The following is a 122,131-nucleotide window of genomic DNA, read 5'->3' on the forward strand; positions in this document are numbered from 1 at the left end:
CTCCCTTGGGGGTTTCCTGGGGCTTTGGGGAGAGCCCATTAGCAGTTCTGGGGCTGTATGCCCCTACCTGGGCCTTGTGCCTTCTGGGTGGGGGGGGGTGGGGGGAATTTTTGTTCCTCCTTCCCATTTGCTGGCATAATTTCCACTTTTCACAAGATGCTTCTTCTCTTGTTTTGGTGTTCATCCTGCTTTTCAGTGAGCGCTTCCCCACCTGGCCACCTAGGCGGCGCTGCAGTTTGTTTACATGTGACTGCTGGGCATGTGAGCTCGCGTTTTGGGGGTATTTTTCACCTCTGTCGGGAGTTTTTTATCCTCCCATTGCCATCTCTTGGTTTTGTTCTTTCTTTAGGGCCTTCCTGCCCTGTTTGTTCCTCGAGGAATGTTTGGGTGTTTCTTTTCACCCGGTCTTGTGTTTTCTGTGTGTGAGTTCTGGGCCCTGGTTTTGATCCCAGTATCTGTGCCCTGTATGCTACACTTGTTCCCACACCTTCGGCGCTCAGTTTCCGGTTCTTTTTTTTTTGCCTGTTTTTTGCCAGAGGTTTTGTCAGAGTCATGTGTCTGGCCTTTCCTTTCCATGGTCTATTTTCCGCCGGCAAATGTGGTGGTTTGGGCTCCCCCCCGGGTTCGTGTCCGAGTTCCTTTGTGTTCTTTGGTTGCGTTTCCCGGAGATTTTTCTTCCTCTCAGATTTTCCCTGTGGAGATTTGGGAGGCCCTTAATGTTTTCCTCCTATACGACTCGGAATTTGCCCCGCTTGACCTGGCCTCTTTTGTGCTCGAGTCCTTGTCCCCATTTTGGGTACATTATGGGGTTCCTAGGTCTTCCTGGCTTGCTGACAATTTTTCTTGGGGCTTGGCACTGGTTTTGGTGGCTATGCCAGGTGCTCCAGGTTCTGCTAGTCGAGGTGGGCCTTTGTTATCTGCCTCTATGCTGGTGCCTCCTCTGGGGCCTTTTTTCCCTGGTCACTGTATTGCTCGCTGGTCGGATTCTCGGAGGGGGGGGGGCAACAGCCCCTTCGCAGGTTGCCCTGTTGACGGGGCAAAGGGGGTGAGGTTGGCTCTGTTTGCCCATGCTTGGTCCCACGCTTGGTTCCACGCTTCGTGGGCATTTTGGGTCATGTCTTCTGGCCTGTGGTGGCGTTGGGTGGCTCTTCCTCCTCTTGGAGGCATGGGGATGAAGGGTGGGCCCTGTGCCCCGTTTGGTCATCTTGGAGTGGGTGCACCTGGGCGTGGTTGGAATGACCTCATCCCTCAGGTGGGTTTCCCGCTTGTTCTTGTGTCTTCATGGGTCTGTGTGGATCTTCAGTTCTTCTGGACTGGTCTCATCTGCACCTCTGGATTCTTTGCCCATCTTTTCAGATGACCTCTCTGTTCCAGATCTGGCTTCTTTTGGTGCCGGGTTGGTGTAGGGTGTCTCTGGCCCTCTGTGATGTGTATTGGCACGTCCCACTTCATCCTGGAGTTCAGGGACTAGTTAGGTTTTGTGGTGGGGCGGCGTACTTTTTGTTTTCGTTGTCTCCTTTTTGGCCTTCCTCGAGGACTGGTTGGTGTCGACTTTAAGCCAATCTGCTTGTCTGCTCGCCAGAAGGGTGGTTCTTTCCCAGCTTGCCAGGTTCAGATTCCTGGTGACCTGGGGGAAGTCGCATCTGGTTTCGTCTCAGGTTCGAACCCTCTCTTTCTCTCCTGCGGCATTGCAGCAGCTGCAATCTCGCCTTCTGCTGTTCCTGGGGGGGACCTGGGTGACTCGGCGGTCGATCGTGTGGGAGTCTGCACTTCGCTGTGCTGGTTTACTTGTTGGGTTGGGCTTTGGCGCATGTTTTGGTTCTTTCGGGGGCATCCCATCTGCCTCTCTCATAACCACTGGGTTCGAACCCAGTGGTCCTGGCGTTGGTTACTGCATCGCCAGCTTCCTCTTCGGTATTTTCAGGGTTCGGTGCCTGGGTGACTCCCCGGGCCCTCGCTCATTGTGTTCCTGGATGCCTTGTCTCTTGGCTGGGGTTTTATGACCTTTGCTCACTAGGCTGGTCTGGGGCGGTGGGCTCCATTTTTCCGTAGGGCTCATAGTGCGGTGCAGAAGTTTGTGATGGTCTGGCTTTTGCTGTGGGATTGGGGGGGGGGGGGGGGGTCGCTTGGGGCTCTACGTTAGGCTCCTTTTGGACTCCGGTGGTTCGTTGTCTGAACCACGGGGGGTTCCCTTCGCCCCTTGGTTCTTTGAGGCTGGTCTCTTCAAGTGACTCGTCTGCTGGTTCTCAGGGTTTAGCTCTCCATGCAGTTTACATCCGGGGTGTGTCCAATGTCCTGGCAGACGTGTGTGCAGTTCACATCCGGAGTGTGTCTTGTCCAATATCCTGGCAGACAGCCTGTGCCAATTTCTTTCCCTGTCCACGGAATGGACTGTCGACACCGACTCCTTCAATTAGCTCGGCCGGTCGCACAGGGCCCGGGAGGTTGAACTCTTCGCTTCAGCGTGGTTCCGGCATCTCTTGAGATCTGTGGCGCCCTTCCCTGACTGCGGAGCCGTCACATTAGACGCTCTTCGGCAGGACTGGTCAAGGTGGGGTTCCCTGTACCTCTTCCCCTCGATCCAGCTGTTGCCTCGGGTTCTGGCTCGGTTGAAGTCTTCTCGTGGGAAAGTCACCCTTTTAGCCTCATGGTGTCCAGCTCGGCCTTGGTTTCAGGCGCTGCTTGCTCAGTGTCCGAACCCGCGGAGTTTTCCTCGACTCCGCCTCTTCCAGCAGATTGGGCCAGTCCAGTACATAGCTAGTTCGATCTACTCCTTCGCTTGTCGTGTCTGGTCTTTTTAACGTGTATGTATCGCCACTTGAATGGTGATCAGGTGGCTTCTCACATGGTGTCCCAGCTGCAGTTCTCGTCTCGGCGACAGTATAAGGTGTCTTGGCAGTCTTTTCACCATTTTCTCTCGTATCGTGTGGCGCTGGCGGAGCTGCTCCAGCTTGCGTTCCATAAACTTTCTCATGCTTTGTTTCACCTCCGGTCTGCTCATGTACCACCTGAGCCGATATGGTCCAGGGTGATCTCTTTTCTCTTCTACTTGGTTTATGGTGGCCTCTTCAGTTACTTCCAGAAGGCTCTGTTTCTGTTGGCATTGGCCTTTGAAGGTCAGGTCGGTGAGCTTCATGCCCTCCTCTAGCACAGAGGTTTCTACTCTTTTTGGTCCTGGTGGACATTTTGTTCGATTGCAGCCGTCTCCTTTTCTGGCGAAGAATGAGACAGTGGGCTTTCAGAGGAGTCCGTGGGTTATTGATGCTTGGTTGGTCAGGCCAGGAGTGCATTATGTGTTGTATCCGGTTGCAGCTCTGTGTTGTTACCTGTGGGCATGGCTGCACTTTGGGTCGATCCGATTTCTATTACCATGTTCCAGGGCTCGGGTCTATCAGTTCATCTGCAGGATTATTAAGTCTAGCCAGCCTGCGGTCTACCCTCGTGCCCACGACGTTTGTAAGTGTGCTGCCTTGACTGCTGTGTTTGGCAACATGTCCTGGGCTGACTTCAGGCATGGGGGTTTTAGAGGCTGAACAGGGTCCTGGGCATCCGTTAATCGGTAAATATTCCTGGTTCCAGTCGTTAATGTGTGGCTTTGGGTCGCAGTTTACAGCCAGTTGTCTTGTCTTCGAATTGTTCCACATGGTGCGGCCGCCTCCTGAGTAAGTCCCTCTTTTACTTTGGTTAGCCCCTTTCAGCTCCAGGGAGCTGAAGGGGCTTCCCACAGAAAACCTGAATGTAATGAAATGCCATTTTTGGGGTGAGCCCCTGGAGGCTACATGGCACCCTTCCTCCCTCTGGTCCGCGGTTTTATTTTTGATGCTCAGCCTCCGAACTGTGGTGTGAGTAGTCAGCATGTAGGTCCGGGGCTCCACGTTCCCCCTCCCGGGGAGGGGAGGGCTGCGAGACAAGCGGCACGGCAGCAGCGAGTGATGATTGCTTGTTTGCTTGTTTCCTTTGTTTTCCTTTGGGGGAGTTCTGTTTCTCTGTTCGGTCTTGGGTTTTTGCAATTTCCTACCATGTGGGGTTTGTTTTGAGATGCCTACCTTTCTGGGTGCCTAACCCCAGTCGATGGCAGACAAGGAATACCCCCAAATACAAGAGGGGGGGGTCTCCTTAAGCTGTTGCTCCCTGTGCCTCTCTGAATGGGGCTAGGTTCTGGCTCTGGTCCCAGGTAGGCAGGACTCCATTGACTGAAGCCCCAGACTAATATAGCGTATATCAGTCCTATATCTCCAGGGAGCCTCTGGGGCTCGCCCAGAAAATGGCATTTCATTACATTCAATGCTGGTTTTCTGATGCTCCTGATAATATTAAAGATGCTCCTGGCTATGCTGATTATATTTTACCTGAATACTGGACATGTAGACAAAATATTTTATTTCATTGATGGTAAATATATAATTTGGTTTTCACTTTACTGAAGCAATTGTCTACTTAAAATGTTTGCAAATTATAAAATCCAAAGATATGTAAAGTGAAAAATTTGATTTTTTCTCCAAGTACTAAATAAGGTTACAAAAATGGAGACAGCAGACCCTGCAAGACTAGAGCTAAAGATGTGTCAGACTACTTGTGGGAAACCTCAGTGAGTTTTCATAGAGACAAAAATTCTGTCATTTGTGGATGTCATAAGAGAAACATTAATTTTGACAAGATTTCTTTCATAGCATTGCTTTTTCTTTTGAGTAGGAGTCGGGAGATATTCACACAAAGATTTGTGAGCATTCTTGAAAAATCTTACTTAAGTTATCCACTAGATATTATCAATGAAGGCCTGCCATATTTTTTCACAGCTTTTGCTGAAAGCCTTATACTATGCAGTAAACAGAAAATTATTAGTGAGACAATACTGAGCTTATCTAATTAGGATGCTAATTGCTGAAATATTTACATTGGATAAGTGCAATGTTCACATTAGCTGTATTAGTAGGCATCTATATATTTTTTATTTGATTTATTTCTTTGCACTATAAAAGCATATGGCTTTGGTATTTGTTGCCTATTTGTATGTTGGTCATATTAAGTAGCTGTGGTAATGTATAGTATTTGTAAGGTAAATGTAGCAGGCATAGTAACAGTAGTTGGTATGCTGGTGCTCCCACCCCCTGGCAGATGAGGACTTTGGAGGAGATGCAGAAATTCCTGAAGAGATGCAAGCCCAACTTCTTGAGGACTACCAACGAGAGTGTGAAGAGAAAGGGAAGAAAATTCCTGAGAGTGAAGGGAAACAAAAGGACTCGACTGATAAATCTGAATTGACAGACAAAGTTATAAATGCAGTAACAGAGAAAGATGCAATTTCATCCAAAAATAGTTCAAAAACAAATTCTAGTAGTACATCCACAGATCTATTGCAAGAGCTCAAAGTGGATTTAAGCAAAACTTCAGATACCACCAGTAAGCCCTCGCCTTCATCAACAGGTAAATCCATGTTGCCAGTCCTCATGATGCATAACTGAGTGGTGCACCTGCTCCCCTTCTTGAACCAGAGCTCAAGTTCCATAATGCATTTCTATTTTACCTCAAATGGGATGTTTTGTAACCATGATTTAGGTCATGATAGGCATTTCAAATCAGTTACATTCACGCACTAACTCCTGCAATGTACAGTATATGGTTGTCATAATTAATATGCGAGAATTATGTAATATAACAATTTATTATTTTGCTCTTTTAAGGCATCCATGGTCTTGCCTTTAAAGTACGTTAAAGAATCTTGAATAAAGATTATCAGTTGTGCATCCACAAAAAAAAAATACTTTTCATCTGCTCTAAAGTAAATTAAATTTAGTAATATTCTTCATCATGCATCAAAACTTCAAATAATAGCTACTGTATTAGTAAATTGAAAAGTTTGACAGGAAAGTAAATACATAAAGTACTCAGTATTTACACCATATCAAGTTCTGGCTTTATTATGCAATTTTTTTTTCTGCTGTCTATGCTAAGCTTTGGTATTGGGTTTTGGAACATCACATCTATCAAAACCTTGCAGCTTTGTATTGATTTTTTCTTGCTTGATTTTTATGCTTGTTTTCTGTGCATTCAGCCTATTGATGTTTTTTTGATTTCCCAACCAATTGTAAAGTGTACTGTACTTACATATTTCTAGGTCGTTAATGCCTTGCCTGGTTCTTGTAAGAATTCTCTTTCAACATACTGGATATGAATCATTCTTACATGCTGTAGCTGAGAAAAATTATATATAAAAAGTATATGAGATTATGAAAATAGGGAGAGAATTGGATAATACAGAACCAAGTAGTTACAAGGATTCAACAATTGCAGTATTTTTTAAACTAATTATTAATTGGAACAGTACAAATGATGGTGATGGTGTGGTAGAAATTATATTCTAAAATATATATTTATTCTTTATATATACAAAACAATATGCAGTACTGTATATGCAAAAACAAAACAACAATAGAGCTGTTTCTTCATGGACAAAGAGTTATGAAGTGTAAAATTTAATTCCTGTAAAAGTTATTTTAATCACAAGATCTAACATAACTCGACTTCAGAGTTATGTTAGAGGGAAAATCATGCTTGACAAACTGTATTGAATTTTATGACAGGGTCACCAAAATAAGACAAGACAAGAAAAGAAAAGATGTGTAGACTGCATCTTTCTAGACTACCAGAAAGGTAGCTCCTCTGCATAAGTTCCTCACAGTTCCTCATAAAAAAGACTAATAAAGAAGAGGAGAAACAACTGGAGATAACAGGAAAGGCACTGAACAGTGTATGGGAGGGCTTGACAGACAGGAAACAAAGGGTCATAGATAGGATATGTCTGCCTGAAGAGGAGTGGAAAGTGGTGTTCCACAGGGCTCTGTCCTAAGACCATTCCTCTATTTAATTTATACAAATTATCTCAGAGGGAGTGAGCTCGTGCATTTCGAAGTTTGCAGATGTTGCAAAGTTAATGAGAAGAGTAAGAACTGAAGAAGACTGTAGGGTGCTGCAAGGAGACCTTAACAGATGTCAGGAGAGGCCAGATAAATCGCTGCTGGAATTCAATCCAAATAAGTTTAAAGTAATGAAAATCGGTAAGGGAGACAGAAGATCTGCATTTAACTATACAATAAGGGGAAGGCAATTACAGTGGAACCTCGAATAACGAATTTAATCTGTTCTGGCACAGAGCTCGTTATGTGAAGCGCTCGTCTTTCAAAACGAATTTCCCCATTGAAAATAATGGAAATCGAATTAATCCGTTCTACTACCGAAAAACATCAATACAGTACGATATTCAATGTTTTCAATAATGGAGCAGCGTACCTTACATACACTGAACAAACCTTTATGACATTTTTCTTTCTTCAAATTTATTAAATTTTTGTTTTTCATTTATTTTTTAGCAAAGGGTTCGTTCGATGTTTGTCAGTTAGGCTGCTCCAGGTTTAAAAAAAAAAAAAAAAAAAATGAAAAATTTTGAAAAAGAAAACAAATGTCAAAAAGGTTTGTTCGGTGTTTGGCAGGTAGGCTGCTCCATGTTTCTTAAAAGAAAAAAAATGTTGAAACAATTTGAAAATCGGACAAATGCCATATAGGTTCGTTCAGTGTTTGTCGGGTAGGCTGCTCCAATATGACAATCTTTCTTTGTTTCAAATGTGTTCCATTTGTTTTGTATTTTTCATTTATTTCTCAATAATGGAGCAGCCTACCCAACAAACACTGAATGAACCTATATGGCATTTATTCATTTTTCAAATTTTCATTTTTTTTTTTTAAGAAATATGGAGCAGCCTACCTGACAAACACTGAACAAACCTTTTTGACATTTGTTCTTTGTTTTTTAAATTAATTTTTTTTTTCTACAAAAAAGTCAATGCATTGCAACATCACAGCAGTCATCCCTTTACATCCCAGCATCATTAGCATCTTTAAACAAAACAAAAAAATATTTATTTGCATCGTCGGAGGCGTCCGAGAATGTGCGAGAAGCAGCGTGACCCGACCATGTGGTGGTGGTGGTGGTCAAACGAGCACTCACCAAACGAGATGAATTGTCGGCAATCGGGGCACTCGTTACCCAAATTGCTCGCCAATTGAGGCGCTTGTCACTCGAGGTTCTACTGTACAAGAAGCAATAAGAGAAAATGACCTGGGAGTAGACATAATTCAAACGCTACTACCAGAAGCTCATGTCAACAGGATAACATGAGCAGCATATGGAAAGTTAGCAAACATAAGAACATTACTGTATTTAAGAATCTAAACAAGGAGGTTTTCAAGTCCATACATGCTTCCTATGTAAGACCATTGCTTGAGTATGTAATTCCAGCATGGAACCCATACCTTATGAAGCATAAACAAACGAGAAAGTTCTGAGGTTTGGAACCATTGATTGGATTGATTGAACCATTGACCATGGATTGAGAAAAAGGTGACACCCCTAGGGTCAACACTTGCAGCAGAGGAGCTCCAGCATATTTCAACAATCCTAAGTATTGTAGTACAGGTTGATGGTAGTGAGTGGTGTCCCAGAGAACATAAAGGTATAGTGCTCTTGAAAAATAGGTGAGATAACAGGAAAGTGCTAAGGGAAGTGAAAAATCGGATGAGAAAAAGTTGCCCTAGTGTTTACAGTGCAGAGAAGAACATTCAAGATGGCCACTGGCAAGGGGAAAAACAAAACAGAGCTTGATTTTGAGGGATTCAATGAAGAAAGCATTGATATTAGTAGTCTACATAACAAGTTGGTAAATTTAGATACTATAGTGAACTCTCATGTAGAAATAATTAGTAAATTGAAAGAAAGTAATGACCATTTGAATAGCAAAGTTTTATGTCTTGAGGGTTTAGTGAAAGACTTGCGCAAGGATAAGAATCAATTGGAAACAAATTGCAAAGCCATGGAAGAAGAAAATAAACTCTTAAAAATAGCTTTGGAAGAAGTTAAAGTAAATTTAAACATAAATGACTACAATAGGTTAGGCAAGGAAATTCAACAGGAGAAACAGCTTTTGTCAGCACAGATGGAGGAAGTTACACAGGGAATAGAACAGTGCAAGAAAGATATGCAACTCACTTATGCACAAGTGGCCAAGGAGAAGGAGAAAATAGAAGAAGCAGTAAAGGAAGTCAAACACTGCAGCAACCAAGATAAAACAAACATTAGGCTAGAAGTGAGGAAAGAATTGGCATCTAACCCGAAGTTGGTGCAAAACACAGTTGATCGGAGTAAGTCCCTGATCATTTTTGGCTGCAAAGAAAAGGCGATAACATCTAGGTCAGAAAGAGCTGTAGAAGAAGCTAAAGTAGTAGATAAAATTGTTGGCCTCGTGGAAGGTCTTACAAACAGAGAGAATGTGTGCGACTACAGGAGAATAGGCAGGTACGTAAAAGGGAAAGATCGACCTTTGAGGATCACCCTAAACGGTGCCAAACAGATGGAAGAAGTACTAAGGAATGCTAGAAAATTGCAAAGGGATGAGGATGGGAAAGGGTGGTCGTTAAGACGAGATCTTTCAAAAGAAGAGAGAGAGAAGCTGAAACTGAACCTCGCCGAGGCAAAACATTTAAATGAGAGCAGGAATGAAGAAGAAATAAATTCTTTTTTCTACAAAGTGATAGGGGTAGGCAAACCAGTAAAGTGGTACATAAAGGCAAACCAACAAAATCAATAGAGAGAGGGGGAGTGAAGAATAAGGAGAGGGGGAACAAGTTCCTGAAGATTGCATACACCAACATAGATGGAGTGAGATCGAAGATACTGGAGTTAAGTGATGTAATACAGCTGCAGACACCAGACATTGTTGCACTCACGGAGACAAAACTTGAAGATGTAATTTTAAATGAGGTCATATTCCCAAGGGGCTACTCAATTTGGAGACGGGACAGAAAAATTAGGAAAGGCGGTGGCGTTGCTGTGCTGGTAAAAGAACACCTAAAGGTGAAGGAAATAATGACTGCCAATCCACAAGAAGTTGACATAATAGCACTAGAGATCTGCTATGAGGATGATAAACTAATGATGATAAATGCATATAGTCCACCGCCAAGCAGCACATGGTCAAAGGAGGAGCTAGATAGTAAACGTGAAGGTCTTATAACAATAATGAGAGAGATTATAGCGAGAGCGGATAACGATAGATCACGACTGTTGATAGTCGGTGACTTCAACTTGAAATCCATAGACTGGGAAGCATATGAAGCTAAAACAGAAGATTTTTGGACCTGTAAATTTGTAGACCTCATCTTGGAAACATTCTTGTATCAACATGTTAAACAAGCTACGAGGATGAGGGAAGGGGACGTTCCCTCCATGCTAGATTTGATATTTACCAGGAAGGAGGAAGAGGTATTTGACATTCAGTACCTTCCTCCCTTGGGTAAAAGTGACCATGTCTTTTTGGGAATAAAGTATGCAATGCGTTATAAGCTGGAAGAAAATAAGGAGGTTGAAGCAGTTGAAAAACCAGACTTCAGGAGAGGACATTATGGTGACCTTAGAAATTTTTTTAGTGAGTATAATTGGACAGACTTGATGCTAGGCAAGGAAGTGAATGAGATGTATGGCAAGTTTTGTGAAATATATGATAAAGGCACAAAAAAATTTATACCAAAACAGAGATGCAGAACTAGGAAACAGGATTGGTTCAATAGAAATTGCGAGAGGGCTAGAGACCGAAAGACACAAAAATGGAATCAATACAGGAAGAGGCCGAACCCCCAAACATACCAGCGATACAAAGATGCGAGAAACAACTACACGGCAGTGAGGAGAGAGGCAGAAAGAAATTTTGAAAAAGGGATTGCGGACAAATGTAAAACAGAACCAGGTCTATTCTATAAATTCATAAACAACAAATTGCAGGTAAAGGATAATATTCAGAGGTTGAAAATGGGAAATAGATTCACGGAAGATGAAAAGGAAATGTGTGAAACACTAAACGAAAAGTTCCAAAGTGTGTTTGTACAAAATGAAATCTTTAGGGAACCAGATACAATAGGAATTCCAGAGAACAACATAGAACACATAGAGGTGTCTAGAGACGAAGTGGAAAAAATGCTCAAGGAGCTCGGTAAGAACAAAGCAGCTGGCCCAGATGGCGTTTCACCATGGGTTCTGAGAGAATGTGCATCTGAGCTCAGCATTCCACTTCACCTGATCTTTCAGGCATCCCTGTGTACAGGAATCGTAGCAGACGGGTGGAAACAGGCTAACATAGTTCCAATCTACAAAAGTGGCAGCAGGGAAGACCCCCTCAATTATAGACCTGTATCATTGACAAGTGTAATAGTGAAAGTATTGGAAAAACTAATCAAAACTAAATGGGTAGAACACCTAGAGAGAAATGATATAATATCAGACAGACAGTATGGTTTTCGATCTGGAAGATCCTGTGTATCGAATTTACTCAGTTTCTATGATCGAGCCACAGAGATATTACAGGAAAGAGATGGTTGGATTGACTGCATCTATCTGGACCTAAAAAAGGCTTTCGACAGAGTTCCACATAAGAGGTTGTTCTGGAAACTGGAAAATATTGGAGGGGTGACAGGTAAGCTTCTATCATGGATGAAAAATTTTCTGACTGATAGAAAAATGAGGGCAGTAATCAGAGGCAATGTATCAGAATGGAGAAATGTCACAAGTGGAGTACCACAGGGTTCAGTTCTTGCACCAGTGATGTTTATTGTGTACATAAATGATCTACCAGTTGGTATACAGAATTATATGAACATGTTTGCTGATGATGCTAAGATAATAGGAAGGATAAGAAATTTAGATGACTGTCATGCCCTTCAAGAAGACCTGGACAAAATAAGTATATGGAGCACCACTTGGCAAATGGAATTTAATGTTAATAAATGTCATGTTATGGAATGTGGAATAGGAGAACATAGACCCCACACAACCTATATATTATGTGAGAAATCTTTAAAGAATTCTGATAAAGAAAGAGATCTAGGAGTGGTTCTAGATAGAAAACTATCACCTGAGGACCACATAAAGAATATTGTGCAAGGAGCCTATGCTATGCTTTCTAACTTCAGAATTGCATTTAAATACATGGATGGCGATATACTAAAGAAATTGTTCATGACTTTTGTTAGGCCAAAGCTAGAATATGCAGCTGTTGTGTGGTGCCCATATCTTAAGAAGCACATCAACAAACTGGAAAAGGTGCAAAGACATGCTACTAAGTGGCTCCCAGAACTGAAGGGCAAGAGCTACGAGGAGAGGTTAGAAGCATTAAATATGCCAAAACTAGAAGACAGAAGAAAAAGAGGTGATATGATCACTACATACAAAATAGTTACAGGAATTGATAAAATCGACAGGGAAGACTTCCTGAGACCTGGAATTTCAAGAACAAGAGGTCATAGATTTAAACTAGCTAAACACAGATGCCGAAGAAATATAAGAAAATTCACCTTCGCAAATAGAGTGGTAGACGGTTGGAACAAGTTAAGTGAGAAGGTGGTGGAGGCCAAGACCGTCAGTAGTTTCAAAGCGTTATATGACAAAGAGTGCTGGGAAGACGGGACACCACGAGCGTAGCTCTCATCCTGTAACTACACTTAGGTAATTACACTTAGGTAATTACCAGATTAGTACCAGAATTGAGAGGCCTTGGTTATGAGGCCAGATTGAGAGAACTCCCTTCACAACCTTAGAGGAGAGAATAAACAGAAGGGATATAATAAATATACACAAGATCTTGAGGGGGAATGGATAAAAGAAGCCTATAGTGAGATGTAAGACGAGGGGACATCGGTCGAAGCTAGTCACACAGTTGAGTCAGAGAGATGTAAGGAAGTTCTCATTCCCTTTATAGGTAGTCAGCAAGTGGAATGCACTGAAGGAAGAGGTTGTTGAAGCTTGTTCCATCCACAATTTTAAAGAGATATGATGAAAACATTAATGTTGAGAGAGGTGATTGGCATGCCAGATATAAATGGCTAGGAGTTGGGGCATAAGTTGGTAGATCTCCTTCCCACATAGGCACTGATAAGTAAACATAAATGCTGCTAACATAGGCATAAACAGATTTATTATCTATAAGTTAGCAACTGCTGCAGTTGCATAACAGTTTAAACATCATATTGGATTGCACATATCCAAGATAACTGATAGCAATAATACAAGTACATGTACAGTAATTTGATTGTTTACCAGAAGTAATAATGTTAATGAATATTTTGTCTTTCAGATATTAAATATGCATGTGGCATTTGGTTTCCTTCGAGGAAATGTTTCTGGTCTGTGGTTCCTTATTTTCTTCATTGCATGTATAATCTGGCTTTCATGTGGTTTTATTATCCTTTTTCATATAACTATTTATTAATAGACACATTCCAGTATTTTGATTTACTGTAAAAATTAACTGTAGGGGGCATTGTTTAGGTTTTATGCATATTTAGATTCTCTAATCTATACAATGGATTCTTTACATATATTTGCTGCATTGTTCTAACATTTTAATAAGCCTTATAATCGCTGCTCTGAATGATCTACCCTGAGTTCAGTAAAAGTTATTTATTGCCTTTTATTTGGCCATTTTTTATTTTCCTTGGCTGAAATTGTCATGTTGAATAAAACTGTATTTAGAATAAAATGATTATCTGTTATTGTAGAGAGCAATGAAGATGAGTGGGAAAAGGTTGATGCCAATGATGCTGGAAATTCTCATGCTTCTACCTCGTCCAATAAAAGCAATAGGACCGAGAAGTCTGATGACCCTAAGGTGAGCTTTATATTTTATAAAATAACTAGTCCATTGTTACTAAGTAATCCTATCTCCATGTGTTTCAATCTGTATATTAAACATTCCCCCCTTTTCTATTAATAACTAATAGGGTTACAAAAGTGAATCTTGGTAGAGTTCTAGCGGAACATATCCAGGGGAAGCAGATATCTGAATAAAACTGGTGAAATCAGAATTATTATGGTTGCCAGTGTGTGCAAATATCCTAATATGTTAGAAAGGAAGCCCCTGACTAGGCAAGTTTTGCATTATAGTAAGCGAAAGGATGTCATCTACACATATTTACAGTTTTGTACTTGTTTAACTTCAAGCAAAATCATACTGTATCAGGTTTCTTTTTCTCATGTTCATGGGGTTGGGAGGCACCAGCCTGGAGAAAAAAAGAACATGTTAAAAATAAATGTATTATTAAAAACTAAAAATACAATATTTGAGTTGTGGAAGGTTGCTAATGTGCTACCAATTTTCAAGAAAGGAGATAGATCACGTGTGTCAAACCATCAGCCAATTAGCTTAACGTCTCTTGTGGGAAAGTTGCTTGAATTGATAATTGCAAATACCATTCGTCTTCATCTTGAAAAACATAGATCATAGATAAATGATTCATAACATGGTTTTACTAATGGCTGTTCATGTTTAACAAATTTTATTTTATTTTATTCCAGCATAGTTGAGGCAGTTAATAGTGGTAATGTTTGTGACATTGTGTACCTTGACTTTAGTAAAGCTTTTGATACAGTGCCACATGATTGATTAAAAAGATAGAGGCTCACAGTATTGGGGGTTCTATATTAAGTTGGATTAGGGCATGGCTATACCAAAGAAAACGGAGTTAGTATAAATGGGGTTAAGTCAGAGTGGGAAAATGTTGTAAGTGGAGTGCCTCAAGGCTCTGTCATGGGACCTCTGTTGTTTATAATATATATAAATGGTTTAGATTCAGGTTTGAGCAGCATTATTTGCAAATTTGCCAATGATACAAAAATTGGGAGGGAAATAAACAAGGGGAAAAGACTCGCTATCATTTCAAGACATTCTAAATAGATTTTTGAAAGGGTCAGAAGATTGGCAGATGCAGTTTAATGCTGACAAATGTAAGGTTTTGAGGCTAGGTAATGATAGTGTTACAAGATACGAGCTAGATGGTGTTGAGATCGCGATGTCGGATTGCGAAAGGGATTTGGGTGTTACGATTAGCAAGAATATAAAACCAAAAATCAATGTATAAATGTTCGTAATAAGGCAAATAGGACACTGGGGTTTATTTAACGAAGTGTTAGTAATAAGACACAGCTATATCTTGCTCTGGTTAGGCCTCATTTAGATTATGCAGTTCAGTTTTGGTCACCATACTATAGAATGGATATAAATTCACTAGAACGCGTCCAGTGTAGGATGACAAAGTTAATTTCCCCAAATTAGAAACCTGTCATACGAAGAAAGACTGACAAAGCTTAAATTACATTCTATAAAAAAACATAGAATTAGGTGTAACATGATAGAGGTGTACAAGTGGATGAATGGACATAACAAAGGGGACATTAATGGATATTAAAAGTAGCAACACAAAACAGAACACAAAACAATGGATATACTGTAAATTGGATAAGTTTAGGTTTAGAAAAGACCTGGGTAAATACTGGTTCGGTAACAGGGTTGTTGATTTGTGGAACCGATTACCGAGTAACATAATAGAAGTAGGATCCCTTGATTGTTTCAAGCATAGGTCAGACGCTTGAAACATACATGAATAAGATTGGGTGGATATAAGTAGGAGCAGCCTCGTATGGGCCAATAGGCCTTCTGCAGTTACCTTCATTCTTATGTTCTGATTCTCATGGGCCACCGAGGTATTCCCCTCTCATGTTTATTTACTTCTTAAATATAAACTCTTCACAGTATTTAATGGAATTCAACTAATTCTATACCTGCTAATTTACACCAAAGCCCTTTTATATTAACTGTTATATGATTCCTCAAAGTCTGAAAAAGCTGTTTCTTGCATATAGAAATGAGGGAGGGAGGTGAGCATTATATATTGAAGTCTTGATTTACTCTTGTGTATACTTTATTACTGAATAATTTTATTTTCCCTTAGAAATGGGAGGTTTCCATTAAATTGCAAAAGTTTGATTGTAGTTAATTATTTGTTTAACATGTTGCACATTATTTTTAATATAAAATTTAATACATGAATCTTTAGTACTTCATCTACAGTACTGTGTTGTTATCTCTCACATATTTTTTATTCTACCATAGGGTGAAGACTGGGAAAACTGGGATTGAGAAGCTGAGACAACAAAGGCATATTAAGAACATGATCAAAAGCCATTCTGAGACATCCCCAGGAAGGTTTTGCTTTGTGGCCAGCCGAGTTGATATTTCTCGGTAGTCTTGCCTCTTGTGTATCATACTGTTGAGTGTAATCATTAATCTATGTCATTTTGTATTTGCCAATATTTTTTATTTCATTATTAAGAGATTGGCACATTTTCTGCTAGTCTTAACATAAATTGAAGTACAGTAGCTTGCTGTATATTTAAAAAAACTACTGCAGTATTTTTGTTATCGTGAATCATATATTAAGGATATTATTGCTGACACGATTGCTAATTCTATTTTTTGTTATATAATGCATCACTGAATATTACTTAATTACATATTTTTTTTTGTTATATCAAACTAAGGAGAAGCATTAACTAAAACATATTAGTGTTGATTGTGTTGTTCAGTGACCCAGTGTGACCAGTGTAGTTGTAGGCAGCTGTGGGAGAGGGAAGTGAAGTGTTATTCAGAGCCACTTAGGCTATACAGGCTCTCCCAGAATTAGCTATCTATTTCTGTGAAATTGGACAAATCTATTAAACACTTAACATTATTTCATGTTTTTACCTAATTTTATTTGAAAAACAGATATACATATTTATAAATCATAAGTCAAATCTTAATTGAGATTTTTCAACACATGCTCTGTCTATATCCCTGCCTATTTTAAATTTAACCTTAGCGTTGCAAAACACATTTTGAAGTATGTCAGGAGTTATGTCCTGCACGGCCAGCTGAATGTGTACGTTAGGTTTAGCTAAATTATTGATCCTTTGGCAATAAACCTTTCTTTTTATGACCCCCCCATGCCAAGAAATCTAGAAGTGTCAAATCCGGAGAACACCGAGGCCAAGGTAGAGGTCCTCCACGTCCAATCCATCGATTGGGAAGCGTCTGTTGAGATGTTCTCGGACAATTATTGCACAATTGCATGGTGGAACATCTTGTTGAAACAAGCATTATCAAGAAGCTGTGGTTCAATAAACTGCTGAAGCATATCAAGGTAGACTGTACCTGTTACAGATGCTTCATGAAAGAAGAATGACCCATAAATTTTGGATGTACAGTACTGTATTCATTCCAAGCCACATGTTAACCTTTGGAGAGTGTCTCTGCCATTCTATGACTTATGATGGTTTTTCATCGGACTAAATACGACAAACATGTAGATTGATTTGATCACACATGTGGAAAGTCGCCTCATCATTGAATTAAGATTTTATCCAATAAACCTTCATCATTTTTATTTGATCCACAAATTCTGCACACCTTGCTGCTCAGTTTGGGTAATTCTTTTCATTTAGGGCATGCAGTACCTGAAAGTGATAAGCCTTTTTTTTCACCAGTGTCAAATGCAAGATTCTATGAACTGTTGTCTTGGATATGTTGAATCTTTGAGTGGCTTCCCTAACCGACGTTGTTGGTGCATCCTCAAACAATTGTCATACTCCTTCAATAATGCCACGCTCTGTCCTTGGGCGTCCTCTTCATGCTTCATTGTGTACGGGTTCAATTCTTTTAAATTTGTTTGCAAGTTACAAATCACTTTGTAGGACCGATTTTGTGAAATTTCCTTGTAAATCTTATTCTGGTTCCATTACAAGTATGTATATCACAATCCTTTGATATGAGGATGTGAGAATAAAGTTGCATTCTTGTGTATTCATTATTAGGCAATTCTGGAATAAAATAGAGATGAAACAATTTAGAAATTGTTATATATATAAATATACAGAATATAAAAGAGTTTTTACATTCTTGTACAGCCACTAGCACGCTTAGCATTTCAGGCAAGTTCTTAATCCTAATTTTCACACACATACACACACATCTCCATGAAGTAGCCTGTAGCAGCTGTCTAACTCCCAGGTACCTATTTACTGCTAGGTGAACAGGTACATCAGGATAAAAGACACTGTCCATTTGTTTCTGCTTCAGCTGGGGATTGAACCCGGACCCTTAGGACTATGAACCCCGAGTACTGTCCTATCATCCGTCAGGCCCCCAAACACATTTATAACACAAACATCATACACATCAATAAACACTAGTTTTCAAAAAATTTGCTCAATTTCATAGAAATACTGTATAGTATATGGTTAATTCTGGGACACCCTGTATTTATTGCATTTAAAGGTTGAAATGCAGTCATTACAATTTATTGCTTTTAAACGTATACATATTATTACCAACCCATCTTGGAAATGATAATATCTATAGTAATTGTGGATGGAGTATACAAAAATATAAACCTGCACCAAAAAAAATCCACATTTTATACGACTGGTATACTATAGTGCATAAATACTGCAACCTTTTAACCATCATTCTAACTTGAATCTTTCATAGGCCTAAATTAGCAATCATAGCTTGCTATATGCCATCTTAGGTCTAATTTAGTACATATCATTACTTTACAAGAATTAGAAAAGGTTAGGTTTGGTTTATTAGCATCTTTCAGGGCCTGCTACCTAACCAGTAGTACAGAATGTGGACTGTTTTGGAGTGCAGTGGTCCATTTTTTGTTCATTATCTCCATGCTCACTATATGTACTGTACTATCATTTTTGGAAGATGGGTCGCTATCATATATTACAATTTAGTCTATTTAGTTAAATGTTAGAATGACTCTGTTTAGAAAAAATATATATATATCTGTAAATTTAGTTATACAATATTTAGCATTTTATTTAAATTGACTGAATTTATCTACTGGAATATACAATAATTTTTTGGGATATATATATTGATGTTTTCTGGTAACATTCTTAATACTTGTTTGAATATTCTTTATAAAAAAATTATGAAAAGGATGGTGTTAGTAAAATGGTTTAGCACTGATAAATGATAAATGAATTTTAGTAGCGTCTCAAACTTTATTATGATTAATTAACATACTATGCTGTACTGTATGGTATATTGTTTACCACATTACTCGATATTTGAAAATAATGATGACATGGAATTGAAAGTGTATTATTGATAATGGCTATGGAATAATGTTTGAGCAATATATACTGTATATAGTATGGCAGTGAACAAATAAGTGATGTATACACATACAGGGAAATGTCATATAATGCACATGATTCACTTGTATACAGGTGCCTACTAGAAATTAGAAATACGAATCTCCAGATACATTCTTTTAGAGTTTTGTGTTTGGAGTATGACATTATCAGGAATGTGCTTGCGAGTTTCAGGTTTCTAATTTGTAGGAGTTGTTAACATAATAGTATATACATATTCAAAAATAGTTACATGCATATAAAATATAGTTTCTTCCTCTTTATTTGGGTTGCTCTGGATTAATTGCTCATTACTAGCATGTGCCTTCTTTTTTGATCTACCTACTTTTGGACTTTGTGTATTTGAATGTATGTATCTCCAAAGCTGATACTAATAATAGGAGAGGGATTGTGTTGGTTTCACTTGTTTACATTAGACATAATGCAATGGGTGAAGCCACACTCTTGTTACATTTGTAATAACTTGGGATGATACCCAACCAAAAATGTTTCCTGTAGTATGTAGCATGGAAACTACCAACCATGAAAGGGTATGCTTTTTCCAGAGGCCTTGATTCCATGTGTGTATTGTTCACAGTGCAGCATTGCTTCTCCAGCCTTGCCTAGCTTGTCTGCAGAAATAAATGCATAAAGTTTGTCCTCCTATATACATAGTTGAACTTACATGAAAAAAAAAATAGAACTCCAGATATTGTAAAGTTTTTTGTATTGTGGACCAAATTTTGTCCTCGTCAGTATGATCAAGGCATAGAAGCTATTTGCTTTATTCCTTAACCCTTTTCTTAATACAAATTGATGATACCGTAGACATTGTTGTGGTAACGGGTCCTCTTCTGTATTGCTTCAGTTGTAGACTTAGCTAAAGGTTTTCTTCTGTGCTTTTTGTGAATTCTTGGCCAAAATATAATAGTACTTTGTATGCTGTGTGTAATATTCACCATATACATTATTCCTCTCCTCAATTTTGGTGACATTCTTAATATATTCCTTAATATATTTCTTATCATATAGCAAACAATGAAAGTTGTATTTTGACATTTTAGATTTACTTTGATAATTACTTCTTTTCCATTATTAGATGGTATTATTAGAACATTGTGCACTTTTATTTATCTCAAACAAGCACACAGATATTGTAAATTACCAATGGAATTTTTATTAGCTTTAGTAGTTCAAAACTAATTTATACAAATATATTTAATATAACTATGATACTGCATATACTATTAATGAACTGTTGATAATTGCAAGATGTACATTTCTTGTTATTCCAATACATACTGATCAGTGGAGGTAGTGGGGAGGTGTACTTTGACACTTATCAGTAAACAATTTGTAATAAAGGGACCCTTTTTCTTGTTCTTGCACTTGTAATATTAACCAACAAGTAAGTATAATCTGTTCTTGGTCATTTCATTTTGCTATTTAAAAAGCACATTGCTTTTTCCATTGTAAACTCATTCCTGCTGCCTTTGATGAGTTGCATCCAATCTGATAATTTTTACTAAACCACTTGTAATGGTAAACAAACAAAACTATGAAAGATGAAGTGTCTTCCCAATATGTAAATGTGAAGAATGGCAGGTACCTTATTTGACCTGAAAGTTTCACTGCTCAGACATGAGAAACAAGTACAGTAGTATTGTACTTGTCAAAACATATGCTTATAACAAAAGCTGGCAACTATGTAGAGTGACGGCATGAGTCTGAGGTATGCCACAGTGAAGAAACCTTTCAGCATTCAAACAATGGCAAGACTTTAAAAACAAATATTGGTCCATATTTCTTGATGCTTCTAAATTGGAGCGGAGTCTTGAGGTGGGTAGAATATAGTTGTGCATTAATTGGCTGTTGATTGCTGGTGTTGACTTCTTAATGTGCAGTGCCTCGCAAACGTCAAGCCGTCTGCTATCGCTGTATCTATCGATGATTTCTGTGTTGTTTACTAGGATTTCTCTGGCGATGGTTTGGTTGTGGGAAGAGATTATATGTTCCTTAATGGAGCCCTGTTGCTTATGCATCGTTAAACGCCTAGAAAGAGATGTTGTTGTCTTGCCTATATACTGGGTTTTTTGGAGCTTACAGTCCCCAAGTGGGCATTTGAAGGCATAGACGACGACGGTCTCTTTTAAGGGGGCATCTGGTTGGCATCTGGGTCCAAAAATGCAAAAATGAAAACTCATTCGATTTCAATCAAACTTTTTTGACAAGTTCTATATGAAAAGTGTTTCATCTGGTCCAAGTTTCAGCATTGTAGCATAAATAGGAAGGGAGAAAAAAAATATTGAAGTAGTTGTGAAAATTATTCAAAAATGGTCAAAATCGATTAACAATCAAAAGTGTCAACTGAAATCATAACTACGACCCTTTGCTATCACAATAGTATATATTAAACAAATATTATAATTAGTTTAATTGGAAAAAAATTTTAAGGAAAAAAAAAAGTTTTTTTTTTTTTTTTTTTTTTAAATATTTTTTTTTTCATTTTTTTTGGGGCGATTTGCATCAAACTTACACACCTGACTGTACGTAAGCCTATCTGTAAGGATGCCAATTTTGGAGAAAATTGGTTGATGTCAACCCCAGCCACAGATTTTAGAACCTTAGACTTTATTCATTTGTTTTTTTTCAATTGACACAAACGTTTACAAAACTGATTCCTTTTTTATTCAATTTACATGAAACTTACACAGTATATGTGGAGGGCATGTCTCTACATTGGGGGCTTTCATTTTTCTATAAGTTCATTTATTGATTTTATAATAGCAATAAACATGCCATATTTGCAAAAAAATTTTGGGGAACTGAACATTTGTATTAGGAAAACTAATGATGTTTTGGAAATTCTAAATCCCCAAATCCTTTATTATATGCTAATGTGTCAGAAAAGTGTCACAGAATAATTTTATCTGAAACGTGTGTTCTGAAGTGTGGACTTGAAAATGTGTAAAAAAACATTCAAAAAAAAAAAAAAAAAAACTCCCTTTCTATTTACGCTGCAGTACTGAAACTTGGGACAATTTAAGCACTTTTCATATACAACTAGAAAAATAATATTGGTTGACATTGAACAACTTTCATTATAATAACCAGACGGCCCCTTAAAGCGTTCTGCTTTGTGTCTGGAGAGTTTCTCATTAGTAGGCTGGCCGTTTTTCTGGTTTTATAGTAAATCGTCAGTTGTATCCTCTGATTTTTGTCTGTAGGGATAACGTTTCTATTAACAATATCTTTCAGGACCCTTTCCTCCGTTTTATGAGCTGTGGAAAAGAAGTTCCTGTAAATTAGTCTAATAAGGGGTATAGGTGTTGTGTTAGTTGTCTCTTCAGAGGTTGCATGGCGTTTCACTTTCCTTCTTATGATGTCTTCGACGAAACCATTGGAGAAACCGTTGTTGACTAGGACCTGCCTTACCCTACAGAGTTCTTCGTCGACTTGCTTCCATTCTGAGCTGTGGCTGAGAGCACGGTCGACATATGCGTTAACAACACTCCTCTTGTACCTGTCTGGGCAGTCGCTGTTGGCATTTAGGCACATTCCTATGTTCGTTTCCTTAGTGTAGACTGCAGTGTGGAAACCTCCGCTCTTTTCCATGACTGTTACATCTAGAAAGGGCAGCTTCCCATCCTTTTCCATCTCGTAAGTGAAACGCAGCACGGAACTCTGCTCAAATGCCTCCTTCAGCTCCTGCAGATGTCTGACATCAGGTACCTGTGTAAAAATGTCGTCAACATACCTGCAGTATATGGCCGGTTTCAAGTTCATGTCGACTAAGACTTTTTGCTCGATGGTACCCATGTAAAAGTTTGCAAACAGGACGCCTAGGGGAGAACCCATGGCGACCCCATCTACTTGCTTATACATGTGCCCATCCGGGCTCAAGAAGGGTGCCTCTTTAGTACAAGCTTGGAGTAGTTTCCTCAGAATATTTTCTGGTATGTCAAGAGGAGTACAGGCTGGATCACGATACACTCTGTCGGCTATCATCCCGATTGTCTCGTCCACAGGTACGTTGGTAAACAGCGATTCTACGTCCAACGAGGCTCTTATCCCTGTGGCCCGTGTGCCCCGCAGTAAGTCAACAAATTCCTTTGGAGACTTCAGGCTGAAGGCGCAAGGAACATAAGGAGTCAGCAGGCCGTTGAGTCGCTTCGCCAGTCTGTACGTGGGTGTGGGTATCTGGCTAATGATTGGCCGAAGTGGGTTTCCAGGCTTGTGTGTCTTGACATTTCCATACGCATATCCAGGTTTATATTCCCCAATGATCTTTGGCAGGTGGAGTCCGGATTTCTTGGCGTTCACAGTTTCGATCAGTTTGTTGACCTTTGCTTTTAATTCGGCTGTAGTGTCCTTCGTTACCCTTTGGAACTTAGTTTGGTCAGAGAGTATGAGGTTCATTTTCGCCAGATATTCGTCTTTTTTAAGAATGACATATATTGGCGACTTGTCACCTCTCCTGACAACTATCTCCTTGTTCTCACGAAGGCTTTTAGCTGCCGCTTTGAGCTCGGGGGACAGTATGGTGCTTCTGTAATTGCCTCGATTCTTTCCTCCTTCTGCAATAAGTTCTGCTTGTAAGGTATCTTTGGTACCTTATATATGTATATATATATATATATATATATATATATGCATATATATATGTATATATATATATATGTATATATGTCGTACCTAATAGCCAGAACGCACTTCTCAGCCTACTATTCAAGGCCTGATTTGCCTAATAAGCCAAGTTTTCATGAATTAATGTTTTTTCGTCTACCTAACCTACCTAACCTAACCTAACCTAGCTTTTTTTGGCTACCTAACCTAACCTTACCTATAAATATAGGTTAGGTTAGGTTAGGTAGGGTTGGTTAGGTTCGGTCATATATCTACGTTAATTTTAACTCCAATAAAAAAAATTGACCTCATACATAGAGAAAAGGGTTGGTTTATCATTTCATAAGAAAAAAATTATAGTAAATATATTAATTCAGGAAAACTTTGCTTATTAGGCAAATCGGGCCTTGAATAGTAGGCTGAGAAGTGAGTTCTGGCTACTAGGTACGACATATATATATATATATATATATATATATATATATATATGTCGTACCTAGTAGCCAGAACGCACTTCTCAGCCTACTATGCAAGGCCCGATTTGCCTAATAAGCCAAGTTTTCCTGAATTAATATATTTTCTCTAATTTTTTTCATATAAAATGATAAAGCTACCCATTTCATATGTATTAGGTCAATTTTTTTTTATTGGAGTTAAAATTAACGTAGATATATGACCGAACCTAACCAACCCTACCTAACCTAACCTAACCTATCTTTATAGGTTAGGTTAGGTTAGGTAGCCAAAAAAGTTAGGTTAGGTTAGGTTAGGTAGGTTAGGTTGTCGAAAAATAATTAATTCATGAAAACTTGGCTTATTAGGCAAATCGGGCCTTGCATAGTAGGCAGAGAAGTGCGTTCTGGCTACTAGGTACGACATATATATATATATATATGTATGTCGTACCTAATAGCCAGAACGCACTTCTCAGCCTACTATTCAAGGCCCGATTTGCCTAATAAGCCAAGTTTTCATGAATTAATGTTTTTTCGTCTACCTAACCTACCTAACCTAACCTAACCTAGCTTTTTTTGGCTACCTAACCTAACCTTACCTATAAATATAGGTTAGGTTAGGTTAGGTAGGGTTGGTTAGGTTCGGTCATATGTCTACGTTAATTTTAACTCCAATAAAAAAAAATTGACCTCATACATAGAGAAAAGGGTTGCTTTATCATTTCATAAGAAACAAATTATAGTAAATATATTAATTCAGGAAAACTTGGCTTATTAGGCAAATCGGGCCTTGAATAGTAGGCTGAGAAGTGAGTTCTGGCTACTAGGTACGACATGTATATATATATATATATATATATATATATTATATATATATGTATATATATATATATGTATATATATATATATATATATATATATTATATATATGTATATATATATATGTATATATATATATATATATATATATATGTATATATATATATATATATATATATGTATATATATATATATATATATTATATATATATGTATATATATATATATGTATATATATATATATATATATATATATGTATATATATATATATGTATATATGTATATATATATATATATATATATATATATATATATATATATATATATATGTATATATATATGTATATGTATATATATATATGTATATATATATATGTATATATATATATGTATATATATATATATATATATATATATATATATATATATATATATATATATATATATATATATATATATATATATATATATATATATATATATATATATGTATTTTATTAAATATGACCGAAAAAGTAAGATTAATAATTCTAACACGAATTTTCTCAATCTTTCGTACATTATGCTTCACTGTTGGAGGTAAATCAAAAATCACTTCTCCAAAATTCATTTTTATTTCTAGTCTGACGCGACACGGGCCCGTTTCGTAAAACTTATTACATTTTCAAAGACTTCACAAATACACAACTGATTAGAACTTGCGTTTCCCTGATTTTATATCTACATTTGAGTGAGGTGGGAAGGGTGATGTGGCATTACATTTGAGTAAGGTGGGAAGGATGATGTGGCATTAGAGGATATTAATAGGGTATTAAAAGTATCAACACAAGACAGAACACGAAACAATGGATATTGAATAGAAGTGTTTGTAGAAAGCCTATTGGTCCATATTTCTTGATGCTTCTATATTGGAGCGGAGTCTTGAGGTGGGTAGAATATAGTTGTGCAATAATTGGCTGTTGATTGCTGGTGTTGACTTCTTGATGTGTAGTGCCTCGCAAACGTCGAGCCGCCTGCTATCGCTGTATCTATCGATGATTTCTGTGTTGTTTACTAGGATTTCTCTGGCGATGGTTTGGTTATGGGAAGAGATTATATGTTCCTTAATGGAGCCCTGTTGTTTATGCATCGTTAAACGCCTAGAAAGAGATGTTGTTGTCTTGCCTATATACTGGGTTTTTTGGAGCTTACAGTCCCCAAGTGGGCATTTGAAGGCATAGACGACGTTAGTCTCTTTTAAAGCGTTCTGTTTCGACGTTCTGTCTCTTAAAAAAGAGACTAACGTCGTCTATGCCTTCAAATGCCCACTTGGGGACTGTAAGCTCCAAAAAACCCAGTATATAGGCAAGACAACAACATCTCTTTCTAGGCGTTTAACGATGCATAAACAACAGGGCTCCATTAAGGAACATATAATCTCTTCCCATAACCAAACCATCGCCAGAGAAATCCTAGTAAACAACACAGAAATCATCGATAGATACAGCGATAGCAGGCGGCTCGACGTTTGCGAGGCACTACACATCAAGAAGTCAACACCAGCAATCAACAGCCAATTATTGCACAACTATATTCTACCCACCTCAAGACTCCGCTCCAATATAGAAGCATCAAGAAATATGGACCAATAGGCTTTCTACAAACACTTCTATTCAATATCCATTGTTTCGTGTTCTGTCTTGTGTTGATACTTTTAATACCCTATTAATATCCTCTAATGCCACATCATCCTTCCCACCTTACTCAAATGTAATGCCACATCACCCTTCCCACCTCACTCAAATGTAGATATAAAATCAGGGAAACGCAAGTTCTAATCAGTTGTGTATTTGTGAAGTCTTTGAAAATGTAATAAGTTTTACGAAACGCGCCCGTGTCGCGTCAGACTAGAAATAAAAATGAATTTTGGAGAAGTGATTTTTGATTTACCTCCAACAGTGAAGCATAATGTACGAAAGATTGAGAAAATTCGTGTTAGAATTATTAATCTTACTTTTTCGGTCATATTTAATAAAATATGTCTACAGGAAAGACTGCTACCAAAATATACTAATATATATATGTATATATATATATATGTATATGTCGTACCTAGTAGCCAGAACACACTTCTCAGCCTACTATGCAAGGCCCGATTTGCCTACTAAGCCAAGTTTTCATGAATTGTTTTTCGACTACCTAACCTAACCTAACTTTTTCGGCTACCTAACCTAACCTAACCTATAAACATAGGTTAGGTTAGGTTAGGTAGCCTAACCTAACCTATAAACATAGGTTAGGTTAGGTTAGGTAGGGTTGGTTAGGTTCGGTCATATATCTACGTTAATTTTAACTCCAATAAAAAAAAACTGACCTATATATATATATATATATAGGTATATATATATATATATATATATATATATATATATATATATATATATATATGTATATATATATATATATATATGTATATATATATATATATATGTCGTACCTAGTAGCCAGAACTCACTTCTCAGCCAAATATGCAAGGCCTGATTTGCCTAATAAGCCAAGTTTTCCTGAATTAATATATTTTCTCTAATTTTTTTCTTATTAAATGATAAAACTACCCATTTTATTATGTATGAGGTCAAATTTTTTTTATTGGAGTTAAAATTAACGTAGATATATGACCGAACCTAACCAACCCTACCTAACCTAACCTAACCTATCTTTATAGGTTAGGTTAGGTTAGGTAGCCAAAAAAGTTAGGTTAGGTTAGGTTAGGTAGGTTAGGTAGTCGAAAAACAATTAATTCATGAAAACTTGGCTTATTAGGCAAATCGGGCCCTGCATAGTAGGCTGAAAAGTGCGTTCTGGCTACTAGGTACGACATATATATATATATGTATATATATATATATATATATATATATATATATATATATATATATATATATATATATATATATATATATGTATATATATATATATATATATATATATGTATATATGTATATATATATATGTATATATATATATATATATATATATATATATATATATATATATATATATATATATATATATATATATATATATATATATATATATATATATATATATAACCTGCCTTGTAATGCCATTGGTCAGTTTGTAGACCTGGTGTTTGTGTCCAAGGAGAGCCCTGCAACCCCCTACAACTGTATTCTCGTAAGGAACTTGATACGTGGTTGACGTGTCGTTCTAATCTATCAGCCAATATATTAGAACGCAACACCCATTCCTTACCGTCAAGTTAAATCTCTGTGTTCTTTGCAGTATAACAGCGCTTGCCCAGAACCGCGACTGCGACTATATTGTTGAAAAGCCTTCGAGTGACAAAAGGTCTTTGAATCACCTGAACGAAACAGACTGGTATCAGGTAACCTCTGGTGACAAAGTGAGATCGAGATCACCTGTGATTGACTCGGTGACCTAGAGTGAACTAAGGGAAGTGCCGCCGCCTATGTACTTTGTGTGACCTTATACACAATCTATAACAAACACCACACATTTAGTTATTGTGTGATATAACTATTGTGCATAATTATTGTCTGTCCCATTGACAATGCCATTGTTGATTTATTGTGTATGATTATTGCCAGAGTATCCTGTCTGGAACTCCTGTGACCATTTGCACACCGGCACTTTAGGCATGCCGTGTTAGTGATTGACTGTTAATTGTGTTAAGTTAGGTTTTGTCCACCAGTGGATCGGAATCGATTAGTTAGACGTCAAGAGTCTCGCTAATGCGATAATAGCCTTGCTGACTCTAAAATCAAAAGAATCATCTCTAAATACTGCCAGTACTCTTACTTAAGCCTTCACGAGTTACCTATTAGTCATTAAACTATAAATGTGATGAGAACCCTAGGACTCCCTTAAATTGCTTCAATTGCATCGAGGAGATTCCCACGACCAAGGTGGATCAAGACCAGGTGAAGCTAGTCTGAGAGGAGACCATCAAGGACTCTTACTCAACCGTGCTCCCAGGCCCTGTACGCTTGCTCTTGTATTTGCTGGATTCCGACAGCTTTGTGAAGCTTCTGCCATATGCATATTGGTGACGTTGCACACAATTGCAGTCAGAATTAAAAGTGAAAATCCCCATATCTGGCACCCAACGTGATTGGCTTAGTTGGAGCTCAGGAGCTTGGTTGTAGAGTAAAGTTTCGTAGTTTGATTTTCCCTGAAAATTTTTAAGTTGATGAGCAGTATTCAGAGGACGTTTAGCGCCTTGTTACGTACACACACCACAAGCATGTCCAAGTGTGGAGAGTTCAAGCAGTGGTATCTGCATATTTACTTGGCCTTGACGGCTCGTAGACCTGACGACTACGGAACCTTACTGAGCAAGAGTGTAAAAAGAGAGTGGAGCAACACCTGCGGGTCTGGCAACACATGATGTTTCAAGCAAATATGCAGAGTGGCCCTGAATTGGGGTGCACATCACACTGGATAAGGCTATCGATGGTGAGACAACTTGGTGGTAGAGACCCCTGTGGGGTGAAGTCACTAGAATCACGCACGCTGCGAGAGAAAACAGTCGCGCGGGAATCAAGCCCTTTAAATACTTTGTTGGGGGATTCTATGGGGAAGATTCCCACCCGAGAAGGTCCTTGTGGACGACGCCATCTGAAGGAGTAGGTGTTACAGGCTCGCACTTATTCACCTTAGAGGAATACTGCGACCAGTTAGGAGGTTGGGATTCGAAGGGAATAAAGCAGCAGAGCAAGTTATCAAACTCTGGACTGATCAGCAGAACAGAGAAATCAAACTCTGGACTAATCAGCAGAACAGAGAGTAGTAAACGCATAGCTCTCATGCAGTCGCAAGCGAGGTAGGATGATCAGACGAGTGGTCGTTCAACAAGGCTGAACGTTGAACGAGGTGAGACTATCAAATACCCAACTTTGATGATAAGGGCGACTCAATAGATGCATGCAAAAAGTGCTTCAAAAGTCACGCTGCTGATTGCAGGTGGGCACTCGCTCCTAGTGCGTTGTTAAAGGGTAGGGCATTAACCATCTACCACAGTCAGAGTCTGCACCAGCCTGGAGATTACGAGGCATTGACAACAGCGCAGCTGAACGATTTTGGCATCACTGCAGACCGTATGCTAGAGAATTTCCGTGGGGCTCAACTTCAAAAAAGGGGAGACATATGTGCTCATGTTACAGCGGTTAGGGTCGATTCTAAATTGTTACTGTGAACTCACGGAGACCGCTCCTGGGAGCAGGGAGTTCTATCAACTGATGATTCGCAAACAGTTCTTGGAAGCATGTGAATCGTCTCTCTGTATCAAGTTCAAAGAGCAGGAAGTTGTGTCAAATCTGTCTATGGCCAAGCGAGCTGATCTATGGGCTAGGGCCATGAGACAGGTGAAAAAGAGGTGAAGCCGCATGAGAAGCATCACGCTACAAGTACTGGCAAGGGAGCTAAGCCTAAGACTGGTGTGCCGGTGGGGCAGGGAAACACCTCCAATAGACACGGGCACAAGTGTTACAACTGTGGTACACCAGGTCATCGGGCAGCTGATTGCAAGGCAAAATCAGTCAGGTTACATAGTAGCAGGTAACCTGCACAAGTGTAAGAAACATCCGAACATTGGAAAGGATCCACTAGCTTGGACCCCTTGAGGTGATTTTTTTCTACCACAAATGTGGCCACACATTTACAATGCTAACCAGCATAAATACATTTTCTTCTGTCCTCCATGGACAGGGTTAGAGTTTTGTTAAACATATAATTCAGTGATTTATTGAACAATCAACCACAGATGATTGTAGTGCTTTTAAAATGCTAAGCTGACCTACAAACACAAATATACATATTTACATTGATTGTGATACTAAACACTTAACCAGTTGATAATCAGCTGTCTGATGATCAAGTCGATCAGATTACCCAACTGGTAGCAGAGTACAAGGTGGTATTCTCTGATGTCACTATATTAGCAAAGGTAAAGGGCTACCGCATACCTTTGCTAGAGCAGCAAGCGGTACGCACAAATCCATATCCTGTTCCTCATCATCTTGTGCCACAGGTGAGAGAAGAACTGGGATCTATGATTAATGCTGGAGTAATAGAGAAGTCGATCTCACCATACTCAAGCACGATGGTCTTAGTCAAGAAGCCTGGGGGAGGTGTGTGCATCTGCCTTGACTTCCAGAAGTTGAACGCCATCAGAGAGTTTGATGCTGAACCAATGTTCAGTCAATATGAGATCTTCTTGAGATTACCTTCCAGTTGCTACTTCTCCAAGCTTGATCTGAAAAAAAAAAGACTGGCAGATTCAACTAGATGAAGACAGTAAGCGTTGCACTGCCTTCATGACAAGCGAAGATCTCTTTCAGTTCACAGTCCTCCCGTTTGGACTGGTGAATGCCCCTGCTGTGTTCAACAGAACTACATCATCCTGTAACTACACTGCAGTGACTCAATTCCTTGGTTCTGAAATTTCTCTTCTTTACAAGTCATTTTCTCATCTTGGCTATCTCTTAAATTTGATCAGATGAGCCTACTTTCAAGCTGAAAGAACTTTCTTTCATCCTAAGCCTACTTCCTTTGCTTTGCCTTCCCTTCATATTCGAACTAAAAACTTTGATACACCAGGGTCCAGAACAGACCAAAATGTCATCATTTTTCTTTCATTTGGGTCCTGTAGCATTATGTTCTATGTCCTTGGCTCGAAACCAAAGAACCCAGATTCAATTCCTGGTTAGCCCAAACAGTTGGCCACATTTCGTTTCACTTGATGCCTCTGTTCACCTAGCAGTAAAATAGGTACACAGGAATTAAGCAATTATTGTGAAGTTGGCCTAGGGGTGTCTCATTAAGTCTAAATACAGTTTCCTGTCCATGACAATGGGAATTAGAAATTTCATGGGGGGTTCATGTAATTTCAGTAACGTTATTGACATTGTGTGTTGTTAAATTTCTTTGATATAGATAAAAATGACTGGTATTTTTATATGTTGAACTAATTCAGTATTTGTTCAACCCCTATCAATACAGCTGTACTTTCAAGTAAATGAAATATTAAAAGTCTGAAGTTCAAATATCGTATTTATTTTATATAAAAAATAAAACTGATGACAAAATTATTAACACACTGTACTATACATGTTAAGTCATCAGACATACTCTCCTATTATAGAACTGTACAAAATAATAAATAAGGTTTGATACATTTTATGCATTTATTGTTCAAGTATATTTTTGAGGGCCAAGATTGTATTTACTTTCATCATACTGCAAGCTACTGAAGTTAATTAAAACCATCTACTCAACTAACTAGGGCCAATCTTAAAAATTAAATATACATGAAATTTCTGTATATTAATGTTAATTTCCTCAATGATGATCTATAGCACTCTATTGCAATCATTAACTATGCTTAATAAGCTGCCTAATTTTTAATTTACACCGAGTTGTTTTCATAATCAGATTTGTATGATAATTTTTTGAATAGCAAAAGGAAAATTTGACTTTGTAAAACACAAACAGGTCCTACACCTAGAGAACAAACTTTCTCAGTAATAATGTGTTTATTAACTTTTCATTTATAAAGGAATATTAGCATGCTTCTTCCATGGATTCTGAAGTTTCTTCGATGCTAACTTATCCAGATCTTGACAGATACGGCGTCTTGTGGTATGTGGCTCAATTATGTCATCAACAAAACCTGTAATAATGTTTGCAAGATTCAGTATTTATTAAATGTTTGTATTAATGCTTAAGCATTCCAATAAGTGTTAACATGTTATCATGCAGCAATAAATTATCACTATTACTTTGATGCAAATTGCAGATACAAAGCAATGCCAAGTAAACATTTCCTTGGCCAACTGCCTTACCTCGGACAGCAGCAGGGAATGGATTACCAAACTTCTCCATGTATTCTTTTTCAATCCGTGCAACATCACTGTTCCCTCGATACAGTATAGATACTGCGCCTTTGGCTCCCATTACTGCAACCTGAATTACAATAAACTATTAAGAAACTTTCTACAACTTCAAAGTGGTTGAAGGTAAAGACCTAATACATGTGTAAGTGTATTATTAAACCAAATATTTGGATGGAACCTGCACCTTTATCAAAATGGTGTTAACAATGTTCTGGTCGTTTAACACCACCTTGATAAAGGATGGAGGTTTCATTCCAATCAATTAATTATTAGGATAAATATTCATACAAAATATTAGTTGTAATTATATGCTGTACTATCTTACTTTTCATAAGTTTAATGCGAGATGCTTAAGAATTTTGTAAGAATTAAGACTTAAAAATATGTCTTTAAGGACATTTTCCTGCATTTTTTACCACTCTGTTAAAGGACAAACTAGAATCTAGTATGACTTTCTCTGCCTGAAAGACATTAAATGTAACAAGTATGCCCACTAGCCTTTCAATAACAGTGTGGGCAAACTTTTAGTGCTTGCCAAGCAAAATGAATGTTCATGGAGTTTAGACGATAACTCTTGGAGTGTGGAAGGCAGAAATCCACCTCTCACACTTATGAATAGCACCAATGAGAAATAAGAACACTAGTTAATCAAATTTCCATCTCTGGCAATCACACACAGTTTGAAGGTAAATTCAGAAGTCATCACATAAAGGGACCCACTGTGAAATGTATATGGGGATCCAGCTTTTGGTATCATTAAATAATGAGCCAGTGGAAACATTCATCTTTTCTGAACCTGTTATCCATTGGCCAGATGAGTTTGGGGTCATCCTGGATATTCCCTCCTAGTAATACAGCTCTCCAAACATGACATACTCTGGGTGTCCTAAGGCCAAAGGGGCCATCCAAAGTGCTACAGCTATCTATTTACAACACTTTCCTCAACAGTCAACCAGAAGGGCAGGGCACCAAATGGAATCCAGTTCTCTATGTAGCAGTATTGAATGCCACACTGACCAGACACATACCACTTGGGGTCAGCCCATTTCATCATCCTAGTCCCAATCACCCATTCCCACTTCTCTCTCATCTCACAGAGAAAACATCTTCAGCTGGTGACAAGAAAAGCACCTGGGAAGTGCACCACTGCTCTAGAGAACTTGGGGCTCAATGTCTAATAGTACTCACTGTCTCTGCTTCATCCTTTTTACATCTGCATAAATGCTAAGAGCTCCAACCTCATTCATATCATCTTACTGTATCCTTTCACAAATAAGACCTTTCCTCAGCTATTCTAAGCTCAGGGCAAGCTTGAGTAGCTTACTTTTTTTGTATGCATGTGGGTGGTATTTGGGCAAGGCAGCTACATTCCAGACCTAATGCAACACAGCCACCACACCAATCAGCACCTCACCTTGTGGGTGAAGTGTGTACGGACTCTGATCACTTCATGATCTTTAAGGATGACAGACAAACTACATTCTCATCGGCTTAATGAGAATGAAACTTATGAATTGAGGAACTCATCATCCAGTGATACACTAAACAATCCAACCCAGCCTAGAGCACATAAAAAACACCATCATCAAAAAACTCGCACACCTCAACAAAGTCCCTCTACACCAGAGTAGCAAAGGTTTGCCTTCTGCAATATGGAATCTTCAGGCCACCAAATTAGACAGGTTAAATATCCTGAATGGAATCCACAGGGAAACAGCAGTTCGGTTATATAGACTACGTCTGTTACAGATGCAACTGGGAAATTGGTGATCCCAGAGTTTGGGAATGTATCTTCTGCCAAACAATAACAGAAAAGCCACTACTTTACTATCTCCTGAAATGTGAAGCAATCAATGACCTTAGAAGAGCTTTAAGAGTTCCTGAATCTTGCAGTAACCACCGTAAAGAAATCAACACTGCCACTCTTCTGGTCAAAAAAGGTGTCCAGCAGCTGGACACCCTCATAAATATTTTCAAGCAGTGTCCTCCCTTACAATAGCAGCCACACAGTAAGGACTGACGATTTAAATGCGACCGCATCACACACTATACATTCACTATAAAAAAAAAAAAAAATTACCACTTACAGGGTATTCATGCCCGTGCCACCTCTTGGGTGGCTTAATCCTCATCAATCAATCAATCAATCAATCTTACATTCTCATTTTGTGCCATGTTGGAATGTCAAGTGGAGCAGTCCAACTGTCTTACCAATGTACCACTCTCAGTAAAGTTTACCACACACGTTAAATCAATTGTGAGTAATTATTATTGATTTATAATAAATATATACACACGTAATTAGGTAAATGAATTTCATATACATTGTGTGTAATTCAATTACTTGTGCATAATTGAATTACAAATAATTGTGTGTACTGTATTCATTCATGTTCTCTGTTAACCCAAAGGCCTAGTAAGGTCACTCTCCATCTTAAATTCATGATGGCATGTAGAATCCTTATACAAATCCTTTATGGACATAACTGCCACATATCATTTTGAATATACATTACAAGAATCACCAATGGAAGTTAGTTGATGTCATGCCATGTATGTGTGCTGCCTGCCAAATATATTGTTTAATTACAGGCAAAACTGAGCAGTGATATCTGTTGCAATCCACTTTCGCAATTTATTTGTTTGGACATACACCTACTGATTTCCTATTACCGACACCAGGTGATCCCATGAGCATCGTGCTGCAGATAGAGCAGCCTTTGCACTGTAAAGGTCTCAGGTCACTGCATAATGTCATACATTATGCAGTGACATTACCTTTTTGTCTTTATATGGCATTGTAGCTCTTGAATAGAAAGAGATATGGGACATCAACTCTCTCTATTTACATATTGTCATACAGTATTGCTTCATTTTGTCCAAAGAGAAAGTGTTTTCAGTGTATCAAGTAAATTGTCACAGCCACTCAAATATAAATGAGATGTGCCAAACCTGCACATCAAATGCAATTCTTCTACATTCAGTACTACAATTGCAAGACTGTAGTATGTTGCAGATGATGCCAAGCTAATGAGAATAGGAAAAATTAGAGTACTGTACACTATACTGTACTGCAAGAAGATCTTAGCAACACATCTGCTAAGTAAGAATTCAACTCCAACAAGTGCATGACAATAACGATGGGAAATGAAAAACAGGAGACCAGTGGGAATCTGTCATAATGGAAAAGAAGCTACAGAAAAAGCAGACTTGGGAGTGGATATAAGGTCAGCACTTTCACCAGAAGCTGACAGACTACAATTGCTGCAGTGTAAGTTGGTAAACACTAGACCAGTAGGAATCTCAACCAAAACTTATTTAAAGCAATTTACATAGCCTATGTTTTACCATTACCAGAATAAACATCTCTAACATGAAATCTGCATCTCATGAAACCCTCTGATTATATAATTATATAACAAATTGCTCTGATTCAAATAAAAAAAGGTACATTGTTGATACTCTATACCATATAATAAAATGCATCATGACTAAGTAAAACTTAAATAGATGAAAAATCCAGTGACACTCGGTTTCAAATTTATATCTTACCTCAGCTGTTGGCCAAGCATAGTTCATGTCGCCTCGTAAATGCTTGGATGACATAACATCGTACGCTCCTCCATATGCCTGATAGTAAAAATACTTTTACTCAAGACAAAAACAGAAGGAGAATCAAAAGTACAAATCATTAAATGACTAAACATAAAGTAAAGACTTAATATTAACAACTAGAGTAAATAAAATGTGGTGTATGCATATGATGTTTATATGGTATTGTGTGATAAACGATTAATGTAGTTGTACTGAACATTTTATATAGTTTGTGTGGGAGAAAATTGTTAAAAGTAGAAATGGACAATCTATGAAGCATGTGTTATTAGAATAGATACAATAAGGAATGAAAATGTCATGGACAGATGAAAAGTTCAAACGTATGTAAAATGCAAGATTGAATGGCGTATCAAGAAAATGTACACACTTCAAATGAATAGATAATAATAAAAATGGACAAGAAACTGTATTCATTTGAATTAGAGGAGTGAAGATTGGTGGACAGGGTGAGGGAGTATGTGAGGTGGGAATCATGTGTGAACAATGTATAGGATATGATGGTAAGGGACAATGCTAGGTTAAAGAGGTTTGCAAAGATGGCATGAATGTTTATGTTTGACTTGTAAGTACTGCATATAACAATTTACAAGGGACATTGGACACCTGATGTTAATTAGTGGTTAAGTGCTGCTGTGGGTGATTGCTGGACTGTGTCTGTACTCATTTGTTGTGATGCCATAGTGTGTGAATGAGTTGACAAATTAACAAACAAGAAGACAAGAGTAGACTTTATGTAATGTAATAAGAAACAATAATATAAACATACTGTATCAATGACAGCTTGTAATTACACTTAGGCAATTACAGGCTTAAAGCAGGGCTTGCATTTTCTAATTAAAACTCATGCATTCTATTAATTTCAATATATTGACCAATAAACCTGTAACCTTCAGAAACTATTAATATTATTCCCTTTCAAGTAAATAAGACGAGACAAAATGAAAGTGCCTGCCATTAGAAAATTAAGAAAAATAAAATAGTTAAGTAATCTCAGCTTATGCTAAACAAGACAAATGGATATTACTAACTCTACCTGAACATCCCATTACTTATACCCGTTAAATTATCACATCAGTGATAGTTATTTCTTTAATTGATCTACTTCCTTTGTGGTCTCTCGCCATCATCTGGCACACCTTGGTGGCATAAACTGTAACATTTAAATAACAACTTCATGTCAGCAGCACTAGCTATTTCTTAAGTACACACTGCCTATTGTTCTCAATATCAACTACATGACTAGCTATCTTCACCCCATCACATGCATACGAATGACACTCCATGCAACCACAGCACTCTGATGTACTCTACCAAGTTTACACCATCTTACATTCTTTATGAATGTTTATATTATTTTATGTCTTTCAATATTATAATACTGCTAAAAATATTAATTTCCAATGCTCTCATTTTGGCCCATTTGTTTTAGATATTACAAGAATGGCAATACTCACTTTTCTAGTAATAATTGTAATTTTTGGAACAGTTGCTTCAGCAAATGCGAATAAAAGCTTAGCCCCATGACGAATGATGCCACCATATTCTTGGGCCGTCCCTGGCAAGAAGCCTGGCACATCCACAAATGTCACAAGAGGAATGTTAAAGGCATCACAGAATCGCACAAATCTTGCTCCTTTCACAGATGAATTGATATCTAAACACCCTGTAGAAAAAAACAAAACAATAACAAGCCTTGATTGAATAAACACAATAAAGAGTGACTTGAAAAACAAAACTGTTTAATTTAAATCTGAAATTTGTCATTTTGCATAATGGGTTATTTCATCGGTGATAGGCATGTCAACCTATCACCGGTGAAATATATATTTCATATATGAAATATATATTTTGTATATGTGCTTCAGCCTACAGTTTAGACTTATTGTCTTGTGTATGACCCTCTGTCCTGTGTGACAGTGAATACCAGCATTATCCTCACTTTAATAAAACTTAATTGAAATCCTCAGATTAGGCAAAATTGTAATTAATTTTGTCAATAAAGATGTTAATTAATAATAATAAATCATAGAACATAATATTGTGTGCATATTGTGATCTATAATAAAACACACAAGCTGGATTCAAGATACTGCTCTACCATAAAATGTCTGTACAAGAGTCTGGCTACTGTTTTACCAAATAATGCCATAAGCTCAACCATAAAATGTTTGGAACACTTTTAGGATACAGCTCTACCAAAATATGTCTGGTCAGGGTTTAAGTTATTATTTATATAATATGTTTGGGCAAAATCTGGAATGAAAACATTAGGCAAAATACCATAAAACATCTGAGCAGTACTGAAAATACAATTCTTTCATAAAATCTTTTGAGATGTAAGTTATCAAAAAGGGAACAAGTAAAAGCTGTAATTGTATAGCAAAACCAAATTTTGCAGCAACTGACTTTCTTAACATTTGCTTCAACGTAATGTTATGGCTTCAAACAGATCGTATAATTATGAAGTAGTTCAATATTACTAACCTGCAGCAGCTTTGGGTTGGTTGCCAACAATGCCAACCGTACGCCCATTCATACGAGCAAATCCAATAACTATATTTTTGGCATAGTTCGGCATAATTTCAAAAAAGTCTCCCTCATCTACAGTGCTCTGGATCACATCTAACATGTTGTATGCAGACATGGACTCTAGTGGGACAACAGTATCCAGGCCTGGCACATCACGGTCCCTGTAAAAATATTCATTTAACAGGTAAAAACTAACAGAAGCAAAACAACAACACTTTAAATACCAATTAGAAAATAAATATTTCAATTAAACACATTTGGAATATTTTTATGTGTAGTTGCAGCACCGTACTATTTAAAGTTTAATCACTAACCATGGATCATCACATTGTCTGATGGGAGATGGATCTTGGTTACTCTGAGGTAAATAACCCATGAAAGTTCTTAGGTTAAGAAGAGCATGAATGTCATTATGGAAGGCTTTATGAGCGACCCCAGACAATGTGGTGTGTGTGCGAGCTCCACCAAGTTCCTCCTGGGTCACATCTTCATTGGTGACGGCCTTTACTACATCGGGACCAGTAATGAAGAGGTAAGAGGTGTCCTCGACCATGAATGTGAAATCTGTCAGAGCGGGTGAATACACTGCGCCCCCTGCACATGGACCCATAATCAGAGATATCTGTTGGATTGTGAATTTAATATTGGTCATAATTGCTAAATTAGCAGAGACTGCTTCCCATACTGAACACAAAAACACAAAAGTTATTTCTGTATATCACAAAATGCCTGACATGTTCCACAGCATATTTACTTTAGTAATTTTGACAAATTTATATACAGTTCTATATATGTAAATAAAAAGCAAGAAATATACCTGAGGGATGACGCCTGAAGCCATAACATTACGTTGGAAGATATCAGCATACCCAGCCAGTGACTCGACCCCTTCCTGAATCCTAGCTCCTCCAGAGTCATTCAAACCAATAACAGGAGCCCCCACAAGCATTGCTTGGTCCATGATCTAACCAAACATAGGAAAGGTTTACTGTACTTTAACTACAAGATTTGAGTTAAAACATTTTTGTATCATGGGGGACATTTTAGGTGAACAGCTAATTTTAATTTATCCAAGTGAAGAACTATGAATGGGGAAAGAAAAAACTAAAAAAGAATAGGGTAAAGAATAATGGTACAATACTTTATTACTCAGGAGTGATGTGTTGTTTTTCTGTCCCAGTGGTAGGACTTAAGCCAATCCTACCATTTATTTTTTATTTTATTTATTTATATATATACAAGAAGGTACATTGAGATTGTGAAGATACATAGCATAGTAATTACAATCTTGTAAAGCCACTAGTACGCGCAGCGTTTCGGGCAGAAATGCACCATTACCATAATTAGTCAGTAATTGATATATGGTTTACTTTGTGGCTTCCAACAGTTGGGGATAGGAAGGCTGTTAAGATTATCCTTGTCCAACCCTAGGCCAACTACTAATGACCTTGCCCAGGATGCAACCCACAGCAGTTAACTAACTCTTGGGTACGTCTTTACTGCTAAATGAACAGAGGTTTCAGGTGAAAGGAAATGTGCCCAACAGGAAATGCTATTAGCAAGATGTGCAACTCAAATTATTTCTACTAAAGGATTTTAGTAGTATGAATTCTAGTGAAACAATACAAATTACAGTTTCTTACCTTGCAGATCTTCTTTGCGTGAATGGATGAAAGTGACCCACCAAAGACAGTGAAATCTTGACTGAATATGTACGTGAGCCGACCATGAATGAGACCATGACCTGTCACGACTGAGTCTCCTGGATACTGAAATATAATTGGTATTTCTAACAAACCATTAAAGTCTTATATTCTACGATCATGTATGCAATTTTAATTTTGGCACTTTATAGGGAACCTTAATAAACAATTTACTTTCATGCAACTTAACCGTTTTCACAATTAAAGAAAAACCTATTACTATATTTCCTTATATAGGCACAAAAATTTCTGAATTAGCCTAAACATGCAGATAAACATAAGGCTCAAGACAGGTAGTGAATCATGAATTCTAATACAGTATATCTGTTGGCAGAAATTCTTACAAATAGTAATGAGATAAAAATACACAGTATTGCATATTTTTTAAATATTCTGAAAATCATAAGACATCAAGAAAACAAAACATTGACCAATTAGTATTTACAGTGATCTGACATTAGTGCTGATCTATCGTTAACTCAATGAAAATAATGCTGTTATGGCATCAGGGTAATGTAAATACAGTACTAGTATAGATCCAATGTTGACAATATAACACTGATCAAACGTTAGGTCAAAAGTAGTATTGTTGGTCTAGTATCAAAGTACTGAATCTAAATGTAACAAAATTTCTGTTCCAACAGTTTCAGATTTTGAGAATCCACTGTACAGCATAAGAAATCCAAAATGGGTTCTCGGAGGCAGGATGTATTTAGTCAAAATATAGAAATGTGCGGGAGAGTCTAAATCATTTTGTGCTACAGGTAGGGGTGCTATGTATAGTAGTTTGAATGTGTTGATAGGCATCATTAATATATTATAAACCTAAAACTATTTAACAAAGATCTAAATTACCAATTTATCTATTTAGTTTTCTCCTATGCTGTTCATGGCTATTATTTAATTATATTATATAATTACTGTATACTTCTACGGCTATGTCACACACTCTAATTTTACAATTTCAATTATAACATGGATAACAGCTTTATTTCAAAAGCAAATAAGCTAATTAAGAATACAATAATTAATATGCTAATTTTACTACCTTATATGATATTATGAAGACATTTCATACTAATTGGTACTGACCTTTTGATTTTCCATGTTAAAGTCAGTGCAAGTGTGCTCAGAAAACATGTCAAATTCTACAAAGCTGTCCTGGTCACACAGGAGCTTCACTCGTTCTCGAGCTGTTAACTTGCCCTGATGAATAATTAAATTTCATTAATATTTCTGAAAGAGCATTACCACATACAACATAATTTATCTCCAAATACAAACTACTGTACTGTACCAGTACCAGAAGTCTATTTCAAAGAAGTCTCAAAGTAGCAATGAAGAGCATGGAAAAGTTGGTGTAACTGAAACAGCCAATTATCTGTATAAGGAGCAGTTTTAAGAAGAAAGATGGGATGAGTGAGAAAACAGGGCTGAAACAAACACATGAGATTGAGCAAAATCACATCTCGCAAAACTCTTCAACTTCGGCAGAACAGGTAACGTCATCCAAGCTGAAAGAAACAAATTCTCTTCTAATGGTTCCAGTCAAAACAAAATGCATCCATGAACAAGAAATGGAGCAGCAAACAGGAAGATTGTGGGTCCCTGTGGATGCACATAGATCCACCTGAGGCATAATAAAAGTTTTGCATATTCCAAGAATGGAGGTCTTGTCCACATCCAATTCTGCCCTATCCCAATGGGAGGGCACTTGAATATCTGTAAGAATCTCTGACACTCCACAAATGCAAACTGATCATAGAACTAAAGCCTTAGAAGCCAGATGAGCTAATGCTAATAGGAAGAGACTATTTAAACCCTCCCCTTCTCTGACTAAGGCACTGCACTAATGGAGCACTGTCTGAGTGAAGATGGGCAGCCGAGCCCTGCAGAGGAGGACTGTGTTCTATGTTGGAACCCTCCAACATAGAAGAACCCAAACAACACCCAGAAGACAAATGATTCAGCAAAATTTAAGAACTTAGTGAGAAGGTATTTCTTAAGGACCAGCTGGAGATGGGAAGCATGCTAAGCTAGGCCATCTTCAATAGGAAATGGAAGGTGGCCTGGTGTCCCAAATGAGCCCTACCCACATCAGGTGCTGCATTGGGAGGACCCAAATCTTTTGCTAGCAGGCTAGCAAAACCAATGAATGGGACTCCAACTGTGCCAGTCATCAAGGAAGTCATAGTCACTCATTCCCAGGAACATTCAAAGAACCACTTTGGTATGTCTGGAGCCAAATAAAATTTGAAGGGGAGTGGCAGAAAATAGTAACTGGTATAGCCGACCCTGAACCTTAGATTGTTTAGATTGGATTGTTTCGTGCTGATAAGCACCCTCACGAGGTGGGAAAATGAGCCACTAATGGCCCGCTTTCAGACATCACCTGGCAAACCATGGATAATGGTCAGCTGGAATGTTGGATGTCACAGGCATGTGAAAGGCGAGTGTTGCCTGTGACTCATCCTCCACTTTAGTAGTCTCAAACACAGGAAAGATGAGAGACAAACCACAAGGAATATGTCACTCTGATCACCCCTGTCTAATGTATCTCATATATGAGCATACAATTAGCAGGTGAGGATCAAAGGTTAACCTATTAGATTAGCAGGTGTTGACCAAAGGCAGACAAGGGGACCACACCCAGAAGACCTTGCAAATAAACACAGTAGATCTCAAAACCACTTATGACAGGCTTCAGACACCACCTACAATATGAGGCTTTACGAAAAACCTGCCAACATCTCCACATTATGCAACCCGTTCTCGCAAATTTAATAAGTCAATATTGACTTATTAAATATGTGCATAGGTGACATACTTAACATAATAGATACCCTTAAAAAGATTCATAGAAAACACCGACCTTACCTAACCTTGTTAGTATCTTAAGATAAGCATCTTATTGCTTCGTAATTACAATTATTACCTAACCTATAATAGGTATAGGTTAAGTAATAATTGAAATTACGAAGCAATAAGATGCTTATCTTAAGATACTAACAAGGTTAGGTAAGGTCGGTGTTTTCTATGAATCTTTTTAGGGGTATCTATTATGTTTAGTATATCACCTATGCGCGTAGTTAATAAGTCAATATTGACTTTACGAATTTGCGAGAACGGGTTGCATTATGACACCAATGAGAATGGTCCACCAAAACATCCACTGAAGCCAAGCACTCAGGACAACTCAATGAAAAGCTTTGTTATTATTGTGGGAAAATCTGTGCATGTAAGCAAAACAGTAGACTCCAAGAAATTCCACGTGAAGAATGTTGAGTACACATCTAAACCGAGACTGAAAAAGAAAGTCTATATCATACTCTATAAAGCATATGGTTCACTTACATGAAAAATGTACACGAACATATTTTTAAAATCTAACCCAGCCCAACCCATTACAGTGTATATATATTAAGAATATTTGAAGCATACTGTATAGTTAGTACAGTATACTAAACCATTAGAAAATATACAATATAGTATAGTTAGGATTTATATATAAGCCAAGGTGTTAAATACATCACTAAAGATATTATTGTTTATCATAAATCCTAGTATGTGAACCTAGTACCATACTAAATACAAGTTATGGTCTTAACTGAAATCTCACTGTAGCAAAGGTATACACGAACCTAATATGCTAGATTCTTAGCTTAGCTCAGACATTCAAACGTAAAGTTCAAAACCTGGCACATAAGGGATTGACCTAAATGTTATACTGCTCACCAATGTCCTTTCATGCCAGTTTTAGGTGAAATGCATAGTTATGGCATTTTATATTATCTTATTTCTGAATGCTGCTGTGTCCCATGAGCTTGTATGCTAATAGTTCAGCTAAGGTTCAAAAGCCTAACCCAAAAATCATCTTATGTAGATTTGGCACTGCACTACATTCGTAAACCCATGTGGCACTATGCTGTTCAGATGCAAAATATGGAATGTAATATTGGATTTTGGCTTCAAAACAATGCAAAAGCATGATGACAAGCGAAATAACATTGTCTAGATAAGATTTGGATTATTCTGCCATGATCCAGATTTTTAATTCTACTGCCCTATCATGATTGCTGCATAATAAAAAAAAGGTAGCGTCTAGTCAGTGTACACCAACGTATCCATAATATAGGGAGTGTAATGAGAGTTGTGCAGAGTATGGCCACGAAGAGTGTTTATGGGTCATGTTGTACACCTTCCCCCAACACTCTTACCTTCTTGTGCTGAGCCTCAATCCTCCCCTGCCCTCCTCCAACCAGAGCCTCACGCCGCTTTTTCTTAATGTTATCCCGGACCTGCAGAGTTTGGGCAATAGAACATTGCCGAGTACCAATTGTGTTACTCCCTCTGAGGGCCAAAACTCCATGATTTCTGAGTATACCGGCTGATGCCCTGGTGAAGGAGAGCGCCATGTTTACGTCGTGACGTCACGAACCCCAGCAGCTGCTCCGTGTATCCCTCCGCTGCTTCATATAACACCCACCAATACAATATCCAACGCGTAACAGACCCCCAAAGATAGAATAAACACTTAACTATCGGCGGAGCGAGCATATAGCGTGGCATGGGCCTCGTGGAGCGAGATAAACAATAAAATGTGGACTAGTTTATGGTGCGTAGTGTGAAAGTGGTGTATCAACAATGATGGCCGACCATTGTCCGTCGCCCTAGCCAGCGCTGGTGGAGCTGACACCCTGCATGTCTCCCTACCGGATACTCCACCACCATGACTCAACACTCGCTTTGAACTGGAGCACTCTTCTACGCGAAGCAAATATGCGAATAAATATAATAATGCAGTGTATTTTGATTAGAGGCCATTAAAGAAATGTTTTGATGAACACCCAAGAATTTCGGGAAGGAAGTGTCAAGGATTCAGTGCATTTTGAAATTAAGTGACCGAAAGATCTTGAATATGAGTTCCATAAAAACAGGAAACAAAAAAGACCATCAGAAAATGCGCATTCGCGCATTTCCGGTGAGTATCTTAGGCCTTGCTTGAGGTGTGTGGTGTGGTGTTTACCTCAGCGCTCCTCCTCACATTTACCATAGGCCTGTGTTTTGAAAATGGTTTTGGGCCTAATTCTGTTACACTTGTTAGTCATACACAGGAGTGGGAGGTGTAGAGTGTTGTAATAATGACTGGACAGGCCTAGAACATGTGTGACTCACTGCCATGCTACTGTATACAACAGTTATTTGAATATATTAGTGATTACTATGGTCAGTATATAGATTAAGATATATCTATAACATATATTTAATTTGTAGTATTTTGGGAATGTTTAAAAGGATGTTTTCATGGTGTGAAAAGTGCCATTTTTGCCAAATCATTAAATTATATTGTTTTTTGGGGGAATACTTTAATATTGCACAAAATATGTACTGTTCTCCATCATTAACCTGAGACTGTCAGTGTGCACATGTCAAGTATAAGGTGTTTAAATGTCAATATTATGAATGCCTGGGTTGTGATCTAGGAAGCCCTTACCTAATATAATGAGACACTTACCTCCTCACTATATTTTGAAATTATTAAAGAACTCCTGAAGGTTTCATGTGGAAAGACAGTAATCAAGTAATAAAGTGTATCAGAGTTCATGTAAACTTGGTCCACAAATTAGCTATTTGAACTCAAATTTAAAGTACAGTATCTAAATGAAACCTGATTTGCAACTTTTGTTATAGCCTAGTCAATTTAATTTGAATATATAGTACTGTACTGTTACATAATTTTCTTGGAAATAAATTTTGTTGTAAATGGTACAGAAATTTACTAAGTTCACCAGCAAACTTTTGATAAGCCCATAAGGCTTTGCACTATTGCAGTACAAGATTGTATTACATTCTGTAGTGCAAAGTTCACTACAGGCTCACCATAGCTCGTGCTACTTTGAACGTTTGTTCTGAGTAGCTGAATTTAAAACACCACCACCATTCTATAACATAAATGGGTGGCCACGTCTGTGGTAGAAAATAATAATAAAAAAAATTCTATAGCATGCATTACATTCATAGCAGTCCCTGTGGCACGGTGGTAAAGCACTCACCCGGCGCTTCGCTAGCATTTTGGCCTGGGTGTGTATCCTGGCCCGGGAAAATTGACCGGGTGCCAATCCTTATCTGTAGCCTCGTTCACCCAGCAGTGAATGGATACCTGGTTATTAAACGATTTGGCGGGTCATATTCCGAGGAAATTATGATTAAGAACCTGCCCGAAATGCTATGTTTACTAGTGGAGTAATCTGAATATATCTGAATATGAATATAGATCTGAATATGAATGAGTGATTACAAGAATGAAAGAACTCTTGTATATGTAACTTCTAATAGAGAATAACCTATGCTTTTAGCTTGAAGATGGCACAAAAATCACACACATGATCTTTACAATGTTTACAATAGTCTATTATTGTTTTCTCTCAATTTTCCAAAGTAAGGAAGGCTGAACCCAATACCTGTACTACTGTATCTGACATCCAGCACTTGTGGAGTGGCTATTGTTCATAATTGGGACATTATTATTTGTATTAATACAAAAAATAGAACATACATAGCATAGTGATAGCAGTAAAGCAAAAACTGCCAAATTCAATATAAACAGTACTGTACTGAAATTACATTGATAATTGTATACCTTTCCCTTGTGGGCGCATCCGATCCCACGATCGTCGTCGCCCCTAAATCAACACAACATACCTTTCCCTTGGGTATCTTCCCCATAGAGCCTATGCTACCTCATCACCCAATCAATGCAAAACAATGTAGTACACATATTTGTAGGGATTATATTAGCTCTTTAAGCTATTGCACTACAAATTAGATATACAGTACTGTATACAATTTCCTGGAATACTTGGTACCAGAACTTCCACAAACTTAAGTACTATATTCCTTCTTATATTTTTACATCAATAACAATAATTTTTCTTGCTCTATTTCCTACTTATATTATTATAATTGGTATTTTTGTTTTTTATTTTGAAATTGATTAGTTTAGTAATGCAAGATGTCTTAAAATCTTAGAGCTTTTGTGCATTAGATTATATTGCTTCTGACCTATATAACATGTAGTTATAGAGGTCAGAAGCAGGTCATCGGTGCTGCCCCTGGTTAGACACGGGCATTGGCTACTGCAGTGTTTGGTGGCTTGTTTCTGAAAAAACCACTGAACATTAAGATCTGATATTACCAGATATGGTAGTCTTCATTGCTCTTTTTTGCTCACAGGTGGGGGTGGCAATTTTTTATTTAGTTAAATGCTACTTCTGTATTTACAAAGATGCTAATTATAAAAAAAAATGAATAGTAGCAAGAAGCATGCAAAGAACATTGTCGTGTTTTGTTCACAGGAAAGCTGCTGGAGTAATTAAATTAACAGTAGATTGAATGTTGTCGTCTTCTGTTTGCTTTCCTATATCTTTTGAGCTAATGCCTCTCCTCCTAGTGAAAGTGAAAAATGGCTCAGAGATGATAATGATAATGAATTGGTGATTAAAAGAAGAATTTTAAATCTGTGTTTTGGTGTATAGAATTGGTAATTTTTATTGTTGATTCATTTGTGTCAAGTATTAGTCTCCAACTCTGCATTTCCAGTTGCTTACATGAATATGTTCACAGAGTATAGAACAATAATTTGTTTATAATTAAATTGTTCAGCTTTTGAAGTCACTCAGATTAGTCTATAACATTCTATTTAATATTTCAGTAGGTATAGTTCAGGTAATCCTTGGTTTGTGGGGGTTTTACATTGCTGTTAAACATGTAACATAAAATTTTTGCACATTAAACTTAAAGGTGATGTACTTTATATGGAAAAGTTGGGTTACTGAACACTCCAAAGACTCCAAAATTAGACTTCTACACACTTTATTGCAATAAAACCCATATTTCAACTTTGATATTTAATGCTCCCTACAATTTCTGGTTATAAATGAGATAGATAATGAAGTCCAGAATGCCTGGGATATGGAATAATGTAAGAATACATTCCAAATACAGTACTTTATAAAACAAGAAGTTTGATGTGTATGGGAATCTGATAATCTGCCGAGAATTTGGTAGACTCTCAGATCATCCGATAACTGACATTAAGCCATGATTTAACATAAGTCACGTGTGTACTTTGAAATTGGTACAAAAGTACTTTCTGCATTTCACTGAATTAACTTTGTCTATTACCATGCAAATGAAGTGCTGATTGTACATTGAAATCTATTGTGGTACTGGATTTGTAGTCTTTAAAAGTTATGATGACTGGTTTTATACAGTAAAAAAATACTTATAAAACATTTACTAAATATAGAAATATACATTAGATTAAAGTCAATATTTTGTACACAATATTTTGTATTATTTCAAGAAAAATTCTTCAGGAACTCCTTTTCTTATTTCTAATAGTCTTATACCAAGCTTAATTACCTGCATTTACAGATGACTATGGATGAACGGTATGTGGAGAGCATCTGGCAACTGCTCAAAAATGCCATCCAAGAGATCCAGAAGAAAAACAACAGTGGCCTCAGTTTTGAGGAGCTGTACCGAAATGCTTACACCATGGTTTTACACAAGCATGGGGAGAGACTATACTCGGGCCTCAGGGATGTTGTTACACAACATTTGGAAAACAAGGTAAACTTGATTATTGGAAAATAAAGCATTACTATATTTATTTCTACTTTTTTTTTTTATTTCTGTGTAATACTTTTAACACATTATAACCTGCCGATGCAGTACTACAGTACACAGTTAAGTACGTATATTTAAAGATGCTGTGGGACATAAAATATTGTGGAGGGCAGGATACTACAATAAGCAAAATCTGCAGGAAAAGCTTGCTGAAAATAGTTGGCTAATGCTGAAGTCTGTAGTACAAAAATCTGTAAATTTTGGTTGTTTTGGTCATCATTAGTTCTTTAGTTTTTCTATGCCAATACAAGCTAAGTTTGTCATTTCCACATTATTTTAATTCAGAATACGACAGTTCGATAAGTGATGATAAAATTTATACAACCTTATCTATACATGGGCAAGATTAGAAAAATAAATAAATTAGTGTTTTTTATATATGCATACTGCATGCAAGGTGTGTTTTGTTTGAGTAGCATTATAGTAAATTTTTAAGTAATAAATGTGATTATTTATTTTTATACAAATGATGTAAATATGGTGACCCATACTCCTGAAATGATAGTGCTTATATTAATTATTTAGTCAATTTACCAATATGTAGTGAGGGATTGCCAAAAAGTTCTCTTTGTAGTTTTAATATTATATAGAGTCTGAAAAAATCAACCTAAAAACCAAACTTAATGGGCCAGAAGGGGCCATTTTGACCCACCTCAAACACTCCAAAATTGTTTGCTTAATTAACTTGATAAATGTTCCAACTTTTCCTAATGGATCACCATCCTAACATGCACCTCAAAAAAATAATAGGAACACAGACAAAAAATACAAAATGCCAATTTTCAATAAATCTCTAAAAAAAAAAAAAAAATCACAAATTGTATTATTTATCATTATGGTGTCAGATTAGCAATATGAGCTTCATTTTCTATGGTTTTGAATATAGTTTGAGAGTATAGATTGATGTAAATAAGTTTTGCTATGTGCCCTTCAAAATAAACGTTAAAACTAGATGCAACAATGTATAACTCCAATGTTTTTGGGTTTATGGGCAAAACGTAACATAGAGATTGTAGAACAAACCACTTTACAAAATATGTGAAAATTATGATAATCGATCAGAAACTGAATTTAGAATGATTTTTTAAAGTTAAAAATCTAGTTTCCTGAGAAAATGAAGGTGAAGTTTATGACAGTGAATAGAGTTCTTCTAATTTATAAATTGTCTTGTATGTTTTAATAAACATTGCTTGGCATTCGTACTTGAATATGTGAAAGTTGTAGATCAATGTGTGTTGAAATGAAGTAAAAAAAAAATAACCCCTCAAAAAAAAATATAGGGGTAATTATAATGATTTAGGAGATACATATGCATATTTTATATAAGTCATTTTGGCCTAATATGGTCCCCAATCACCAATAAAACATAAAAACAAAGAAAATACTGTAGTTTGAAATACAGGGGTACCTCAGTTTACAAATTTAATCCGTTCCTGCAGATGGTTCGTAAACCGAAGCTAATATCCCTACAAGAAATGATGGGAAATGAATTAATCCGTTCCTGACTCCTCAAAAACTTCAATGTAAATTTTATACCCAATTCACCCAAATCTTCACTACAAAAGTGTGTTCAAATTATTACTTACCTTTGCTGATGACTCCTGTTGGCGTATGGAAGATGGTGAGGAGGAGAGGTGTTACTGTTTGGAAGGGGAGTCCCTTTTCATTATAACATCAGGCAGTGAGGACTTCTCTGGTGTGTGCACTCTGGCACGTTTTGCCTGCATACCACTAGGTCCTGGTTGTGGTTCGCTGCTTGCTTGTCTTGCTGAGAATCTAAGTACACTTGTTTTTTCCATACATTTTAATTAACACTTGTCTGTAGTGAGACATCACATTGTCATTTAAAAGGTCAATGCAATGGCCTGCTACTGCTTTATCTGGGTGAGTTTTTTCAACAAAACTTTGCAGTTCTTCCCATACTTCACTCATTTTCTTAATGAGGAAGGGACATCCTCTACTGCCTCTACTCACGACTATTTTCTTAGGTTGAACCTTACCTCTGGCTTTCTTGGGACTCATGGCGAGATATATATTAACAACATTTATGTTCAAATAACCAAAAATCTGACAAAAAACTGTAAATCCTTGCAAAGAATTCAAGTGGGATAGTCACTGGGCACGAGGCACTGGTAAACTGAGGTGCGATCGTCGTGCCACTATGCGCTAAGTCGGCTGTACGTGTGTCAACAAACTCGTATCCCGATGCTAAGTTTGTGAACCGATTCAAATTTTCCGAACAAATTGGGCTAGTAATCCGAGGTACCACTGTGTGTGAAAAAATCGGCCCAGAAACAAATCAAAGTTAAAGTTCTGCTACCCGTGGCTGATTTATTTGTTGACAGTGTTGTTCTAACCTCACACGGGTATGCATCCTCCAAGATCTAGAAGCTGCAACTAAATCAGATTATAAACGAAGGAGAAGGGAAAAAAAGAACCCCTTCCTTCTTTTTTTTTTTTTTTACATTAGTGGAAGTAACAGATATTGGCATTGGCAATGTATTTATACTATACAGCATAATACCATACTCATTATTATTTGTGTTACTATGTATTACTTAGCAATGCTATAAAGGCACCAGCTGTATATCTACTTTGTGGAACCCACCTTACTACTATTCTTCTTTGTGGGTCAGATAGGTGCTTGGATCTCTTTAGTACTGCATTATCTTTCAGTTCCAGTTAATAGGAGCTGATCTCCTTATCAATTTTTTTTAAATCGTATAAAATTAATTTTTAACATATTGGGATGAAACCTTTATGACACGAATGTGAAATAATTGGAAATTTGTTTAACATTTATACTATATTTCATATTTTTCAAATATTTGTTCAGAATCCGGCCCCTAAAACATTCCTAGGGCTAGTATAGCACATACTTGTAGTATATTATGCCTAAGGTAGCATACATTGGATCTAGTATTGCTGGGAGAGGTTAGGGTAAATTCTATATCTATGTTGCAGTTAGAAACATTTCCCATTTAGTCAAGTTTAATACAAACATCAACTCTTTGGTGGTCTATCACTACATATTGGTACTTTCCACGAAATAGTTGCTATAAGTAGGGTAATGTCATTTTAGGAAGATGGACTGAAGTATGGGTATAATACTTCCTATGTAGGTAATTCATGTAATGTCCTGAGTTTTCAATTTCCATGGTTAATTAGATTCAGGGAGATTCTGAGAACTACCAGAAAGAGGTGTTTCATTACATTAAATGCAGGGATTTTGTGTGTGTGTGTAGTAGTATTGAAATTAAGTAATCCTTTGCTTCTCATTATATATACTTAATTTTTGGTTTTGTACAGTATTAATGTGTATCTATGCTTGACAGGTACGAACAGATGTACTGGCTTCCTTACAAAACAACTTTCTCCAAACTTTAAATCATGCATGGAATGACCACCAAACATCTATGGTGATGATCAGGGACATCCTAATGTACATGGATCGAGTCTATGTTCAACAGAATAATGTCGACAATGTCTACAACTTAGGGCTAATAATTTTTAGGGATCAGGTAATTTTTTGTTACTGTATCTTTTAGGTTCTTTCACACTGTACTGTATATTGGAAAATCTGTTGAAGATGAATCGTAATTAATTTGTTACAAAGTTTGACATAGAAATTTAAATATTTAATTTTCATGCATATCTTTAGTGTCTGACAGTGTTTGTTAGTATTCTTTGTAATGGGTGTACTCTACAGTAAATACACTGTACACTTCTATTTTCTATATAATTTGTTTAGATACAAATACTGTATTCAAATTCTTTTTCTAAATATAACTGAAAATTAAGATGTGAACATAATATAAAATATATATGGTATATTGCAGGTTGTCCGATATGGTTGCATAAGAGATCATCTACGAGAAACACTTCTTGATATGGTTATGAGGGAGCGCAGAGGTGAAGTAGTGGACAGACTAGCAATTAAAAATGCAGCTCAAATGCTTATAGTATTAGGCATCGAGTCGCGGGCTGTATATGAAGAAGATTTTGAAAGACCCTTCCTTGCTCAGTCTGCTGAGTTTTATAGGGTAAGTTTTCCCAAAGTGGTTTAAAGATAAATTGGACAAAATGTAGCAGATACAGTGAGGGTAAAGAAAGGTATTGCTATTTATGTATCTGCTTTAATTTGAGTATTTTATAACAGCTCATAGCTTAGCATTGAGAAAATGTAAGATATTGTATGGATAATTCTACAGAGGGGCTTTGACACATGTGCCTAAAGGGGGTGAGACCCTGAAAGAGGTGAGACTCTGAAGGGGGGGTGAGACCTAGGGTGAGAGCCTAGCCTGGTTATTGTTCCCGGTGCTTATGTACCTTCCTGTCATCCATGCTCTTGAAGCTATGAATGGTAGCTGCTTCATGCTCTGCCTCAAACTCATTTAAATTATGTCACCCCTGCATACTAGTATTTTCTTACAGTGCTCTTGCTCATTTGTAATTCTAACTTCTATTTTGCTCCCCATCCCCCCACACTCAAAAAGACACACTCTTTACTTTGCTTGTTCCTTTCGGTATCTTATATGTGGTGATCATATTGTTTCTGGTCCTCTCTTATTGCCATTAGATTGAGTTTTCTTTATCTCATCTCGGCTCATCTCTTGTATATCTAGTACTAGTCTCGGCATATATTTTAGATGTATAGATGGTCAAGCAGACTTGCTAGATGTTGCTAAGAGCTTTTGTTTGACAGCCACCTGGGATGTCAAGACTGCTTCCATAGGGCTTTTGAGTTATGAATTGACTTCTTATCAATTATTCTGAGCTGAGTTGAATATTCTCCAGTGATTCCTTGCTCATATTATAATACTGCAGGGGACTATTTTAAGATATTCCCTGTGATGTTGGTGTGTCTTCCTGCCTGACTGCATAATCCTGTCCAGGGACATAGGGAATCTTTAGGGCATAGCTAAATGATTATGCTTTAAAAGGAACTTTTCACATTAACTCGGTCTTATTTGATGTTTGAATAAAAAAGTTGAATATTGCACCTTAAAGATAGAAAAGCAGGTCCAAAAATATTCATAATCCAATGAGTTTTCAAAATACTGTTTAAGTTATATAACAAAACTAAAGATAGAACCTGAAATCTGAAACAGCTGGTTAGTTTCTGTAGTGCTTCTGTAATAACCCGTCCTTTCCTCTTCCCCTTCCTCACTCAATTCCCCAAGCTTAACACCGCTTGCAGAGATCACTGTGACCCTCACTGACCTACCAACTAATATTAAATCTGAAATATTAAATGGGGGGGGGGGGAGCAACAAATGAAGGGTTTATTAATTTTAAAATAATGAATAAAAACTTAAATGTACACTGCCACCACCTCCTTGAAATGAATGTGTTTAGATTACTGATCATTCAGGAAGGACAGAAATCAATAATCATGAAACTCAAGGGCATATGAATCTTGATAATAAACGCATGGAGATTAAAATGTAAATCTTTACTTAGTGAGAATATAGGGGCTTCCAATACCACACGAGAATACCACATATAAAAATGACTCGGTATTAATAAAAGGGGAACAGATAACTAAACACAAATTACATTAATAATCACTTTATTTAGGAATGATCCGTATATTTATACCAAATTGGAAATATATCCTACTCTAATTATCCCTAAGAGGCAACATCACCCTTTGTGCAATTACTTTGATGTACCAGAAATTCAGACAGACATTACCTTATTCCTGCAAAAACTGGCCACCGGATGTTGAGTGGCTCCTCTCTGGCCCTGATGGGGACCTTTTCCCTGTTACTCCCCAAGACACACTAACGAATATATTCTTAACAAGCTATCAGTAGAAAACAAGCTCCACCCACTCTAAAGTTCCTAGGCTCAGATAAGCCCTGCCTCTCAAGACTCAAGCCAATGAATTTAAAGTCTTGCTCTAGGTCAATGTCCTGACTAGCTCCACCCACCTAGGCCTCCCTGACTAGGCTCTGGGCCTGTGTACTTCAGGTTCTGTTTCTCTTGACAGAAATCTCACTACCCCAGGACCCAGAGCAGGAGGAAATATGATACTGGCTGAGTTTATTGGCCCTTAATTTGTCAATGGCTATAGAGAGGACAGAGAGAGAGGGAAGAGGGATTGGAAAGAGGACTGATGACGAAGATTAAGGAATAGGGGGGTTGAGGCAGGAGGCGGCAAGTGGCCTGAGACTGTCCCACTTGCCTAAGGGAACTTTTGACTTCACCGTTTATGACAGGAAGAGGCCAACAGAGGGGGGAGGGGGAGGGAGGGGAAGAATGACCAAGGAAGGAGGAGAAGGGAGACTGCAAACATGGGGAAGGTTCAACCAGCTTGACAGCTGGGTGGACAGCGCCTCGGATTCGTAGTCCTGAGGTTCTGGGTTCGATCCCCGGTGGAGGCGGGGACAACTGGGCAAAATGTTTCTTTCACCCTGATGCCTCTGTTACCTAGCAGTAAATAGGTACCTGGGAGTTAGACAGCTGCTACGGGCTGCTTCCTGGGGGTGTGTAACAAAAAGGAAACCTGGTTGAGGACTGGGACGCTAAAGCCCCGAAATCATCTCGATAACCTCAAGATAAGGGGAGAAGGAAGAAGGTTAGTCTGAACACAGACCATTACACTTCCATTCAGGGCTACACCATGGAAGGATACACTTCATTAATTCACTGTTATCCAGAGCATTTTATTGAAATGCTCTAGTTTTTTCTTGGGATATTGTTATCCAGTAGTAATGAGAGTACTGCAAAATGAAAGCATGTTTCACTTACCAAATCATATAAAGTTTAAATTTGTAAGAAAACTGTCCATGCTGGCAGAAAAAGTGAAATGCCTGTAGTGCCATAATGGCTCCTGCAACTCGGTGTTCTGCATAATCGGTTCTCAGTCTAGTGTTGCAGACAGTCCCTGAGCAGGATAAAGACGATTTTTGCAGGCTTTCTTTCACCTGATGCTTTTGTTCACCTAGCAGTAGATAGGTACCCATGAGTTTGACAATTCTTGTGAATTGCCTCTATAAGAAGGTTAGTAGTTTTCTCAAGGGGACCTTGATAAGCCTAAATACAGGCTTCCTGTTCATGATAATAGGAAACAAGTCTGAGTCTTTTTCCTGGTGAAGGACAAATCCTTAGTGGGTTCAAGAGCTAGTATGACAGTACAGTACTGGAATATCGGGGGTTATAAATGAACCAGGCACAGTGGCTGTAAGGTCGGGATGATAGAAATGGATGTTACTCCCTGTAGACATAACTTGATAAGCAACTAGGTAAACACAGAATTTACTCAAGAATTGCTGACAAAATGCTCATCGAAGGATAATATTACAGTGTGGTAATTTAATAAAAACTAAGAGAACGTCGTTATCCATTCCATCATCCACCTACCTCGCCCTAAATTTCCAGCCTTCCTATCCTCGTACCTTTCCCACTTTACCAAACCCTTTGGTTGCAAAAATCTCTCTTGATATTTTTCCCAGCAGCTGTTTTGGCTAGTAGTAGATGAAGATGACACTCCTAGCATGCCCTTTCTCCATTTGCTCTTTTGTGCAGTAGTAGTACTCACACAAATATGGCAAAACTCGTATCAGTGCTATTTATCTGATATTTGTTTTTAACATAATTTGAGTATTAAAAACTAGTATTAACAAATTATGTAATAATTATATTGTGCTTAAATTTGCTTAATATCATACAGTATACTTTCATGGTTCATTAATAGTTCAATAATTTTAAACTGTTTGGCATGTTCCATGGGAATCAGCCCAGAAATAGGGACACCTTCACTGTGGTTGCTGAAATTATTTACAGTATCCTTGTCACGATTTCTGAACCTAGTATTCTTTATTCTTTTCCTCTTTGCAGTAACTTTGCTACTCATTTTCTGTGAAAAAGAGCAAGAGCTTTTCATGTTGCCTCTTCACGTGATAAATGTTTGCGAAACCCACACTGCGCTCCTCGCACAGCTCCACTGGTAAACTCACAATTGGCATTACAATTTAAAGATTTTGCAGTATTTCAAGTAAAATATGCTGTGCTTTGCACCATCTACACCACTACAGACTTCTCGGGTCAATGTTTTCCTGTGAGAATTTAATTTGAGAACAAAAATGTGCTGGACATAGCAATAAAATGCTCTGGGTCACACTGTTACCAATGGCAGATCAGGACAACCATTCTGCAGGGCCAGGGAACAGTACCGAAAGCTAACCAGCTGTTCTGGATTTAGGGTAAATTTGCAGTTTCGAAAAATGTATATTTTACAATCATTATGGATTTTGGAATTTGAATCATTTTCAAATCCCCATATATTGATGCTTCAATGTATAATTTTTTACTTCCATTTTTTTTCCAGTATAATTTTTAATTCCATTTTCTTTTTACTCTTGTTTTTAGAGGGAAGGGAGGGAGGGCATAATCCTTGTTGGATATACTGCATCATAAAATACTCATAACAATATTTACAGGTTTTTTTATTTGTTTTTAAATATGATTACATTTAGAGAGATTTGTGTACTGTATATTACATTGTATGTCATATCTCTAATATTCTAGTGTTCTGTGGATTTTACTTGTGTATTTTTTATTTTATGATCATGCAGATGGAAAGTCAAAAGTTTTTAGCTGAGAACAGTGCATCGGTATATATCAAGAGAGTAGAAGCTCGAATAATGGAGGAGGCGGAGCGAGCAAAGCATTATCTTGATGAGTCTACGGAAAGGCGCATTGTGGAGGTTGTAGAGGAAGAATTGATCAAGAAACATATGAAGACTATTGTGGAGGTATGGATGCAGTGTTTTGGATATTTGTTGAAAAATTTGTCTTCCTTGAGTGCATTGACTAGCATAAGATTGTTAAATTCGTGTGTATATTGAGATTCTGTTGGAAGAGATGATGGTACAACCTCGGTTCATATGTTCATCATTGGTTGTGCTTTAAATATTGAAATACACAGTAGATTATAAAATTTATTTGTTTAAAATAATATTAAAAGTCTTGTTTACTTAAAATTAAATGACAAATACATATAAGAAAATTTTTGGTATATGGATTTATGAGACTTTTAGGCCTTAAAACAGTTCAGGAATGATTGCTTTTTGTTGAAACAGATGGAAAATTCTGGAGTTGTTCATATGCTCAAGAATAACAAGACTGAAGATTTGGCATGTATGTATAAGCTAATGTCACGAGTGTCCGATGGCTTACGAGCAGTAGCAGAATGTGTGTCTCAACATCTTAGAGAACAGGGTAAAGCTCTTGTAGCGGAAGAAGAAGGAGGCAAGAATGCTATAACATTTGTACAGGTTAGTGAATATTTTTACCCATCATTGTGGTGTATAACTTAAAACTTTAAAAGTGGATAGCCACCTTTAAATATTTTAATATTTGCATTACCACAATCATTTGTTAAAAATAAATTTTTCAATTTGTACTTTTCTATTCAATTCATCTACTGAAAGTATATCACTTGTACTGCCTACAAAACATGTTATACTATACACTAGTTGATGTTATATAAGCTTTGTTAAATTTTGTCTTGCATATACAGGTATAAGAATTTATTCCAATGTTTACAGAATTTATTGGACCTTAAGGACCGATTTGACCACTTCCTCCACAACTCTTTCAACAATGACAAAATATTCAAACAAATGATTGCAGCTGACTTCGAATACTTCCTCAATCTAAACAATAAATCGCCAGAGTACTTGTCATTGTTTATTGATGACAAACTCAAGAAAGGTGTTAAAGGAGTAAGTTCTTTTGCATTAATTTTTTTGTGAATAAGTTGTTTGATTCTGAAATGCATTCAGTTATTCCTATGTGAACCTTAACTAAATACTACACATTGGTCACTTTGTATTTGGGGATGCATCCCTGCTAATACTTGAAGTTAATTCATATTGAATCAATGTTTGTACTTAGACTTAAATTATATGGCATTTTTATTTACAGTGATATTGATTATTAATGATTCTTATTTTGTAGATGACTGAAGCAGAAATTGAGGTGGTATTAGACAAGACAATGGTGCTGTTCCGTTTCTTACAAGAGAAGGATGTATTCGAGCGTTACTACAAGCAGCATCTGGCCAAACGTCTTCTACTACAAAAGTCGGTCTCGGAGGACTCTGAGAAAACAATGATCTCCAAACTTAAAACTGAATGTGGATGTCAGTTCACTTCCAAGCTTGAGGGCATGTTCAAGGACGTAACGATTTCCAATACCATTAACGAGGAGTTTAAACAACGCGTCAATAGTGCTGGGGTAGGGATTGTGAAGTCTCTTGTTAAATTAATTTCATGGCTTTTTCTTTGTTATAGACTTTCTGAAGCTTTCAGTCTAAAGTTGACGACTTCTTTCATAACCACATTTATATATACAAATTGAACAGTTTGAGGTATATTACACCGCTGTTCTTAAACATATTCTTTCTTGGGAATCAGTGTAAGAAGCGATTTTTATTGTGAACCAAAGTAAATAATAATAATTATAATTTAGGTATAAAAGTTTGTCATTTAATAGTTTTAGGCTACATAGGCTTGTACTTTCATAACATGTTTTTCTTTGAATCTATCCAGAATGACTGGTTCCACTGTGTGGGTTTTCTATTAACTCAATTGATAGAGGATTATTTTTGTTACTGCATAGAAGCTCTCGCTCCATTGTAAGATTAATTTCCAATATTCAGAGTTGAATGCTAAGTATACCTAATTATTTTAACATATTTACAACTTTGGTAGATATTGGACAGGCCTTTACCACCAAAAAAAAAAAAAATTATAACCGCACTTTTTCAGTGCTTCTTGTTATTGAGTACAAGTGTGTGTGTGTTGTATTTGCAATATTATACTAAGTTTGGGTATAACAAAACAATATATAGCATATTTTGGATGCAACAAAAAAATTTGTGGCAGGTGGGACATGATAATTATTTGTTTTAAGAATATTTATAATATTGTATTGTCTGGAACTGGGGTCAGAGATATCTCTTTATCAACTATGATAAAAAAATCCTTAGTTTCTTGTATGACTTATTAATTGCTCTGATTTCAACAGACAAATTTATGTGGCGTTGACATCTATGTACGAGTTTTAACAACTGGGTACTGGCCCACACAGTCAGCTAATCTAAAAGCCAATGTTCCCATGGCTCCCAGGAGTGCCTTTGAGGCCTTCCGGAGATTCTACCTCAACAAGCACAGTGGCAGACAACTTACTCTTCAACCACAGTTGGGGTTTGTTTTTCCTTGTTTTCAAGTACTTTTAGTATTTACTAATACAGGCTTTATATTTATATTACAAAAATCAGGTTTGTTTCTATGAAGAATTTTGGCTTATGGCTATAATGAGGAGGCTGTATGGCTTATGGTTATAATGAGGAGGCTATATGGCTTATGGCTATAATGAGGAGGCTATATGGCTTATGGCTATAATGAGGAGGCTATATGGCTTATGGTTATAATGAGGAGGCTATATGGCTTATGGTTATAATGAGGAGGCTATATGGCTTATGGCTATAATGAGGAGGCTATATGGCTTATGGTCATAATGAGGAGGCTATATGGCTTATGGCCATAATGAGGAGGCTATATGGCTTATGGCCATAATGAGGAGGCTATATGGCTTATGGCCTTAATGAGGAGGCTATATGGCTTATGACCTTAATGAGGAGGCTATATGGCTTATGGCCTTAATGAGGAGGCTATATGGCTTATGGTCATTATGAGGAGGCTTTATGGCTTATGGCCAGCTGAGGAGGCCTGGTCGAGGACCGGGCCACGGGGACACTAAGTCCCGAAACCATCTCAAGGTAACCGGGCTGTTAGATCATAATAAGGTATTTTCTTTTTTCTTTATTTTGCTGTAGTGGAATCAATTGATTAACCCTTACACTGCTGCAGCCTGGGCTGTAACTGGGGGTATAAGCTGGGGCTGAGCAAATATATATTTGAATTATGTGAAAATTAATATTAAATGTTAAACAAATCTCCAATTTATTGCCTTCAGTGTCGTGAAAGTTTCTTCCCAATATTTTCAGAAATGGATTTTAGACCAATTTTTTTTTAAAAAGAACATTTTGTTGATACAGAGAATGGCTCCTAGTAACTGGAACTGAGGGATAATGCAGTAATAAAGAGATGCAAGCGCCTGTCCGAATGCACAAAGAATAGCAGTTAGAAGATATAGAAGTAGTTAAGATATGCACCAGCAGCATATCCACAAAGTGGATATGCAGGTGGTGCCTTTATAACATTGCTGAGTAATACACAATAACACAAATGAGTATGTATGTTACTATGCTCTATTTTGTTATATATTATACAAATACATTGTCCAATAGTAATACCAGTTACTTTCACCAATGTCCAATTTTTTTTTTTTTTTTATGGAAGATTTTTTCTTTGTTTATTATCTGATTTTGTTATAACCTCTACATCCTTGAGAATGCATACCCGTCCCTAACTATGTGAAGATAGAATTAAATTGGCTAACAAATTAATCAGTCATAACTGGCAGAACCTGGGACTTTGAATTTTTTCTGGGGGGAGCCCCTTCAGCTCCCCGGAGCTTACTAGGCTGATATGCTAATGTCAGACTTTGACATCAGTCATGTATGGAGTTCTGTGGGCCTACCGGGGACCACAAGCCAGAACCTGGCCCCCTCAGAGAGGCATGGGGAGCAATGGCCTATAGACACCCCCATGTGGTTGGGGCATTCTATGTCTGCCATTGACCAGGTCAGGCACCCAGAAAGGTAAGCATCTCAAAACAAACCCCTGTTCTGGTGAAAATATTGCAACCAAAAGCCGAACAAGTGAATTGGATAGAACTCCCCCTATAAGAAACGAGCATGATGTCACACGTCGCTGCACTGCTGTCTACACAGCTCCCCCCTCCCCGGGAGGGGAGGGGGGAGCTGTGTAGACAGCAGCGCGACATCGGCGCGCATTTTAAAACCAGTCCCCAAAAAATTGGATAAAAACCTGATTTTTGGCGATTATTTAAAGTGGATGACGCAATGCTGCGTCATCCCCGGCATTACCGACAGTAAACAGATGACGCAATGCTGCGTCATGCCCGGGCGAAAGTGTTAAACAAGATTAATTTACATTCACTCGAGTAAGAGATGAAGTGTAAAGGATATGAGTGACTTATATAAATGGATAAACAGGTATAAACAAGGTTTTTAATACATCAGCACAATGCATAACTCAAAACAATGGATACAAACATGAGAAGATTACGTAAATAGAAAAGACCCGGGTAGATACTGACTTGGAAACAGGGTCGGAATCGCTTGATTTTATTTAAACAACAAAAATAGAGTTGTGTTCTGGTTTCATGCTACTGGTTAATATTTTAATATTTGTCTCATTTGTGTGTTGTGTTACCTGAATGATTTGTTGTGGTTCTTAAAAGCTGTTTTTATAAATGTGGTTTCACTTGTGCTGCTGATGTTTTCATGTCTGTGTGTGTTTCTGGTAATAGACTTTGTACGGTGGAAATATAGGAAAAAAGGCTTAAGTGTAAGAAAAGAAAATGGACACAAGTTCTGTTACACTGAAATGGCAGCTTAAACTAGCAAAAGAAAATCTTTCAAACCATCCATTGGCTTGTGAAAATTGGTGCTGTGACATGTGTACAGCCAATGAGAAAAATTCTTGAAAATTCAGTGAAAAAAAAAGTACTTCTACACACAATTGTTTGTAATATTCTTATGATACACTATTCGTGAAATATTTTGTCTTCGGTAAGAAAAAATATATAAATCGTCAGTTATATCTATCATTCAGTTTTTATAATTTGTTTACCAAACATTATTATTTTAGTGTGTCAGATATTTAAATGTAATGAACTGATAAATGGAAAATTAGTTTAATTGTTGATATATCTAAAGTAACACATTCATAGATTGGTGGGGCACATTGTTTGATGCGGTGAAATTAATTGTATTTTAATTTCTAGGTCGGCAGATCTTAATGCAGTATTTCATGGCTCAAGAAAAGAAGAGAGTGCTTGTGCAACAGCTAATGTAGTGGTTGGGTCAGTAGCATCAGTGGCAGCTGTAGCCTCAGGAGATGCCGTAAGCAGTGTTGCTGGTATATCTTCTTCCTCGTCAGCTGTAGGTGGCACAATCAGTAATAATGGTTTAGTGCCATCTAGCCTCCCTGGCACAACCACTCCAACAAATGCCATAGCAGCAACACCGTCAGGATCGTCAGTTATGGTGACTGGAAAACCCTCAGGCCCCAAGAAACACATTATTCAAGTGTCTACGTATCAAATGGTCATCCTTATGCTCTTTAATACCAGGGATAAACTTACATACGAGGTTTGTAAACTTATTGTGCTCTTTAATATTACAAAATGTTGATTGAGTGACAACTGAGATATTTTTCATTTTCTTCTCCAATTTGTAGTTTTATTTGTTTATATATTTATATTAATTTGTGCTGTTAGCTGAAAATACTGAAGATTTAATTTAACAGCACCAACGCTATATGTCTTAACATTATAGTTGAACAATTTTCCGATTATGGATAATTATGCTTGTCGTAAAATTAACCCACTGTCATTCGTCCTTGAGAATGTAAATAATACTGAAACACCCTACTAATAGAACAATGGAAAGTGAGCACACTATTATTTTGAGGAGATGAGTGCATTATAAAGAGTAAATCAAGTAAGAGTATCAAACTGACATTGAATTTTGAAGACAAGTAAAGAATATAAATGAAATATGTGAATCAATTATGTTGAGTAATTTTAGGTTACATAAATGTAAGTCAACATGTTTTATAGCATTATGTTCAAGTTTAGCTGAAGCAGAAATTGCTTTCTATTTAAATTCATGAGGTAAGTAGAAATATTTAATATGTTGTCATCCTTAAAAGGCAACTATATCAAACATTGATGAGCTTTACTTTTGACAGGAAATACAAAATGAAACCGACATCCCTGACCGAGACCTTGTTCGAGCGTTACAATCGCTAGCGCTGGGCAAGCCAGCCCAACGAGTTTTGCTCAAGACCCCAAAGACTAAGGAAATGGAGTCCTCTCATGAGTTTACTGTTAATGATTCTTTCACATCCAAATTGTACAGGTAAAGTCACTAACGTGTTGTATAATGCATGTAACTAAATCCAACATTTGCTGACAGCAACTTTTCTGAGATGGATTATAATGCATTCTTCATTAGTAATCCAATTGGAATTTGTGTTTTCTCTGTGTTGTACATATCTATATTATTAAATTCATAAGCACTTAGCTAGTGTTAGTCTACGGGAAGTGAGATCTAGATCAAGAATTTTGCCTCGGCCAATGTCCCTGGTGCATTTATTCTTCCAGGTGTTTCTGTACTTTTCTACGTTTTCTTGAAGCTGTAAATGGTGGTGTTTTCCATTACCTCTGGCTCATGTTCATTGCACCTGTTACCACTGTCACTTCATGTCAATATTTATATTTCTCTGATTCCTGTGTTTCCAACTTTGGCATATTCAGTTGGTTTTGTTGTCTTACTATTTAAATCACTGGTGCCATCCTGCCTTGAGTACTTCTTGGTACTCACTTTGTTTCAGAGCAGGAGAGAGTTCTAAAATAGTGGGAATACTTAGAACACACAATTTCTGCATATTTTTGCAAGTCTTTGCATATTTGTAATCATAGGCCGCTGATCATACCTCAATAGCCCAACAGCCTAATCCCATAATTCAGATTTTGTCCAAATCAAGAGACACGTGGTCAAGATTTTATCCCGAGGTTCGATATTCCTTGCTGTCAGTTAAAGTAGATTTAAAGTCAAAGGGGTGATGTCAGGGAGGTGGAGGTGAGAGTTAGGTCACAGGGTAACAATTATTGGAATGATCTTGTGCTATGGAAGTACATTGTGAGTGGGCAAACCATTTTTACATCTGTAGGGCAAAATACAGATAATTGCCAGGGAGACAGTAATAGCACTTGAAATGTGTGCGTGCATTAGCTAGAATAATGTAAATGTCATTATAATATTCTGCTTTGAATTTTAGGAATAGTGTGACTAATATAAATGAGTTATTTTATTTAGTAACCAGCAGTTGTTTTCAGAGTTAAGATCCAAGCTGTGGCAGCTAAGGGCGAGAGTGAACCAGAGAGAAAGGAGACCCGAAGTAAAGTCGATGAGGATCGCAAACACGAGATCGAAGCTGCTATCGTCAGGATCATGAAGGCCCGCCGGCGAATGACGGTTAGTAAACTTCATCCTAGTTTATTGTATTTCTACAATTTGATAAAATGAAACTCTTTTTTTGCATTTTTAATTGTCATTTTGTAATATAATATGATTATTCAATGAAGATGAAACAAGAAATTGATCATTATTAGTGTCATTCATTCATTACCACATTTCTCACTTTCATGGTGTGGGGAGGCATCAGCTTGTAGAGAAAAAAAGTTGAATATAATGCAGCTATAGATAACAAAAAGGCACTGGTCCATGACAGTATATAATTCCACACAAGTGCACTGTATATTGCATCAGAGATACACAAGCACTCTCTCTCTCCTGCAGTAACTCATCAGTTCATTATTAATGACGGTAGATTAGTAAATTCATCAGATTATCTGACTCTCCAAAATACTTATACATTACACAACACATTCTCCAAAAATGATAGTGCAGTACTTATAGCAACTATTTGGTCAAACTTACAAAATTTAACTGTTGCCTCCAACAATGTTCATATTTTGTACTATAAATTTTGTTGCAGGCATTAAAAGGCTTAAAACATGAAAAAACATTTTGTGTTTTCTTAACACTTAATTCAGTAAAACATTGTTTTAATGTATCATTAAATGTATCATCATTGTGTTTTAGTTCATTAAAGCATTCAGGTTTAATGAATTACGTAAAAACATTTCTCAAAACATAACGTGTACGATATTAGGTCTAAGATATTGTAGTATATATCAGGCCAAGAATTACTTGGACAGGTTAAGTTAGGTTATGTTCTTTAATTTTCCATTTTCTTAGTAAGCCATTCGGGTTATTTAATATGAAACATTAACTTTTTGGGGTACAACAGTTCATTTTTATACATTCAGCCAAGTAGTTGCTGTAAGTACTATCATTTTAAGAGGATGGGTTGATATTACATATTTCTTGATGCTAATACTGTAATGCTAGTCATAATAATGTATAATACAGAACCTATTTTAATGCAAAAAATCAGTGCATAATCATAGTAATTAGGATAAAGCTGTAATAATAATAATAAATGTTGGATAAGCCATTTCATAAAATAATTGCAAAATAATTAAGGCAAGATGATGCATAATTTTGCGGATGACAAAATAAAACAGCAGTATTAATAAGAATCATTCTTAATAATTAGTTTATGCATGACCACCTCCTCTCTCTCCCCTCTCCCCAGCATAACAACTTGGTGGCTGAGGTAACAGATCAGCTAAAATCCCGCTTCTTACCGTCCCCAATACTTATCAAGAAGAGAATTGAAAGCCTCATAGAGCGGGAATATTTGGCCCGCACTCCAGAAGATAGGTCAGTAAATTACATTTTAATCTAAACAGGTACTTTAAATATATGATTCTTATATTTTTAGTATTTTTTCAAGGTTTATTAATTTGTAATATTTGTTTTGATTTTATTACAGAAAAATCTACTCATATGTGGCGTGAAGAGTAGGTTATTTACTGGAGCATAGCCAAGGCTGTGAAATCTTCCTTTATAAGAGATATGGACGTGTGGCCGTGAAGGTGTGGGAAAGGATTATGCAAGCCCGAGGATCAACCAGTCCACCTCGGCTCTCCTCATTCCCATGTGCTCTCTCTGCAGATGCTCTTTTCACCCTCATATTGCCGGGAACGGCAAACGTACGGCCGTAGCTTCTGACTGTTGCCACGAGCGCCGAGATTGACCTGGAATAAGAAACTTTCAGATTGCTGGGTACATCCTGTGGCAGGTTACTGTTAGCTGCTGCTTCTAGCTATTGTTACCAGTGGAAATGTATGGAACATTTAATAGTGATTGGACCCAAAAAAAAAAAACAGTGTGATATTCTTTGTTAACAAAGAGTGTCAAGGGGATCTCTCTAATTGATGAAATTGGGTGCATGATGAGGTCACTTGTCAGCATTCAAAAGTAGTTATTAACCTGGAGACAATTAATGCCCTAGAAACTTTTGGAAGTGGACAAAAGTAATATGAGTGATGACCTGCTTACCTGCTTGGTCCCGGCGCAGTCAAACTTGCGTGTGTGGTCATTGCTGAGCTATTACCACAGTTTATAAATGATGCAATTGTTTCATCTTGAAATTTTGTTATCCTCTTAATCTTCATTCTCTTCTATTTCACTTAAGTAAATTCTGGATGGAGAAGACTTCTGTTGCTCATTTGTGTTAATAAGTTTCTCTTTCTTGCAGGCAGAGGTATTAATTCATAGGTGGTAGTGAAGTAATACACCTGTGATAGCCATCCTTGTTACTGTTACCCTCAGACCTAAAAATAGTTATACCAAATTATAAATTTGTGGAAAATAGATGCAATAAATTTTGAATATAACTAGCCTTCTACAGTTTGGAGGGATGATGTTGGCAGGCTAGGTGATGAGTACATATTTTAATGAATTATTCATACAGAGATTTTGTTCTTTTTCAAACTGATCCAGTGATGTCAAAATCCAAATTATTTCTGCATTTGATATTACACCAGGAGAACTTAATGATTTTTCATGTGTATATGTATTTGTGAATGTGGAAATCTCAAATACCTTTTTGCATTTTCATTTGTGGTAAAAGTTGAATATTACAATTTTCTCTAATGCTTCAGTGGAGCATCAAAAGATACATGGAGGTATTTTTTAATTTTTAATTGTAATTTTTTTAGGAATGACTCATTTTTCAAATTCTTATGACAGTAATTACACCATATGGTTCTGGATTATTTTGAATGCTGTAATCGGTAATATGTCATTTTGTTCCAGTCGGGAAAATAACGAGCACCTTGAGAGAAATGCCACCTATGTATTAATGAGCTTGAGTGTCATTTTATGTAGTTCAAATATGCAGTTCCAGCCCATACTCTGGATTCTTCCTTCACAAATGCTCATCTGTGATGAGCTAGTCTAGTTGCCTTTAATTTCTGCAGCTCGATATGACAGAGTGACTCGACATCTGCACCAGACAACAAGATGAGTGTCTTTTTGGTTTAAAATAAAGTGTCTGTCCATTGGAGAAAGGTTTAGGCTTATATTCTCAATTTCCGTACGTTTTGTAAAATCGATGATTTATTTCTGTAAGTGTAATGGGTGCTTATGGCATTTAAATAGAATCCTCTTCTGAAGCTTGGAGGATGGGGAGGGATGGCTGTGTGAAAAATAAGATTGAAAATTGGTACCAAGGTGTTGATGAAACCATCTGCCTGCTGTCTTGCATAATTTTTTTTCTATGCTGTCTTCTGTAGCGGTATTCTACTTTGTTACCTGGTCTCTCCTCCCAGACTCCTTTGTACACTCGCTACCATTGGACATATAAACAGGTTTCAAAAGAGTTATGTATTTATTCCATTAAATGAATGTCTAAGAGGCTGGTCTGTTTGATGCTCAATCCTCATTTGAGTTGCCTGATTACTCCCTGCTTTGACATCGCTGGCAAATTTTGTTACATGCTACCTAGTAAATGTTGAGTGATTGTTAGATAATTTGAGTATTTAGGTATCTACTAAATGGAATTCTTGGGGAAAAATTTAGTGATTTTGTAATGTTCATGAAGACATTCAAAGTGAAATTGCAGGAGGTTGTACCCCCTCAAACAAAATATAAAAGCCTGATAAAAATGGACTGGTGTAGAGAAGTGCACCATCTGTCCATTGGTTGTTAAATTACAAGAAACTGTTCCAGGCTGTAAGGTTGGCAAAAAAAAAAAAAGTTATTTGGACATAGTGTGTGCCAATCCAGTTGACTCAGACTAAAATCTTAAATTGAAGGGAAGGTGGGTGGAAAGCCCAAGGTCATTAAAGAACTGCCTCCACGAACCTCTGATCTACCAACATAACAAAAATAGTTGATTAAGACAAATGTGGTGCAAGCATTATAGGTTCTGGATAATACTCACATGTTAGTTTCAAGTTAATGGCAAAACTGTATACGACTCGTCCATCAAATACGACCCCTTTCATCTAAGCAGGGGTTTGCAAGCTTTTCAGTGTGAAGGCCATAGTACATATTTTACACATGAATAAGTTTTATTTGAATGCTTTTTGGGTAATTTGCATATGATGATGATTCGGTACAAGAGAGAAATGTGACAGTTACAAAGAAAGGATGCCATGCATATGGTGGGATATATAATAAGTAAATATCAAATCTGATGAAATAATTATTTACTTACAGATGAGAATAGCAGGCTACTGTATAATTTTTTATTTAGTGAAATTTTACAAATGGTTACCTGAAATGGGAATTTGCCTAATTTTGTGGCACAGTAAGGAAAATAAGGACACCTCAAAGAAATTCAGTAAAACAAATAAAAGAAATTCAAAGTAAACTCTAGCTATCATTAAAATTCAAACCAAAAATATATTCAGTTTGCACCTTTCCAAACAAGTCTGCAATGAGCACACGAGAATTACAAAACTAATAGTATATCTGAAAAATGTAAAGATTAGCATTAAAGTTTGAACAATTTGTTTACATATAAAATGTTACCCTGATAAAATTCTCACAGATGTGCAGCTGATTGATGTTCATTAGTACAGTACCAGGATGAATGCTTCACTATGTAAAACACAGTAGAACATATATTTCAGTCTCTCAGGAATGACAAAAAGGATGTCAATAAAAATAACATTAACAAAATAGAAACTTATGTGCATAATGATTGCAATGAACCAAAGTGTAATGTAAAATAACTTGTATAACAAAAGAAAATTATTAGGATTTCTGCAAAGACAATGGTTATTCACAGATGCTACAAGAAGCAGGGATCGAGGATTGTCTTTAAAAGTTTCCTACACACTAACGCTAGTATGTGGCAGGTGTGTGAAGTTAGTATGAATGGGTATAGTTTGAGGGTCTTCAACCATATGGCGCACACTACTGAAAGTGAGGGTTCACCAGGCGGGCAGCACTCTGGCTTGGTGTTGTATGGGAAGGAGTGTGATGCTTGTGGTGAGCCATATTTTGAAGACGACAGATTTAACATACGGATCAATGTAATTTATGTTGCAAAGAGGCTGTACAGAAAAGTTAAATTACATATTGCGAAGATTCATAGCGAAGATGAAAGCACAAGAACCTTATAACTTACACAATGCTATTTACAACTGGCACAAAGCTTGGAGTTTAATTAAAAAATGCCCCTTATAATAAATACTCCTGAAAATGTAAATAATGACAATGTGAGCGTTTTGACATATCCATACAGGGAATAGAGAGGATGATGACAATATGGTATTATAATAATTTTATTAATTTTCTACAGGAGAGAGGTAATCCTGGAATGTTAACATTATAAAATGATGGTGATGTGCTAGAGGAAACACGATAAGGTTGACTTCAGTTATTGTCTGGTCTATGTTGTTGAATATTGGGTGATTCCTTCAAAACAGATCATGAGTACATAGCAGGTTTTTTACACTGAAGGGTGGCAAGAACATTGATTGAAAGATAAGAAAAGATAAAAGACCTGAGATTTTCTAGCTATCTCCCATTTTAAGTAAAAGAAAGTTTAAAGGTCTAGATCAGTTGCTAGTTGCATGTCAGGATAGTCTGCCAATGAACGTCAACATTTATGTTAGTGTTTAAGGGTAAGGTTTTATTATGGTTACTCTCCAAAAAGACATCTTTTGCACATTTTTGTATTGGTATTGTACGTTGAATAAGGGTTGCAAAGTAATTTATGATAGGCTCTGCAATAGAAGAATGAAAAGTGCCGGCAGAAAGTGTTGTATCTGTCATTTGTGCTTAAGTTTGGGGATGGCAAGAGGCCAAATTGTTCATTTACTGTTTGCCTCAGAAAATTAATGTCTTTCATTTTTATTTTAATAAGGGTTTGTTTAAAAGGAGGTGAGAGCCCCACTTGACTTTAAACATGCCGTGGTCAAATGCCCGGCAATTATTGCACTAACGAGTTTGGATGTTTTTAGACATAGTATGTACTTAACTCTTCTGAGAAGGAGAGTTAAGTACTGTCACTGCTTCCAATGCCTCTGTGAAGGGGCCAGGTTCTGGTGTTGGCCCTTTGGTAGGCCTATAGAACTCTGCAGCTGATGCGACCCTGTCAGTGTATGGCTTCAGGCAACCACCGGGGTTCACCCAGTAATTGGCACTTCATTACATTTAATGCTGTTTATTTCCTTTTGTATTTATCTTCCCCTTTCCTGCTTACTGCACTCTGTTTAGCTGCTATTAGGCTAGGCCTTCTAGTGTCCTTTATTCTTGTGTTAGCAAAGCTTTCATGCTTTATGTCTTCACTCACTCCTCACTTACTGATCTCATCTTCCATTTTGCCTTGAATTGACTCAAGATCAAGTTAAAGTAAGTTTATTGTGATAATAAAATACATCTCAAAAGGTTAGAGTATCTTAAGCAATTTCTACCCTCCTATTGATTCATTCTCCCACTCCAGCTATGTCACGGCTTGATAAGGGTCCGGAGCAAACCAAAACTTCATCGCTTTCATTTCATGTATGGGGTGATTTATTTGTTTCAGCCACGTTTTTGTGACGTATTCTCTGTACACAAGATTAAATTGTGTGTAATTATCCCTAATAATGCTCCAATTGCTATCTGTGATTAACTCCCAGAACCCATTTCAAGTATGATAAAATTCTCTGAATCAGAGTTCATTTATACTGAAAATGTTTTCAGTATAAATGAAAAATCAACACCATCTAGCTCATATCTTGTAACTATATTATTACCTAGCCTTAAAACCTTACATTTGTTAGCATTACACTTCATCTGCCACTCTTTTTGACCATTTCAAACCCCCTATTTAGAGTCTTGAAGTAATAAGTCCTTTTCCGTGTTTATTTCCCTCCTGATTTTTGTATCATATGCAAGTTTGCAAATATTGCTGCTCAAACCTGAATCTAAATCATTTTATATACAGTATATTATGAATAACAGAGGTCCCAGGACAGAGCCTTGAGGTACTACACTTACAACATTTTCCCACTCTGACAACCCCATTTATACTGTTTCCTTTGGAATAGCCATGCCCTAATCCAAACTAATATAATACCCCACAATACCGTGAGCCTCTAACTTTTTATCAGTCTTTCATGTGGCACTGTCAAAAGCTTTGCTAAAGTGCTTCTTGATAAAATTTCAGAAAAAAAGGAGGATGAGGGAAGAGACCCGAGTACCCCTTCTGTATACTGTACTGCATATAAATGTTTGTTGAAGGTCGGCGGTAATACGTAATACACACAGGTAAACATAGCCATGCTGGCAGCCAATCACAGCAAATGATACCTACAGAGGAGCATTAATAAACTGTTGCACTGCTCTTTTTTTTTTTTTTTTGGAAATAGTTGAGTAAATAGAAAAAAAAGTTACACAATATTAGGCAATAGTAACACGATTCATCCACGCCAGCTCTGGACCTCCTTCAATATTAGGCAAACATCCTGGTACAGGTGTATAAACTGGAAAATCCCCAAGTTCTCATTAACAGTGGCTCGGTCATACAGTACTGTATATACATATATTTTAGATAAATACGTCTTTGTGAATACAGTACTTATTATACACTAATATTATGAAACATGCATCATACCAAGTTCAGGGTTTTCTTGAATGATCCAGGTCTTTTGTAATGTCAAAATGGCCTGTACAGGGTAGTATTGTAGTTAACATCTTGATAAGAACTAGATAACGAATACAGAGGATTGTTATTAAAGTTTAATATCTAGCCCAATATATGACAATTAAACAGGTGATTAAAATAATCTAACAGAAACCTAACTTTGTCCTTAAATGAGGTTAATAACAGAAATTTATCATAAACATTTATTGAACAACTCTTAAATCTATTTAAGGGAAGATATTTTGGTACAGATCTAATTACAATATGAATGTGAGGTACAATATGTACAGTATATATACTGTCTGTACAGCCTTGACAACATTGCCATATTTGAGATAAGTACAATTAAAGGGGGGGATCTTCACTCAATTTTTTTTTTTTATCTTAATTATTGTATAAATAATTACAGTATGCAATAAATTACATCGGTCTCTGTTGAACCCGAGACCTATAATATGTTGCCTAATTAATGTTTAGAATTGGTAACTATACATTGTAATTTCTTAGATAATACCGCTGGGTTGGGAGGTATCATCCTGTTTACTTTCCAAGGAAAATGGTGGTATACGACAGTCAAAAGTAAAACCATCTTCCCTCTCCATTCGAAAAGTGCCCCTGTAAAAGAAAGTGTTCATTAGTTAATACAGCAGAACATTTGTGAAGACTGTAAGTTGTGATATTAATATGTTCAGTACCACATTAAGATATCCTAAAATTGAAATGGTCAAGGACTACCCGTCAAGATGAAATGTTTAGATAATTTGATTAGTTTCATATGTACCTGGGAGTTGTTCTAATCCCCAAATCCGGGTCAAGACGACTTGTGAAAGCTTGGTTCAATAGGCTGTTATTTGGAGCAGCCTAGAGGCCGCTCCAAGAATGTGGGCAGCACGACCACATATCCAGCACAGCCTGGTTGGTCTGCCACTTCTTGAAGAAAATTTTAGTTTTCTCTTGAAGATGTCCATGTTTGTTCTGGCAATATTTCTTATGCTCACTGGAAATGGGCCTCTGATGTCTATACAGTGTTCTCTGATCGTGCCTATGGTACCCCTGCTCTTCACTCGTTCTACAGTACAGTATTTGCATTTTCTTCCATATCATTCACTCCAGTATGTTATTTTACTGTTTAGATTCGAGACCTGGCCATCCAGTATTTGCCATTTGTATATTATTTTACACCTCTCTTATACTCCTAGAAAGGAGACGTTTGGAGAGTTTTGAGATGATCCCTGAAGTTTAGGTGTTTTATCATGTATGTATGCTGTATGTGTTCTCTGTATTCCCTCTATTTCAGCAATCTCTCCTGCTCTGAAGGTGGGAGTGGGTATCGAGCAGTACTCAAGACGGGACAACACAAGTGATTTGAACAGTACAACCATTGTGATGGGATCCCTGGATTTGAAGGTTCCCATAATCCATCTTACCATTTTTCTGGCCGACACAATATTTGCTTGATTATGCTCCCTAAACTTTAAGTTGTCAAGACATTATTCCCAGATTCTTTACATGCTGATTTCTACTGTAGGCAGATTTGACTTATCACTGTTAAACATGTTATTTTCTGCTGCCCAGTCAAAAACAATTATGTATGTACAGTATTTGTATAAAAGAACAATAGTTTTCAATGATGCCATAAATATGGAATTTAAAATTTACTGGTTTACCATTTTTTCACCAAGTAGGTGTAACCGTTCAAATCTCAATTTAGGTTTCGTAATCCATGCAAAGACAATTGTCAACATACAAGACAACAGTTTTATCATATACATTGAATATCAGATATATATAAGAATAAGTATTTAGAGAAATGATCCTCAAGCTCACCATCAGTGTAGCCAAAGTTTATTATATATTGGGCTTGTGCTGGTATTATCTTATTATAGTGCAAATTGGACCCTTTGAGTTGATTAAGTCTGAAACAGCCTCCTAGGGTTGAATCTTTAAAATATAAAGATACAGCATACAAATTATATGAGACAGTGTCAGACCACGAAGGAAGAATTGAAACAGGAATTTCCCTAAATACTTTCATATTTAATAATACGTCTTCAGAAGGATCCTTCTGAAGATGTATTATTAAATACGCAAGTACTTGACCACTGAACTGCTCTGCATTAAAATACGACACCTGTGGTGCGCCGAATATAAATTCTTTCCAAAAAATTATTTTATCTTCTTATACAGTACTAGTATGGAAGGATCTCATGTGAAGGCTGTGCAGTACCAGGATTATTAATTAACACTGCAGACAACCTGAGAAATGCGAGTCTTGGAACAGGGAACCAAGGGAACAGGATCACTAAAGAATGCATCAACTGAGGCAGAACCAGTGGCCCACAGGTAGCAAAAGAGCTGCCACCAAACAACAAATTATGTACCCCCCATCTGGACCCTCTAAGCCAAAACCCGCCTAGTGGGAAAACACGGGCAAAGTTCAGGCTCCTGCACAAATACTCGAGCAACAGAAGAGTCACCCAGAGCAAGTCCAACTGATGATGACAAACCTGGTGGATATAGGGACAGAGAAGCTGGCCAAGAATACCAAACAAGGCCCAGCCATGGACAAAACCAAATGGGACTTCTGTCATTTCCCAAGGAACCAGAACCCAACGAGCTTGGAAGGAACCAGATCCCTGGTTAGCTGACATGTGGAACGAGTGTGAGCCCAAATCAGCCACTCATGAAGGTAGGCCAACATATCAACCCTAAGAAAGGTATCTAGGCCACAATGACCTCCATCAACTTTGCAAATGCACATGGGGCCAGATTAAAATCAAAAGAAAGAACCTTGAAACAGCCCTACAATCAAATCTAGTCAGTCCCTGAAGCTGGGATGTATAGTGATGTGCCAATAAGCATCCTGGAGGTCCAAGGACACCATCCAAGATCCAGTTTGTAGTAGCAGACAAACTCTGGCTAAAATAATCATGCAGAAGGTCAAGCATGAAATGAAGCTGTTCAATTCCAAAAGATTGAGGCAATGCCATAGGTCTGCAGAGTATCCCACTTTGGGACTGGAACAACCAGGTTACCCACAAAAGGGAATAGGTCACCTTGACCATGCCGAAGGCAAGCCAACCTGCAATGACCCAACGCAGTTCCAGGAAAGAATCCTGACTTGCAAGCACTGACTTCGGAAGCTTCAAGTCTGTCTAAAACACATTCCTTTGAGGAAAGCCAGAAAGAGATCCAACATAGAAAGAGAACGCAGACGACACTATAAAAGAGGGAAGAAAATAACGAAAATGCTTAAGCAGACACGACTTTCCCATCAAAGAAGGAATAATTTAAATAGGGAGATTGAACACATCGAGCGGAAATTGAAACACTCGTATCAAACTGAAGAAAAGCAGTTAGAACAAAGCAATTCAGGAAATAAAGAAAAATCCGAAATACTTCTTCACATATGCAAAATCAAAACCAAAAACCACTGCCAGTATTGGACCTATTCGTACAAGTGAAGGTTCATACAAGGAAGATGACAAAGAAATTAGTGAAATCCTAAAAGAGCAGTATGAGGACATGTTTAGCACTCCAATAAACAACATGAAAGTGGAAGATCCAGACAATTTCTTTATGTGGGATATCCAAACCCCTGTAAATATAACTGATATCAACACGAGCGTACTAGACTTTGAAAGAGAAATTTAAAACATGCCCATGCACTTGGCCCCGGGTACAGATTCATGGAATTCAATATTTATAAAGAAATGCAAAGTGCCGGTAGCACAGGCACTGAATATAGTGTGGAGGAAGAGCTTGGACACGGGGGAAGATACCAGATGCACTTAAAGTAGCAGACATAGCCCCTCTACACAAGGGAGGGAGCAAAGCATTGGCAAATTACAGACCAGTTGCACTAATGTCGCACATAATAAAAGTATTCAAGAGAGTGATTAGGAGTCTGGTAACCAATTTCATGGAGATCAATGACCTTCACAACCCAGGCCAACATGGATTTCGAGCGGGAAGATCGTGCCTCTCACAGCTACTTGATCACTACGACAAAGTCATCATGGCATTAGAAGAAAAACAGAATGCAGATGTGATATACACGGACTTCGCAAAGGCTTCGATAAATGTGACCATGGAGTGACAGCACACAAAATGAAGTCAATGGGAATAACCAGTAAAGTAGGACGCTGGATACTCAGTTTTCTGTCAAAGAGGACTTAGCAAGTAACAGTCAACCACATAAAATCGAGTCCAAGAGCAGTTAAAAGCTCTGTACCTCAGGGTACAATCCTTGCACCACTGCTTTTCCTTATTCTCATATCAGATATAGACAAAAATACAAGTCACAGCTTCGTATCATCCTTTGCAGATTACACAAAAATCAGTATGAAAATTACCTCAGCTGAAGACATTGAAAAACTTCAAGCTGATATTAATAAAGTTTTTGACTGGGCATCAGAAAATAACATGTTTAACAGTGATAAATTCCAGGTACTCGAATACGGTAAAAATGAAGACCTTAAACATAATACAGGGTACAAAACACAATCAAATGTGCCCATAATAGGAAAAAGCATGTAAAGGATTTGGGAATAATGATGTCCGACGATCTAACGTTTAGGGAGCATAACCAAGCTAATATCGCGTCAGCCAGAAAAATGATCGGATGGATTACGAGAACTTTCAAATCCAGAGATCCCATCACAATGGTTGTACTCTTCAAGTCCCTTGTGTTGTCCCGTCTTGAGCACTGCTCAGTACAGTACTCACTTTCCCCTTCAGAGCAGGAGAGATTGCTGAAATACAGGGAATACAGAGAACATATACAGCACGCATAGACGAGATAAAGCACCTAAATTATTGGGATCGTCTCAAAGCCATCCAAATGTACTCGCTAGAAAGACGAGGAGTGAGATATCAAATAATATACATGTGGAAGATACTGGAGGGCAAAGTACAAAATCTACACAGTAAAATAACAACGTACTGGAGTGAACGATATGGAAGAAAATGCAGAATAGAACCAGTGAAGAGCAGGGGTGCCATAGGCACAATCAGAGAACACTGTATAAACATCAGGTCCACGGTTGTTCAACACCCTCCCAGCAAGCATAAGAAATATTGCAGGAACAACCGTGGACATCAAGGAAACTAGATTGTTTCCTTCAAAGAGTGCCGGACCAACCAGGCTGTGGTGGGTATGTGGGCCTGCGGGCCGCTCCAAGCAACAGCCTAGTGGACCAAACTCTCACAAGTCAAGCTTGGCCCCCACAAATTGTGGGACCAGGAGTTGGCAAAATGATTCAGATCTTCCCTTCAGCAATATCAAAAGGGAGTTAACCACGAGCAGAACCATCCTTCCACAATGCATAGTCACCACACAGACCAGAAGAGGAACTTGCAGTAGGAAGTGCAATGGCCCAGAAATCAAACTCACACGAGGAGCTACCTTGTCTAACAGCAGGCTAGGCCCCAACCCTTCCAGACTGCCACTGAGCAAGGACAGAACCCAGAGAAAACAGTAATGGTCAATAGGATGGTAGGGACCAAGCCGAATCTAATGATTGGGCCAACATAGCCTATTGATACACGAGATAAGCCAAGGAAAATACCGCTACTAATGCCTCCTGAAGGATAGGAGCGAGCATCTTGGGTAAGGCCATTGCAGTAGGAACCACAAGTCCCAAGGCCTCCACACATGGGACAGAACCAAGTGATGCAACATCTTCATGGAGATGCTCAAAAGAGCCCCTTCACAAGGATCCACATATACAAGTCTGCCACGAAGTGCATATGTACCCTGCAGTTATCTACAATAAGAGCTTAGGACAACACAATCAGGTGTACATGGAGCTTCCACCTGCCCATATCTGTGGAGAGTGCTGGAGCAAACAGGCATTTCCTGAAGCAGAGAAAAAGCAGCACTGCCCAAGAACACCTGAAAGACAGAACTCACCTCTTGCCAATCAAGCGAGTGGGTCTAATGAAGCCCCCCAAGGAAAAGAGGGTTATCAGTCAGCCAGGATGAACCCAAAACCTCACACCATAGTCAATAAGCTGAGACAGACCAAAAATGAAAAAAAAAAAAGAGGTGTGAATTCTGCAGGAGACATTGAAAAGCATACTGTAATTATAAAGAGAAGGCACCAAGCTGGGAAGACTGTGTAGCAGTACCGAAACAAGTCCATGTGAATCACAGGAGAAATGCAGGAAGATGGAAAACCCTGCAAATACGGCAACTCTAAGGCACCAAATGGAATCCAAAACCAAACCCAGCCGAGCATTCAAATTCACACATATAAGGGGAGATAGGAACATTTCTCCCCTGAAGTGGAACAAAGGCCCAAGAATGGTTGAAGGGCATCCATGGATTCTCCCCAGTTCTTATATTACTGTAAGAATGATTGGAATTCAACATACCACATGTGTCCGGACGGTGCCTGTAAGGACACATGAGATGAATACTGAAAGGCTGGTTGCTGACTGGAAAGTACTGGCTCCTGTCCCACAACACCTCGCCCTCGTACCGTCTCTAAAGTCCCAGACAAGCTGAATATGCGCCAGTGTCTCTCTCTCAGCTGCACTGTTAATTCTCCTAGATTTTCTAGACGAATACAATACCGCCACTGTAAGAAATGCTCTATATTAGGTTTAACAAAATTTTTAATAAAAACCAGTAAATGACATTGCTTACACACAGCTCAATTTATATTATTTAGTGTACTGTGATCAGTTGTTTGTAAGGATGACTGACTAACTACACAAACTAGGTCACTGGCACCAATACACTGTGTGAATATTTTATGTGTCACAAACATCACCAACTTACCCAATAAACATTAGCATTCTGCGATTCTCTACATCCCATATAAAAGGGTATAACTGTGACTCTAATGTTCTCTGTGGTTTCCTTGTGTACATCTGAGAGTTCCAGCCATGGGTGGTTACGCTCCTGCCATGCCATCAGTGTTTCACGAGCAGAAAATGGAGGGTCTAAGAAAGGCAATAGAAATGATTAATATTCTGGATGATACTGTATTTAGTTGCTTATAAGTTCCTAATATAATCAGTTTATGACACTTTTACAAGTAATAAAATATATAGTGCATGACATGCCTGAAATATGACATACAAAAACAAATTTCTTATTTACTGCATCAATGACTTACTGACCAAGAATCTTCTATATCTCAATTCATTACAAGTACAAACATAATATAACTTGGCAGAAATCCTTCGAACAAAATCAGTAGTTTGCAAACACAATTTATATACATGGCTGAACCAGAATACACTGACTGTACCCTATGGAGATAACAATAAAAAGATTCAAGGTAAGTTCCGTTTAAAAATAATTATGTAATACAATATGTGGTGCATAACATTACTTGAATTGAAACTAACCTTTCTCTGAGGAATATGCAAGAAACTTATCAAACAAATCATGTCTGATAGGCTTCTTACTTACTGCAACATACGGCATCACATCTTCGTGTCCAATGTAGTCCAATCCTGGCACAGCATACAGTGTTCTGCCATTGTCTTGGTTCCCTAAGAATGTAACAGCTTCAGTTTGGGCTCTCTGCAAACAAACACAACTTTTCAGTAATTTATAAATTACTCTATAACTGTAAATTTAACTCTTTACTTACCGATTCAACCGGGACCAGCCAGCCCAAGTCATTTATAATATAGTGTTTATGAAGCAGTTATCACTTTTTTTTAAAGTCACATTGGTAAATTTCTAAATAGTATTAAAGGTTTGCTGCTACAGTATTGTCAATAAGTAATATATTTGTTTTTATTGTATTCTATTTTACTAAAAGAAAAACCAGTCCAGTATTGAATACTGTATAATGAAATGCCTCTTTCTCGAGAAGCCCGAGAGAAGTTATCTCGCCGAGATAACTCCCAACTATCAGGTCACATCAGCCTTGGAGTTCTGTTTGGCCTACCAGGAATCAGAGCCAAAAACTGACCCCCCCCCCTCACAGAGGTGCAAAGAGCGGGTGCCACCCTGCCAGGAAAGCATCCAGGAAGTCAGCCAACCAATACAGACCACTGCTGGGTTCAAAGACCACAAAATTCCCCCAAACAATATAAATAAACTATCAAATCTTTCAAAACTAGTGAGCTCTCATTAGCACTTCTGCCAGTTGGATGGGGAGGACAGAACTCCCAATTCTAGAGCAGATGTGCAGATGACACTACTACATAGAAGGGAGCAAGGAAATCAGAGCCACCGGGGATCACCCAGACAGAGGCATTTCATCGTTCCATTACATTCGATGCTTTTTTGGGGGGGGAGGAAGACCCTTGTGGCTTCCTGAAGCTAACTACCTGCTGAGAAGAGAGATGTGGACCTACCAGGGAGGAGGAGAAACTGCAATCAGTCAAGACAAAGATGAGACACTCAACACACAGGTACATGGGGCTCATGTCGGCTCTCTCAAGGCTCCATTTTTAAAACAAAAAAATTGTGGGCACTGTTCCTTGGTGTGAAGGCCTCAATACTGAGTGAGCAACCCAAGCCTGCACATGCAGTACAAGCTAAAAGCACCGCTGTCCAGCTTATGACCACAGCATCGCTTAAAAATGACAAAAATATATGTAACTGCTATTTTGTGATGATAACATCATAGAAGTGTCTATGATATAAACTGTGTACAATGTTCAGATATCAGTGAACACAATGATACTTATTGTGTCCACAGCACTAGGCAGGCAGCCAAAGTATTTTGATTTGATTGACCAATCTGAGCATCTTGAAACAACAACTTATGTTCCTTTACAAAATAAACTTGAGGAAAATTATTCATTTTCAGGATTTAGTGACCAGGAGTCTGATAATACAGTATTGTGTCTAGAATTAGTGATGTGCGTAGTATATTGGGAGGAGGAATTTTACAGGATGAGGTAGCATCATCAGCTGACTAGCATGTGATGGCCCAATGCCGTTTGGACTGACCAGACCAGCTTAGTGGTTCGTTATGGTGAACAAAAAATGTAGTTATATATAAGATGTGTATATAATGTAATACTAAAAAACGGTACATTTTATTGTTTAAAGAATGTAATATTTAAACTATATTAGTGACACGAATACATCTGTGTGTGTACTAATATTCTATACATTCCATGATACAAATAATGTCATGTATTGACAGCCCAATACAACATTGCACTTGAAAAATCCACGGTAAAAATATTCAAAATGCTAAGAAAATATTATATATCCAAAATGTGCTGTTAGAAATTAGTGCAAAATATGTGCTGAGACAGACCAAAACTCTGCCAACCAGTTATAAGATTATTACACTCACCAGAAATGCTTAGCGATTTATTATGGTGCATGAAAATGTAGAGTTATACTGTATACATAAATGACTTATATTCAGTGTAATAACAGTAAAAACAGTGTAATAACAGTTTTATTGTTCTAAGAATATAGTATAGTAATTGTTTCACTAATATGCACACCAGACTTTTGAGTATAGTGATGATTCACCCATTTTATTATATAGATTTATCACATTACACACTATTGAATAACCTTACTGAAAAAACCAGCGTTGAATGTAATGAAACGACAGTTTTTTGGCCCGTACAAGGCAGCTGCTACGCGATGTTCTGAATGTGTTAATGGTGAATGTATATAGTGCGCGACAGTGTATAGTCTGTAAATAGATTGTATATATACATAAATTAGCATGATACATGGTAAATATGTGCAACATGTGTGTGCACAAGTGTCATGCACGTAACACAGTGTCCTTGTACAGTACGGATGTTTTACTGCCATAATATAGTGTACATGTTCATTATACATAGGATTAGCACATAAAAACAAATAAAATGTATTTGGAACTGTGCGCAAAAAATGAACAAAAATATATTCGCGGCAACTCGCGCGCCCCGCCCCGGGAGCTTACTGCATGGGCGCACAGGGAATGATGTCACACGCCACCTTATGGACCCCATAGCAGCCAAAGTAAGTACAATTTCAAAATTCCGTTGCTATACCCATATACAGGGAGGAGTTTTTAATACTTTCAGACCTAAAAAGAATTTTTTTCCAAGAATTTATTTCTTGCGCACAGGGAGGGTGTCATATTTATAGGCCGCGCAGTTAAAGGGTTAAACTGCACAAAACCTCCTACGATGTGTGACATTGAACTCAGTTTTTTAAATTTTCTGAAACTCTTTCAAATGTTTTGTGAATAATCTACTAGGCAAATGCTCTAACTTTGTCTAAATGATACTAGTGTAACTTGAAAAACAAGAAAATACAAAAATAATAAAATTGAATATTGAAAACTTCAGATTTTGAAATCGGCTGCAAAAATATAAAAATATCATCACCTGTTCATTTGGTTTTATTATGCTCTCAGAATAGGTTATGATCTTCATTTTCATATATTTAGTATATAGGTTTTCAGTATAGTTTACTGTAAAAAAAAAAAAAAAAAAAAAAGAAGTCAATATGGCATTTGAAATATGCGCAAATTTAGACAACAAAAGTTTATAACTCCAAACGTTTAAGAGTTTATGAAAAATCAATTCTATAGGGATTGTAGAACAGACAGCTGTGCACACTATATGTAAAAATGGCGAGAATCAGTCAGAAACTAGTGGGAAACTAGAGGGAGCCGGTCGGCCGAGCGGACAGCACGCGGGACTTGTGATCCTGTGGTCTTGGGTTCAATCCCAGGTGCTGGTGAGAAACAATGGGCAGAGTTTCTTTCACCCTATGCCCCTGTTACCTAGCAGTAAAATAGGTACCTGGGTGTTAGTCAGCTGTCACGGGCTGCTTCCTGGGGGTGGAGGCCTGGTCGAGGACTGGGCCACGGGGACACTAAAAGTCCCGAAATCATCAAGATAACTAGATTTTTGGATGCTGAAGTTGAAATTCTAGTTATAGATATAATTGATATAATTGAATTTGAAGTTATCGACAATGAATAAGGCAGTTCTAATTCATGAATTTACTTGTATGTTGTAATAAACATTGTTTGGCATTTGTACTCAAGTATGTGAAAGTTGTAGGTCATTGTGTGTAGAAATGAAGAAAAAATAACCCCCCCCAAAAAAAAAATATACATATAGGGATAATTATAATAATTATAATGATATATAAAGTATACCCTAAATATATTCCCTATAAGTAAAAAAGCCCTGATCTGGTCCCTAATCTAAACAACCTAAAGAAACAAGGAAAATAGAGTATGAAATGTGAAAAAATTCAAAGTCCCAAGTTCTCAGAGTTGTAACTGATTTATTTGTTGACCAATTTAATTCTGGCTTCACATAGTTAGGGACAAGTATGGATTCTATAGGATGTAAAGGTTAAAACAAATTCAAATAATAAACAAAGGAGGAAAACACTAAAAACCTACATAAAAAAAATATTCCCCGAAAGAAAATATTTTTTGGACATTGTTGAAAGTAACTGATAATAACATTGGGCAATGTATTTATATGATATATAACAAAATAGAGCATAGCATAATTACTCATTATTTGTGTTATTATGTATTATTCACCATTGCTATAAAGGCACCAGCTGTATGTTCACTTTGTGGACACTTCTTACTACTACAGTATTTTTCTTCTTTGTGTGTTGGAAAGGTGCTTGCATCTCTTTATTATTGCATTATCCATCAGTTCCAGTTAATAGGAGCTGTTCTCTTTATCAACAAAACGTTCTTTTTCTTAAATATTCGTCTAAAATCAATTTGTGAAAATATTTTGATGAAAGTTTCACGAAGCTGAAGCCAATAAGCTGGAGATTTGTTTAACATTTTTAAGCAATTTTTACATAATTTAAATATTTTTAGAATTATACCCCCCTTCAATGTCACACATCATATGACTTGCGCAGTTTAAGGGTTAAGAGCCAGGGCCCACACTGATTCCAAAGAATGAGCCAGCACAGTCTGCTGTGTTGGGAGGTAAAAAGCAAGGAAACCACCTCCCGGAGGACGGAGCATCCAGCTGAAGCATGGCGCGAGATAAAAACCCTGACAAGAGAAACCACACCAAGCGCTCCCACATCTTCGAGAGCCAATCAGAAAGTTCCAGGAGCTCAAAAACCACACACCAGTCGTCCATACTGTATATATAACACAGTCTGCTAGCCAAGAGGACACTGGAATCTCATAACATACCCAATAAGAGTAGAAAAAAACAGAATGACAAAGAGGCACGAATCAGAACCGAGGCCGAAACCCGGTCACGCAGGAGGTAAGCACCAAGCGCCTCCCGAGCCTCCACAAGGAAAACCTGGGAGGTCGAGAACCTCCGAAAAGACGAAACCAGAGTACCCAAGTGCACCTGGAAACTAACACTGGGAGGAGCCCTGCCTAATACAAACTAATAAAGGGAAGGGGGATAAGAACACCCCTCCCCTCACCTCACCACAGAGGACCCTGCAAAAAGGACACAAGGGCTCACGAAGGGTCAAAAGGAATCCAAGGGCTCCAATCGGACACACCCCCAAACCCCTGAGGAGTGCAGGCAAGGTCCCCAGAGCAGAGCACCTATCCACTCCCACTGCTCGGGAAGGGAAGATTGAGTCTAAGGCAAAAGTACCAAAAGGGGGAGTTAACTGGGAGGATTCAGAAGCTCCATGGGAAAAAGTGGCTCAACTGCCTGACGCTCAAACTCAACAAGTATAACTAGGTCAATACATACATTAATATTAAGTTAATCACTTGTTACACCATTAACAGATTTATAAATTGTTCAATTCATTAAGGTATCAAACACATTAGTTTACGTAAAGAATAGAAATGAATGAAGATTAGGCGGATGTGCACCTATTATACGTACAATGTATGGACAATCTCTAGAGTCAATGAGAACTTGATAATATGTGTGAGCTCTTCCCTTCACTTCCTTTCCAACTTGATTGTAATTCATGCTTTCTTCTATGGGTCTGGAATATAACCACTTAACACTGAAAAATACTGTACAGGTATAGTATGTCAAATGATACATAATACAATACTGTATTTGTATAAAAAAATTCCTATACATACTTTATATTGGGAATCTGCAATATTATTGGCAAAACATAGCAAGCAACTCAATAAAGAATAAAATGGCCAGAAATTGTCACATTACTCATACTTTGATTCTTTTTTGTTAGGGACATCTCTATCGTAGACCCGGGCTAGCCAGGGAAAGAGCACAACTCCTCGATAGCCAAAAACTCTATGTAGAAACAGCTGACCTGTCTCATATTTCCCAGCCAACTTTGGAGATTCAAATTTACCAACTTCAGCCAATCTGTAATTACTGAAAATAAAAGAAAGAGCTTTACTAAAGTTACTATCAGTTTATTTGTGTGCACATCCACTGATAAATTCAATTCACCAACTGTTTCACTATAAATTTAATTTATAATACCTGTAATTCATTTTGTCAGGGGGAAAGACAGCCGGTGTATATATATACTATACTGTACAGTATATAATTTAGGCTTATAGCGAAAACTACCCAAGGTCAAACCCCCCAAGGTCAAACTACTGACCTTGCACAGGATGCAACCCCACAAAGGTTGACTAACTCACGAGTACTTATTTACTGTTATGTAAACAGAGATATTAGGTGAAAGGAAACGTGCCTAACCATTTCCATCCCACTCAGGATTTGAATCTGGGATTCCCGATTTTGAGTTGAGAATAAACTCTACTATACTAGTACTAAGACCCAAATATATGTTCACACAGTAGCTACACATTACAGTATTAGCATTAAAAGTTAAATGTAATTTAACTACTGTCATAACCTTTTCTTTGGAAAGTAATACAAATTATTAATACATTTAAATAAAATGTCATTAGAATATTTGAAACTTTGTTACAGTACATTGGTTAGTTTTGGTTAAGAATCAGTTAAGAGTATTATGATGAATAATCCAATTTTGAACCTTGCCATTCCCACCTAGTTACTCTTCTCTGCTCCAGAGAGAAAATCTAATCTAAATTAGATTACGTTAGACTAAGATATGTTTGGGAAAGCAAAGCATTGGTTAGGATATGCTAAATATGCTAGGTTAGCAGCAAGTTGAAAAGGGTAACATCCTGAAACTACAATGTTAGAAATTGGTTGTCATGTATTAAGAAATAACTGATAAATTTGCCTGCCCAAAAGAGCTTTAAACCAAAACTGGACTTAACAATCCAAGACCATGGTGCTTAGTTAGCTGTGGCTATGTAGGAGAGATCTAGCTCTGAGGCCCTATCTCTCAGATATTGTACTTGCTGCATTTATAACCCCCGAATCATTGAATATTTTATTTTGTTTCCACAAGTAAATGCATTTGATACACACAAGTGAAAAATTTCTAGGCAAGAGATGTACATTATATAATCATTAATACACAGAGCATATCTAACAATCTGTGCCTCACCATTCTGTTATACTGTACCTCATTTGGACAAACTATCCACTTTGCCTTTCAAACTATGCCTTTGCCAACTATCCAGTTCAATATCCTACATGTTTAGATCATGTCCCTGGTCTTTCTTTCTACAGTAGCATCATTAGATTCAGCCTGTTCTTATACCTCATTTTTATTATCTCTTATATCACATCTTTATTTGCTTCCATATTGCCCATGATTGGTTCTACCATTCCATCAATACATGCCCAATCACTTGGGCTGGATGGTAGAACGATGGTCTCGCTTCATGCAAATTGGCGTTCAATCCCTGACCATCCAAGTTGTTGGGCACCATTCCTTCCTCTCCATCCCATCCCAAATCCTTATCCTGTCCCCTTCCCAGTGCTATATGCTCATAATAACTTGTCACTTTCTCCTGATAATTTCCTTCCCTCCCTCCTCCAACACACACACATTAGCCATATGGAGAAAAAATTATTGGCCAGTGCAGTCCAACACTGGAATGTTTGCAATTGACAGTATCACTGCAACCTTCTGAAATCTATATACATAACTGGAATAAACAATTTCAAGTTAACTCAAAATAGACAAATAAACAAGTCATGAAAGAAAATCAGTTTGGTTGAATATTTTTAATTCCAATTCAATCTTAACTTCTTCAGGTGTTCACCTAAGCCTAATCCATCAATTAATATTATTATAATTTTCCTACATTTAACATCGTCAAAACTTCAAGAAAAATAGCTTATAACTTGTCACTAAACATGTTAATTGCATCAAGGTACAAAAATATATCGTACTTTATGTTTACTGGCAATACATAGAAATATGCAGCCCTTTTTGAAGAGAATCTAGAAAACCATCTAAATTATGAGCCCCTGGTCCAGCCTAAGAATTGTGAACATGTTTGATACTGGCGTGTTGGATGCTGTGCTATATGCCCATGCTGTGCTATATGCTTATACTGTGCTATACTGTATGCTCATACAGTGCTATATGCTCATACTGTGCTATATGCTCATTCTATGCTACAGTATATGCTCATACTGTGCTATACTGTATGATTATACTCATGGGGTGCTATGCTACACCTGTTTGAATACAGTAGAGTATAAATTAGGATGACTTAAATGTTCTTTGGCATTGAAGTAGGAAAGGACAGCATTACAAGTCCAGTGCAACTCAGTATATGGGATAGCTCCATTCTGTCAACAAATGAGACAGCATTGAAAACTAACATAACTCTGCACAAACATAAGACTGGTTAGTTTAAATACAGCATATTCACCAAATACAAGGCTGGTTAGGTTAAATATGCACAGTGGAAGTAATCCTAGTACAGTATCCAACTGCTGGCATTCAGTTATATATATATATATATATATATATTTTTTTTTTTTTTTTTTTTTTTTTTTTTTTTTTTTTTTTTTTTTTGAGAAACAGCCGCTAGAAAGCCCACTGCCCAGATTTTGCTTAACCAAAGTTAAGCACTAAATAGTGCATCAACCTTGAAAAATAAAACACAGACATTTGTTTGGTATATGGTGTGGTAGATTGAGCAAATTTTATACATTTAGCTAGATACAGTATTATCTACGTTTACCCGAGGGCCACTATCTCTAGTGGCGTCAACAAGGAAAGGAAGTCGGCAACCTGTCAAAGGTTCCCCTTATATGTCCTTATACTATACATTATACTGAGGTGATGTCCTAAAGAAAAGGACCTTGGAGTCAAAATCCACCACTCACTGAAACTTACACAACAGGTTGGAGCAGCAATCAAATATGGCTAACTCAACCGTTGGAATACTCAATAGTACAGTATCTTTAACTTTAAGGAAAAGATGGTAGTGATTCAATTGTATACATCTCTGGTGTGCTCCCCCCCATTTGGATTACTGTATCCAAGCAAAGTGACCACATCTTCAGAAGGGCACAGCTGCTCAGGAGAAAGTGCAACACTATGCAACAAAAATAATTTAAGTCAACCTCCCTATCAGGAACGGTTGAGGGCCACAGGGCTAACAACATTAGTTATCTTGAGATGATTTCGGGGCTTAGTGTCCCTGCGGCCCCGGTCCTCGACCAGGCCTTCACCCCCAGGAAGCAGCTTGTAGCAGCTGTCTAATGCCCAGGTACCCATTTACTGCTAAGTAACAGGGGCATCAGGGTGAAAGAAACATTTTGCCCATTTGTCTCCGCCTCCACCGGGGATCGAACCTGGAACCTCAGGACTACGAATCCGAAGCGCTGTCCACCCAGCTGTCAGGCGCCCAACCAGGCATAAACCAGGCATAACAGGGCATATCTCTGAAACTTTTAAAATACTAAACAATTTGGAGGATGTTTATCCAGACAATATCTTCAAAAGGTCAGATGTAACAAAGAGCAACGGTTTCAAGCTCAACAAGCCACAATGTAGGATTCAGAATAGGAGATGCTTTTTCACCCACAGGGTTATAAACCCATGGAACTGTCTACCCGCCAAAGCCGTAAATACCAAAACTCTCAAATTTTAAAGTCTAACTGGAAAAGACCATCAAGGCCAATTGAAGGGACGTTCGACAAAACCTACAGCCTCCTGTTCTTGTCGAGGTCACTAGTAAACCAAGGTAAATTATGATTTTCTCAAGCTGGATTTTGAATTGGTGCAGTCTTTTTACATTTATAGCTTTAACAGGTAGGCAGCTCAATGGGTTTATAACCATGTGGGTGAAAAAGCATCTCCTTTTCTCGGTTCTACATTATGGCTTGTTAACCTTGAAACCGTTGATCCTTGTCTGTGTTACATTTGACATTTTAAAGAAGTGCTCTGAATGTCTGAAGTCTGAATATTGAAAAATCTTCCAAATTCTTCAAAATTTTATGAATATCAGTTACTTTGTACCCAAGAATTTAACGATGTATTTTTTTTTATTAAACCTATCTTATCGAATACAAGTCACATCGTACACAAGAGGATTTGCCAACGCATTTTGAAATCTACTTAACCCAACCGAACACAATGTAACCTAACATAACCTAACCCAACTCAGCGTAACCTAACCTAACCCAACTGAGCGAAATACAGTCTAACCTAAGCTGATACGGCCTAGCATAGCAATATACATAATTTTAACAAACTGAAAACAAACTTCGTTGAATCGTCTAGTGTCAGACAGGACCATACCCCATCTAATCTAATCAAACCTTATTCAGCCAGACCACACAATATACCATATAGCTAAGAGAGTTAGAAAATGAGGGATGTGAACAGCCTGTGTACAACTTTACTACCCTAAATGTAGCTTGTGGAATTTATGATTTATTTCTTTTTTTATATACAGTACTGTATATACAACGGCCAACCACTTGGGCTGGACAGTGGAGCAACAGTCACTTCATGCAGGTCGGTGTTCAATCATCGACTGTCGAAGTGGTTATCTCGAGTTGATTTCGGGGCTTTTTAGTGTCCCCACGGCCCAGTCCTCGACCAAGCCTCCACTCCCAGGAAGCAGCCCATGACAGCTGACTAACTCCCAGGTACCTATTTACTGCTATGTAACAGGGTCATCAGGGTGAAAGAAACTCTGCCCCTCGTTTTTCGCTGGCGCCCAGGATCAAACCCGGGACCACAGGATCACGTGTCCAGCGTGCTGTCCGCTCGGCCAGCCGGCCCCCTGGTTGGCACCATTCCTTTCCTCCGTCACATCCCAAATCCTTATCCTAATTCCTTCTATGTGCTATATAGTCATAATGGCTTGGTGCTTTCTCCTGATAGTTCCCCTTATATATACAAGAGTCCTTAATCCAATATTCCCCAGAATACGACCCACCAAAATGTTTAACAACCAGGTACCCATTCACTGCTGGGTGAACTGAGCTTAAAGTTATGTTTTGGCACCCAGTCAATCCTCCCCGGCAAGATACGAACCCAGGCCAAAGGGCTCATGAAGCACCGGGCGAGTGTCTTACCACTGCGCCATGGGGACTACTGTCTGAAGTTGACGATTACAAACAATGTTTTGTGTTGGAGCAGATGATGCCCTCTAAAGATATATTACTAAATAGGTAGAATGTTCAGGCTGGAACTATGCCACATTTCGAGCCCTTGACGAACCCAAAAGAGAAGCAATCCGGACAGAAAGTCAAGAGAAGCAATCCGGACAGAAAGTCAAGAGAAGCAATCCGGACAGAAAGTCAAGAGAAGCAATCCGGACAGAAAGTCAAGAGAAGCAATCCGGACAGAAAGTCAAGAGAAGCAATCCGGACAGAAAGTCAAGAGAAGCAATCCGGACAGAAAGTCAAGAGAAGCAATCCGGACAGAAAGTCAAGAGAAGCAATCCGGACAGAAAGTCAAGAGAAGCAATCCGGACAGAAAGTCAAGAGAAGCAATCCGGACAGAAAGTCAAGAGAAGCAATCCGGACAGAAAGTCAAGAGAAGCAATCCGGACAGAAAGTCAAGAGAAGCAATCCGGACAGAAAGTCAAGAGAAGCAATCCGGACAGAAAGTCAAGAGAAGCAATCCGGACAGAAAGTCAAGAGAAGCAATCCGGACAGAAAGTCAAGAGAAGCAATCCGGACAGAAAGTCAAGAGAAGCAATCCGGACAGAAAGTCAAGAGAAGCAATCCGGACAGAAAGTCAAGAGAAGCAATCCGGACAGAAAGTCAAGAGAAGCAATCCGGACAGAAAGTCAAGAGAAGCAATCCGGACAGAAAGTCAAGAGAAGCAATCCGGACAGAAAGTCAAGAGAAGCAATCCGGACAGAAAGTCAAGAGAAGCAATCCGGACAGAAAGTCAAGAGAAGCAATCCCGACAGAAGTCAAGAGAAGCAATCCCGACAGAAGTCAAGAGAAGCAATCCCGACTGAAGCAAAGAGAAGCAATCAGGCCTGAAGTCAAGAGAAGCAATCCCGACTGAGAGTCAAGAGAAGCAATCATGAAACGTAGGTATTACATTAGGAGGCGGCCAGAGCCCGTGTCAGCGAGCCACTACCCTAGACCGGCTGGGCTAACACAGGGGCGCACACACACACACACTCAGCCTACCTGGTGTAGGTAGCCACCGGGACCACAACACACTTGAGGAGTTTAGTGGAGGCGAGAGTCCGTGAGGTACAGCTGGCAAACATCGTCCCCCCACGGATACTAGTCACTTGGTACACGAGACGCAGCGCACCATTATACCTTTACTATTTCGGACACAAACATTTCTACGTTTCGTATGTATATGTGATTGGTCAATATTAAAACCCACAATATAATTCTATTGGCAGTTTAAATCTTCTATTTAACAGCCATATAGTTATATATAGACAATAGTTGAATGATGTATTGGACATAATCCGGGCTTCATAAGAACGACACCGCCGGGGTAAACACTACACATCCAAAGCCCACAAACACGATCGAACGCACAAAATACTACACTGGCCAGTTTTGGGGTAAACTCACATTACATTTACTATGATAGTTATACTTGTATATAATAATATACATTAGAGGTAACATGTAATATTATTTAATAAAAACAATGTCAGAAACGAGTCGCCTGTCTCTACATGTCTTTTGTGTTAAAGTATCTTAAACGCTCTTGTACTTGTGCGCTAGATTTCGTTTACAACTGATCTCGTCTTCATGGATTAGATTTATCAAATCAAAACAAATCAAATGTTTATTCAGGTAAAAGTACATACTTAGAGAATTAGTTACAAACATAATGTTAGATTTATAGATTGAGCTAGTACATACAATACCTAAAGCCACTAGTACGCATAGCGTTTCGGGCAAAGTGAGGTGGGGAAAAAACACTTAGACTAAAACTTAATAGTAATTGAGCTTAAAGTATAAATTGCGTTGAAAGAAAAAACAAAAGATAAAAAAGGGGAACATGGTAGAAAATAGCCAATATACAAGTTGGTCAACAAACAGCATTGTTTAAAAATAGTAAGACATGGGTTGACATTTAGGGGTAAGGTAGGTTGTTGTTGTTGTTAAAGATTCCCTACCTGTAATTTGATTTCTGCAAATGAAATTTATCTGAGGGGTCACTGACATATATTGGTCTCGACGAAAGAAAGGATTAGTAGAAATTCTAAGAGAGAATCAAATAGTTTCCGACTTTCATATTATTTCACCTGTCAGCTAATGATATTAGGTGAACATGCTTGTGCTTTAATTTTATTTAGTAGCCCCTCATATATAATATGGTATTAGTAGTAGAAGTAGTACATTGTACTACCTAAGCTTTTAATCAAAACAAAATGCATAAATTCATTCAAAATGATCTGCTACCAGAAATTTTAGCCAAATATCCCCAGTTTGCTAACTGTAGGTAGTAACTAAGTGATTGTAACCTATCCACCGCTGCCCACTGGATGGGGGGCGGTGTGCAGGACAAACATATAACTTGTGACACTATCTCTCCACATATGTCAGTTGCTTAATTTAGAACCTGTACTTGAGGTCGATCTCGAATCCATTGTTGATGTGATGACTTATATTGAATTTTGTAACTAGCTCATCAAGATTGTAACTTGCTTAGCTAAATGAATTGTGGGGTTCAGTCCCTGAGCCCATTATGTGCCTCTGTAACCCTTTCCACTACCGCCCACAAGATGGGTATGGGGTGCATAATAAATGAACTAAACTAAAAATTCACTACACAATTGAGGTTCTTATTTGCGTCTTATTTCATTGTAAAAGGAGTTAATTTCCAAACAGGGTTGTATAAATAAATCTTATCTTATCTTTGCATTCAATTTTGTACGGTAATTTTTCAAACTTAAAATGTAAATATAGCTATATATATATATACCCCCTCTAAATGAAAAATGGCCTAATTTAACATATGTGCTAAAAATATTAACATAAATAATTCGTTTGTTAGATAACAAGATATTCATAGCAATAAGGTTTCTTGGAATGGCCTATAATGCACGCAAATACTAGTTTACGCACTTTTCGGGTAGTACGCCTGGAATTTCAAAATGGCGTTCAAACGGCGGTTGGTCGTTTGAAGGCTCAGCGGTCAGTACCGTCGGTGCCGCCAACGCGACAACATGTCTCGCTGATTTCCGACATCAGCAACATTGCTCCAGGTAAGAGTGATAATTCTTTTTGACATATTTATATCTTATATATACACAGTATATAGAATTATATAATATAATGGGGTTTCGCGTATGGAGCTTACTTCGAACAATGCCTATCAATGTTTTTTTTTTTTTAGATATATACAAGAGTTGTTACATTCTTGTACAGCCACTAGTACGCGTAGCGTTTCGGGCAAGTCCTTAATCCTATGATCCCTGGAATACGATCCCCTGCTGCGAAGAATCGTTTTTTCATCCAAGTACACATTTTACTGTTGCGTTAAACAGAGGCTACAGTTAAGGATTTGCGCCCAGTAAATCCTCCCCGGCCAGGTTACGAACCCATGACATAGCGCTCGCGCAACGCCAGGCGAGTGTCTTAACACTACTCAAGTGTTATGTTATTTACTGCTTTAGCAGATAGGCGGTTCCATGGGTTTATAACTCTGTGGGTGAAAATATAGCTTATGTTTTCAGTCCTACACTGCGGCTTGTTGGACTTGAAACCGTTGTTCCTTGTTTGTGTTCCATCTGACCTTTTGAAGTTGTTCTCTGGATCCATATCTTCGAAACTGTTCAATATTTTAATAGGCAGGCGAAGAGTCACAATAACGTGGCTGAAGTATGTTGACCAGACCACACACTAGAAGTTGAAGGGACGACGAGTTTCGGTCCGTCCTGGACCATTCTCAAGTCGATTCAAGTCGATATTTTAATAGTTTCGGTGAGATCCATCCTGGCATGCCTAGTTTGCAGTGTTGTTAGCCCTGTGACCCTCAACCGTTCATGGTATGAAACTAGACCTCATTCTGCAATTATTTTTGTCGCCTGGTGTTCAATTTTCTCCATGAAAGGTTGGGCGCGGGGTGGGTTCTCTGTCGGGCTCCAAGTGGGTTCTCTGTCGGGCTCCAAGTGGGTTCTCTGTCGGGCTCCAAGTGGGTTCTCTGTCGGGCCCCAAGTGGGTTCTCTGTCGGGCCCCAAGTGGGTTCTCTGTCGGGCCCCAAGTGGGTTCTCTGTCGGGCTCCAAGTGGGTTCTCTGTCGGGCCCCAAGTGGGTTCTCTGTCGGGCCCCAAGTGGGTTCTCTGTCGGGCCCCAAGTGGGTTCTCTGTCGGGCCCCAAGTGGGTTCTCTGTCGGGCCCCAAGTGGGTTCTCTGTCGGGCCCCAAGTGGGTTCTCTGTCGGGCCCCAAGTGGGTTCTCTGTCGGGCCCCAAGTGGGTTCTCTGTCGGGCCCCAAGTGGGTTCTCTGTCGGGCCCCAAGTGGGTTCTCTGTCGGGCCCCAAGTGGGTTCTCTGTCGGGCCCCAAGTGGGTTCTCTGTCGGGCCCCAAGTGGGTTCTCTGTCGGGCCCCAAGTGGGTTCTCTGTCGGGCCCCAAGTGGGTTCTCTGTCGGGCCCCAAGTGGGTTCTCTGTCGGGCCCCAAGTGGGTTCTCTGTCGGGCCCCAAGTGGGTTCTCTGTCGGGCCCCAAGTGGGTTCTCTGTCGGGGCTCCGGCCGGGGTGGGTTGTCGGTCGGGGCTCCGGCCGGGGTGGGTTGTCGGTCGGGGCTCCGGGGTGGGTTGTCGGTCGGGGCTCCGGGGTGGGTTGTCGGTCGGGGCTCCGGGGTGGGTTGTCGGTCGGGGCTCCGGGGTGGGTTGTCGGTCGGGGCTCCGGGGTGGGTTGTCGGTCGGGGCTCCGGGGTGGGTTGTCGGTCGGGGCTCCGGGGTGGGTTGTCGGTCGGGGCTCCGGGCAGGCTTTAGGTACTCAACTGGCGGGCTCTGGGTGGGTGACTGTTCGGGCTCCAGGTGGGTGTCTGTCCGGCTTCGGGTGGGTTCTTGGTAGGGCTTGGGGGGTGTGGGTTCTTGGTAGGGCTTGGGGGGGGGGTGTGGGTACTTGCTAGGGCTTGGGAGGGTGTGGGTACTTGGTAGGGCTTGGGGGTGTGTGGGTTCTTGGTAGGACTTGGGGGGGGGGTTCTTGGTAGGGCTTGGGGGGATGTGGGTTCTTGGTAGGGCTTGGGGGGGGTGTGGGTTCTTGGTAGGGCTTGGGGGGGTGTGGGTATTTGGTAGGGCTTGGGGGGGTGTGGGTACTTGGTAGGGCTTGGGGGGGTGTGGGTACTTGGTAGGGCTTGGGGGGGTGTGGGTTCTTGGTAGGGCTTGGGGGGGTGTGGGTTCTTGGTAGGGCTTGGGGGGGTGTGGGTTCTTGGTAGGGCTTGGGAGGGTGTGGGTTCTTGGTAGGGCTCGGGGGGGTGTGGGTTCTTGGTAGGGCTCGGGGGGGTGTGGGTTCTTGGTAGGGCTCGGGGAGGTGTGGGTTCTTGGTAGGTCTCGGGGGGGTGTGGGTTCTTGGTAGGGCTCGGGGGGTGTGGGTTCTTGGTAGGGCTCGGGGGGGGGGCGTGGGTTCTTGGTAGGGCTCGGGGGGGGTGTGGGTTCTTGGTAGGGCTCGGGGGGGTTGGGTTCTCTGTAGGGCTCGGGGTGGGTTCTTGGTAGGGCTCGGGGTGGGTTCTCGGTAGGGCTCGGGGCGGGCTCCAGGTACTCAACTGACGGGTTCCAGTTCACTCAACTGGCGGGCTCCGGTTCACTCAACTGGCGGGCTCCGGTTTATTAAACTGGCGGGCTCCGGGTGTTTGACTGGTCGGGCTCCGGGTGGGTGACTGTTCGGGCTCCGGGTGGGTGTCTGTCCGGCTTCGGGTATGTTCTTGGTAGGGCTTCGGGGTGGGTTCTTGGTAGGACTTAGGGTTGGCTCCTGGTCAGGCTCAGGGTGGGCTCTTTCGGGTTCGGGATGGGCTCTCGGGCTTGGGGTACCTCTGTAGGGCTCGGGGTAGGTTCTTGGTCGGGCCCAGGGTGGGTTTTCTGTAGGGCTCAGGGTGTTTTCATGGTAGGACTAGGGGTGGGTTCTCTGTAGGGATCAGGGTGGGTTCTCGGTAGGGCTCTGGGTGGGTTCTCGGTCGGGCTCGGGGCAGGCTCCAGGTACTCAACTGACGGGTTCCAGTTCACACAACTGGCGGGCTCCGGTTCACTCAACTGGCGGGCTCCGGTTTACTAAACTGGCGGGCTCCGGGTGTTTGACTGGTCGGGCTCCGGGTGGGTGACTGTTTGGGCTCCAGGTGGGTGTCTGTCCGGCTTCGGGTGGGTTCTCGGTAGGGCTTGGGGGTGGGTTCTCAGTAGGGCTTGGGGGTGGGTTCTCGGTAGGGCTTGGGGTGGGTTCTCGGTAGGGCTTGGGGGTGGGTTCTCGGTAGGGCTTGGGCTGAGTTCTCGGTAGGGCTTGGGGCTGGGTTCTCGGTAGGGCTTGGGGCTGGGTTCTCGGTAGGGCTTGGGGCTGGGTTCTCGGTAGGGCTTGGGGCTGGGTTCTCGGTAGGGCTTGGGGGGTGGGTTCTCGGTAGGGCTTGGGGGGTGGGTTCTTGGTAGGGCTTGGGGTTGGGTTCTCGGTAGGGCTCGGGGTGGGCTCTTTCGGGAGCGGGATAGGCTCTCGGGCTAGGGGAACCTCTGTAGGGCTCGGGGTAGGTTCTTGGTCGGGCTCAGGGTGGGTTCTCGGTAGGGCTCGGGGCAGGCTCCAGGTACTCAACTGACGGGTTCCAGTTCACTCAACTGGCGGGCTCCGGTTCACTCAACTGGCGGGCTCCGGTTTACTAAACTGGCGGGCTCCGGGTGTTTGACTGGTCGGGCTCCGGGTGGGTGACTGTTCGGGCTCCAGGTGGGTGTCTGTCCGGCTTCGGGTTTGTCCTTGGTAGGGCTTGGGGTGGGTTCTTGGTAGGTATTGGGGCTGGGTTCTCGGTAGGGCTTTGGGCTGGGTTCTCGGTAGGGCTTTGGGCTGGGTTCTCGGTAGGGCTTGGGGGGTGGGTTCTCGGTAGGGTTTGGGGGGGTGGGTTCTCGGTAGGGCTTGGGGGGGTGGGTTCTCGGTAGGGCTTGGGGGAGTGGGTTCTCGGTAGGGCTTGGGGGGGTGGGTTCTCGGTAGGGCTTGGGGGGTGGGTTCTCAGTAGGGCTTGGGGGGGGTTCTCGGTAGGGCTTGGGGGGGGGTTCTCGGTAGGGCTTGGGGGGGGGTTCTCGGTAGGGCTTGGGGGGTGGGTTCTCGGTAGGGCTTGGGGGGTGGGTTCTCGGTAGGGCTTGGGGGGGTGGGTTCTCGGTAGGGCTTGGGGGGTGGGTTCTCGGTCGGGGTGGGCTCTTTCGGGATCAGGATAGGCTCTCGGGCTTGGGGAACCTCTGTAGGGCTCGGGGTAGGTTCTTGGTCGGGCTCAGGGTGGGTTCTCGGTAGGGCTCGGGGCGGGCTCCAGGTACTCAACTGACGGGTTCCAGTTCACTCAACTGGCGGGCTCCGGTTCACTCAACTGGCGGGCTCCGGTTTACTAAACTGGCGGGCTCCGGGTGTTTGACTGGTCGGGCTCCGGGTGGGTGACTGTTCGGGCTCCAGGTGGGTGTCTGTCCAGCTTCGGGTGGGTTCTTGGTAGGGCTTGGGGTGGGTTCTTGGTAGGTATTAGGGCTGGGTTCTTGGTAGGGCTTGGGGGTGGGTTTTGGTAGAGCTTGGGGGGTGGGTTCTCGGTAGGGCTTGGGGGGTGGGTTCTCGGTAGGGCTCGGGGTGGGCTCTTTCGGGATCGGGATAGGCTCTCGGGCTTGGGGAACCTCTGTAGGGCTCGGGGTAGGTTCTTGGTCGGGCTCAGGGTGGGTTCTCGGTAGGGCTCGGGGCGGGCTCCAGGTACTCAACTGACGGGTTCCAGTTCACTCAACTGGCGGGCTCCGGTTCACTCAACTGGCGGGCTCCGGTTTACTAAACTGGCGGGCTCCGGGTGTTTGACTGGTCGGGCTCCGGGTGGGTGACTGTTCGGGCTCCAGGTGGGTGTCTGTCCAGCTTCGGGTGGGTTCTTGGTAGGGCTTGGGGTGGGTTCTTGGTAGGGCTTGGGGGTGGGTTCTTGGTAGGGCTTGGGGGTGGGTTCTTGGTAGGGTTTGGGGTTGGCTCCCGGTCAGGCTCGGGGTGGGCTCTTTCGGGATCGGGATAGGCTCTCGGGCATGGGGAACCTCTGTAGGGCTCGGGGTAGGTTCTTGGTCGGGCTCAGGGTGGGTTTTCAGTAGGGCTCGGGGCGGGCTCCAGGTACTCAACTGACGGGTTCCAGTTCACTCAACTGGCGGGCTCCGGTTCACTCAACTGGCGGGCTCCGGTTTACTAAACTGGCGGGCTCCGGGTGTTTGACTGGTCGGGCTCCGGGTGGGTGACTGTTCGGGCTCCAGGTGGGTGTCTGTCCGGCTTCGGGTGGGTTCTTGGTAGGGCTTGGGGTGGGTTCTTGGTAGGTATTGGGGCTGGGTTCTCGGTAAGGCTTGGGGCTGGGTTCTCGGTAAGGGCTTGGGGCTGGGTTCTCGGTAGGGCTTGGGGGGTGGGTTCTCGGTAGGGCTTGGGGGGTGGGTTCTCGGTAGGGCTTGGGGGGGTGGGTTCTCGGTAGGGCTTGGGGGGGTGGGTTCTCGGTAGGGCTTGGGGGGGTGGGTTCTCGGTAGGGATTGGGGGGGTGGGTTCTCGGTAGGGCTTGGGGGGGTGGGTTCTCGGTAGGGCTTGGGGGGGTGGGTTCTCGGTAGGGCTTGGGGGGGGGGTGTGGGTTCTCGGTAGGGCTTGGGGGGGGGTGTGGGTTCTCGGTAGGGCTTGGGGGGGGGGTGTGGGTTCTCGGTAGGGCTTGGGGGGGTGTGGGTTCTCGGTAGGGCTTGGGGGGGGTGTGGGTTCTCGGTAGGGCTTGGGGGGGTGTGGGTTCTCGGTAGGGCTTGGGGGGGTGTGGGTATTTGGTAGGGCTTGGGGGGGTGTGGGTACTTGGTAGGGCTTGGGGGGGTGTGGGTTCTTGGTAGGGCTTGGGGGGGTGTGGGTTCTTGGTAGGGCTTGGGGGGGGTGTGGGTTCTTGGTAGGGCTCGGGGGGGGTGTGGGTTCTTGGTAGGGCTCGGGGGGGATGTGGGTTCTTGGTAGGGCTCGGGGAGGTGTGGGTTCTTGGTAGGTCTCGGGGGGGGTGTGGGTTCTTGGTAGGGCTCGGGGGTGTGGGTTCTTGGTAGGGCTCGGGGGGGCGTGGGTTCTTGGTAGGGCTCAGGGGGGTTGGGTTCTCTGTAGGGCTCGGGGTGGGTTCTTGGTAGGGCTTGGGGTGGGTTCTCGGTAGGGCTCGGGGCGGGCTCCAGGTACTCAACTGACGGGTTCCGGTTCACTCAACTGGCGGGCTCCGGTTCACTCAACTGGCGGGCTCCGGTTTATTAAACTGGCGGGCTCCGGGTGTTTGACTGGTCGGGCTCCGGGTGGGTGACTGTTCGGGCTCCGGGTGGGTGTCTGTCCGGCTTCGGGTATGTTCTTGGTAGGGCTTCGGGGTGGGTTCTTGGTAGGACTTAGGGTTGGCTCCTGGTCAGGCTCAGGGTGGGCTCTTTCGGGTTCGGGATGGGCTCTCGGGCTTGGGGTACCTCTGTAGGGCTCGGGGTAGGTTCTTGGTCGGGCCCAGGGTGGGTTTTCTGTAGGGCTCAGGGTGTTTTCATGGTAGGACTAGGGGTGGGTTCTCTGTAGGGATCAGGGTGGGTTCTCGGTAGGGCTCTGGGTGGGTTCTCGGTCGGGCTCGGGGCAGGCTCCAGGTACTCAACTGACGGGTTCCAGTTCACACAACTGGCGGGCTCCGGTTCACTCAACTGGCGGGCTCCGGTTGACTAAACTGGCGGGCTCCGGGTGTTTGACTGGTCGGGCTCCGGGTGGGTGACTGTTCGGGCTCCAGGTGGGTGTCTGTCCGGCTTCGGGTGGGTTCTCGGTAGGGCTTGGGGGTGGGTTCTCGGTATGGCTTGGGGGTGGGTTCTCGGTAGGGCTTGGGGTGGGTTCTCGGTAGGGCTTGGGGGTGGGTTCTCGGTAGGGCTTGGGGGTGGGTTCTCGGTAGGGCTTGGGGCTGAGTTCTCGGTAGGGCTTGGGGCTGGGTTCTTGGTAGGGCTTGGGGCTGGGTTCTCGGTAGGGCTTGGGGCTGGGTTCTCGGTAGGGCTTGGGGCTGGGTTCTCGGTAGGGCTTGGGGGTGGGTTCTCGGTAGGGCTTGGGGGGTGGGTTCTTGGTAGGGCTTGGGGGTGGGTTCTCGGTAGGGCTCGGGGTGGGCTCTTTCGGGATCGGGATAGGCTCTCGGGCTAGGGGAACCTCTGTAGGGCTCGGGGTAGGTTCTTGGTCGGGCTCAGGGTGGGTTCTCGGTAGGGCTCGGGGCAGGCTCCAGGTACTCAACTGACGGGTTCCAGTTCACTCAACTGGCGGGCTCCGGTTCACTCAACTGGCGGGCTCCGGTTTACTAAACTGGCGGGCTCCGGGTGTTTGACTGGTCGGGCTCCGGGTGGGTGACTGTTCGGGCTCCAGGTGGGTGTCTGTCCGGCTTCGGGTTGGTCCTTGGTAGGGCTTGGGGTGGGTTCTTGGTAGGTATTGGGGCTGGTTCTCGGTAGGGCTTTGGGCTGGGTTCTCGGTAGGGCTTTGGGCTGGGTTCTCGGTAGGGCTTGGGGGGTGGGTTCTCGGTAGGGTTTGGGGGGGTGGGTTCTCGGTAGGGCTTGGGGGGGTGGGTTCTCGGTAGGGCTTGGGGGAGTGGGTTCTCGGTAGGGCTTGGGGGGGTGGGTTCTCGGTAGGGCTTGGGGGGTGGGTTCTCGGTAGGGCTTGGGGGGTGGGTTCTCGGTAGGGCTTGGGGGGTGGGTTCTCGGTAGGGCTTGGGGGGTGGGTTCTCGGTAGGGCTTGGGGGGTGGGTTCTTGGTAGGGCTTGGGGGTGGGTTCTCGGTAGGGCTCGGGGTGGGCTCTTTCGGGATCGGGATAGGCTCTCGGGCTAGGGGAACCTCTGTAGGGCTCGGGGTAGGTTCATGGTCGGGCTCAGGGTGGGTTCTCGGTAGGGCTCGGGGCAGGCTCCAGGTACTCAACTGACGGGTTCCAGTTCACTCAACTGGCGGGCTCCGGTTCACTCAACTGGCGGGCTCCGGTTTACTAAACTGGCGGGCTCCGGGTGTTTGACTGGTCGGGCTCCGGGTGGGTGACTGTTCGGGCTCCAGGTGGGTGTCTGTCCGGCTTCGGGTTGGTCCTTGGTAGGGCTTGGGGTGGGTTCTTGGTAGGTATTGGGGCTGGGTTCTCGGCAGGGCTTTGGGCTGGGTTCTCGGTAGGGCTTTGGGCTGGATTCTCGGTAGGGCTTGGGGGGTGGGTTCTCGGTAGGGTTTGGGGGGGTGGGTTCTCGGTAGGGCTTGGGGGGGTGGGTTCTCGGTAGGGCTTGGGGGAGTGGGTTCTCGGTAGGGCTTGGGGGGGGTGGGTTCTCGGTAGGGCTTGGGGGGGTGGGTTCTCGGTAGGGCTTGGGGGGTGGGTTCTCGGTAGGGCTTGGGGGGGGGTTCTCGGTAGGGCTTGGGGGGGGGTTCTCGCTAGGGCTTGGGGGTGGGTTCTCGGTAGGGCTTGGGGGGTGGGTTCTCGGTAGGGCTTGGGGGGTGGGTTCTCGGTAGGGCTTGGGAGGGTGGGTTCTCGGTAGGGCTTGGGGGGGTGGGTTCTCGGTAGGGCTTGGGGGGGTGGGTTCTCGGTAGGGCTTGGGGGGGTGGGTTCTCGGTAGGGCTTGGGGGGTGGGTTCTCGGTAGGGCTTGGGGGTGGGTTCTCGGTAGGGCTTGGGGGTGGGTTCTCGGTAGGGCTTGGGGGTGGGTTCTCGGTAGGGCTTGGGGGTGGGTTCTCGGTAGGGCTTGGGGGTGGGTTCTCGGTAGGGCTTGGGGGTGGGTTCTCGGTAGGGCTTGGGGGTGGGTTCTCGGTAGGGCTTGGGGGTGGGTTCTTGGTAGGGTTTGGGGTTGGCTCCCGGTCAGGCTCGGGGTGGGCTCTTTCGGGATCGGGATAGGCTCTCGGGCTTGGGGAACCACTGTAGGGCTCGGGGTAGGTTCATGGTCGGGCTCAGGGTGGGTTCTCGGTAGGGCTCGGGGCGGGCTCCAGGTACTCAACTGACGGGTTCCAGTTCACTCAACTGGCGGGCTCCGGTTCACTCAACTGGCGGGCTCCGGTTTACTAAACTGGCGGGCTCCGGGTGTTTGACTGGTCGGGCTCCGGGTGGGTGACTGTTCGGGCTCCAGGTGGGTGTCTGTCCAGCTTCGGGTGGGTTCTTGGTAGGGCTTGGGGTGGGTTCTTGGTAGGTATTAGGGCTGGGTTCTTGGTAGGGCTTGGGGGTGGGTTTTGGTAGGGCTTGGGGGGTGGGTTCTCGGTAGGGCTTGGGGGGTGGGTTCTCGGTAGGGCTCGGGGTGGGCTCTTTCGGGATCGGGATAGGCTCTCGGGCTTGGGGAACCTCTGTAGGGCTCGGGGTAGGTTCTTGGTCGGGCTCAGGGTGGGTTCTCGGTAGGGCTCGGGGCGGGCTCCAGGTACTCAACTGACGGGTTCCAGTTCACTCAACTGGCGGGCTCCGGTTCACTCAACTGGCGGGCTCCGGTTTACTAAACTGGCGGGCTCCGGGTGTTTGACTGGTCGGGCTCCGGGTGGGTGACTGTTCGGGCTCCAGGTGGGTGTCTGTCCAGCTTCGGGTGGGTTCTTGGTAGGTATTGGGGCTGGGTTCTTGGTAGGGCTTGGGGGTGGGTTCTTGGTAGGGCTTGGGGGTGGGTTCTTGGTAGGGCTTGGGGGTGGGTTCTTGGTAGGGCTTGGGGGTGGGTTCTTGGTAGGGCTTGGGGGTGGGTTCTTGGTAGGGCTTGGGGGTGGGTTCTTGGTTGGGCTTGGGGGTGGGTTCTTGGTAGGGTTTGGGGTTGGCTCCCGGTCAGGCTCGGGGTGGGCTCTTTCGGGATCGGGATAGGCTCTCGGGCTTGGGGAACCTCTGTAGGGCTCGGGGTAGGTTCATGGTCGGGCTCAGGGTGGGTTCTTGGTAGGGCTTGGGGGAGTGGGTTCTCGGTAGGGCTTGGGGGGGTGGGTTCTCGGTAGGGCTTGGGGGGGTGGGTTCTCGGTAGGGCTTGGGGGGGTGGGTTCTCGGTAGGGCTTGGGGGGGTGGGTTCTCGGTAGGGCTTGGGGGGGTGGGTTCTCGGTAGGGATTGGGGGGGTGGGTTCTCGGTAGGGCTTGGGGGGGTGGGTTCTCGGTAGGGCTTGGGGGGGTGGGTTCTCGGTAGGGCTTGGGGGGGGTGGGTTCTCGGTAGGGCTTGGGGGGGTGGGTTCTCGGTAGGGCTTGGGGGGGTGGGTTCTCGGTAGGGCTTGGGGTGGGTGGGTTCTCGGTAGGGCTTGGGGGGGTGGGTTCTCGGTAGGGCTTGGGGGGTGGGTTCTCGGTAGGGCTCGGGGTGGGCTCTTTCGGGATCGGGATAGGCTCTCGGGCTTGGGGAACCTCTGTAGGGCTCGGGGTAGGTTCTTGGTCGGGCTCAGGGTGGGTTCTCGGTAGGGCTCGGGGCAGGCTCCAGGTACTCAACTGATGGGTTCCAGTTCACTCAACTGGCGGGCTCCGGTTCACTCAACTGGCGGGCTCCGGTTTACTAAACTGGCGGGCTCCGGGTGTTTGACTGGTCGGGCTCCGGGTGGGTGACTGTTCGGGCTCCAGGTGGGTGTCTGTCCAGCTTCGGGTGGGTTCTTGGTAGGGCTTGGGGTGGGTTCTTGGTAGGTATTAGGGCTGGGTTCTTGGTAGGGCTTGGGGGTGGGTTTTGGTAGGGCTTGGGGGGTGGGTTCTCGGTAGGGCTTGGGGGGTGGGTTCTCGGTAGGGCTTGGGGGGTGGGTTCTCGGTAGGGCTCAGGGTGGGCTCTTTCGGGATCGGGATAGGCTCTCGGGCTTGGGGAACCTCTGTAGGGCTCGGGGTAGGTTCTTGATCGGGCTCAGGGTGGGTTCTCGGTAGGGCTCGGGGCGGGCTCCAGGTACTCAACTGACGGGTTCCAGTTCACTCAACTGGCGGGCTCCGGTTCACTCAACTGGCGGGCTCCGGTTTACTAAACTGGCGGGCTCCGGGTGTTTGACTGGTCGGGCTCCGGGTGGGTGACTGTTCGGGCTCCGGGTGGGTGTCTGTCCAGCTTCGGGTGGGTTCTTGGTAGGTATTAGGGCTGGGTTCTTGGTAGGGCTTGCGGGTGGGTTCTTGGTAGGGCTTGGGGGTGGGTTCTTGGTAGGGCTTGGGGCTGGGTTCTTGGTAGGGCTTGGGGGTGGGTTCTTGGTAGGGTTTGGGGTTGGCTCCCGGTCAGGCTCGGGGTGGGCTCTTTCGGGATCGGGATAGGCTCTCGGGCTTGGGGAACCTCTGTAGGGCTCGGGGTAGGTTCTTGGTCGGGCTCAGGGTGGGTTCTCGGTAGGGCTCGGGGCGGGCTCCAGGTACTCAACTGACGGGTTCCAGTTCACTCAACTGGCGGGCTCCGGTTCACTCAACTGGCGGGCTCCGGTTTACTAAACTGGCGGGCTCCGGGTGTTTGACTGGTCGGGCTCCGGGTGGGTGACTGTTCGGGCTCCAGGTGGGTGTCTGTCCGGCTTCGGGTGGGTTCTTGGTAGGGCTTGGGGTGGGTTCTTGGTAGGTATTGGGGCTGGGTTCTCGGTAGGGCTTTGGGCTGGGTTCTCGAAGGGGCTTGGGGCTGGGTTCTCGGTAGGGCTTGGGGGGTGGGTTCTCGGTAGGGCTCTGGGGGTGGGTTCTCGGTAGGGCTTGGAGGAGTGGGTTCTCCGTAGGGCTTGGGGGGGTGGGTTCTCGGTAGGGCTTGGGGGGGTGGTTCTCGGTAGGGCTTGGGGGGTGGGTTCTCGGTAGGGCTTGGGGGGTGGGTTCTCGGTAGGGCTTGGGGGGTGGGTTCTCGGTAGGGCTTGGGGGGTGGGTTCTCGGTAGGGCTTGGGGGGGTGGGTTCTCGGTAGAGCTGGGGGGGGGTGGGTTCTGGGTAGGGCTTGGGGGGTGGGTTCTCGGTAGGGCTTGGGGGGTGGGTTCTCGGTAGGGCTTGGGGGGTGGGTTCTCGGTAGGGCTTGGGGGGGTGGGTTCTCGGTAGGGCTTGGGGTGGTGGGTTCTCGGTAGGGCTTGGGGGGTGGGTTCTCGGTAGGGCTTGGGGTGGTGGGTTCTCGGTAGGGCTTGGGGGGTGGGTTCTCGGTAGGGCTTGGGGGGTGGGTTCTCGGTAGGGCTTGGGGGGTGGGTTCTCGGTAGGGCTTGGGGGGGTGGGTTCTCGGTAGGGCTTGGGGTGGTGGGTTCTCGGTAGGGCTTGGGGGGTGGGTTCTCGGTAGGGCTTGGGGGGTGAGTTCTTGGTAGGGCTTGGGGGGTGGGTTCTCGGTAGGGCTTGGAGGGTGGGTTCTCGGTAGGGCTCGGGGTGGGCTCTTTCGGGATCAGGATAGGCTCTCGGGCTTGGGGAACCTCTGTAGGGCTCGGGGCGGGCTCCAGGTACTCAACTGATGGGTTCCAGTTCACTCAACTGGCGGGCTCCGGTTCACTCAACTGGCGGGCTCCGGTTTACTAAACTGGCGGGCTCCGGGTGTTTGACTGGTCGGGCTCCGGGTGGGTGACTGTTCGGGCTCCAGATGGGTGTCTGTCCGGCTTCGGGTGGGTTCTTGGTAGGGCTTGGGGGTGGGTTCTTGATAGGACTCGGGGTGGGTTCTCTGTAGGGATCAGGGTAGGTTCTCGGTAGGGCTCTGGGTGGGTTCTCGGTCGGGCTCGGGGCAGGCTCCAGGTACTCAACTGACGGGTTCCAGTTCACACAACTGGCGGGCTCCGGTTCACTCAACTGGCGGGCTCCGGTTTACTAAACTGGCGGGCTCCGGGTGTTTGACTGGTCGGGCTCCGGGTGGGTGACTGTTCGGACTCCAGGTGGGTGTCTGTCCGGCTTCGGGTGGGTTCTTGGTAGGGCTTGGGGTGGGTTCTTGGTAGGGCTTGAGGGTGGATTCTTGATAGGGCTTGGGGGTGGGTTCTTGGTAGGGCTTGGGGGTGGGTTCTTGGTAGGGCTTGGGGGTGGGTTCTTGGTAGGGCTTGGGGGTGGGTTCTTGGTAGGGCTTGGGGGTGGGTTCTTGGTAGGGTTTGGGGTTGGCTCCCGGTCAGGCTCGGGGTGGGCTCTTTCGGGATCGGGATAGGCTCTCGGGCTTGGGGAACCTCTGTACGGCTCGGGGTAGGTTCTTGGTCGGGCTCAGGGTGGGTTCTATGTAGGGCTCGGGGTGGGTTCTTGGTAGGGCTCAGGGCAGGTTCTCTGTAGGGCTCGGGGTAGGTTCTTGGTCGGGCTCAGGGTGGGTTCTCTGTAGGGCTTGAGGGTGGGTTCTTGGTAGGGCTTGGGGGTGGGTTCTTGGTAGGGCTTGGGGTGGGTTCTTGGTAGGGCTTGGGGTGGGGTCTTGGTAGGGCTTTGGGGTGGGGTCTTGGTAGGGCTTGGGGGTGGGGTCTTGGTAGGGCTTGGTGGTGGGGTCTTGGTAGGGCTTGGGGTGGGTTCTTGGTAGGGCTTGGGGGTGGGGTCTTGGTAGGGCTTGGGGGTGGGGTCTTGGTAGGGCTTGGGGGTTGGTCTTGGTAGGGCTTGGGGGTGGGGTCTTGGTAGGGCTTGGGGGTGGGGTCTTGGTAGGGCTTGGGGGTGGGGTCTTGGTAGGGCTTGGGGGTGGGGTCTTGGTAGGGCTTGGGGGTGGGGTCTTGGTAGGGCTTGGGGTGGGGTCTTGGTAGGGCTTGGGGTGGGGTCTTGGTAGGGCTTGGGGTCTTGGTAGGGCTTGGGGTGGGGTCTTGGTAGGGCATGGGGGTGGGGTCTTGGTAGGGCTTGGGGGTGGGGTCTTGGTAGGGCTTAGGGTTGACTCCCGGTCAGGCTCGGGGTGGGCTCTTTCGGGTTTGGGATGGGCTCTCGGGCTTGGGGAACCTTTGTAGGGCTCGGGGTAGGTTCTTGGTCGGGCTCGGGGTGGGTTCTCTGTAGGGATCGGGATGGGTTCTTGGTAGGGCTCGGGGCGGGCTCCAGGTACTCAACTGACGGGTTCCAGTTCACTCAACTGGCGGGCTCCGGTTCACTCAACTGGCGGGCTCCGGTTTACTAAACTGGCGGGCTCTGGGTGTTTGACTGTTCGGGCTCCAGGTGGGTGTCTGTCCGGCTTCGGGTGGGTTCTTGGTAGGGCTTAGGGGTGGGTTCTTGGTAGGTCTTGGGGCTGGGTTCTTGGTAGGTCTTGGGGCTGGGTTCTTGGTAGGGCTTGGGGGTGGGTTCTTGGTAGGGCTTAGGGTTGGCTCTCGGTTGTCAAGCTCGGGGCGGGCTCTCGGGCTTGGGGTACCTCTGTAGGGCTCGGGGTAGGTTCTTGGTCGGGCTCAGGGTGGGTTCTCTGTAGGGCTTGGGGTGGGTTCTCTGTAGGAATCGGGGTGGGTTCTCGGTAGGGCTCTGGGTGGGTTCTTGGTCGGGCTCGGGGCAGGCTCCAGGTACTATACTGATGGGTTCCAGTTCATTCAACTGGCGGGCCCCGGTTCACTCAGCTGGCGGGCTCCGGGTGGGTGACTGTTCGGGCTCCAGGTGGGTGTCTGTCCGGCTTCGGGTGGGTTCTTGGTAGGGCATAGGGTTGGCTGCCCAGACAAGTACAAGGGGAATGTTGTCTACGCTTATGTCGACCGTGCTCTAAGCCACAGCTCAGGATGGAAGCAAGTCGATGAAGAACGTACTCTGTAGGGTAAGGCAGGTCCTAGTCAACAACGGCTTCTCCAATGGTTTCGTTGAAGACATCATATAAAGGAAGGTGAAACACCATGCAACCTCTTAAGAGTCAACTAACACAACACCTGTACCCCCTATTAGACTATTTTACAAGAACTTCTTTTCCACAGCTCATAAAACGGAGGAAAGGGTCCTGAAAGATATTGTTAATAGGAACGTTATCCCTACAGACAAAAATCAGAAGATACAATTGACAATTTACTATAAAACCAAAAAAACAGCCAACCTACTCATGAAAAACTCTCCTGACACAAAGCAGAACGCCTTAAAGGAGACTAACGTCGTCTATACCTTCGAATGCCCACTTGGGGACTGTAAGCCTCAAAGAACTCAGTATATAGGCAAGACAACAACATCTCTTTCCAGGCGATTAACAATGCATAAGCAACAGGGCTCCATTAAGAAACATATCTCTTCCCACAACCAGGCCATCACCAGAGAAGTCTTAACAAACAACACAGAAATCATCGATAGATACAGCGATAGCAGGCAGCTTGACATCTGTGAGGCACTACACATCAAGAAGTCAACACCAGCAATCAACAGCCAATTGATGCACAACTATATTCTACCCACTTCAAGACTCCGTACCAATATAGAAGCATCAAGAGGAAGTATGGGTCAATAGGCCCTTTGCAGTTACTTCCATTCTTCCCTCTCATTTATCCAATTTATACCCATTGTTCCGTGTTCTGCGTTGGTCAAAAGTTTGTTCACCTCTTCCAAAACTGTTGCAACACATCACCTCACCCAAATGCGAGTATACAAGACAAGCTGTTTAATGTTAGCATAAGTAAAACTCTGTTTAGTGTTCTCAGGTTACAGTTGTGTGTGTATAAACTAAAGTCTCTGAAAATGTAACAAGTTATTACAAAACGCGTTCAAGCCTCGCGTCAGACTAGAAATAAAAATGAATTTTGGAGAATTGATTTTTCAATTACCATCCACAGTAAAAAAGAAACATAAGAAATATTGAGAAAATTCGTGGTAGAATTATTAATCTTACCTTTTCGGTCATATTTAACAATATATACATTATATATAATATATATATATTACTCTTATTACAAATTCGGTACTTACCGCAGTTTGGATCTGGCAACCGAGGTCCCCGTGGCCCGGAACCTTCGGCCTCCACCAGCACTGTTGTGGACCAGCAGACAACATACAGAAGCAGCTCGCCAGCAACATTCCCACTCAAAATGCAGACGTCAAACAACAGCTCTGACCCACGGAGAGTGGATAAGATTGTTAGGTAAGTGAATGTGGGGGGGGGATATTGTAGTGCAAGATGTTATTATTGTGTAATGATGAGGATCTGTGTGTGTGTGGGGGAGGAAGTTAGTAGGTCATCATATGGACAATTCGTTCTTATATAGGCATGGGTTTTCTTGTCTCTGTACAATGCTTTGGTGTGATGTTTAAAGAATTACTTGTCTGTACACCTATATGGGTGGGATTTAGGGTATTATAGTTCGGTATTTTTGCTGTAGGGGGTATAGGTCATTACGTATACAAGATGCTTAGTTAGCAGACTTAAAACGATAATGATTAATGATAAAACAACCTAATCCATATAACATAACCAAGTCTAACGTAGTAGTACATTTTTATCAGAAAACTAGCCTTGTTGAAATGATTTTTTACTCCCATTTTGTTTGGAGTTTGAAAAGAAATGGCGAGGGTTAAACAAAGCTTATTTATTTATTTATATACAAGAAGGTATATAAGATTTTTACTTAATTTTTAGTTTTGACAGATAAGACCATATTAAATCAGATACAAGTCATACCACATACACAATGACTCACAAACAAATGTTAAAACCTATCTAACCTAGGGTTTCCGGGTTCGATCCCCGGTGAAGGCAGACAAATGGGCAAAATGTTTTTCATCCTGATGCCCCTGTTACCTAGCAGTAAATAGGTACCTGGGAGTTAGACAGTTGCTACGGGCTGCTTCCTGGTGGGGGTGTAACAAAAAAGGAGGCCTGATCGAGGACCGGGCCGCGGGGACGCTAAGCCCCGAAATCATCTCAAGATAACCTAGCTCAACCCAACCTAAACTAACCAAACCAAGAATCAACCTAACCCAAACCAATGGAGTCCAGTACAGCTTAACCTAAGCTAATACATCCTACCATAACAGTATAGTGTATACGGTTTTAACAAACGGGAAAACGAGCATCGTCAAATTATTTCATGTTCAAAAAGTACCATCCATAAAGTTTGATACGTTAGGATGTATTAGCCAAGATTAGGCTGTGTTAGGCTTGGTTGGTTTGAGTTAGCCTGGGTAAGGTTAGGTAAATTTTCCAATCCATTGGTGAACAGTCATGTGTACAGGGTGACACATTATTACAGACCGTTTTACTAGTGATAAAAAAGCAATGTAGGACTAACACAACTATTGGAAAACAACAGTTGTGTTATCAGTGTATAGTAGTAATTAATAATTTTGTACAAAGTTTGCATAAAAATGTTAGGTGTTTCAAGTAACTCACTAGGTTCTGGTAGACCTTTCATGACCCGTATAAAGGCCAGGCTGTGTGTGAAAAACTGTTAAAACCATCAACAGGTAATATACAGAAATGTTTATTGAACTAAATGCAGCTGGCCGAAGCAGCCATTGACATGAAACTGTTAGCGGCCAGTTTCATGTTAGTTACGTATTTATGGAAACTCTCCATCAGCGACCACATAACCAGATTTTAAAATGCACTATAATCTTAATTTAAATATATTTTGTTATTACAGTACTGTATCTGGTTTTCTTTACAAAGTACAGTATTTATATCATCCTACCCACAACAGTTGTTTAATTTCCGAGTACCTGTTTAATGCTAGGTGAACAGAAGAATTAGGTGAAAGGAAATGTGCCCAGCCATATCTGTCCTGACTGGGAATTGAACCCAGGATCCCCAATTGGGAGTCAAGGGGGAAGGCAACCGATTTTTACCTGACTTTACCCGAGGGCCACTAACGTATTAGTGGCCTCGACGAGAACAGAAAAGCTTGTCCAAAGTCCCCTCATTTGCCTTGATTATTTTTTTCCAGTTGGATTTTAAAATGTAAGAGTTTGGGCAATTATGTTTGGCAGGTAGGCAGTTCCATAGGTTTATAACCATATGGGGGTAAAAGGCATCTCTTGTTTTCAGTCTATGTTGTGGTTTGTTGAGCTTTTATAAGACATTATCTGGATCAACATCCTCCAAATTGTTCAGTATTTTAAAATTTCAATGAGGTCTGCTAAGTCATGTCTGGTTTGAAGTGTTGTTAGTGCTGTGGCCCTCAACTGTTCCTGGTATGAGAGTTGATTACACTGTGATACCCTCAACTATAATAAATTCTGTTTTCAGACAACATACAGCCTCTTTGCTCAAACTCCTGGACATACTAAACATTTAATCCGTACTCTTCATTCTCTTCACATTATAAACACTTGCAAAGCTCTCTTCCTTAATACTAACTCAGATTTTAAACTTCCGAATTGTATGAAATAAGAATGTTTGTGATGTTCTGCATGAACATCACTGCTGAAATATCTCTAAGATTCTCTATGCAGGTCTCTATATAGAGAGACCAAATGTGTGGAATTTCCTAACCCAATGTCTTCACTTTAGTATCACACATTGTGCTAATTACTCATCTAGTGCTGTACTATCTACAAATGCACTCCATCAACATAATTTCTCATCACCCTTATTACTACCTTACCTCTCGCTTAACAATTAGCTTAGCTTAGATGTCACGCTATTGTGATTTCTGTGTATAATGAAGGGCGAAGAGGTAGAACGGCCTATTGACATAGCTCGAGTGCATGGGGGGAGTTGTGTAAAATCCTGGTTTGTCTCTCGGAGAGGCTGCAGGATCCAAGTAAATTCAGAAGAATTTCTGGTTGCAATTCTTATACCATGTCGTAGCTCAGTCGATTAAGGCAGCGTCTGGGATGCTCTTGGACGCAAGTTCGAATCCTCGTCACGGCCCCTTGTAGATTTGTTCTCTTAAGATTAACTGTTTCCCTTGTACAATAATTTAAAATTCACTGCAAATTTTGCGTTAGCTTTAAGATTTGCCTAAAATGCTATGCATGTTAGTGGCTTTACAAGAATGTACAGATAATGACGATTCATTTGTACAAATAACCCATTGTAGTGAATAATATTGTAGTGTCAGGGGGGGCCTAACGGCTGAGTGGACAGCGCTCCGGATTTGTATTCCTAAGGTTCCGGGTTTGATCCCCAGTGGAGGTGGAAACAAATGGGCAGAGTTTCTTTCACCCTGATGCCCCTGTTACCTAGCAGTAAATAAGTACCTGAGAGTTAGACAGCTGCTACTGGCTGCTTCCTGGGGGGGTGTAACAAAAAGGAGGCCTGGTCGAGGATTGGGCCACGAGGACGCTAAGCCCCGAAATCGTCTCAAGATAACCTCAAAATACTGTAGTGTAGTGGTCAACACAGTCAGCTCGCAATTGAAACGTTCGGGATTGATTTCTGCCGCAGGACAGGGACGTTTGGCACATTTGCTTTTGCCCGATGCCTGTGTTCACCTAGCGGTAAATAAGTACCTAGGAGTTGGGCAACTATTGTTGGTTGCATCTTGGGAAAGACTAGTAGTTGGCCTAGAGGGGACCTTGATAAACCTAACTGGCTTTGTCCCAATGGGAAATCATACTTATGTACGATACAAGTAAAAAACTTTTCAAAATCTTTTCTGTGGAGAGCCTTGTAGGCTCCAGGGAGCCTCTGGGCTCACCCAGAAAATGGTGTTTCATTACATTCAGTGCTGTATTTTTTTTCAAATAATGTTACTTTTGTGAGGGTTTGTGTACAGTAATTATTGAACTTCATTGTTGTTTGTATTTGTAATATGTTCTCTCATCTTTCCTCCTGATTTTCCATAACTAATCACTTCTTGCAAAGAGAATTATAAAACCTGTGTTTATTGAATTCATTTTATTTGCCTTCTCACTCATGCTTTAATGTTACTTATTTGATCAATAACACCTTACTGATACAGTAATAATAATAATACATTAATATTACATTTTTATACATACCAACTGCAATATAATGTAATTTGACCATTGACAGGTACAAACCATCAGCACAAGGGACTTCAGGAGCCCCTGGTGAAGATCCAACTACTGACTACATGAATGTACTAGGCATGATCTTCAGCATGTGTGGTCTAATGATGAGAGTAAGTTTTGGGTTTCTGGCATTATAGGGTCTGTTCTGAAGCCCACGGTATCATCCCTATTGTCTACCACTATCATCCCTATTCATCCTGGCACTAGCTTGCTCAGTTTTTTTTGTTTTCAACTCATATTTTATGAACTACTGTATATTGTATGTAAGTGATGTTGGCATTCATGGGAACATTTTCTGTGGGAGCCATGCTTTTTGTATTGTTTATATTCATGCTTCACTTGTCAGTTTAAGGCACCCATCTTGTGTGCCCTTAGCTGTTCATTCATTCTGATTTAGTTTCTTAACTCTCTGCCTTGTAGCTAGTTTGTATTACCCATTCCCACCAGTAATATTTTTCAAGATTCTGGGTGTTGTCCTAGTCAGGGCTTCTCCTTTTGAGTTGCCATTACATCAGTACTGCTTGGGACTCGGTCCACGTGGCTAGGCCTGTTGCTGGGTATTTTAGTGTGTGTTATGTCTGATTCTGACTCGTGTGCCATGTTGGTGCCTTGCATCATCTTCTGTGTGTACAGTTGGAGTCACACTAATAATACTTCAATACCTGTCACATAGGTCTGATCTTTCTAGTTTTTTAATTGATAGGAGGTTGGAGAACCGTCAACTCAACCCTTGTGACTAACATGGATGTCCATTATTCGGTATTTATTGTGCCGAAGATTGTAATTAAGTCAAAATACATTTTCACTTTACTGAAAAATTTATGGCATGAGCGTGAAGTGAGCCAAAAGTGTGACAAAGCAACAGCAGTCGGCTGAATGCTGGGCATGGGGGAAGAGGGAGGGAGGGTGTGAGACTATCCCTTCCTCATTTCCTCTCTCAAGCTTGGTGAAAAAGTTCTCTCCTTTTGAATGTTTGGTTTCAATAAAGTTGTGTGTGTGTACATCTATAATTTTAATACCAAATTATCCGTGATCAGTATCATATGCCATAATCAAGACGCATCATAAAAGAATTTTTTGCGAATAATTTATTAATAATAATAATTCATTGTGTTGGAGGACTGGCAGCCAGGTTATACATACAGTACATGTTAGGTTTGTATCCAGGTTCCCCCCCCCCCCTTTCCCCCCTATCCCTAGGGTCTAATTACTGACCCTCCCCAGTATGCAACCCCACAATAAGCTGACTGACTTTTGGGTACCTATTTCCTGCTAGGTGAACAGGTACATTAGGTGATAGGATACACACCCGCCATTTCTATCTTGCCTGGGATTTGAACCCAGAATTCTAGATTGCGAGTCAAGAACGAACTCGACTATACTACCGGTACCCTCAATTTACTGGGATTTATGTCAAGAATGGTTGAGTTTGTGTAAATCCTGGTCATTATGTTATGTTGGGACCACCAATAATTGTCATATACTGTAATTATGATTTTTAAATGGAATTGTTTGCCAATGATTGCTCTATCATATGCCATTGTCAAAATGATAAGTACATACTGTAATAGATCATGTTGGACCACAAATTTTAGATCCATTTGGCATAGGGTCTCTATTTTTGTGCAACTCTGGGGCTCTTCTCAGTGTTACCTTGAGGTGCTTCCGGGGCTTAGCGTCCCCGCGGCCCGGTCGTCGACCAGGCCTCCTGGTTGCCGGACTGATCAACCAGGCTGTGGGATGCAGCTGCTCGCAGCCTGACGTATGAGTCACAGCCTGGTTGATCAGGTATCCTTTGGAGGTGCTTATCCAGTTCTCTCTTGAACACTGTGAGGGGTCGGCCAGTTATGCCCCTTATGTGTAGCGGAAGCGTGTTGAACAGTCTCGGGCCTCTGATGTTGATAGAGTTCTCTCTCGGAGTACTTGTTGCACCTCCGCTTTTCAACGGGGGTATTCTGCACATCCTTCCATGTCTTCTGGTCTCATGTGATGTTATTTCTGAGTGCAGGTTTGGGACCAGCCCCTCTAATATTTTCCACGTGTAAATTATTATGTATCTCTCCCGCCTGCGCTCAAGGGAGTACAGATTTAGGCTCTTTAGTCAGTCCCAATAGTTTAGATGTTTTACTGAGTGGATTCTAGCAGTAAAGGATCTCTGCACACTCTCCAGGTCAGCAATTTCTCCAGCTTTGAAAGGGGCTGTCATTGTGCAGCAGTACTCCACTCTAGAGAGCACAAGCGTTTTGAAAAGTATCATCATCGGTATAGCATCTGTTATAATATTGTGCAAATTTTGGACCTGGATATTCATACAGTGTTCTATGACTGTTTCTGTGGCACATTTTTTCTTCACTTGCGCTATTCTGCATTTCCTACCATATTGTTCGCTCCACTATGTTATAATACTGTGCAAATTTTGGACCTGGAGTTCAGTCCATGTATACAGTACATGATACCTCTCTTGTCTCCTTTCCAGAGTACATTTTGGGAGCTTCAAATGGTCCCAATAATTTATGTACTTTATTGTGTTTGTGTGCTGAGTATGTCCTCTGTATTCCCTGTGTTTCAACAATCTCTCTTGCTCTGATTTGTTATTTTTGGGAGAGCCCTGTCAGTAGTTTTCTGAGCTTACTTGTCAGTCACTATAGCATTGACTTCATGATTTTCCTAAGGGTGACAACACTTGCATAATTGTCTTTTGTTATTGAATGTAATTTAAATTACATTAATCCAACCCATTGTTACTGGCTAATAGTTCTGATTTTCAAAGTAAATTATCATAATGAAACAAATATACTTTTATTTGTTTGACACAAATAATTTACTAATTATATTAACATTTCAGGTTGTCCATTTCTGCAGTTGTGATGTCCTACCTTCAAAACCCACAGCCAATGACACCTCCATGGTCCAATATATAAACAGTTCTATATTATCGATTGTTTTTGGTTGAATGGAAATGTATAATTGCCTCACCATACTTGTATTAAAATTGTACTGCTGAATGACAGTGACAATTTTAGTTTTAATAAACTAGCTAATGGTGCCAGGTTTGTATTATGATGTGCAATATGGAACAGTGCCAACATTTGATGATGTGCATGAGTTACAAATGGCTTGGTTTGTTAATCTTTTAATTTGTGTAGCCTGCACTATATAATTCTTGTTATACTTCCCATCCAAAAGTTTCTTGTAAGCAGCTTGTCTTTTTTTTTCTTTAACAAATGGACAAATTTGTATTGTCCCATAACATTATCATGTCATTCATGCCAGTGTAAAAGGCAATAGCATGAAGGTCAAAGCTTGAAATATCCTGGAATATGAAGTACCATACGAGTTGATCCTCGAGTGACAACCACATTAGTACAGTAGATAGCCTCCATATTAGACATAAAAGGAAGACTTGATCACCACGTTAGAAATAGAAGAGTGAAAGGGAATTGGGAGTGGAATGGTAGGCAGTCAGTATGGGGAAAGGGAGACTTTTGGAGTACAGTACAGTACTGTCCATTCAGTAGAGCCAGGCTGTCACCTGATCGGATGACAGGCAAAGTTATGTCACTAGCACTGATTTTATAGTTTTCTTCGAGGTGACATCAACTGCATAATATCTTTTTGATCATGAAATTACATTAACTCCAACCAGTTACTGCTGGCTAATAATTCTTAGACATAAAGGAAAGAGGACAAATCAGAAGAGCATGTTAAGATAGGGCTACCTGAATAGGTTTCAGTTGTGGTTACTCCATCAGAGGGGCGTTCATGGGGATAAAGACAGATTCTACAGTAAATTGTTAATTTCTCTTTTAGGAATGCCTCCTCTTCCATTTTGCTTAGTTATGCACAGTTGTTGTTTTATGGTTACAAAGGAAACATATCATTCCTTAATTTCTTATTTTGACTGTATCAGAATTTAGAATTTCTAAAATATAGTTACAGGTTGTAAGTACAGTATGTATAACAGTTTATACAGTACTATACTTAGTGTATAAAATATATATTAATGCAGGCCATATGTATTATTGTTAAATATGTACTTTTGTATTTCATAGTAAACCTTTTACCATAATATATAATTATCTTCTCCTTTCAATAGTGCATTTGTCATGTTGAATTATATGGTATATCAGGATTTTATCGGTACTACCTTGTTGACTGCGTGTTCCTCCCGTTACTATACTGTATACAGTATCTCTCCTTCCCATTACAGTATTACGCTGAGATGTATCAGTAAGGTGGTTGGGCTCACTGGCTCAAGCAAAGAATATTCACTATACAATACTATATTGAATATAAATTCAGTGGATTTTGTACTACATGGGAACCTGGTCCAAGATAGGGATTTTAATCTAGCCAGTGACCTGTACAATGAATTTGGCATCTAGATAATGCAGAATTCCTCCAAGACTGATAATTTTAAATTAATATTACTAAAAAATTCAAACAGTGCTTTTTCCATGGGATTTCTGCATCAAATTATGCACAAATGTATGTCCTATCATGTGCACAAATAAAGGGTGAATGCTGTGGATCTTGTTGTCCATTAAAATCTGTACAATAAAGCTTTCAGTCACATGCCATCCCTAAGGTGTGGCGTTGTTTACAATTTCCCATTTAGAATCCTTTCATTAGAAAGTATTTACACCACAGTATTGTATGTCGAACATAAAAATATTAAATGTATAAAGATATTGTACACAATGTGATAAATCAATGATATAATCTTTAGAGCAGGACAGCACGATCGAACCAATGTTGTGGATAACCACAGATGTGCACCTTAACCCATGGACTAGGATGTGCAAAAAGTTACACGACCTGGGGCCGGATTCAGGAAGGTACTTACGAAGGTTTTTCCTCTTAGCTAAGAGCGTTTTCCGTCTTAGCGCCTTCGTGGCGGCTACGTCCGTATTCAATTAACTACCCTAAGTGGAAAAACCTTCGTAAGTTCATTCCTGGATTTAAGTGTGGTTTCGACCACTCGTAGCTTTACGTAAACTGGATATAAGTAATTTTTTCTCTACTACATAACACTGGGATCGATTTATGATATTGGAACATGACCAAAATATTATAGCTGGTGAATCTAGTGAAGAGGAATCCTTCGTGTTAGTTATATATGCATTCTCTGCTTGAAACTTGAAGTAAATATGTGTTTGATGATAGTAGAATTAGTTTTATAATAGCAAGATATTATACCAGTAGTTATTAAGTAAATAAACACTGGTGAACATGAAATATGAGAGGTGATGAGCCCTGCCTGATGGGATCATTTACTATCACCAAATGCGCCTGTTCACCTAGTAGTAAGGGTGTACCTTAGCTATACATACCCATTTCTAATTTATTTAGTTTGGTTTTATTTTGAAATTAAATCTGGGTGAGACATAAAATAAAAATATGCTGCACAAATGATGTTAGGTAAGGAAAAGGATAAAAATGTCAAAAACTTTATTCATTGAATACTTAAAGCTATAATTATGACTATATAGATTATTAAAAAAGAGAGAGGGAAGTAGGGGTCCAAGACCTCTTCTTGTTATACAATTTGGGTGTGGAACAAGTAATTATCAAAAGAAGGCACCATGCCGGGAAGGCTATGTAGCAGTGAGGTGAGGCAGCTACTTATTTGAGAAATGCTTATTTTATTTACCTTATAAGCTGAGGCAAGTTATTTTATTTGAGGAATACTCAGCTGATTCCTCTACATTTAGCATGGAACAAATTTGTGTCCAAGACCTCTTCCTGTTACTCAATTTGGCTGTGTGTAACCAAACTAGAAGTGCTCTACAAATCAAGGGACCCAGAATGTGGAATGACCTCCCGAATCATGTCAAAGGCTGTACCTCTCTCAACCAGTTTAAGAGTTAAACCAAGTACTGCCAAATTAACTCCATGTAACCTAACTTACCTCCTAAATGTCAACCCATGTCTTGCTATTTTTTAAACAACGCTCTTCACCAACATGTGCAATTGCTGATTTATGCTATGTTAACCCCCTTTTTGTATTTTTTTATTCCTTCTTTCAACACAATTTATACCTAATCCCGATTACTAAGTTTTAGTCTGATTTTTTCCCCCACACCTTGCCCGAATTGCTATGAGTATTAGTGGCTTTAGGTATTGTATGTACTAGCTCTGCCTATAAATCCATCATTATGTTTGTAAATCAACTGTGTGTACTTTTCCTGAATAAAATGTATTTATTATTTATTTTTTAATCAGTAAGTATTAACCCCATATCTGACTTAATTAACCCCAAAGATTGCCAACAGTTTTAGAAACTTTTTTTTGCTATATTTAGAATGTGTCCCCGGAAATGGTCACTGCTTGATCGCAAGCGGGGATTTTTCTGGCGGGGGAGAAAGAAACAATTGCGCAGCGCGTCCCGCGGCGTTGCGCGGGCAGTTTGGGGTCGTATAAATACGGGCGCACACTGGGGCTCTGCCTCACTCCGCCTGCCCTCGCCGCTGCCCTCGCAAAACCCCACCCTCCCCCCCTTTGCAAGCGGCTGCTTTTGTACCCCCGTCATGCTTTGCACAGTTGTCCCGATTGTCTCCCCACTGCATGTGGGAAGGGGGGTGCAGCGCCGGTCCCCAAGTGTCCCGCTGTCCGCAGCTAATACTTTGCCCAGTCTAGGTGCTAGTAAGCCCTACTTGTAGTCACACCCCCTTCTCCTTATCCATTAGGTCTTTTACGGCCTCTTGGCCGGGTACATTACGTGTTATGTGGTCTCTCACTTATTAGTTATTCTTTGTGTCCTGCCTGTTATATCCTAGTGTTATATAATTACTACACATTTGTACTCGGCCTTAATTCTAGTACCAGTTAACCTTTAGGTTTCTGCAGAATTAGTTTCCATGTCACTATAGGCTAAGGTCTCATACTTACTACGGGTGTACCTTTTAAGTTAAATCTAGTCCTCGGACTTGGAATTGTTACTGTTAATTCTTACTTTATATATTTACTTTATATATTTTAATATAAACGTTATATAGTCCTTAAATTATATATTTTGAAACTTTATATATTTACATGTTCAATATTAAGTTTAATAATATCAACTTTGTTATAAGCCTATAATATAAACCGTGTTTAATATAAACTTTATATAATTACTTACTTTATATTTGAACTTTATACATTTACATGTTCTGCAGAATTTAATCTTCAATAAACTTTAACGCCCCATACTGCCAGTATCTTTCTCCCCCTGGTCAGAAAATTCAGTTTGTTATCGATGAGGATACCAAGGAATTTACCATCAACGTTGTTACTAATTTGGATATTGTTTACTCTTAGATTAATTTCATTTGAGAATTTATTACCAAACAAAATATAGAAAGTTTTGTCAATGTTAAGGGTGAGTTTGTTAGCAGTTAGCCAGAGATGGACTTTCTTTAGTTCAGTATTCACTGTGACATTTAGAGCAAGAGGGGTCAGGACTGGAGAAAATGAAGGTTGTGTCATCAGCAAATAAGATTGATTTGAGGTGTTGTGAGACATTTGGAAGGTCATTAATGTAGATGAGAAAAAGCAGAGGACCAAGTATGCTGCCCTGGGGAACACCAATGTTTATGGGTAGGGTGGGAGAAATGGAATTATTCACAGAAACATACTGGAGCCTGTCAGTAAGGTAAGATTGAAGGTATTGCAAGGAGTGACCTCTGACTCCATAATGATGTAATTTAAGAAGAAGGTTTTGGTGGTTGACTGTCAAAAGCCTTTCGTAGGTACACAAATAACCCAACAGGGAACTCATTTTTATCAAGAGCTGTATGTATCAAGTTAATCATACTAATCAGTGCATCGCTAGTGCTTTTATTGGGTCTGAAACCATATTGGCAAGAGCTAAGTATATTGTGCTTGGCTAGATAAGAGTAAAGAGTAAATATAGACACATCACAAACAATA

The 122,131-nt window shown here is 40.8% G+C and overlaps 5 protein-coding genes across 11 annotated transcripts in view; 3 read left to right on the plus strand and 2 right to left on the minus strand.

Annotated features, from left to right (window-relative positions):
• The window catches only part of LOC123772162 (BSD domain-containing protein 1), a 45,593-nt gene extending 25,169 nt beyond the window's left edge, over nucleotides 1-20,424 (plus strand). For 2 of the 5 annotated variants that reach the window (XM_045765190.2, XM_069311075.1), the window contains 3 exons: nucleotides 5,116-5,424; nucleotides 13,597-13,706; nucleotides 15,987-20,424. In XM_045765190.2, the coding sequence (XP_045621146.2) occupies nucleotides 5,116-5,424; nucleotides 13,597-13,706; nucleotides 15,987-16,013 (446 nt within the window). In that variant the 3' untranslated portion in view covers nucleotides 16,014-20,424. The remainder of the gene's footprint in view (nucleotides 1-5,115; nucleotides 5,425-13,596; nucleotides 13,707-15,986) is intronic. The other 3 variants (XM_045765191.2, XM_069311076.1, XM_069311077.1) reach the window with 2 other exon arrangements.
• Nucleotides 20,425-32,022: 11,598 nt separating this feature from the next.
• On the minus strand, nucleotides 32,023-45,175 carry LOC123772161 (propionyl-CoA carboxylase beta chain, mitochondrial). The gene is made up of 10 exons (XM_045765189.2): nucleotides 44,942-45,175; nucleotides 41,817-41,930; nucleotides 40,665-40,790; nucleotides 39,839-39,985; nucleotides 39,336-39,643; nucleotides 38,977-39,182; nucleotides 37,947-38,155; nucleotides 36,430-36,507; nucleotides 32,827-32,947; nucleotides 32,023-32,654 (listed from the first exon to the last, which is right to left on the minus strand). Exons 1-10 carry the CDS (start codon nucleotides 45,137-45,139, stop codon nucleotides 32,533-32,535), a joined length of 1,629 nt encoding a protein of 542 aa, XP_045621145.1. The 5' UTR covers nucleotides 45,140-45,175; the 3' UTR covers nucleotides 32,023-32,532.
• A 175-nt stretch (nucleotides 45,176-45,350) lies between these two features.
• Cul3 (cullin 3) lies at nucleotides 45,351-68,976 on the plus strand. The gene is made up of 14 exons (XM_045765188.2): nucleotides 45,351-45,705; nucleotides 49,161-49,358; nucleotides 52,751-52,936; nucleotides 53,255-53,458; nucleotides 57,998-58,177; nucleotides 58,505-58,699; nucleotides 58,973-59,149; nucleotides 59,385-59,663; nucleotides 60,456-60,634; nucleotides 63,366-63,732; nucleotides 64,334-64,503; nucleotides 65,484-65,622; nucleotides 66,809-66,936; nucleotides 67,049-68,976. Exons 1-14 carry the CDS (start codon nucleotides 45,643-45,645, stop codon nucleotides 67,071-67,073), a joined length of 2,490 nt encoding a protein of 829 aa, XP_045621144.1. The 5' UTR covers nucleotides 45,351-45,642; the 3' UTR covers nucleotides 67,074-68,976.
• A 4,417-nt stretch (nucleotides 68,977-73,393) lies between these two features.
• Nucleotides 73,394-92,788, minus strand: POLDIP2 (DNA polymerase delta interacting protein 2). 2 transcript variants are annotated; one of them, XM_045765193.2, is made up of 7 exons: nucleotides 92,600-92,783; nucleotides 86,294-86,461; nucleotides 85,994-86,099; nucleotides 80,567-80,744; nucleotides 79,992-80,155; nucleotides 79,583-79,788; nucleotides 73,394-73,819 (listed from the first exon to the last, which is right to left on the minus strand). In XM_045765193.2, the coding sequence occupies exons 1-7, from the start codon at nucleotides 92,680-92,682 to the stop codon at nucleotides 73,708-73,710; spliced, it is 1,017 nt and encodes a 338-aa protein (XP_045621149.1). In that variant the 5' UTR covers nucleotides 92,683-92,783; the 3' UTR covers nucleotides 73,394-73,707. The 2 variants fall into 2 exon arrangements, with proteins under 2 accessions (XP_045621149.1, XP_045621150.1); XM_045765194.2 differs by lacking the exon at nucleotides 86,294-86,461 and having other exon boundaries at nucleotides 73,562-73,819; nucleotides 92,600-92,788.
• LOC138355740 (protein Asterix-like) lies at nucleotides 92,481-117,294 on the plus strand. 2 transcript variants are annotated; one of them, XM_069311080.1, is made up of 4 exons: nucleotides 92,481-92,496; nucleotides 110,215-110,381; nucleotides 114,219-114,327; nucleotides 117,063-117,294. In XM_069311080.1, the coding sequence occupies exons 2-4, from the start codon at nucleotides 110,329-110,331 to the stop codon at nucleotides 117,168-117,170; spliced, it is 270 nt and encodes an 89-aa protein (XP_069167181.1). In that variant the 5' UTR covers nucleotides 92,481-92,496; nucleotides 110,215-110,328; the 3' UTR covers nucleotides 117,171-117,294. The 2 variants fall into 2 exon arrangements, with proteins under 2 accessions (XP_069167181.1, XP_069167180.1); XM_069311079.1 differs by lacking the exon at nucleotides 92,481-92,496 and adding an exon at nucleotides 94,512-94,650.
• Nucleotides 117,295-122,131: the final 4,837 nt, after the last annotated feature.

The sequence above is a fragment of the Procambarus clarkii genome, chromosome 69 (assembly GCF_040958095.1).
Source record: "Procambarus clarkii isolate CNS0578487 chromosome 69, FALCON_Pclarkii_2.0, whole genome shotgun sequence".
NCBI lineage: Eukaryota > Metazoa > Arthropoda > Malacostraca > Decapoda > Cambaridae > Procambarus > Procambarus clarkii.

Coding starts and splice junctions, on each gene's coding strand:
- LOC123772161 (XM_045765189.2), bottom strand. CDS start 45,139: ATGGCGCTCTCCTTCACCAGGGCATCAGCCGGTATACTCAGAAATCAT. Junction 39,986..40,664: donor ACGCAAAGAAGATCTGCAAG/GTAAGAAACTGT, acceptor ATGTTTGGTTAG/ATCATGGACCAAGCAATGCT. Junction 32,655..32,826: donor ATTCCCTGCTGCTGTCCGAG/GTAAGGCAGTTG, acceptor ACATTATTACAG/GTTTTGTTGATGACATAATT.
- Cul3 (XM_045765188.2), top strand. CDS start 45,643: ATGAGTTCCATAAAAACAGGAAACAAAAAAGACCATCAGAAAATGCGC. Junction 45,706..49,160: donor TGCGCATTCGCGCATTTCCG/GTGAGTATCTTA, acceptor CTGCATTTACAG/ATGACTATGGATGAACGGTA. Junction 59,150..59,384: donor TCAAGAAAGGTGTTAAAGGA/GTAAGTTCTTTT, acceptor CTTATTTTGTAG/ATGACTGAAGCAGAAATTGA.
- POLDIP2 (XM_045765193.2), bottom strand. CDS start 92,682: ATGTTTGCCAGCTGTACCTCACGGACTCTCGCCTCCACTAAACTCCTC. Junction 80,745..85,993: donor CTAGAGATTGTCCATACATT/GTACGTATAATA, acceptor GTTTGTTTGCAG/AGAGCCCAAACTGAAGCTGT. Junction 80,156..80,566: donor TGCATATTCCTCAGAGAAAG/GTTAGTTTCAAT, acceptor TGCCTTTCTTAG/ACCCTCCATTTTCTGCTCGT.
- LOC138355740 (XM_069311080.1), top strand. CDS start 110,329: ATGCAGACGTCAAACAACAGCTCTGACCCACGGAGAGTGGATAAGATT. Junction 110,382..114,218: donor AGAGTGGATAAGATTGTTAG/GTAAGTGAATGT, acceptor GACCATTGACAG/GTACAAACCATCAGCACAAG. Junction 114,328..117,062: donor TGTGTGGTCTAATGATGAGA/GTAAGTTTTGGG, acceptor TTAACATTTCAG/GTTGTCCATTTCTGCAGTTG.